The following is a 144,179-nucleotide window of genomic DNA, read 5'->3' on the forward strand; positions in this document are numbered from 1 at the left end:
TTTTATTACATTTTCATTACATTTTCATTTTTTCCTTGCTTGTGATAAAATTATATAGTCTCTAAAACATAAAGAGTACTGCTTTATTTTCAGAAATTCAGAGAATCCTCAATAAAGTCACCAACATGGGAACAAAGACCCTTGCAGAGGCACTGCTGCAGTGTGGCCACCACAGCTCAGCCACGGTCTTGCCCCACACAGGCTCGGAAATCTTCTCAGCAGTTTTCAGCAACCCCATTCGTCTGTCTTTTTGCGGAGAGTTTTAAATCTTACTAATGAATTTCATGGCTATTTGTTAAAGTCTACTTGTTTCGTAAATAGAACTGATCCTGAAGAGTTGGTTGGGAGGAAAGTAATCTGATTTACAGTTATTGATCACTTCCAGCAAAAGTCATTCTGGTCTTGTAAAGCCAAGCAGGGGCATAAATTGGGAGAGAAGATGAATTTAATGCCTGCGTTTATTTCATATAAGATATTGATACACACAAATATTTGTAGGCTTAAGCCCCATACTAGCTACAGCTATAAATATTTATCTGAATAGTGTCAGTGAATGCAGCATGCTTTCTAATGTGTATGTATTTTGGTACTTGAGTGTAAAGAATGGTCTTGATCCTGCAAAGAGCTGTGCATGAGGTTGATTCTGTACAATGTAAGTGGCTCCATTGTCATGATGAAACTGTTCTGTGCAGTAAATGTGTGTGCAGATCTTTGCCAGATTAATGCACAAGTTGCCAGAACCACAAAACATTACAGGAAATCTATCAAATATGCACACTGAAAAAATGAGATTATTTAATACATCTTTTCTAATATTCTCTAGTTTCAGTAACTGTAGATAATTCTTGAAGCAAGACTAATGAAGATGGTTTCTCTTCCAACACAGACCTTTCCTGACTTTGGGCTGCACTGCTGGGATGTGGCAGACACCTCTCCAGGCTGCTTTGCCACAGCAGTATCCAGACACCTGTGCTTGGTTTGTATGCCAGGTTATAGGTGCTTTAGAAATGGGAACATACTGGTCAGCTTAGTTTCATTGGCTTACTTGGTGACTGGAAGACAGCCATTATTTTTACATGTGATTGGTATAATTAGCCGACTACCTATAGCAATTTTTTGGCTAGTGCCTTTGATTCTTTAAAATGCAGAGTGAGGAATTAATTAAAATCTATTTCTGTATTTTTGTAAGCCCCATATATTTATTTTTCCTTGTAAGAAATGCAGAACCCAGCTCAAAACAAACAAACAAACAAAAAAGCCAGAGGACTGGTTTGAAGGGCGGGCACTCAGCAGGGGAAAGCACCTGGGCGTGAGGGAGAGCCGAAGCTGCAGGTGCGCTCCAGGTGAGGGCGTCTGCAGGCCTCCGGCGAGCGAAGGCTTCCAACTGAGAACCGAAACCTGCGCAAACCAGGAAACAAAAAGAAATATTCAAGCTGTCCATGAAACAGGCAGGTCAGCTTGGTTAATCATTACCAAGACAGACTTTACAGACGTTCACCGCTGATCATATGACAGGACCCCACCTGAGGCCAGAAAACACCCATCCCAAGCAGTAAGAGTTGAGACGCCTCCCCTGCCTAGATGTTCTGACTTTATGGTTTTGCTGTGGGAGAAGAGGCTCCACGCTCCCCTGTTGTTCCCAGAGCTCAGCCCAGCCCAGCTGTTGTGTTGCTTTCCTGTTCCAAAGAGGAAGTGAGAAATCCCCTCCACATGTGCTCCGGCACTTGGATACTCAGGTTTCACTTCCGATCCAGGAGCCGCCTGTAATGAGCTCGCAGTGGGGCTCGGAGAGAAGCTTCCAGCTGTGCCAAGAGTTGTTTCATTCTGTGCCAAAGGAGGAGGGGGAGAAGCCTTGCAAAAAGCTAAAATGTTGATGGTGCGAAAATTGGTCTAAGGGTATCGTAACTGGGAAAAGCAAAAGAAAAGCAGAAGCAGAGGAAGGCACAAGGAAACAGGATGGGAAACTTTTGCCAGAAGCACTGTGCCTGTTTGGAGCCCTACATCCCGTGCTTGTTCTCAGGGAGAGATGGTGAGCAGGATGAGAAAGTTGGCCAAGTCTTCGCCAACCTTGCTGTGGTAAGGCATGACTTCCAAGCAGGACAGAAAGATGCAGCAAGTAAGATAAAAGAGAAACCTTTACCTCCACTGCCTGGCCAGCATCTGGTGAATATTTGCAAATTTGTGGCACTCTTCGATTATGAGGCTCGCACAGAGGAGGACTTGAGCTTCCGAGCCGGGGATAAGCTTGAAGTGCTGGATGCATCCAACGAGGGCTGGTGGTACGCTAGGCTCGTCCTGCCGACAGGGTCAGTCTGTCCTGGCCGCAAGCTCCAGGGCTACATCCCTGCCAACTACATAGCTGCTGACCAGAGCATCGAAGCTGAGCCGTGAGTAACTCGCATAGCACACCACAGTTTCTTTTCTGTTAGGTTAAATGGGTTTGGGACAGGAGGTTATGGCCTTTTCTCTTGCTGAGTAGTACCCTGCCACACTCAACCTCCAGTGGTCCTACCACTGATAGCACTAGTTGGCGTGTGCAAGGAAAAGGCACCGTGGTCACAAGAAAATCAATTACAAAAGGCAGAGTGTTGAGGGGTTTGTTTTTTTGTTTAAATCATTTCCCTCTCTGGTACCCCCTAATCACCTGTTTAAGAAGCATCTGGGAATATCAGGTTGGTTACCGCAGTGATGGTTCATTATTTTTATTTGTATAATAGTAAGTGTGTGTCAGATGCTTCACAGAGAGTGAAAAGATATGACCCCTGCTCCAAACAGTGTTCAGCCTAACCGGCTGCAAAGTTGTAAATTAATCAGAGTTTCAGGAAGCTGTCTTTACACCTTTACATCTTCTTACAAATGATAAGGGAGTCTCTAACAGGTAAGTTTTGTTATGGTTTCCTCTACATTATTTGTTTCTTCTCTGGAGGCAAATCTCTATTCTCAGGACAAACTTAACTGGAGTAAGTACTGCAAAGGGCAAAAGAGTGGCTATGGTAACGGAGTACAAATTGAATTTGTTAAACTTTCACAAAGTTTAATTATGCAGCCCATGTTTTTCTGTGCCTTCAGAACATGTCCAATCTTATTTAATATTCTGAACTAGAGCAGAAATCACACAAAATCAGTTACTTGGCTCCCTAGTGAGGATGAGTAAGGTCTGAGTCAGCGTGGGATGCAGAGTTACTTATGTGTGTTGCAGTCAGAGGCAGCATTTGCTGAAATTGGCCTGACTGCAGTTCCAGAGGTATATTTTGGCAAAAATTGTCAGTGTGGGAAGAGACAGCAGAAATGGCATTCATTATTAGTCTCAGAATTAATGTTGACTTTAGAGGGATGATGTTGCAGCTTTTCAGTTAAATCTCATTTGGACCTGAAACATCATCTCCAATCTGATCTGCCCACTGTGCTACCAAGGGGTAGGAAAATTGGCTCAGATATGATTATGCCAGTATTTTATCAGCTGTAAGATCTGTGCTAGAGGCATCTTAGGGCAACTGTAAGATTCCTCTCTAACCTGAAGACCTTAATTTCTGGAGTCTGACCAGCTGTTTCTATTTCTGTATTCAGGCAGACAACCCTTTCAATGGTCATGTTCAAAAGAATTCTTCCAATTGCAGAAATTAATCTGCAGGGAAGGCATTTTCTGAACCACTAGTGGTGGTAGGCTCTAATTCAACATAGCTTGGCCTTTGCACTCTTTCAACAACTAGTTTTATTACAAGTCATCTAAGATTTCTGCTTGCTGTTAATGCTTTGAAAGTAATTTTGCTCAGTTATACAACAGTCACAGATCTTAAGATAAGCTCTTATCTTTCTATACCTACAGCATCAAATACGATGTTAAGTTTGCCAAAATGCATTGTTGCATAACCCTGTGTTTTTCTTGCTACAGAATTGATTTTATTTTATTTTACTCTTTTTATATACCTTTCTCCCTTTATCAATAAAGACTAAGTTTTAGCAAAAGATTTCTCTTTATAGATTGTTAAAACACTGGAGAGGAGGAAATGGAGAGCTTTTACAGCTCTCAGATGAAGAAATTCCTCCAAAATGAGTTTTTAGTTTTGTACCAAAACTAATCTGGCTAAAGATGTTGACTTTTCATAGATTTCCTTCTAAGTCAGTTAGCTTTAGTGATCTTCATATGTATACAAGACTGTCTGCTGTCAGGCCACACACATGTAACCATAGACTAACTCAGGTTGGAAAGAACTTCTGAAGGACATTTGAAGTAGTCATCCCAACTCAAACATGGCCAAAATAAAGTTAGACCCGTTTGCTTAGTTGAACATTTCCAGTTGAGCTTTTCATCCTCATGGCGAGGATTTTTTTGCCTTGTATCCAACTAGAATATTTCTTGCTACAATTTCCTCCAAGAATTCCCTTTCACCCACCCACTGCATTTCACACGTCTGTTATCCTAGTGAAACAATAAGAGCAACGGTAATGATGGTTTGAAGAACTAACGCTTGTTTTCCCCACAGTAAAAGAATGAGGGTGAGAAAAGTTATTCTAATGTCTCTTTATTTAAAATTAAAGTCGTGGTTTAGCCCCAGCCAGCAACTAAGCACCACGCAGCCGCTCGCTCACTCCCCCTACCCCGATGGGATGGGGGAGAGAATTGGAGGAGTAAGAGTGAGAAACACTCCTGGGCTGAGATAAGAACAGTTTAATAATTGAAATAAAGTAAAATAGTAATGCTAATAGTAACAGTATAATAATGATAATAATAATAATGATACACGAAGCAAGTGATGCACAATGCAATTGCTCACCACCCGCCGACCGATACCCAGACAGTTCCCGAGCAGCGATCGCTGCTCCCCGGCCAACCCCCCCCAGTTTATATACTGAGCATGACGTCATATGGTATGGAATAGCCCTTTGGTCAGTTTGGATCAACTATTCTGGCTGTGCCCCCTCCCAGTTTCTTGTGCGCCTGGCAGAGCATGGGAAGCTGAAAAAGTCCTTGACTAGTATAAGCAGTACTCAGCAACAACTAAAAACATCAGCCTGTTATCAACATTCTTCTCCTACTAAATCCAAAACACAGCACTATGCCTGCTGTTAGTAAGAAAATTAACTCTATCCCAGCCGAAACCAGGACAATGCTTTAATCATATTCTCTGGCCAAACTTTAACTTCTTTAATCTTTCCATTTTGATTTTAATTAGCTCTCCCCTTTCATATTGGCCAATTGCTCACGGCCATGATATAGACATTTGTGGAAATAGAAAAAGTTTTTATTGCATCCTTGCATCCTTTATACCAGTCCTTTATGGTTCCAGCACAGAACTGACAAAGAATGAAAGACTTACAATCTCATATTCACCTGTCAATATGCATATATACCATATATTTGCAGTGTGTTGTTTATGCTTTGCCAGGCACAGCTGATCAACAACAGTCTTAGAGATAGATGAAGGTACATTCCCTAGCACCAGGTAGCTTCTGTATGTCTACAGAAACAATGGGAATTTTAGCTTATTTCTGGACTGATCTCCATCTTATTAGATCATGACAAACTGTCTAAACTGTTCTGGGAAACAGACTTGATTCGTGGTATGACTCTTAGGAAGCTTGGGAAGAAAAACAAACTGGCCATGTTCTTTAGCAGCTGATTTCAGCATGATTGCATGATTGCATATAAACTTCTTAAAAATTTGACATTAATATGCTTGCATGGATACTCTGTAAATTCACTTAAATAAAGGGATAGAGGGGCATGAAATATTCTATACATCATGGAATGACTTAGAGATGGCAGGGCCACTATGTAAGTTTAACCAATATGTGCTTGAAAGCTGCATGCAGAGCAGTCAAATTTCTTTTGCCAATCATTTCAGTTTTGCCTGTAGCCTTCAAGATTATTAACAACAAAATATATTTGGGCCTTTTTTATCAACATTTTGACATGGTCATTATTATAGAGACAATTAGAGATCAGAAAGTCCATTTGGATCTGTGTTGTCCATTCTGGCAGAAGATAATGCTAGGTAATTGCTTGTTCTTGGCAAGTGCTGCAGCAGACCATTTTGTCTCCTCGCTGAAGTGTCTGTGAATTTTTTCAGGGAAAAAAGGCTTTTTTGAACTTTTTCTTGGTAAAAGAGAATGAAGTAAAGTAAGAAGGAAAGTGAGAAATTTTTCTTCCTTGTCCTCCTTTAGATAACAGTTTTTCTTCTTGGAAGTCTCTTTGACACCATCCAATATGACTGAGGTAGTGCTGATAGGGTGGATCAATAACTGGATGAAAGGGCAGAAAGGATGTGTAATATCTCCAGCCTCAGGAAAAGAAAAATTAAATACTATGTATAACAAAGGGAATTTTTGTGTATCCTTGGCTATCAGAATGTTCAAGCAGAACTGAGAAAGAATGAGATTTCTTTACTGTGTTGCTACCCTCAGATGAAAGTTTATTCGTAGAAAATGTATGCTCAAATTGAAGGAAGACTTTATTTATATTTTGCTAATATATTTATTATATTTATATTATATAACATAACTAGCTCATGCCAAAAGTCAAACACTTCCTATTTGTGCGTGATATCTTGTTAAAAAAAAAGTTTCTCTTGCTTCCTTCCTTTGGCTTGAGTGATTCCTTCCAGTGTGAATGACTTGGGTGAAATCAGGAACAATCTGAATAGGGGAAGGGGGAAAAAAAAGGTAAATCCATGGCTTGGGTTCTGCCTGCTGCAGCATTGCAGTCCAAATGTGTGGCGCATAAGATTGAATACGTCCGAGAAATGCACATCTGCTATCATGAAGGCTGTTTTGGACAGACTGAGGAAACAAGGCCCTTAATTTTTATATTTACCAGTAAAGCATCTTCTTATTGCTGATCTTTTCTAGCACCTGCAGTACTCCGTATACTAACAACAACCTGTCAGGTGGAGGGTTTGTGAAGGGATTGTACCTAGTGTCTCTGGAGACAGGTGTGTTCTCCTGGCTCTACCTGGGATAGGTGGGACAAGGCAGCCAGCGGGTGTGGAAGCATTCATCTGCAAACCATAGTCACACAGTGAACTTCACTTCATGAGGAAATAAACATGTTACTACAAAAACATTATTTTACTTAATATCTGACCAAAAGCAGACACAGACTATGCTAATGATAAATCAGCAACTCTAAGAACACTTAGTGCTTTTCTTCTCTCTGCATCACAGGTAGCAATCAAAACCACAAGCCAGACAGATTTTTCACTTCTAAGGAAGTTTGAGTGAGGTTGTATGTGCTGCATCCCATGACTTCAGAATGCTCTTCTTTCTGGGTTTAGACATGTAACATTTAGAAGCAGCAAAGCAAAAAATGCAATTGGAGATATAGTCACATAATTTAGCTTGCATGTCCAGCAAAGATGATCAGAAGGAGCAATTCGACTAACACCAAAATCTGAATTAAAAGATATAAATTTCCTTGGCAAGGAGTGTGACCTTCCTGTCTCTGTGCTCTTTCTGTGCCTGTTATTCTGCACTATAAACAGGAACCATAGTAACGCATTCACCTGCCCTTATTTTATTACTGCCAGTTGTTTTAACTAAACAAGAAAACGACATAGTGCAAATTGTTATGGACAACAAATATAGTCCAGCTGTACAGTTAATTTTAATAAAGCAAAAGTAAAAAAACCCCCTCACTCTTGGAGTGACATGAATTCTTTTTTTCTAGCGGAAAGGTAGAGGGGGGTCTCGCTTGCCATCCTGATGGACCTGTTGGCTGTTTATTGAAAGTCCGCTTCATTCCATATGTTCATGCCAATATTATTGACACAAGACTGCTGTGCTGAGGGAAGTAAATCCACAGAGATTCCTAGTAGATTATGTCAAAGAAGATCACAGCAATTACTTTTAACTTTTGCCAGTTTCAGAAACATTCCTTATTTCAGAGAGATTTCTTATGTAGGTATTTCCCAGCTGGTGGAAACCGAGCCCCAGACCTAATCAATGAAACCTCACCAGTCAATTCCACAATGAGCTTTTTAAACAATCCTTTGAAAGCAGAAGTGACTTGTAGGTTATTTTTGTCAATCTCCATAATTCCTTCACCTTCGGTGACCTGACTCAGCTTTAACTATTTCATACATTGAATGAATCTGAGTTACTATACGTGAACAATAGAGCATTCCCTGGGCTGACCTGTTTCAGACTTTCTGCAAAGTCAGGCTTATGGGGTTTCTTTGGTTCATGTGGGTCATTTTTCAAAGTGGTATTTAGAGCCAAAATGTCTAGAGGCTCTTTTTAAAGTGAAACCTTAGATTCTGCTGAACACCTCAGAAAACTGAATGTAGTCCACTGTGGTTTCTGTGTGCTCCCTCTCCCTTGCTCTCATAATTCCTCTCTCTATTACAGTCCAAACTCCGAAAGACACCACCAGAATCAACACTAACCCTTGTACCAAAATGAACTTGTAAAAACTGTTCATTGCTAACACGACTACAGAAAGTAGTAGTAGGTTATTCTCACATTCTTTGAACCTGTTATGTTAAGTACCAAAGTTAAGTACAAAAGTCTCATATGGTTTTTGGTAGAAAAGCTTTCTTTATCACCAAAATATGTATTTATTATAAATCATTGAAATGGCTGTATGTGAACTCATTTGAAATTCCATCTTTTCTCTCAATTGATATATTTTATGTATGCGCTTTTGTGTGTGCATGCACGTGTACACACACACAACACAGAGGAAGTTTATAAGACTGATACTTTTAAGACCATGCAAAACAGCCCTGTGAGACAATGTGTGTATTGCAAAGCCAGAAGATCATGCTTTTGATGTTTTTTGACCTTGTGTTCATAGCATCTGAGGTACCCAAAGTTTGGAACTGACATGGATGTTTTGGAGTGCCTCTCTTGAATTTAAATGACTGAATAATACAAAAAGACCATGAATTTAATCACTTAACTTGTTTAGTTGCGGTTGAGCATTCCAGTGCTGTTTTCAAGCACATCTCAAACTTTGTCTTCATTTCTGCTCGCATCTTAAATATGCAAAGGTACACTGAACACAAAAGGAGATGGTTTACAGAACTGTGAAATGTCAGATTTTGTCAAGTACCAGCAGTATTTACACACCCATGTCCAGAAAATGTGTGTCTGTGCTCAGAAAGGTGGAAGGAATTATGGCATTGTAGATTAGTTCATGCAAACTGGTCTGATTTAGGTCACCTATTTTCTGAAAATGTGGTTTTCTAAATATACAACATTGTCTATTCAAATTCTGAGAAATGAAGAAATTTCTTCCTGCCTTGTCTTTATTTGAAATTAGTGCGTATGTTATACATTATAATCATTATATACTAGTTTCCATTACCCCGTTGTGAAAGATTTGACAATGAATCATGTGAAGACCAGAAACAATATCTTTAAAACCTGCAAACATAGCCAGTTAGCTTTTCTTACGGCACTGTGAAACCCAAGTGGCCTTTACAGTGCCTTTTAGAAAAACAAAGACCATATACTGGTCAGAATAACTCAATAGTCCTGTTTGCTGTCTTGTCTTCAGACTCAGTAGGAATAAGCATTGTGCATGCTAGCCTAGATTAGTTGGTTTTGAGCAACGTTGTTGGCAAAAACGTTTACCAGGTATTGTACAATGGTTGCTGTTTCCTCAATAGGTGTCTTTGATGGCTCTCCACACAGCACAATACAGAGCTGTGCAGAGCTGAGCGATCTCTGAGCAGGTTTAGAACTGAAAAATAGTAACCAACAGTTCAGCCAGGCTAAGAAGTCCTAAAGCTGGGCTGATTTTAAACAAACTAGGTCAGGTATCTCTGTGAAGAATTATTCTGTAACATGTAAAAAGCACTGTTGGTTATAGAAGACTTTGGGGCTTTCTTTGTGTAGGATCATATCTGTACTGAAGAGATTAAGTCATAAAAACATAAGAGGTACCCTACGAGGTCAAACCAATGGCTCCTCTAGCCCCGTTATTCTGTTTCAGAAAGTATTTTATAAAAAGTGCACAGGCCCATCCACTTTCTTTGATCTATTCCCTTTGTACTTCACCAGAGGCCGGAACTGTTGTATAAGCAATGTCAGAGGGTACATCACTGCCATGTCTAATTACGGACCTATTGTCAAGTCTGTTTAGCAAAAGCGTAGGTGTTGACACTGCACAATCCTTTATTTCTGTCTGTGGGCAAAGACCAAGCTATTAGGAAAAAAACAAAACCCAAACCTCACAAAAAACCTCTCACTTCTGTAGAAAGTTTTATGTTATTAAACAAGTGTTTGGCTCTTTTTTTCGGATTGTTGGTTGCTTAGTCATGAGTGACTCAAAAAACCTATCCTCAAAATAAATAGGCACAAAGGGAAATGGTACCGCTGCACAGGTCCCTGTGAAATTCAGGGACTGGTCCTTTACAGACCACACCTATCTGCCCCATCTACCCTAATGCACCCGAGGCAGCCTGGGCTGCAGACCTCAGTGACTTTACCCTCACAGATTTACCTATCAATTAATTTTGCTTCCTACCAAAGATGCAGAACTAAACCCAGGAAGAGTCCTGTTATTGTCTTACAGACATTATCTCCTAACATGAGGCTATAGCAGAGGTGCCTTGTGCAAACATTATAATAATGATGCAGCCTTCCAGTAGCCTAGTTTACACAATGTGATTTACCTGTACTTTAATGTTAGAACAGATTAGTAGAGAAAATATGATTAATCAGGATTCAGATGTTTTTCCGTAATAAAATGTTCTGTTCCTTTACAAATTATGCAAGCAAAATATGCATAGCAAAGAAAGAGTATAATTTATTAGGTGATGTTTAAAAAAAGCCAAAATATTATTACATATTTACTACTATATGTAAGAGGAAAAAACAATTTTCAGTGATTTTTAAATACTACTATATTGGACATATTTGAAGACCCTTCTTGTGTTAGAACTTTACAAATAAGAGATTAAACTTCTTTAGTTAAGAAGCTTATTTTTCTTTGGAGTGCTCTTGAATGTTGACATTCAGGTTTGCATCTCATAACTGCGTAAAAAGAGTTACAAGTAATTAGAATAGAAATCTACATCTTTGCAGTTTTCAATTCTCCAGACATGCCTAGAATTCATCTGGAAATAACTTTTCAGAAGATCAAACAAAATATGGATCATGAAGTCATTCCTTTTCTTTATCACTTAATCCAAATAGAAATAAATACGTTTTTTCCGTGCTGGTACACTAATCTTAATCAATTAAAACTGGAAAAACAAAGCAGTGAATTAAATAATAAATGATGGTTCCATAAAGGATTGCACTAATTGACATTTTCATTACTTCTATGCAGACTTCTCTATAATCTATATTTTACACTATAAATTTATCTTCAGTAACGTTGGTAAACATTCTCCCTTAGCTTTCTCTCACTAAAGCAGTTATCGTGCTAGTTTAATTAATAACATTTTCCTGTATTTATAGCACAAATGATTTTGCAGCACACCTTTTCAAACCTCACTGCAAAAGTGGAGAAAAAAAGAAATCTGAGACTCACATGTGGGAATGAATATATACCATGAATTTCAGAAATGATGAGAACTCACAAACCTCAATCTTCCTTTTGAAACTACTGATCTTTTCAGTTAGTGGAAGTCTTTGTAAGGGTATATGGAAGGGGTCTCTGCTCCTCTAAGGGTATGTGGTGAACGGAGCCGTACACAAGGACATGCAGAGACAAACCTGAGGGACACATGAGAAGGGAGGTGGTGCTGAGGACAAACCTGCCCACTCGCACGCACCGATAAGGATGTGCAGAGCATGGGAATGTTTCTTTTTCAGGAAGATTATCTGAGGACCTCACCAATAAGGAAAGGGAGGGAGACAAACACATAGAGACAGCAAACCTGACCGATTAATGTTAACAAAGACAATAATCAGAAACAAACCTGGTCAGTCACACTAATTGATGGGCTATCAAGACATGGCAGGCAAACTCGGGCTTTGCAACTGATAAGGATGCAAACCTGGGGGTCCAGGATGTTGGAGAGGGCTCTGTGGGGCTATGTCAAGTAATGAAGCAAGATTTAGGGAAAAGGGATCAGAGAGGAACAAGGAGAGAGTAGACAGAAAGGAGTATAAAAGCTGCTGTTCACATGTAAAACGGGGCCAGTCAGTACGCTTGTCTGGCTGAGCCCTGCGCCTGGTCACCACAGTCTGCCCCGTCTTCTCAATAAATCCTTTCTTGACTATGTCTCTGTGTAACTTTACCCTCTGTCCCATGTGTGAGTGCTGCAAAGACTAAGTGCCAGCTACTGGGGGGACTGCTGGACTGGGTGCTGGGCCAGCAACCAGAGTCAGAGCCGGGGTGTGGGTGCCCCTGGCCTGTGGTGTCAGCTGCTGGAGCAAGTGGGGTCTCAGTGACGGATGCTGGAGTGGGTGGGGGTCTCGGCCACCAGCCACTGGGGTATGTCTCGAAACCAGATGCTGGGGGGGCCAGCATGCATGAGGCGAGTGTGGGTAAGAGGGGCTGGGATCAGGTCAGGGTTGTTGGATAATGGGATGGTCTGTGCTGGTATTTGAAGGGGGGATCTGCAAATGTGCTTGTGAATCTAGAAAGTGTGCGTGTGTGTGTGTATGTACACCATCGCTAGTGACCTTCTGGTTCTGCCAGCCAAAGAGGAGGAGGAGGGGACCGTGCCTGTGTTCTATGTGAGTCCTGTACACGGGTGCTGTTGGAGGCAGTGCCTCATCTGTGGCCGCCTGTGTGACCGGCCATGTCAGTGTCCTCTCTGGGGGGGTCTGAGACACAGGCTCAGCTTCATCTCTGGTTGAACCTGCAAAGGGGAAGGCGGCAGCCACATCCCTCAGCATCGGCAGAGACCCTGTGTCCCCAGGCGGGGCTCCAGCAGCCAAGCAGGAGGTCTCTGGGTCACAGCGGCTGGAGGAGGTGACTGGTCCTAAATCCCCTTAGTGGTCTCCTTTACCTCTACTTCAAAAGAGAGGTTCTTGGGTTTCTGTTCCTTTTATTGTATGCTTTTCCCAAACTCCTACAGCTTTATGAATGTTTAGAAGTGTGTACATATTCTCAGCCACTGACATGGGTGAATCAGTATCCATAGAAAGTCACCTGATGTTTTTTGCTGTTCCAGAATGACAACTTGATTAGCTGGGAAAGATAATTATTAGCTTTCTGAATACCCGCAAGGAAAGAAAAGAGAAAATGAGATCTTGCTCTTATTACAGAGTTTTGAAAAATCGCCCAGAAACTTCCTTTGGTGCTGACACACATTTCTGACATACTGTTGTGAACTCTTAGAAAAGAAACCATGTGTGTGGGTCTTGGGCTGATAATATACACACTGATATGGAGTTTGATGTGCTCCAGCTTTACCTCTGGAAGTAAAAGGTGTCTTTAGTGTGTCACGCTTCCCATCTGTCACCCTAAAAGGTTACCCTGAAAACTGGGAGACCATTTGGTTAAGAAATCTGCCCCCATGTGAAGGAACCATTCTGTCCTTTGGCTCAGGGTCACCTGGGGGTACCAGACTGCAGAGTTCCTTTCCAAGCCTCCCTGGGGACAGAATGACCTGGTTCTTCTCCACTGAAAGTTAACCTGAGAGAGTCTGCTCAGACTGCTGGCAATAGGCTGAGGAGGTATGTGCCCAAGTGAATGTCCAAGAGAGAGCTCTGCGCAAAATGGATAGAGAGATCTGCTCTGCCACTAGTGTCCTGTGCAGACAAGGGGGGCTTTTTATTTCTGAGGGTTTCTGTATTACTTCTGTACTGAGGTGAGTTTCTCTGTGAGAAAATAAAATAATTTCTCAGGAATGATTTTCTCAAGAAAATCAATTGAGTGCTTTTGGAAGCTGTAATGGTTTAAGTGAACGTATGATTGAACATTTTCTTGTCCTTTTGATTTTCCCTTAATGTTAAATCAATTGATGTTATTAGTGTTCTCTGTACCATGTTAACATTAAGGCTACCTCAAGGTTTCAACTTTGTTCCTCAGTTGTTATGAGTAGCAGAGTTATTGCTACTTTTAGAGTATATTATGGCAGTATATCAATACTTTTGTTCATGTATGTGTTAACAAATGCATACAGGTACTACTAGCATTGATGCAAGATTTTACAATGCTATTTGGAAGACTCTATGCAGCAGAAATAGAGTCTGAGGAATACATTTTAAGTTTTTTTAAAAAGAGGTGGTTATATGGCTATATTTCACACCCAACATCCCAAAGCAATGCCCATTAAAGCCCATGGTAGCCTTTCATTAACTCCAACGATGAGTTCGTTTAGAACAAGTTTTAAATGCAATGAAGTCCTTATCCAGGTACAAAACCACTACTGGCAACAAACTTTGGTGATTGATTTTAGTCTCTTAAAATGGAGAAATAGCAGGGACTTATGTAACTAAAACACCACAGAAAAACTAATATATCACTTTCATCTACTATTTATTTTCTCATATAGAAGAACTTCAGAGCAGATTAAATAATACAGCATGAAGATGACCAGTATTGTGGAGAATTAATGCAAATGTTGAAATTAATTATGCAATAGTAAAGTGGGGGCTCACAGGATGAGATTTTTTTATGGAGATGTCTGCAAATTAACTCTATCAGATTGTGATTTGGTTGCTGGTTTATTATCTTTTCTTCCTATTGTGCAGTGAAACTAGTATTGGGTGAGCTATGCTAATTTACAGAGCTCATGCACTTGGTCTTGTAATACTATCCCTAGTAGGGGGATTTCTCCTACTAGGAGAAATAGTCGCTTCCCAGTCATTACAGAGTGCAAGAGTAGCCAAAGGTGCAATGGTTTGTCATCCTGAAGCAGACTCAGAGCAAATTAATTTCCATGTTTGCAGCACAGTCAACTGCTGTTATCAACTATTGAAAAATTAATGTTGTATCATGCATAATCCCTTACAACAGAATCACACAATAGTGCAGTTATGGCCTACTGAAGTACTTACTGAAAAGGTTCATGCACAATGTGTCATGGATTTTTTAGACTAATGCCCAAGTAATCTTTGTGTTTACATTTACAAGACAGCAATTTGTTCTAGACTGTAAGAGGAAATGCCTACCTCTGTGGTGGGTTTTACCACACTTACTCACTGTTGAACGTTACCTTATCCAAACAATCCCACGCAGTTACTTACTGTAAAAGTCCCTAATGCCCTGGCAGGCCCTTTCTTTAGGGTGCAGCATATTATTTCTAACAAAAACAATGGAGTAAAACAAACCAAAGATATTTCTTGACCAAAACAGACTTTAGAGGCGTTAGAGTCCTTTTTTGATGCATCTGCTGTGCTTTTCTCATGAGCTAATAATCTTCTGCTGTTTCTTCAGCTGTCTCCCCCAGTAATTTGTTAGCACAACCTGGGGCTCCTTCTGGGTTTCAGATACACACAAGGTCAGTCTGCCAAGGTAGCTGGGTGTTTCACACATTTGTTACAGATACATTGCAGTAATAGGGATTGTGTGGAGTAAGCTACCATTCAGCGTTAGAGTCAAGTTTTTGGTGCGTAGTAAAATTAAACCAATTTTTTTTTAAAGGCACTATGAGATATAAGTGTGGTGAATCTGGTCCTTGAGTCTAGAAGTATAAAGCTTTTTTTCTGGCAATAACCTGCAATTTCCCATCTTGCTAAAAAGAAATGGTAGCAAAGATTCTGCCTGATTTTGGTGGTAGTTCATGTACATTCAGTCCCAAAAGGATTACCTCTGTTGTAACAGTGGTACATTCTCCAAATTACTGTAAGCATCTATGCACATTACATATTCCAGCAAAATAGTGACTATGGTATGTTAGAGACACAGGTTTAAATTGCCTCATTTTAACTAAAGAGCCCCTGTTTCATGGATGAATGTATCACTTGTGTCCTAGTCTTCACGTTCATGATCAAATAAATATGGGAAGAGAGAAAGGAAAAATGGCTCCCTTCTTCTGGAAGAAAGAAGCAGCAATGTTTCTTGAGGGTCCTTCATTTTAGTTTTGTGTCAAATCAAAATATTTAATGTGGCCTGAAACAAAGTGAAGGGTATTGCTTGGTTATATCTTGTTTTCAGGTAACTTAATCCCTTCTGAACAAAATTAAAAGAAAAAATGCTTATATTTTGATGGAAACCCCATTTGAAAACAGAAATAAAAAACCCTTTAAATTTGAAAATTTTTCAAATTGAGTACCTTCACAAGTTAAGCTATAATATTTTGTTTAGAAAATATATGGAGAAGTACAACTTAATTTTCTTTCCTTACTTTTGCTTCTATGTCTCTTCCATTATCACCTTTTATATTGTGCCATCTCACCAACAAAACTCTTTCAAGTCTAACATAAATTTAGTATTTATGGAAAAACGCCAACCAGTCAGCTATAATCTGTTGACAAGATCATTAGCAAAATGTTGTCCAAAAGCCAAGAGCAAAATGGGATCTGTTATTTTTCCAAAACTGTGTATTTCGCATTGTAATGGTTACTTCAAGAAAAATCACACTCTTGATCTTGAAATATGGAAAATACAGTGGGACTTAGTGTGTTGCTACAGACAGACTGCCACTTTTAAACATACAGGCAGACTTCTACATACATAACATAAACTAATGCCACTCTGTCATTTTGATAGATCTCTGCTGCTTACGTAGTGTAGAAATGAGCCTTTAGTTTTTCACAGCTATTCACATGTTCTGTGTTTTCCCCCGTGGAAAGAAAACCAAATTTATTCCACCCACTGTCATTGTGAAAAGACTCAGAAGCTCCAGGTCCCACACACAATGGATGTGGATAGTTTTCATTTTAGTTTGTGATAAGTTATTCAACAACAAGGATCTGAGCAATATACATGACTCAGATCTCTATGTATGAAGCAAATTCATTGTGGTTGTGAAAGGTCAAGTGTGCTGCCCTACATAACCATCGCTGAAAACCTGAATTTCTGGTTTCACTTGGAGGAAATGAGTTTCTGATTATGGTAAATAAGTAATCAGAACTGAGCTGTGTCACTACACATGTACATTTTAAATTATTTTTTATTTAAAGAATTGTCCAAGTCAAGTACATTCTGCAGTGTGTTAAGATTTTAACTGATTTACTTATGTAGATACAGAAGGCTGGTGTAACCTAAACATTTTTTTAAAGACTTTGTCTGACTCACTTGCTGATGGTACTTTGGTGAGTAAGATTTAAGCCAGTACATTTAGTGGTGATCTCTAGTCAATAAATATATGATGAAAATGAATGTTAAAGTATTCTCTTGGCAAGTTCAAACATGAGTGGTGTGATGAACTAAGAAAGGGAAAGGGAAAAGATCTGTAGAGAGCAATCCTTACAGTGAGAATTAGTCTGTGAAATTGGTTCAAGAGATATTCTGTGAAATTGTTTCCCCAAGTAGGACTGAAATCACTGCCAAAGGCATGCCCTGTGGGAGCAGGATAAGCTGGAAACCTGCATTTGCTGAGCAGGTGCAGCAGCTCAGGCAGCAGCAGGTTATAGCCCTTGGGCAATAAATGCTGTCCTCAGTTTTGTCTTGTCTTTATTTTCTCTTCATTGTTGCCTGCTAGCTCTGACTTTCTCCCTTCTCTCCTTCCATCCGCTTGATAATATTCTACAGTCCTCTGTTCTGAATTTTTACAGTCCTGTTTACTCCCTCCCTCCTGTAGTGTCCTATGCATTCTTTTATCATTAGCTTTAAATTCCTTCCTCTTAAATTTTGTCCTTGTCCCATGCATCCTTCAGTATCTGACAATAAATGACAGTGAGAGCTAGACAGCATTAAAAACAATCCCAGGCAAGCCTGTAGAAGGAAGTAAGAAGGAAGGGCTCTGTTTCCAAAGGATCTGAAAACCAATCTTATGTTTTCCAGCCTCTGCACAGTGAAAATCTGCAAGCACTTGAGTAATTCTGGACCTTTCACTATGTAGATTCTTGTGCCATATCTGGGAAGGCTTGTGTTTTTGAAAATGCTCATGAAAGGAATATTTTGCAAGTTTTCATCTTCGTGGTTTAGCCTGACCGCAGATTTTTCTGGGTTGGTGGGTTTTTTTTCGGGGGGTGGGGTGGGGGGGGGTGGGGTGTGGGGGGTGGGTTTTTTTTTTTCCCCCGAACACTGTCATTGGGTTCACTGTAAACTATAAAGGGAAAATTGAAGCAGCCAGTGCTCATCTCCCACGCTCTCCTTCACGCACTCAGTTCACTTGTAAAGCACATCTGTTTCTTAACTATGTTATATCTGCAAGCTTTCATCTTTGCAGTGATATTTCCTAATTTCTTGAAATGTCAGCTCTTTGAGAAATGATATTACTTCATTAGTCTTATAATTAAGGCAGCCTAATATTTTCTATCAGAAGAGCTTGTTTATTTGCTTATAATTTTTCCAGGCTTTACCCGATTGGATGTGAATTTTCCAGGGATGATACCAGGCACAGGCTGCCTTTTTCTCTCCCTGAAAGCAAAAAACATGGCTCAGAACAATGTGAGAAATCCTTTGTGCATGTACTGTGTAGGAAGGGCTTGATAATCGGTAGGGAGAATTGCTATGTTAAAGGTGTGTGCTTTTTGCTCTCTAAGAAAACTTTGCTTCAAACTAACCAAGACTTTGAAAATAAAATTGCACTTTATATGTGATAACCAAACGTATTCATTAGAATTTGACAGCTGCCTTCTGTATTTTTGATATTTTGGGAAAACCCAGCAAGTGCTTGGAGCATTCCTCTCAGCGCAAAGAGGACGTGCTGGTGGCGCCCTTGGTAAACTCTGTCCCTGCTTCTGCACTAATGTTTACCCACAGCAGACTGCAAACCTGGCATGGATTAAAAGCTAGCTCAGCAGCCCTCTTTGTCCTGTATGGATGACGGCAGTGAAGAGTGGCACACGCAAGCCTGTTCAGGTTTCCATGTGCTGAGTAAGGGCAGTGATCACAGGATGGTCATATGCTGCCTGGCGGAAAAGGACCTGGGGGTGTTGGTCGACAGCTGGCTGAACATGAGCCAGCAGTGTGCCCAGGTGGCCAAGAAGGCCAACAGCATCCTGGCTTGTATCAGGAATAGTGTGGCCAGCAGGAGCAGGGAGGTGATTGTCCCCCTGTACTTGGCACTGGTGAGGCTGCACCTGGAATACTGTGTCCAGTTTTGGGCCCCTCAATACAAGAAAGACATTGAGGTGCTGGAGCATGTCCAGAGAAGGGCAACAAGGCTGGTGAAGGGTCTGGAGCACAGGCCTTATGAGGAGCAGCTGAGGGAACTGGGATTGTTTAGTCTGGAGAAGAGGAGGCTGAGGGGAGACCTTCTCGCTCTCTACAGCTACCTGAAGGGAGGTTGTAGTGAGGTGGGTGTTGGTCTCTTCTCCCAAGTAGTTAGTGATAGGACAAGAGGAAATGGGCTCAAGCTGCACCAGGGGAGGTTTAAATTAGATATTAGGAAAAATTTCTTCACAGAAAGGGTAGTCAATCATTGGAACAAGCTGCCCAGAGAGGTGGTGGAGTCCCCATCCCTGGAAGTGTTCAAAAAATGGGTAGATGTGGCACTTTGGGACATGGTTTAGTGGGCATGATGGTGTTGGGTTGATGATTGGAGTGATGATCTTAGAGGTCCTTTCCAATCTTAGTGATTCCTAGTTTTTACTTTCATTATAAATAATCCAGCCACCAAGCCAGGAAACATGAAATTGCTACTCTCCCCTTAATTGGTTTAGTGGTGGACTTGGTAGTGTTAGGTTAATGGTTGGACTGGATGATCTTAAAGGTCTTTTCCAACCTAAAAGATTCTATGGAAGTAATTGAATAAGACCCTGGAGGATCTCTCTGTCTCTCTTTCTCTGTCTCTTTAGCTTTCCATGCATCTCTCCTTGTCTTCTGTGACAGAGAAGTTAGAAGCTATTGCTCTCTGAATAAGCTACTACATAGTGTACGATGCTAAATTCCCTGAAAGGTAGACCCTAGGCATCTCAAATGGGACATCCAAAATTAGTAAAAATGCTTATAATAATGTCTTATTGCCTTAGTCCCTTTCTGTGATTTCTCCACTGTAAAAAATATTTTACAAGCAAAAGGGCCACAAAAAGAAATTAATGAATGTTTGTAAAGCATTTGGATATTATAGTCATGAACACTATAACAGAGGTTGCTAGGAAATTAGCCATTCATGTAATTTTATAACTTGTATTGACAGCAGAGACTAAACAATGTACGGTAAATAAACTCTATCTATGCAGTGACAAAACAAAATAGAGGGTAAGTATTCAGTGAGCAGCATTCGTATTAACACTGTAGGAAGCAGTAGATGTGGCCATGTAATTAAAGATGGTATCATACTGGATTTTCCTGAAAATGGCTGAGTGGATGCCATGAAAGCAATATTAATATTGCCATCTTCTAGCTTTGGGGTTCTTGACTTTGCAGGTACAGCTTTCTACGACTGTGTATTTTAAGGCTTTTAAAATGTAAAATTTATATACTGTTGAAGCTTTTCTTTATTTGTTTTAGCTATTGCACAAGCTTCCTGCATTCCAGAAGAAATTGGGATATATTTGGTTTCAATATATATACAGTATCTATTTTCTTTGTCCTCATCCAACACTTTTGCTCTAATTGCAGTAATTCTTTGCTCTTCTTAGTCTAGAAAATCTTTTATTCTCCTCATAGCCTAGCACTACAGAGACAGTTAACACAATCTAATTAATCTACTGGAGGGCCAGCTAACCTGTTTGTAATCATAATTTCTTCTGTAATGGAGAGTTCTGGTCGGGAACCACTGGAATCGCAACAAACACTCCCAGCTGCTGAGATTTAGTGGTCTCATGAGATTTACCCTAACATGAGAGGGTAATTCCCAGTTGCAAGCACTTATGAAAAATGAGAAGTGAAATGCCCTCATGCCACAAAGTGCTGATCCGGGAAAGGATCATGATGTCCATTTTAACGTTTTCAGTGTTTTTGAAAATAAATTTCATGTGACTGATTTCCTGCTATTTATTCTGTTACGCTTCCATGCTCTTTGAATGACCTTGCTGTGTAGTCCTCAGCAATTTTTCTCCCCTTTCCTCCCCCCTCATTCCTATTGTAATGATCGCAGTTTCTATATGTGGCTACACCTTACTACCTTACTGCTGACTCAGCCCTCAGGATTTTCCCTTTTAGTTGGGCATTCACAAAATTCAGAGTACGTCACAAACCTCTGCCTTCCTTATCCTACCTCCACTGTCCTGCAACTTGAATGAGAAACTGAAATAATTCCCCCTCATCCCAGCTACAACTAGTTAACTAGTTATTAAAGGAAATTCAGTCACTTCATATATGACATTGTGGAGATAATTCTGACTTTGCTCTTGTACACATTAAATCTAAGCAAAGGGAGAGGATGGGAAGCTGTGCTCTGGTGAGCCCTAATGGAAATAGGTGACATAGTCAGAACTTCCACATCATTTTCTGTGCTGGTCTTCAGTGTGGATAACTAAAGAGCAGTGAGGGATCTGCTGAAATTTCCAAGAAAGCCCAAGATCGTAGCTGTTATTTCAGAGTGGTGTTTAGCTTGGTGTTGAAGATCTTATCCACATCCCACAGGGGGATGCACACAGAGTCCTTCATGAGTTTCTGTTGGAGTAGGGCTTCAAAGGGTCTGCCCAAGTAAAGGATACACTGCCAGAAAGCTTCTCAAGTAACAGAGTTTTCACCTGGACCATGTTTGGAGATCTTTGGCTGTGGTTCCTCCAATGCAAAAGCAAGAGGTTGGGTTAGGAGAAAGGTAAATACTAGACATCCTGATGAAGGGGAGTGGCACAGTGACCATGCAAGGAAGGGTGAGGCTGCAGAGAGATTTGTCCTCTTAGGACTTTTGTGTCTGACCCACGCCAAGGGGTCCCCCTCCATGGGACTTAGCTAGCCTATGCCTTGTTGCTTGTTCATTTGGCATGACTGAGGATCTTTGGCAAAGGTCATCCCATGCCTAGGGTTAGGATTGAGAGAGATGTATCCTAAAGCTCCAGTGTGACTACAGCTGGTGAGGGACTGCCCAAAGAAGATCAAAGCTGAAGAAAGACTTGTCCTTTGAGAAGTTTTTCATGTGGCCTATGGCTGGAGGGTCTTTGGCTAAGGCTCAAACCAGGCATTAGGGCTTGGATTAGTTTTAGGGTTAGGAGGATGACAAACCCTAGAGCTCCAGTTTGAATAGAGCTGCAAGGGTCTGCCCAAGAAAAGTTGAGTCTACAGAAAGATATGTCTCCCAAGAAGTGTTTTGTCTGGCCCATGACTGGGGGGCTTTGGCTAAGGTTCAGCATACACCTTGCATCAGAGCTAGGAATTAGTGTGTTTGGGACTTGGGAGAGACTAAGTATAAAGCTCCAGTGTAAGAGGGGAGCAGGAAGCTGCAGAAGGGCTGCCCAAGGAATGGTAAGCTGTCAAAAAAAGGTTTCCCCTATGACCTTTTTTATCTGGACCACATCTGGGAATCCTTTTGTTTGGGTTTAACTCTGGATGTTGGATAGAGTTAATTTCAGGAGAGAAAAAGACTGTGTAGTTCCCAGATTAGTTGAGATCCTCTGTTAAATCTTCAATCTCTACCTTGAATGAGTGCATTGCACTAGTGACAGTGACATGATCAGAAGGTGATATTACATTAATGGGAGGGAACAGAATGGAAGAAAACTAATTTTGTGTACTCTTTGTTGGGTGGGGATGTTTGTGTTTGTTTTGGTTTGGTTTTTTTTTTTTTTTTTTCCACTGGGGTTTTATGTTCTTCTAGGTATGTTGCCAGGCACTGGAGTCTTTGCCAGTGGTATAGCATTGCAGAACTTTGCCTCCCTATCTTTCTTTGCTTTAGTGATTCTGGCAGTGGCTTTGTGGCATGCAATACCTTTGGCCCATGTTATTCTTCCTCTCTTCCACCTTTCAGATTAAAAGTTCCTGCCATATCTTCCTGCTATAAGAAAAAAGTGCAGAAGCAGAACTAACTATCTTTATTAGTGGACTTCTATGTAGCAAAGCACAGGGAGACACAAAGCAGAAGCAGGTAAATAGGGCTTTCACATTTAGACAGAGATTAGCAGTACATTGCAACCTGGAGGACAGAGGGCTTCTGAGTAAAGGCAGTGATGGAGCCAAGTAACACCATCAACTTCTGTTGAACTCATGACTCCATTTTGATTCAAGCTGGACTGAATGGGATGGCAGGGGTGAGCATAGGTGACATGATCTCTGTTTCTTAAAAAATTTGCCCTTCAAGAATAACCACCAGCATTCGCCTTGATGATGACATATCCTTCCCTTTGCTGGAAGAAAAGGATCATAGGATAGGAGTACGTGTCTCAGCAATGATACTGTCACAGTCAGGGAACATCCCATGACAAAGCCTGCTATGATACGTGTCCATCAGCTGTTGATCCTGTGGTCAAAAACTTGCCAGCAGAATTGATGACCAATACAGATAGGATCACTACACTCTGAATGACCACAACAAACCTTATTGGTACTGTGGTACTGGGCATCATCTGCACCAAGTAAGGACTGTGTTTGTTATGGACTTACATGAAGGTCATCTTTTCTGTCCCTAAAGTCCTCCTATATATGGTGGCCAGAATTGGCCTGGAAGTAGCCTGGAATTTTTAATGAAGAGGTTCCTGAGAGCTATGAATGATGGTGGAAACAAGGGATTTTGAGGAAGCTGCTAGAAACTGTCCCCAAAAAGTAGATCCGGCATCCTACACTGAAGAGGGACAATGAATGGGGTGTTGGACGCAGTGCTGGCCAAGGAAGCATGTTCCTGGGTCTCACTGACAGAAGGGCACTACTGCTGTGCTAACTAGACAGCTCCTGCTAGAAATAGAAACTTATGCCCAAGACTGAATGCACTCATTTGTGTCGTACCTGGTAAGCTGCTGATCCTGCACTGATGATTGTGACCCAAAGTTCAGAGTGCAACTGCGTATTAATTGCTAAGTCAACCTTCTCCTGAACTGTCTAGTGCCAATATAGCACACTGAAGTCAGAGAAGGTGCTAGTTAAGTAACCAGTGCAATAGATGGTGCTTGATGTTTTAGTCCTGTTTCAAAACCTCCACCTAACTTTGAGCTATAAATACCAAATAGATTTACTAAGAACTGGGAGTTGTTTTGGTCTGACCTTCCTATCCCACAGAACAATATCTCATGGTGAGCAATTACTTTGATTCATTATTACTCCTTACAGTACTTTTTCCTCTAAAATACAAACTTCTGCATGAAGTAAAATATTAAGCCTTTTGAAACATAAGTTCAGTCACTAGAAATTGAAAGAAGCCCTTCATGCTTTATAAAAGGAATTTAAACTTACATTTATAATAGAAATAGTACTTTAAATTCAGATGTGCTTTTATTAAAAAGAGTGAATAACAAATTAAATTATTTGCTCTGAGGTTAAGGGCTTATTTTTTCACAACCAGTATTGCTTTTGGTACTGTATGATTATTATTGCAAACCCAATGTCTTTGAACTAAGAATCCCATATTCAAATACAATTAAAAGTAATTTTCATTATATTTTTCTGAAACTTTTTAATCAGATCATATAAAGTCAGCTAAATGAGGCAATATACAGTATGTGTTCACTTTTCACTCTCCATAATAATTGCTTCAGTTACACTTACCTTCTCAAATACCGTTGCTCTTATTATCTTATTTTGCAAGTCAGGCTCTTTTTAACTGCTAAGTTTATCTGGAATCAGAACCTACATATTACATATACTCCATATAATCTTTAATGGTAAATTTATATTGATTTAAATGAAGTTTTTCCAACCTAAGAAAAATAAATGTATAATTTGAAATATTAAGTCAAAGGAACAGATACATATGCCTAAATACAATATGCACTTACGTTGTTGGTTTTTTTTTTCCCAAAATTATATTCTGTATTGTAGACATGATCTTACATACACAAGGGTGATACTGTTTTAAATTGTATTTCCCAAAGAAACCAACAATATCCGCTTGTTGCATACATAGAATCATAGAATCATAGAATTGTTTAGGTTGGAAAAGACCTTTAAGATCATCCAGTCCAACCATTAACCTACACTACCAAGTCCACTCTAAACCAATCAAGGGTAGACTAGACTAAACCATGTCCCCAAGTGCCACATCTACCCATTTTTTGAACACTTCCAGGGATGGGGACTCCACCACCTCTCTGGGCAGCCTGTTCCAATTCTTGACCACCCTTTCTGTGAAGAAATTTTTCCTAATTTCCAACCTAAACCTCCCCTGGCGCAGCTTAAGCCCATTTCCTCTCGTCCTATCGCTAACTACTTGGGAGAAGAGACCAACACCCACCTCACTACAACCTCCTTTCAGGTAGTTGTAGAGAGCGATAAGGTCTCCCCTCAGCCTCCTCTTCTCCAGACTAAACAACCCCAGTTCCCTCAGCCGCTCCTCATAAGGCCTGTGCTCCAGACCCTTCACCAGCCTTGTTGCCCTTCTCTGAACACACTCCAGCACCTCAATGTCTTTCTTGTACTGAGGGGCCCAAAACTGGACACAGTATTCCAGGTGCGGCCTCACCAGCGCTGAGTACAGGGGAACAATCACCTCCCTGCTCCTGCTGGCCACACCATTCCTGATACAAGCCAGGATGCTGTTGGCCTTCTTGGCCACCTGGGCACACTGCTGGCTCATGTTCAGCCGGCTGTCTACCAACACCCCCAGGTCCTTTTTGGCCAGGCAGCTTTCCAGCCACTCTTCCCCAAGCCTGTAGCATTGCATGGGGTTGTTGTGCAATAATTGTATTACTGCTCATGTTTTCAGCTTTAGCAGTATCAGCTACTAGCAGTATATGTAAAATACTGGGTCATGTAAAGACCATACTTTTGACTGTCTGGAACATAAAATTCAACCTTGCTGATTCGAAGCTCTTTTGGCTTTGGTACAAAATGAAATCCTTTGGAGAAGATGCTATCGTCTTAACCCATGAAGAAAGGAGACACAAAATCAAATAACTTTTCTTATACACTCTTATGAGAATCAGTCACTTTGGACATTACTAAGTGATATGTTACAATTCAAGGAGAAAAATATCAGTTCAATTTTTTTTTCAGGTCATATAGTTTATTACTTTTCAGATGTTATTCTCAGAGCAGTTGTATTTAAAATTTCAGAAAGGTTCTAATTCAGTTTTTAGTGTAGACAAATTTTCTTTGGGACTTTAATAGAGTTGAACTTGTACTCTGTCTTCTCATTCCTTTGATGAGAACGTCACTCAAGGATTTGAACATTTATTGATAACTTAGTTTTCTACAGTCTAATTAATGAATTCATTTAATCAATTAGTTGAATTAATTGACATGTTTAACTAATTGAAATTATTACTAACACATTCCAGCTTTCTAATGAGATTTGTTTCCTTGCCAAATATGTGTCAAGGCCTATTTTATCCAAATCATCTTCAAGTAAGAGGATAGGAATGCAGTCCAGAATATCTGGATTTCATTTTCTTTTTTTAACGAAGCATATTCGGTGTAGGTCAGCACTGTCTGTATTTGCCTCTTTTCGTTTCCTCTTTATTCATACAAAACTGATTTTCATTCCTCATGCTTGGTCAGCCAAGATGTCACCCAATGTTCTCATTTATTTCCTACATTCCTCCTGGTGATTACAAGCCTTACAGATACTGAAGTAGTTTGTTGATGACTCCTTCTGTACTTTTCACTAGTAATTGACAAATCCAGTAGTTAGCTGAATAGGCAACTTACTTGTGGTGCGATACACTGATTTATCTTGAAATTTTGCATAATAGGTTTAGCTGTGATTAATTTAAAAAGAGTTCTCCTATGAGTATATGGCATATTTCTGGTAGCTATCACTGTTTGCTTCTAATAAGGGGTGGAGCTAATCTTGGAAAGAGCTTTGTGTCTTTGTTGGATGGAAGCTGAATGCCACCTCAGTTGAAAATATTGACTCATCTCAGTCTTATTTCAATTTAATTTACACTCAGCACAAAGCAGCAAAAGAGCTAAATAATACCCTCAGAGGAGCAAACTAAAACCATTGCTTGAACACGTCCTTGTAAACTACAAGGATAAGTGAGAGAGGAAAAATACATTTTAAAAGGCATAGGTAGGAGTAGATTGTTACAGAACAGGGTTGTTGAGATGTTTGCTGTGACTTGAGGGACATACTGGTTTTGTTTGTCTAACAGCAGCAGAGCTGAAAAATTGCCAGTAACTCATTTGAGATATTGACGTGGCAGTGGAATGGGGAAGGCTGCAGGGTGGTTTACCTCTTGGAACCTCAGAGCCCTTCTGCAGTTTTGGGGATCTTTGACTTAAGATGTCAGGATGTTAGCACGTACCTGCACCTCTACATAGTTTCAGTGGCATCAATGGACTTGGCATCAATTTCTGCCACAGCAGCCTTGGCAAAATTTCTTGGTGAATTTTTCCTGGGACAAGGCCAGTCTGCCACTTCTGAATTCTTGTTCCCTTGAAATCAGTAGGACTTTCCATCAGCAGTAAAATCCAGATTTCACTCAAATGTGTAAGCAATATTTTCTAGCAATAAATTTGTTGTGTATTTCTTGTTGGCTTTTTTCCCCATGCTATTGGAATTTAATTAGCATAGCACAGATTATCTTAGTAAACATGCAGCATGTTTATAAAAGCTAAATTGTCTTCCTGGTATGTTTCACTGACTGGTAAAATGAATGTCTTTTATTTGTTCAGATGGTTTTTTGGCCCAGTCAAACGAGCAGATGCCGAGAGACAACTGTCATACCCTGGAAACCAGGCAGGAGCCTTCCTAATTCGAGAAAGCGAAAGTCTAAAAGGCGAATACTCACTTTCAGGTATATACTAGTTTTTCATCTTAAGCAATGTTTTAAAAATTTCTCAGGTGATCTGGACTTTTTCATTTTTGAGAATGATAAACTATGGGCATGAAAATGAAATTAAGTTCATGATAATATTTCTTTCCCAGGAGATACATAAAGAAAACTTGGCAAGAGTCATTTGGGTTTTTACTAACGTTTATTTTGTAGGCTTTGTTTATTAATATGCTCAGAACAGAAATTAACTTTCTTATGCTTAATACTTCTAGTGTGCCAGCTGCCTTAAAATAGAAACTATTTTCATTATTAAAATGCCAAAAAATACAATACAGTTGTACACTACTGTTCTGATTAGTACGCAAAATAAAAATTAAACCATGTTGGCAGGTATCTGCAGTTTAAGAAAATGAGATTTCTGCTGGAGCACACCCTTAGGTTTATATTTATTTGTTTTCAGGGGCAAAAGGATAAGAAGATCTTCAAAGCTCTACTTTAGAATCAGTCATATTTCATTGAAAAGTTAGTTGTAAACATCAGTAAAAAGTTAGATTTATGATGATGATGGGTTTTGAAATGTATTTAAAGTCCTTTATTTGAATCTGAAAGACTATGAAATAATGACCCTTATTTGATAATAATTTTACTTACTCACATGTGTGTACATGTCATCTTTTTCATGTCATAGAAATTTGCCATATTAGATAATAAGCATGATTGTTCATTGGTTGTTTTCCATGAACATTTTCTAGCAAACTTGTCATACAAGTGTGTCAAGAGTATATAGTTGTCCCTGAGACAACAAAGCTATACACCCAAACTTCCTAATGTGCTCTACCTATATAGTTCCATACACCAGTAAAGACTCCTGATGTTTGTGAACAAACCATGTTGTGATTTAACCCCAGCCGGCAAATGAGCACCACACAGCTGCTTGCTCACCCTCCCCTATCCCACTGGGGTGGGGGAGAGAGTCGGAAGAGCAAAAGTAAGAAAACTCATGGGTGGAGATAAGAACAAACTGAAATAAAATAAAATAATAAAATAAAGTAATAATAATAATAAAAAGGAAAACAACAAAAAGAGGAACAAAACCCAGGAAAAACAAGTGATGCAATCGCTCACCACCTGCTGACTGATGGCCAGCCAGTCCCTGAGCAGCGATCGCTGCCCCCCAGCCAGCTCCCCCCAGTTTATATACTGAGCATGACGTCATATGGTATGGAACATCCCGTTGGCCAGTTTGGATCAACTGTCTTGGCTGTGCCCCCTCCCAGCTTCTTGTGCACCTGGCAGAGCATGGGAAGCTGAAGAAGTCCTTGACTAGTGTCAGCACTAAATAGCAACCAGTAAGACATCAGTGTGTTATCAACATTATTCTCATCCTAAATCCAAAACACAGCACTATGCCAGATACTGGGAAGAAAATTAACTCTATCCCAGACAAAACCAGGACAACCATAAGTGGTCACGTGCAGAATTATGTCAGAAAAAAGAGAGGCGTCTTGTGCATAAACAGATTCTTTCATATTGACTCCTCTTCTGCCTGGATGCGTATGTGTCAGTCATCTTCTGAGCGTTACACAGAAACACGTTAAGTAGCTTAATGAACTTTTGACACATTCTTGGTTTCTCTTTCCAAATCATAAGGAAAGGATATATACCTGGAACATCTTGTGGTAATGGGAGAGCTGCTTTTTATGGCCAAAACAAAGAAATTTATGTTGCCCGTGGAGGGAAATACAGGGAAGTTTATGAAATAAATATGACATTTACAGTTCTGGGAGAGTTCATTTCACAGTCTTCAGTTTGCCCTCAAGGTAGTTTGTTCTTGCCAAGAAGCTCTGATAGGAAAACTAACATCAGCAACGAATCAGACTGCTCACAAACTGTGACTGAACTTACCCCTGTGTGTGCACCATGTTATCCAAAGACTGTATTATAGCTGCAAACCTTTCAAAATGCTTTCTCCCTATATGCCAACTTATCCCTGTCTTACATGGTTTCTTCATCAGTGAACTGATTTCATCCAAGGACTGGGCTAGACCGATAACAGTGTGGTGTTATGCAGGGAAGGATAGATATTATCTATCTATATTGTCTGTATTATCTGCTTAATGCTGGCACTTGAATACATGACACCTTACTAAAAATCAATGAAAAATTTTGTGCTTGTGCACCTAGGGGTGGAAATGCCATTTCTTTTTGTTACTCTCCAAATGTAGCCTTCTAGGAAAGATTCAAAATCTTAATTCTTCACCCTGCATCCTGACTAATTCTCTAACAGGAAGGCAGCAGTACCTTATTTAATATATGAAGTACCACAGAGAAAAATCCAAGAGAATGAGAATAAATGTTAGGCCAGCATTTGTGGTAGGATGAGAACATCCTTTGATGCTGCTGTTTAATTTTTTCCTTAAAAATTGTGGCTATAAACTATATTCTATCTGTTTTAGTATATTTGATTCAATTATAAAAGCTTATGGTAGACCTTTTTCAGGTTTCTGTACAAGCTTATTTGGGAACAGGAGATTTGATGATGTCTGATAACAGCAAGATATGAAACCGTCATTGTGGATTTCTTCCATGTTGGTTTGTTTGATGAAGGAAGGGAAGAGTAGTGCTAAAGAACATCATATATGTGAAGGCAAGGCTCCAGCTACAGGACGCAGCCCTCCTTCATGCACAGACATGGGCTGTCCTTTGAACACGTGTGCATGTATATGTGTGTCATCTCAGATTTGTTAAACATTTGTGCTTTTATAGGCAAAGAAAGAGAATAAACTCTGAACCAGTCTGTAGACAGTGAGTATTAATGATATGATTTACCACTGCTGCTAAATCTTTTAGCAGCTTCCCAGACTTGAGTGTAATTTAGCCTCAACATGCTACTTCATCCTGAAGAACTAAATAGTATTTGCTGCTTACTGAATAGGCTTGATTGAATGGTGTCTGTTTGTGTTGTGCAAGTTTTTTGCTTCCAACCTATTAGTATACGTAATGTTCCAGACATTGTATGTCCATAATCTCATTACTTATATCTACTTTTGGGAGAATTAATGCATTCTAAAGCAAATGATGAAGTGGATTGTACTGTGGGGAGAATTAATTGGAAGGAAGGTTGTTTGGTCCACTAGATGCTATGGAGAAGGCAGTTTTTCTGACTCTTTTCCTCTTTGTTCCATCAGAAGGAGTTATGAGACACTCAAAGATGAGGCAGAAAAGCAGTGTTTTCTTAAGGAAGAGTGATTCAGAAGTATTTCTTTTAAGAGGTCTTGGATGGCTTCTATCTCCATGGTAGCTGATACACTGACAGGGAAGAAGTTGCAACCTGATATTTTGGAATATATCCCTAATTTCTGTTTCCAATTTTTTCCGTGCAGAAAGAATAGAGCCCCCAAACTCCCATCCTCTGTAGAACTGGTTGGGTTTGCTTTGCCCACTATTGTTGTTTTGGTTTCGCTCCAGGGTAGATGATAATGACTAGAAGAGTGACAACCTTGCTTTCAGAATTAAGGTCTTTAAGAAGATATTGTAACTTTCTGTCCAGCCTAGCATTTAAGAATAATAAAGCTAAAAAGGAGAAGAAGTAGAAAAGGAAGGGAGATTTTTACTCAAGCACCCATAAACTGATTTTATGACTTTCATGCTTGATTTCATACTCATATGGGCAATTTGTAAGAGACTTAATGAGGGAGACAAATGGATCCCCTTAGGAAAAAAAAGATAAATAAATAAACCCTACCTTTTATTAAAATGAGACTTTTCACTTCTAACTTGCTTTGATGGAAAACTCACAATTTGTAGGTTTTACATGATAAATGACTATTTAAATTAAAACCAAAAATTCATATTCCGAAAGGTTTTTCTGAACTGTGAATGGTTAAATGGAAAGCACATCAAACCAGATAGGCCACTGATATGTGTTGCTATAATTTTAAAGTGTTTGACATTTTAAAAATAGGTTTTCTCATTTTAAAAATGCACATGTTGTCGGCAGATTTTTATGTTGATGACTCCAGCATCTGGTGTGAAATGTATTAAATTTTAAACATGTTGGTGCCATCTTAGACATTGCCACTTTTTAATTAAAAGCCATAATTTAGATGTGCTCAGCTTAATTGAGTGTCATTGCCAATGATAGCAGGAGGCTCTCTACTCCCCCCTCACTGAATAATGGTATCTGAAAGACTGATTGCGTTAAATGACAATGTAAATGGTTTGTGTTTTCTTCCATTTTTTCCCAGCTCCTAAAAAAGATTTTGTGGTTTCATCTAGGCCAGATTGGCTTTCAGCATAGGAAAAAAAAGGTAATAGTTTAAGGCAGCAGACTGATAGGAGTGGCAAAATGATGGCCGTAGCAGAAGAACAATTTCAGAGCAGCCCCTGCACCGGTTCTGTGCTGGTGAGGATGATCTCGTTAGCCACCCTCCTCCCACACCCACCCTGGGCATGGAGACAGAGCACAGCTCCAGCCAGCAGCACTGCACTGTCAGTGCTGGGGGAGGACTGCTGCTGGGAGAGGTCTTGGGACACTGGCGGTGACGGTGCCTTAGTGTCTCCATGATACAGCTGGTGAAGATGTTGACTCTGCTGATGCCACCATAAATTTTGCTGCCCTGGGAAAGGAGGAGTAAATTATCTTATTCTCATCCTTGGGGTGGCAAAATCTACTTCTGCATGGCCCAGCCTTGTGAAGATGGGAAGCAGGGAGAGAACACTTCTAAGTCAAATACTGAAGAAATCTAATGAGGAGTGGTGATTCTTTTGGGAAGGGCAAGTCGAGGAGAAAATCATTGCAGTCTTCAAACCTAGTGCTATCAAACTGTGTGAAGCTGAAGTTGTGGTCCTGTCCTGTTAAACAGTCTGGCGTAGATGTAAGGATGACTGGAAGCACTGAGGGGGTTATGGCTAGCTCTTCCCTGAGTGACACGTGCTCTGTGCCATGCTGGGCAGAGAAGCCGCGCCATGCTGCAGCTCTGTAAGCCTGCAGTGCAGGACTCATACAGCCAGACTCAACGCTGGGGCACAAGTGAACAGCCCCCTGTCAAATACTGCACTGATCTCAGCTGCTTATCGCAAGCAAAGATGCTAGCAGCACAGAAATTTTCTCCAGATTCTCCACACACATCACCGCCTGACCTGTATGCTGCCAGTCATAAGGCTTCATACAAGGCTCATTTAAGAAATTATAGCACATCCTTCAAACCAACTCTTGCATTAACATTAGCTGCTTCACAAGTACTAATTATAATGCTTCTAATAAATAAAGCAGGTAGTCAAACTACTATCACTTGTGATGTACAACTGAAACTGGATTAACACAGTCATCCTGTTGGCCTTTTACTCATCATGAATAGCAATTCATTTGGCCAGATGCACTTTACTGTGAGCTTTGGAAAACTCATTACATTTCCAGCCTGTTGTTACTGAATTACTCTTTCCTTCATTTTGCTTCAGGCCTATTTCCAAATGATAAATCACAAAAATATACGTGCATTTTATAATTAAAAAATACTAATTATGAGGTGTTAAATTAAAATGGAAGGGCATTTGAAAAGTGTGATGTAATTATCTTTATACTATGGAGTTATATTTACAAATATTCTTATATGGTCCTCATGCAGAATTGTAAGTTGGTAAATCAGCTCTTTCAGAATATTACCTGTGGCAGAGAGAAAATCTCCCAGTATTTTCAACAGCTCCTGTGTGCCCTCTGGTGGCCTGGGATGACAATCGCACAGTACAGAAGGAAAATGCTCATACATGACAGTACTTAAGGAAGGAGAGATTTTTCTTTTTAACTTAATCACTTAATAGTGAGAGAAATTATACTTTATATCAGCTTTTTTAATTGCATGCAACCCATAATTTTCTATAATTTTTTCTACATACAATATGTAGCTGTGAATTCTTCTGTTAGTATAACTAAAGTGATTGCCAAAATTCATGCAGTGTTACAATATCAAGGATCTATCAGCTATCATATCTCCAGGGGGGAGCAATAACAATTTTTTAGATAATTAGATTTTGGAATGCAAGAGACTGAGGCTGCTTCTAGGATTGAAAAATATTTCTATTAAATTATTTAACTAAGAGTAGCCACTAGTCAGCATGACTAAATTGTATATGTTTGCTGGAATTTTGGCTACTAACGGTATACTGGAGGTAAACAGCAGAAAGCCTTTCCCCTATGCCCCCTTTTTGCTTTTCAGACTTTCATCTTGCATGAGGACCCTGAGAAGGGGATAGTAATGGTAATCTCCCAAATCGATGGGTGTGGAAGGAGCCACCTGGCCTACTGGAAAGGTGTAATGTTGGGTGATGAGGACCGGGATAGCAACTGGAGCATCCCCCTCCCCTTGAGAGCTCTCTCCTCACTCATCATGGAGAAGCACTGTGTTGTTTCATTAAATGAAGGGTGGAATATGCCTCTGATAGGAGCTAAATCAGTTACACTTCAGTATGTAACATAGGCTCTCCTTTGTCCATTGGAAATGGACAGTGATGTCTCAGAGATGGAGTGTCATGCTAAATGACACCCCACATGAGAGACTACTTCCCTTTTCAGCTCTTCAGAACTGCCCTCTCTGCTGATGCTCAGCCCGCTATTGCTACTGCTGATACTCCTTTATAAAGGAGATCTCTTAGCCAGTGGTCTCCAAACTTTTTTGATTGTGCACCCCTACAAGTAAAAAGATTTTTTAGCATTTGATCCCAATATATGTTTATTTATTTATTTATTTGTAAATTGTATACATGTACTATTGTACTGATAGATTACATACATTATAGAGCATAGATAAAGATGAAATAAACAGTAATCTTAAAATATTTATTTTCTTTTATTTATTAATGGTACAAAGATACTTTTTTCCCACACCCCAATGGATTATCTTGCACTCTCCCCAGGTTGCATGCACTCTGCTTTGTAGACCACTGGTCTAAGCCAGATATGACAGAGCCATCAGAAATGGTAATTAATATTCCTAATATTCCTTAGATAGCAGACTAGGTGAGTGACAGTGCATTTTTTTGTCCATTTTTGGCCTGCTGCTGGTCCAGGTCTAGCCCCAGCATGCAATGTCCCAGCCTTCTTTCTGACACCTCCAGAGAGTGCTCTGATGGTTACAAGGAAGGACACTTTGGGTGTCATGACATGCAGGTAAATAACCTACAGGAGGTGAGGAGAGAAAGGTCTTCACTAGGAAAGAATAGATGAGAATAAACCACATTTCAATGGAAAGGGAGTCATCAGCTACTTAAACCACAGCATTATTGGCCTGATTTTTACATATTCCAAACATGCACAAAACTCAATAAAACCCATGGAAGATGTGAGTGCTTTCCAGAGAATCATGGCTGTGTGGAGGGTATATCTGTTTTCTCTAAAATGTCTGCCAGCCCAGCAGCTGGTATTTGGAGTGTTAACGCTGATAAATGAAATATTAAAAACTGATTAAATGATTACTGTGAATTAGATCCTCCTAGCTGGTTTTGGTGTCTTAAAAGATTGAAAATATGAGCTGCCTTACAGAAGATAATGTCTTTATGTATTTTTTGTCAGTTCTTACAGTGCAAGAAAGAATCTCCGAACCTGAATAGTTAAAGACCAAAAGGCTAGATATGTTAAGCTATCTAAACAGTGGGCTTTGGTTTGAAAGAAATTTTGTATAGCCGTCATCTTTGAAACTAAAATAATTTATTTTAAGGTCCTCATAAATACATTTAGGAAAATTATGATGGTTTGGCTGTAAGCGATATTGTACCATGGCTATAATTCCTGGAAATTAAATATATTTAAATCTTCTTAGTTTTTGATGGTGTATCTGTGAAGCACTACAGGATCAGACAGCTGGATGAAGGAGGCTTTTTCCTAAGCAGAAGGAAAACTTTCAAAACTCTGAATGAGTTTGTTGACTATTACAGTAAGAACAGTGATGGCCTCTGTGTGGTGCTCGGAAAGCCATGCCTAAAGGTAAGAGTGGGTGCTACATTGTGCAACATATTTTTTGTAAGCTAACTCAACAGATATTGATCAGAAGGTGTTAACCGCATATCTACTTCTACCATTTCAAAATGTTGATGATCTGCTTATTTTCAGGAAGTTCTGGGTAGTGCTACAGTTTCATTCTTGAAGCTGACATGTTAATAATAAAATACCATGCCATTTTGAACAAATCATCATGTGGCTGGAGGAGAAAATATGCCAAATCATGATTTATGAATACCTTTTTATAAATGTATATGGAGACGAAATCTCCAACTTCATAACTCTAGCTGTCCATAAGTAATTACTGAGACAAAACCACAAGGTTCAGACAAGCAATACATCACTGTTCAAAAAGCTTGCTAGAGGCATGATTTCTAATTTTTACTTTTAATGGTGGGATATTTTCTTTAGGATATTTCTTATTTCTAACAAAAAGTACCCAGGATGTGGGCTGTATTTTATGTTCTCAGCTTACTTTATCACGTGTGTGTACTCTAAGGAAGCATTATTTATATCAGTTGCGACCTTACATGATGTAGTTAACAATGACTTGAATATGCTGTTGAAAAAATATTAGAAACCTCAATTATTGTATTATTTATTTTCTTTTACCAGGTGCAAATTCCTACTACTTTTGATTTGTCTTATAAAACTGTTGATCAGTGGGAGATAGACAGACAATCTCTGAAATTGGTCAAAAAATTAGGATCTGGACAGTTTGGTGAGGTATGGGAAGGACTGTGGAATAATACCACCCCTGTGGCAATCAAAACATTAAAACCAGGTATGTGATTTACTCTTAAATGCTAATAATGTGAAATGTTAGCAAGGGTGCTCCTTTATTTTTTAAATGCTACTGAAAAGAAAGTCTATCTATCTATGCAATCATTCTCAAAATCCATGCACTTAAACATGAAGGTTAGTAAAGCTCAAGGTCCAGATATTCTTTGGTATTTTGAATTACAATTTTATACAGTTTTCTGTTTCTGTATGAGCTGAAATAATTTTTATTCAACATCTGTATTACCTAAAATGGCAACCCCAGCAAGGCCCTCTCTTTTGTACAATATTGCTTGTATGGAATTGAATGACAACATTTCATCTGTAGGTGAAGTAATCGATTTACTACTGCTTTGTCATTTCTAGCATTTCTTCTAATGATTAGATGCTATATTATAATGATTCCTTTGGTAATATTGAATATGTACTATGTTAAGTTTGTATTTAAGAAGTGGTTTAATCTTAATATTGATCGAGTAAAATTTCTCAAAGTTTTTGATACACAGCATTAATACCCAATATTTGCATATAATATAGGCTTGTTACTGATACAGCTTTTAACATTTTTCTTAATTATTTTTCATTAACTTCAAGTAGTTTGTGCATTTTAAATTGACAACATAAAATATCTGCCAGCAGATGGCAAGAACCTCATAGACAAGAAAGATTGCCTGGATGATATAGATGTTTTTTATAAAGAGATAACAATATAATGAGTTGTTGTTAATTGAAAAAGCTTGTGTTGGGCATTAATGATCATATTTCAGGAAGCAGAACAGATTCAGATCTTTGATTCAGAAGAACAACTAAATATGCTTGAGCCCTGCTTGAATAGTCTCCTAAACAGGGAGGAATTTAAGTGTGTGGTTTAGGGCTATCTTGTATCAGGATATTGTTTGTGTTTTGGGACTTGCAAATTGAAAGCAAATAAGCACCTTTTGTTCTCTGCTTAACTGAAATTAGAAAAACTGCTCAGACGAAAGGCCTTCTATAATTTGTGTGAAAGACGGCATACTTGTTTCAGTGAGCTGATGCATCTCCCTAGTGACCCAGTAAACACGGAAACCGTCTTGAAATCTCCTTGTCCGTTTCTCTTTCCTAAGACAGTATCCACTAAGCCTATACCTTTTGTGACAGGGATCTGTATGCCTATTTTTATTGACTTCTGAAATCACAAGTCTGAAACCAGTCTTTTTCTCCTTGTGTCTGACCTGAATCTTTCATTCTGCAGTACCAGCCCATTACCTCTTGTCTTATACACCATGACTAAAGAGTACCTATTATTTTCTTCCTCTTTACAGTAGTGTTGTACTATTATCAAGTTCCTCGTTGGTCTTCTCTTCTTTAGGTTAAACAGCTCAGCCAGATTCTTCATGTAGCTCAGGTGTTTTAGATGTCCTGTTGTTTCAGAAGATCTTTACTGGGCTGTTTCGAGGTTGTAACCATATTTTTTTCCAAGTATGATGCCAAAAGGAAGAACAAGTCTAGATGTGTAAAGAGAGGGGTTTGCTTCACATTTCTGACATCCTAGGCCTCTGTTTAAACAGTCCAGTATGATGTCTGCCTTTCTTCTCCATGCAGCAAGAACCTACTATGTCCACCCATGTTTACTTTCCTTTAGTGATTTAATGCAACACCTGGACAAGTCTGTTTTATTGCAGAAGACTGAAGGTTATTCCTAAAGTGTGAAATTTCTTAAACAATATTTGAAGAAGAAAACTAATGAAGCTGAAATGAAGAACAAGACTAAGCTATCTTAAATTTTTGTGACATTAAATTTTCTTTTAGAAATAGTCTTTTCTTTCCTCTTTAAGAAAATATATGGCAATTAGCACTCTAGGAAAAGATTTGTTTCTCATCAAACAAAATAATTAGATTTTGAACAAATTGCAGTGCATGCATTTCTACTTATTTTCTTTAGCGGGAGAGTGGAGCTGACAATTCTCTCGTATTACATATGAAAAAAATGGGAAGCTATCCTAATCATATTTCGTCTTCTCCTAATAACTCATTTCAAAACTCTAATTCAGCTTTTCCTTCTGTATAATGGGCACAGTGCATTTTATCAGTTCTCTGTGAAACAAACTTCTATTTTAATAATGGATTCAGTTAGAACTGACAAGACTGCCCAGAAATATATGAAACACTAGTGGCAAGTTCTAGCTGCAATTTACCTTCTCTTTTTTTTTGTTTCTTTCTTTTCTTTTCTTTTTTTTCTTTTTGATGCTGATCAGCTGAATGACTGCTACTAACAATCTACTGAAGAAAAGGAAGAGTTAGTTATTTTTATATCTGAATTAGATTTTAATGTGTTTAAGGACAAACTGATCTGTGGCAATCCGTTCTTAGACTGTTGTTCAATTCATTATCCTTTTAATGTATTGTTGATAAAACACACAGAGAACAATACTTCCAGAACAACATGAGCAGTAAAAGCAGAAGGGATTTTTTTGGTTTCTATAATAATAGGGTGTCCTAAGAAGCCACTTACAGAAGACTATAAAGCAATAAAAAATGATCACATAAACTTCTTCAATAGGTTTGTTAGCTGAAAATTAAATTTTACACTGGAATAAACATAATATTCACTGCAAACTTGTTATTACATACAGACTAGCACACTACAGGGGAAGAAGCCCCTTCAACTGTGATACTTTTTGTAGTATCATAGTTTGGCTGGGAAAAAGGGCTTGATTAATCAATACTTTTTCCACGTCTTTTTTTCACTCTAGTCTGCCTCCTCTTAAGGTCAACAGTAGTAGTCTCATCGATTTCACAGTGGGTTATATTGAGTTAGGGCAGACACAAGCCCCACCCAGACGCGATGCTTGGATAGTGGAGAGTTTGTGATCTAATACTGTGATAGACAAGTCATGCATTGCATTTAGTGATACTCAGAATGGAGACTTTGATTCTCAAAGCCATCTTGATAAATTATATAGGTAATATGGAATCTCTTATCACTGTACTTTGTGAACTATCTTGTTCTACAAAACTGGTTCAGACAGTCTCAAATGGAAGCATTTAACCTTGTAGTATACTTCTCTGCAGAATTACTCTCTTCTACACAATGTTCTTCACCACTTGGAGTACCTTAATATAATCAGTTAGCACATTGGTTTTCCATAGCTTGTTCTCATTGTTACTCATGAGGAATAACATTTCAATAATTAAAGAAAAATCCCAATACCATCACCCTAGTCTGAGCCATAAATGATAGTAATAAACTTACAGCAAAGGCTAGGTCTGATAATTTCATTCGTTGTAGTATAAAGATGATAAGTGAATGGAAAACGTAGTAGTTCATGAGTAAACAAGAAATGCATCATGTTATATGTTGATGATTGAAGCTTCCAATAGTCACATAGGCAATATTTCAGCCTTCAAGTGTGACACACTGCAAAATGATCTTCCTCTGTTGCTTGGCTCAAAGATCTACATCAGTTGTCTTTACACTGGAGGAGGGGGGCTGTATTTTAAATCACAGTCTTTTTGCTAAGCTATGGTACAGTGTAGATCCTCTGAAAAAGAAAGTCATCAGAACAACTGAGGGGTGTGATAAACTCTAAGTGATCTGGCAAATATAGGGAATTGAGATAGAGAGAGTTCTGTTAAAATGGCTTTGCCACCAGAGAAATTGTGACATGGAACCATGCTCCATGCCGGAGCAGGTTAATCAAGTAAGGTAATCACACAGCAAACAATATAGAAGAGCATAATGCAATCAGTATGTCGTAGATTTATAGGCCTGAAGGCCAGAAGGGATTTCTACTAGTTTGAGTTTTTCTGTTGGGCGTTATTTTGCAGTGTACATCTGTCCTAGATCATGTATAGTCTGAATACTTTGTTGTTATATGCCATTACATTTTACTCTGCTGAGACAGAGTATTTATATTTAATCAAAACACAGCTTGTTCTTGACTAGATGATAACTGTAAGTCTTCTAGTCCTGAGCTGGAGGTGCAGAGAGAAGTTGCCTCTGCTATCCTTGATAGCTTGTATCAATGGTGTATCACTATGCCAGCAAGAATGTGGGCCTAATTTCTCATCTGGATATACCTGATGTCTTCTCCTTAACTCTTGTTATGCCTTCTTGTAGTAAAAAAAAACCCTCCTCATATGCATTATTTTTTCTTTCCATTCTGGATGTATATACAGAGTGAGTTAAACCAATTTTCAATTCTCTTTAGAAAGGCAAAATATAGTTTCTTGTTATATAGTACTCTCCTCATTTCTCAAATAGTTTTTCTGGACTAATTTCTAGCTATTGCTGCTAAAAGGCTTGAAATTATTGTGTTTAGGGAGATGACTTTCCAACCTGTAGGAAAAATTAAACTCCTAGAATTCTGGTGAGATGGCAGTGATGGACTTTTCGCAGAGCCAGTTCTCACTTGATGCAAATGTGTGATTCTTGACTTGTGAGTAATTAGGGTATTCAGAAATCTGTTTCCATTGCAATTTGGAGAAAGAGCCAATTTTTCAGATATTGCACACAAACTTGAAATTTCATAAGTGTTTCTTTCAGAAACGTTGATGCGTAGCATACTAGCTACATTTTTCCTATTTTTAGGCATCTAACATCTTAGATGTATCAGGCTTTTTTAATAATTAGTGGGAAGAAATAAGCACTTACATGTCAGATAAATCATACTATAGATTAGAAAGGTACATTACAATGAGAGAATAACATGCTATTAATTGCCTGAATAATTGCCTACAGTTGGAGGAGGTGAATCCAGCTACCAGCAGTGTTCTGTAATTCCACAGAATTTACAACAGTAACAAAACTGCAGAAAATGTCAAGCTGGTGCAGCCTCTGAGATCTTAAACTGGTCAGCCTGGGAGCCCTCTGACCAAGAACTGCAGAGGGATTGGGGTTCCTAAGGAGACTGTGGGAAATGTCTGTCTTCTGATGAACCTGGTGGGGTGTCATCTCACCCCCTGCCTTTATGATTATGGAGTATCTAGTTTAACCAACTTCAGAGTTTGGGGTTTGCAGTCCGCTGGCTATGGACAACAAGGCTCCACATGCAGCCCTTATGGACCGTAAGGGAGATTTTGCAGGAAAAAGAACTCAACCAGAGATGTTTTCAGATTTAATGAACCATCCTTTTTCAGTGAATTCATGTTTCTGCTGGCAGTTTGTTGTCCATCTCTAAACAGAATGTTCAACACTTCACTATTGAAAACATCAGAAGATGAAATCTTTTGATCCAGAACCCTGTTTTTCCCCTGACTCCTTAGAGACCTTTTTCAGAGCCAGTGGTGAACTATAGAGACCTTCAAAATGTCAGGATGATTAGTGTATGATCTTTGTATTTATATAAGATTTATATAAACATTGCAGGAAGAGACACAAGACTCATAATTAGAGTCTTTTGCTTAAAGTAATACTAAGTATTATCTTTAATATCTTTCATTAATACAACAAGATTTAGAACTTTTAGTTATCCTAAACCTCATTTGTGAGTGTGGGACAGTCTGTCATTATGCTAAGAATCATAAATCTTAATCCTTTAATTAGTACCAGCTTTCTGTGTCATCTCACCACTTCCTGGTGTTATATTCAGAGATTGCACTGTAACATTTTGTCTCCCTGGGATAGTACCCTCCATTGCGGAGGATACAGATGGTGGTTATGTTCTTCTGCCTCCTACTCTTCTTTGTTTCTTCTTCCCTTCTCTCCCCTTCCCTTCTTCCCCTTCTCCCCTCATTTCTGGCAATTTTACTTCACGCTCTTGCTGTTCCTCCCTCAAACATCCAGGGGAGAATGGCACGGGAAGAGGAGACCTCAGCACTGGTAAGACAGCCTGTCAGCCATGGTTGCTGCTACATCCCCTTTGCAATAACCATAAAAGTCCAAAGATTTGAGTTTCCCTCTTCCTTGATCTTCTATCCAATTGTTCATACTCTGCTCCCTCCCACCTCCAAAGTAGGACCTGGTCCAGATGAAAAATGTCAGTGGAGCAGGAGTTTTTTGGGTGGGTTTTTTTGGGTTTTTTTTTTTTTTTTTTGTGCTGCAGAGAAGCTGAAGAGTTCCTACTTCCCTGCTTTGTCTGTCTGGTGCTCCCCAGGATGTCCATGATGGATTTCCTTTTCTACTTGCCCTCTGATTATGCAGTCTTGTTTTAATACTCTCCTACACGCTGTCCCAAATTAGTGTTTACATTAAAAATAGTACTCCTTCAGAGGAGACTCCCATGAATGCATTTTCAGATGTCTATAAAACCCCTTATCTTATGCAGTAACCCTAATATCAAAGGAAATGTAAGTTCCTAACTTTATAGGGGCATGACTGAGTACTCAATTACTTTAGGCATCAGGTGAAAAAATTGAGCGGTGTGGGTGTGTTACTGCGTCCACTGCACTATGAAGACAAAATTTTCCACAGGGAATATACAGGTGCATAAACATGAACCATCCATCCTATGTTGAAGGACTGCATTGCATGAACCAATGTCAGGCTTCTTCAAGCTTCTGGCAGTGAGTTGCTTAAATGTTTCAGTAGTGCATTGAAGACACCCCAGCTGGGTTTAAAAGCTGCACGCATATTAGTATTTCTAGGCCACAGTGATTAAAATGTATGGCTTCTAGGCTAGAAGGCACAGAACTATAGATCTTATTGAAACAATCTGTTGATCACTGTGACTATAAACAAAAAGCAGTAGTAATGTGATGCCTTCATTCACATAATTCTCTTATTTGTGCGCTTATTTGACTCTGCTTTGGAGACATCTGTGACATTTTTACCACCCAAAAACATAATAATGGGTGTGTGAATGAAGAAAACAAAACACAAGAACATCTTTGCCTTAAGGAACATCTCTGACTTTTGAATTGTTGACCCACAGTCATCAAAGAGGTGTAGGGATCAGCAGATAAGAAAATGTTCTAGAAGCCAGCAATTGCCATTTCTGTTCTTGGCTCTGCACAGCACTGTCTTGCTGTAGGACCCTGAACATGCAATTTCACATTTCTGTTTTTATTTCCTCACCGAGGCATTGTTTTTTCTGTTTAAGTGGAAATCATTGCAGCAGGGATTTGCACTTTGTCCTATGCTGAGAGTGATGGATTCTCTAGAACTTATTGTCTGGGCTAGCTTGCTTCTCCAACTGTCAGCACGCAAAGCAGAGATCTATCATCACCAATTAATCGTGTCTGAGAAAGTTCCTTATGCCTGTTCAACTTGACAGATGCATTTGTCATTATCATATTGTAAAGCATCTCCCAAGCTTCTCTCTTTGCATGGAAGCTGCCCAAGCATGATTTTTTTTTAGGAGGTTTTCTCAAAATAGTCTCTGGGTTGGTACTGTCAGCGGAGATGTTAATAACATTTTCAGTTCTTCAATATGTCATCTCTTTAGTGCATATGCAGTGTAAAAAGCTTTGCACTCAGGAAAGTCTCCCAATTTCCCTGAACAAATATGTTATTTTATTCCATTTAGTTCAGTACATAACCTTACACTAACTTGTAAGGTCACTTCTGTATGGTGAGAAAGCTGCTTGAGGATTATCAGATACCTATCTCATTCTCCTGTTAACGTGAATAGTTTACACTCAGTCTTTCATATTACCAAGAACTTGTACTTTTTAATGTTATCTCTTTATTACGCATAAACTTTTTCAGAAGATCACAGTATATGCCCAATGTACTCTGTACATAAGTTCATTTTGTATAAACTTATTCAGAAGATGTTGTTGCTCTGAAGTACAAGGTTACTTTGAAGTCATTTGGGAAGGTTTATTGAAAATTGCAAAGGGTCTCTGGAGTGGCTTATCAAATATTTAAGGGACACTTACATTTAGGCTAGTGGAAACTACATAAAAATGACTGACCTTTCTCTTTAACTCATTTCCAAATTATCGGTGTTTATCTTACAATGTGAAGCTTCCTCGGTTCTAGAACAAAATATTTGCAGAAAGAAAGTAGTCAGAACTGATATACCCGCTTTAAGTACGCTTAAATTAGAGGTGATTTCTGGCAAAGCAGCGCATCATAAAACACATCAAAGAAACATATTAGAACAATTTGTTTTTAAGAAGGACTTTGACATTTACAGAAATAGTTTTCATTAAAAAAAAGTTATCCAAACCATATTTTCTTCAGGTACTGATCAATCTAGTCCCAAACTGGTGTCTTACACAAGGGGTGCCTGTCATTTCAGTAAAGGCTTCTGTTAACTAGTTGTTTTTTGATCAAGTGGTTTCTACTTAGAGTAAACTGCTTCTTATACCGTGTTTACCACTTACAGCTGAAAACGTATACTTCATTAAAAATACAAATAATTCAACTACAAACTAAAAATCCCCAGTTATTTGAAACTCCATGTGGCATACATTTTATATATTTCATTTATATAAACTTCCTCAAAGAAATGTATTGTAACTTCTTTGCCACTATTGTGACAGGCTTTATCTAACTAACTTGTAACAAGCATGTTTGCTTGTTTTTAGAGGCAGATTTTACTTTGCTTATCTAGTTGCTAAAACCTAATCTTAGACAAAACATAAAGACACTTCTTAATTTTTTGAGTTAGCATCCAATCCACTTATTAACTACAGTATAAAAGCTACAAGGCTCTGGGGGGTTTTGATCACTGTCTGCTACTTATGCTATTTAAAGATATAAACTAAGTCAAACTGAAGGTTACATATGCTCTTTAAAATATGCAGAAAATACCTATTGATCTTTGTCACTGGTTTGTTACAGTTATTATTATTAATTACTTTTACAGTGTAAAGAAGGATTTGCTGCTATTCAGCTGATAGAATACTTCGCTGCTGATCAATTTATTGGAAGTTGTCATATGTGAAAAACATGTTGCTTGGTTTCTGTTTGTTGGAAGTTTATAGCATGATTAAACTGAGAGATTCCTTGTAGGCAAACTTTGATGATGGGAACAAATCAGACTGTCATTTTCTATGGTGTGAAGAAATCCTGTATAATGATCCATAGAGGGCAGGTGATTTGGTAGACTCCAAGTTAGCAAACACTTTATCCTTTTTAGGATCAACATGTCAAATTTTGGCACTGATGTTAAATCACTAGTCATGTTTATGCATTTTCCTTTGGAGGCAGAATATCTCACACCATGCAGCTTCTCTGTGGACTTCAGGATGATTTCCATGACAAATGCATACATCTTGAAAAGAGTAAGCAAATGGACCACAATATTAAATCAGTATCATAATGAGTCCAAACCCTTTAAAGATAACTCTGGGCTTTTTTTTTTTTTAAATCTAGGATTGGTGGAATGTTCAAATAAAGCTGTAAATGTTGTGCTGCTCTAAACAGGAAAAGGACACAGCATTAGCATTACAGACGTTTGGTTTTTTCCACCTGACTGTCATAATCTCTGCTTTTTCCAGACCAAGTATGAGTCATTTACTTTTCATGCAGGCTCCCACTTTCCTCTGACAGTGACAAAAGGAAATGGGTATAGCCTGTACCTGTTGAGCAGATGTATTATTGGCTGCTATCCATTTATTGATGGCATGGAAATCCATTGCCTTTCACCATTGCTTCTAATGGCATCCTATAAAATATTGTCAGATTGGACCTTGTGGGATTGCCAAGGAAAGTAAGAGGTTGCTGGGGAGAGGAGAACCTGTCCTTGCAATAATGGTTGTTCTCACAGGTTGCAATGTCAAGTGGCTGTTTTTTCATAAAGTCTATGTCAGAAGCATTTCTGAGTCATTCCTCTTGCACTGAAGTATATCATTGCTGTGTTTTGGGAAATAGGTTGGAGGACTTTTCAGGAGGCAGCATTCAAGGCAGCTGTTGGGTGAAGGTGGCCTGGGCTGATTTGCCAGTTTGTTCTGTAGAACAGATTTTCTAGTGGAGTTTTATTGCTGATCCATTTAGCATCCTCCCAGCATTTCACTTCATTTAAACATGTTTGGAACAAAGCCAAAGTTTTGAACCTTGTTGGTTACCTAATATTAAGAAACATAAAATAAAGACTCTTACTCTTGCAGCCTTGGTTTCTCAAATGACTCAGTCCACTTACACTAAGAAGAGTCTGGTTTTAAACATGGCATAGAGCAGACTAGACTTGGGTAGATTTTTTTTTTTTTCCCCCCAAACCTTCACCGTAATCTTTTCTTAATGAAACTGTTTTGATTTGGGAGGAAGGAAATATTTGAGTAGTTGAATAATTTCACATTTGTTTGTACAAGTATTGTGAAGTAGATGTTATTTACCATCTCTGTCAAACATCTGAGAATATCTGATCACTACTGGATCATCCATAGAGCAAGCTTTTCTTCCTTATTTGTGCATGTTTTTTTTCTAGTCGGTCCCCTATTCAGGACATATGAGCTGTAATCCTAAATTTGCCACTGACTGTAGTGCCCTGTGCCATTTCTGTATTGTTTCTTTGACATAGTTTATGCATTGACTCACTGTGTATATGAAGAGAACTGGAGATATTATGACCTTACGTAACACTTAAAAAGTTGGGATCATTAGCTGTTAAGATACTTCTGAATTTAAAAGAGTGTAAAATTACCGTTACATCTGTGCATACTTTGGTATTTCTGATAAGGTTGTTCCAGATCACTATGAGAATATTTGTATACGTATATTTGTATGTTATGTGAACATTACAAGCAGTTATTTGTATTTATGTATATAAAATGCACACATCCGCTCCTTATATGCTAAAGTGATTTCAGGGCTTTCAGGCTTTGATTGCTGAAGCAGAAAAAATAGTGCAACAAATTCTTATTGCAGCACTATTTTTCTGTCAGAAATTTTATGTTCATTACCTAGGCACTCTTACCTCAGTTTCTGGCCATTTCGTTAACCAGTTGTAACATAATTGTTTGCTGAAATGATGTCAGTTAACATTCTAGCCTCGCTTTTTTCTGCCTGGGGGAGGCCTGGGGGAGGTTAATTTTAGCCTGTGTATTTCTGGTGGCTGGAACACATATGTTCTCTGTCCCTGTGCAACTGGCATGTTTCACTCATTAACTGTTTATTTCAGCTGCACTATCTGTTTTCTGTGGGAACTGTGAAGATTTGAGATGCTAATGTACTTTGAAAGACTGAAAACAATCTCAGTTATTCCCTTAAGACTGCCAGGCTGGTAGGAAGGCCTTTAATAACCTCAGCTTATGTTTTGTTATATGCTGTTGTTTCAGGTTCAATGGATCCAAAGGACTTTCTGAGGGAAGCACAAATAATGAAGAACTTGAGACATCCAAAGCTTATACAGCTTTATGCTGTCTGTACTTTGGAGGACCCAGTTTATATTATTACCGAGCTGATGAGATATGGAAGTCTTCTAGAATACCTTCAAAGTAAGCAGATGACTATAAACTTATTTCAAGGGGTGCCACAGCTGTCAGTTTAGTAAATACACTAACATAAAATATAGAAGTACAACACTCTAGTTCAATATAAAAGCTACATTATTTGTCGCTTGTGGGGATGAGAAAAGAGGAGAGAAAGAGGTTTATGAATTTTTGACGTGCCAAAGTATTTGACAAGTAGGAGAGAATCACATTCACAGTTTGATTCTTGCCTTATAATGACCCACATTTTTCCACCCAGTTCTATGAGTAGATGGGAACATACACTGACAGAATAAAAATATAAGCGTACAGAAGGATAGGTCATCATATTTGACATGAAATAGAGGCACTTCCACAAAATGTACTTAACAGCTTTGAAATCTATTACTAAGCAGGAATAGCCTTTCACTGTGAATTTGTCCCTTGCCTATTGCATCAGGGCTTTTATCTCAGCAACACTTCAAAGTGCTCTTTTGAAGGCAAATAATAATTAAAAATAAAGTTGTACAGCCTGGAACAGACTAGCATAATGATTGCACTTTAAGTTCACCCCTGCTATTGAGAAATGCTTGATTCTAGTGTTGTTACCCATTTTCAGTTTAGCAGATGTCTCTGAGATGCTAAATGTCTCTAAAGCTGTAATGATCTCTTGAAGACAAAGTGTTAACTGTGATTATCTTGCTAAATTTCTTCTCTGTCTCCAGCCCTTACGGCAAAGCCCAGTGAAATACCACAGACAGTATTTACCATGACACATGCCTTCCCCCGTCTTCTCTGTGGAACCATTTTTTAAGTGAGGCTCAGTCCAGGGATGATTACAGCTAAAGAAATCTCTGGTAGAGGAACAGCCCCACCAGGAACTGCGCAGAGAGAGGCTGCAAAGAAGCTTGGGCCAGATCATCTAAAGTTTTGTAGGCATTTAGTGGCCAGAGGTAGCGAGGCACAAATTTCCTTTAAATTATCATCTTTGGTGCCTTTGTATTTGATTGCTGCTTATCTGATTGAAAGAGCCTGGCACATCAGGAAATGATTGCCGTGCGTGAAAACATTCATTGCACTGGAGAAATAGCTCTGAGAAAGCTAGGTTGAGTCACAGCTATTGCAGAGGTGAAAATTGGCCTTTGTGCACGGAGAACATGTCCAGAACACATCAGCACTGCAGCCTGTGTGTGGATCAGTTGCCAGCATACGCACAGCAGCTGCCCTTGCTGTAGCCTTGCATCAGAGAGACTGTGGAAAGTCAGTTGGTTTCCAGGCAGCTGTCAAGATAACCGTAAAAATGGCCAGCTGAACCCCAGCCTAGTGGCATCTCTCCTTGTCTGATGGCCTGTGCGCAGGGGGATAAACAGAACTAAGAAGTGGACGTAGAGATCCAGGTGCTTTGATAGGTATTGGTCAGAGAAAAGTCACTGCCGTCAGCGTAATAAGGAAAGAGATTTGAAGCTTGCGTAGAGCTCTGTGACTGGAAGTGATCTGCATCAGCTGCACAGCTCCTGATAAGTGCACAGCTCCTGATAAGCGTTCTTGAGACTCAGACACTGCAGGAACCAGGAAAACATTTCCAAAAGGCTGCTGTGTCTGTGTTCACTATGGGTAAATATGGCAAACAGGAACAGAGGGAAAGTCCAGAGATCACCCTTTGATTAAATTTCCCCTCCTAGAAATGCATAGTATGTTTCTCCAGCTTTAAAAATTCCTAGTACTTCATGCCTAGTGACTATCACATTCCACCATAATGACAGCTACTTAATAGTGATGGGCATGTGAATCCCCTGCACACCCTGTGAATGTACTTTGGGATACTTCTTGTTGAAAACTGCTATGCAGAGTTATTGAGCTGCCACCAGTATGAGAAAAATGCAACTGAAAACTTTTCTTTGTTATTGGATGTGAATGAAATTGTCATAAATATATGAGTATTTTTATCAATTCTGATAGACTTGGGGCTTGTTCTGGCAGGGACACAGTCTTGAAGTTCAGTGAATTATTACGGAGGCAATGCACTCAACTGGGGAAAGTGCTGCTTATTTATTTATTTATTTATTTATTGTCAGGCATCTGTCAATGAGAATATTTTGCTGTCTTTCCTACATGAGATATTGTGATTGATTGTTTAGAACAAGGTGCAGACCCTAAGCCTTCTTTAATATTTTCTCTAATAAATTTTTCATATAAGGGTGATAGTTTTGTCAAAAAATATTAGTAAAAAAGGACATGGAGGCACTACATTTTCTTTGTAGGAAGAAGAATAAGCCATGGGAAGGTTTTATATATTCACCAATAGTGCCTGGTTTTGCGTGTGGAAGTTATATCAACTTTGGTTTTTTTGTTGTAGTTTTTCCTTCTTTAAAACACTTCAAAACAAACTAAAGCACAAGCATACCCATATGAATACAGCTGGAAACTCTTCCGATCTGCTCTCAACCAGCCAGATGGGAGCTGGATCTGGTCTGGAAACCTCTGTAGTTGTGCTAATGCAGTGGTGTGCTTGAACTTGCATGCTTTGACTGGCCTACCTGGGATTCTGGAGGTATAGTCAGAAATCTTTATGAGACAACCATGCATGATTTGCACTTCAGATCCCAAAGAGATTCGTGCTTCATCTTTGTGCACAGTTTGTGGCTTCTGAACAGCTGAGGCTGCTCCTTACAGCTTTCCCTTCTTTAGCTCCAGAACAGCAGCAGTGCAGAGCCAGCTAACAGAGGGAAACCCTCCAAGGAATACTACAGCAGCCAGGACAATGGTGGCCTCTTCCCCTCCCTCAGCCCACATGCTAAAGGCAGTAGGTCAGCCTGGTCTGGGATCCCAAACAGGCCCCAATGGGAGAAATAGTCTTTCAGCTGCAACTCCAATTAGAGGTGGATCTTGTCCTTGTCCTTTAACACAGTGTGCCTGTGTGTCCTGCAGGGAATAAGACAGGGAGGGTTTAGCAGCTCTAACTCCTATTCCGAAGCAGCTCATTAAACACGAGGCTTATGAGTCATCCTTTTTTGCCGTGACATTGCTGTGTTCTGCCTCTTGGAGCAAGCTTGTGTCAGGCCAGCCTGGAGCATCGGCAGAGCAGTGACAAACCTGTGCTCGAATCTGCCTGCATCCTTGACTGCTTTCACCAGGAGGTAGTTCACAGCCTGTGCAGATGAAGGAGCGGTGTGAAAGGGAACATGGAGAAAGAGATTTTAAACTGAGTCACATAAGCTAGTTTCTAAAACCCAGGCACTCATGCAAGGTACTTGTACATATTTAATTATTTTCTGATTAAATACAACATAAGCATCATTTGTGGATTTATATCTTTGTTCAGTAAGCTGAATAATAAATGTTGATGTCTGCCAGTTATCAGAACTGCAAAACTTCAGTGTTATATTATTCTGTGGCCTGATGATGGATTTTCTTGATGGTTAAGCCATAGATTTTCACATAGCCTGATTTTTCTACCTCTCTCTTTTAAAGGTCAAGGCAGCTATTAAACATATGTGTGGGAGAGGAAAAGACTTTCTGAGTCAACAATAGAAGTAAATAATCCTAGTGCTGGATTATCATGACAATGAGTTTAGCCTCAAAAAGGAACTAGGACAATACACATACAAGGCAAATTTAATAATTCAAAATTCATTTCTTTTACCTATTCATCTCAGAACATCCGGATGAGCAGGAAATTCAAGGCCTGGAGATTGCAGAATAGATTAGTAAACAAAGGAATTTCACACTCTTCATACGCAATGATTGCAAGGTTGGGTCAGATAAAATGCCAGAACTGGTGCAGGCTATGCAAAACAATGCTAAGACACACTTTCACTACAAATCAATTCAAAATAAGTAACAGAAAACTGCCAGCTACAAATATTTTATTTCTCTAACATAGAGGCAGTAAGGAAAAGTCACCATCCTCAATGAGAAAGAAGAACTACCGATAAACGTAGCAGCAAACACTCAGCTTTTTGATATTGTTAAGATTCTGAACAAAAAGTTGAAACTGTTTCGAGTATTAGCGGCTACAGAGGTAGGCACTCATGCTTCAGTGCTGCAGCATCTGGTTTTGCATGACAGTGATGCTTGACTGTAACACTGATTTGGCTTACTTAGATTACCTTGGGGTATAAATTCTTTGCTGTGAGGAGGTCAGCTATCCCCAAAAATGCAACAAAGGCCCTGGATTTGAATTATAATGTGTTATACCCCAAAGACTTTTTTTTTTGAGTACCTGTCTTACTAGTTTTGGCTGCAGTTTTTCATGGCCTAAGGCTCTTTCCTTCATTTGTGGAGGGAAGTCGCTCTGCTCAAAGTTCTTCTACTACTTTGTTTGAACAGCCAATCTTCAATTGCCAAATCTCTATTTCTGGGACTTGCTGATATTACAGCGGTGGGAATGGCATGCACATTGCTTCCGAAAGTTCTACAAGAGAAGTAGACAGCTTGAAAACAGCTCAAGGAGTCCTACTGTTGAGCAGCAGCAACAGAGATAACAGCGTGAAGCAGTCAAGTGGACTGGGAAGTGAAAATGAGAGTTACGCTTCACAGCAGATGGTATATTTCCTAGTAAGAATCACTGGAGAACAGGGAACCAGCATAATTTTGTGCTTTTCCATCTTTAGTCAGCTTTGGCTACAGTCAGTGAGTACTCACATTAACTCTTACTCACAGTTTGGAACATGTTATGCACTTGTCAGAAAGGCAAACATCTGCATTACTATCAGTAGATAATCAGAATCTCCTTCCAGGCCTAGATCAACTGCTGCATTTAGTATCGACTCCTTTAGAGAAGACAGGACAGGCATTGTACTCAGTTATTGTGAAGATAGCTGCATGACTTTAAGTAGTGTCATTCACTAACCTCTGTCATTTGGACGGGGTGTTACTTTATTGTATTGCATGGTTTTGTTGATTTGTGTTGACTATTTGCACCAGTCAGCTGTTATGTTATTTATATCTGAATACCGTAAATATTATGTTATCCTTGTCATCTTTTTAAACAGAAGATGCAGGCTCCCAAATCTTCCTGCCACATCAAATAGACATGGCTGCTCAAGTGGCTTCTGGGATGGCTTACCTTGAATCTCAGAACTATATCCATCGGGATCTGGCAGCCAGGAATGTTCTTGTTGGTGAACACAGTGTTTACAAAGTGGCAGACTTTGGACTTGCAAGAGTTTTTAAGGTGGGTTGTGAGACGATAAACTGGCTCTACTTAATGCTGGGGAACAGGGTGGAAGAGGTCAACTAAAGGACGAACTGTAGCCTCAGAATTGCTAGATTCAGGCAAAAGGAATGCCCAGGGAGAAAAGGACCTCTAACGTGTTCACTTGTATCTTCTACCTGTGTTACCCCATGTAAGGTTAGAAGCTGGCCTGCGCCTTTATGTCAGTCTGAAGATGGCATCCCGGTGCCTGCTTCCCCCTCAGCCACAAAGGAAAGAGCCTGGCAAGAAATACCCTTTGCTGCACAACCTTTATCCACAACGCTAGTGTCTGCGACATGGAGACAGGTCACAGGAGTGATGGCAAAATTATATTCCTGAGCCTGTAAGGGAAAGCATATAAAAATGTACTGACAGCTATTCTCTCCTTGTTCACTTCCCCACTGCCTCCATGATGCTTGCGAGTGCAGGTAGTAATCATAAAAGGACCTTACTCCTTTCCATGACTAACAACGGAGTTCGTAAAGTGAGCTCTCAGAGCTTTAAATCTGATGCAATTTCAAGTCCTTTGCCATTGCACTGCTTTTTTTCTCTGGCCCTTGAGGACATGGAATGCCAAGTAGTGCTGACCAAGATCACCCTAGGAAAGAGCTGTAGTTTAGAAATGAGATTTCCTACCTCTGAAAATGATTTGATCAGAGTTAGAAAGATTTGATTTGCCATATTTTATGGATTTCAATATGTAATCCACAATTTCTGAGGTCTTATTGTTTTTATTGATTTATGTTCTTGCACTGAGAAGGAAAAACAGAGAAAAAAGCCCTCTGCTTCTACTTTGCTTTTTTCCATTCAAGCAGCAGAAATTGAAGTCCATAACAGAGCTGGATTTATTACGTACTGGAGTATAGAATAATGGCTTGACAGTGGCATCAAGGGACTTTGAAAGTGCTTTTTGCTTAATTTTGATTTTTCTACTTATGCATAAGTTCAGATTGCGCATTTTTTCATACAAAAAAATATATTTTTAAATGAACAATGCTTACAATGGATATTTCTCTTCTGTCCTTACTAGAGAGGGTAATAATTTACAGCTGCTTACATTTCCTGTTAAAACAGAACTTTACTAAAATACTCTGTCATAGAGTCATCTTGGCAGACTTTCTTAGGAATATTCTGTCTCCTAAGCCAAAACACTAACATGTTCACATGCAAAGATCCCGAAGGAGTTGGTGTGAGAAATGAAATCTGTATTTCTGTATGTGTTAATTAGCATAATGAAATAATTTCTTGTTTCTAGAGATGAGTATTTTGGTCAAGATGCCAACTGCATCGGTATGTAGACACAAAACACTAACAACCGTTTTTTTTTTTCAAAACTGTAGGGCATTACAGCTGGGAGACGTACATTCTGTATTAAAAACAATCAAACAAACAAAATCTTGTACACATTTGCCTGGATTTGCATGTGAAAATCCTGGCCAAGGCTTGTATGTGACTGATGTAGACTAGATTGCGTTTAGGAATTAGAGAGAGAATAAATGTTCACAAAGTTTAGATGTCTGTGCTATAAAACTTTAAGGACGTGATTCCACAAATTTGCAAGTAAATAAATTTTCTTTTTATGTGTGTCTTTCATCTTCAATTTACATGAATTAATTGGACGCACTGTAAGCTAATATGTTAATTTGAATCACTTGGAGTTTGTTCTTTGGTCCCTGAAACCTGCTTAAGTGATTGTTATCAAAGTCAATGGCCCTTCAACACTGCAATAAGTCACAGAAGAAAGGTTCCAAAATTCATTAGCTCTTGCTTGCTTCTCTGTTTACTGAAGACCAGATATGGAGCCATTTGGTCTCTAGTGTCAGCAGGATGCTTACACTGCCACTCCTAACAGACTTTTGAAATCTTGCATGCCAGGCCCAGGATTCACAGTAGCAGGTCATAATTAATCACAAGCCACTCCAACACTGCGTGCTCACTTGAAATGATAAATGCTTTAGAAAAGCCTCCAATGAACAGTAGCATTTCTCAACTGTGAAGCTCAATTCAGCAATAGACTTCAGAAAGTGTGTGCTTTAATACCATGAAAGGCAAGTGCTTGGCTAAAAAAGGGTAAGATTAAGCACATGCTTAGCTTAGTCAAGGGCTTAAGTGCTTTGCTGAAGCACATCTAAAATCAGACTTGCTTCGTTTTACCCATGACAGGTAGAAAATGAAAACGTATACCAAGCTAGGCCTGAAACAAAACTCCCAGTGAAATGGACAGCCCCAGAGGCAATCCGCTACAACAAATTCAGCATTAAGTCAGATGTCTGGTCATTTGGAATACTTCTGTTTGAAATAATCACCTATGGGAAGATGCCTTATGCTGGTAAGTGCTTTTACCTAAAGAATGATGTCTAATGTTTTCTTGCTTTAAGAATGACACAAAAAAAAGTTGAATGCCTGTACTACGGGCATGTTAAAAGGTTAAGACTGTAAATACAGAAAGAAGGCTGTTCAGATGAGGTCCATTTAGTGGGTCAGACCTTCTGGCTGACCCAGGCTCCCTGGAAGCCTTCCACAAGCTGTAATTACCAGCCATTCATGCTTCCCCTTGCTGGAGTCAACCTGCATTGCACAGGCACTTAAGCCAACTGGCTATTTCCCTCCAGCACCAGATCAAAGATGCCATTCTTGGAATGTGGAAAAAGGGAAGGTTTTTCTGTTCCCCATCCTACCCTTCTTTTTTTTTTTTTTTTAAATTTATTTTTTTGAGGCTATCTCATGGAAGCACAGATTATTATGTGTGAAGTGCTGCACAGGTACTTCAGGAAGGTGTCTGAAAAATGAATCAGGGTGTTTTTAGTTCCTTCCCTCATATTGCACTATTGTAGTGGAAAATCTTCATAAAGAGAAGGATCACAAGAATTAGGAATAAAATGTCACCAACCACAAAAGTAGATTTAATGAGAGCAGCTATTACTCCTAGCACTGTGAGAAATGCTCAAGGAACTGTGGCTCCAATAACACAAGATATCAGTGAGATGATTGACTGTGACTCATTTTGTGCTGGTGAGGAGAACACAAGGGAAAGACTAAAGCAAAAAAAAGTTATGCTGCATCTGTACAGCCCTGAGGGGTGATGTGTTCACGATAAACTACATTTCACAGGGTCCCAAACTGGTATTTCCTGTAAAAGAAGAAATTGATTTTGCTTTTTGATTCCCACCCTCACCTCCTGTGAAACCATTCTGAAAAAAAAAAAAAAAAAAAGAAAACCAAAGCAAAAAACTCTCAGCTCTTTCTTATATAAATTACAGGTGTGTGCATATGCACATAAATAAACTATTCAAGTATAAATGATACGTAACACCATGATTCTCAGTATTGTCTGAAAATACGTTCAGCATTATCCCTTTGCAAAGGCATAGTTTACCTGTAATTTGCAGTAGAAAATGTCCTTTTGCCATGGCTATTTACTTACTTGGTGTAACTTTCAAGAGTTTGTCCTCAGTGATCAGTTAAGAGAAGAGGTTATGTTGATCCGTGGTGGCAGTGGGTAATGTACAGAGGAAACACCATTCAGAGATCTAGGGAAAAGAAGTAAAGATTATGCAATTCAAGATTTAATTTATAGAGTAGAAAATTGAAAGGGAATGGGACAATAGTCTTAATAGATAAAGGTATAGCAAAGGTAGGGGAATGGTTTCTTCTCCATAAGTCACAGTGACAGAGCAGGCAGGATGCCATTGCATAGGTGCACCAGAGGAAACTTAGGACTGACATTAGGGAAAACTTTCTAAATGTGAGGAAAATTCAGCAGCAGGACAGATTTTCGTGGCACATTTTGGAGTCACAGAGACTAGAGGGCTTTAGGAACAATTTAAGTGAAATACATGTCAGAAAAATTTTGGCAAACCTGGGTGGTGGCGGAAAAGTCTCACACCCAGACAAACCCATTTGCTATGCCTCTCAGGTGGCGCAGTCAGGTTGAGGGGGCTGGGAAATGCTGGAAGTGGTTTTTAACTGCTGGTTTGGGATCCTCCAATGCCTCCTGTGGCCTGGTGACGTTGAAAGGGGCCTGCAGAGGCCAGCCCTGTCCTCAGTGTGCACATGTACCTCATCGGGGGGGCATCCCGTTGCCTCATCTCAGTAAGAGATAGGTACAAGTGGTGTCACTTAGTAGAATCATAGGATCATGGAATCATTTAGGTTGGAAAAGACCTTTAAGATCATCCAGTCCAACCATTAACCTAACACTACCACACCCACCACTAAATCAATTTAAGGGTAGAGTAATAATTAATTTCATGTTTCCTGACTTGGTGGCTGGGTTATTTTTTAATGAAAGTAAAACTAGGAATCATTAAGGTTGGAAGGGACCTCTAAGATCATCAGTCCAATGGTCAACCCAACACCACCATGCCCACTAAACCATGTCCCAAAGTGCCACGTCTACATGTTTTTTGAGCACCTCCAGGGATGGTGACTCCACCACCTCTCTGGGCAGCCTGTTCCAATGCTTGACCACTGTTCCAGTAAAGAAATTTTTCCTAATATCCAACCTAAACCTCCCCTGGTGCAGCTTGAGGCCATTTCCTCTCGTCCTATTGCTAGTTACTTGGGAGAAGAGACCAACACCCACCTCACTACAACCTCCTTTCAGTACACCCCAAGTGGTCTGACAAACTCCTTTCGGCTTGCAGGTATGTCAGGACACCAGGTGATCCAGATGCTGGACAAGGGGTACAGACTTCCTCAGCCGGAGGCCTGCCCGGTGCCGCTCTACCAACTGATGCTGCAGTGCTGGAGCGCGGAGGCGGGCAGGCGGCCCGCCTTCAAGGCCCTCTGCGGGCAGCTGGAGCGCTACTTGGAGACTGACTCCTATTCCTACACCCACACCCAGGCTGTGGTGAAATGAACCCTCAGGCGGGGGCTGAGGGACAGGCACCAATGAACGTGGCTGAAGGGGGGGCTGTGAAATCAGCCTGACCTCAGATGTGGAGGTTATTAGGGGATGCTGAGGAATTGTACGTTTTCATGCCCGTGCTGATACCCAAAGACACTTAAAATTTTTGCTGCTGGCAAGTGTTTTGCACGTCTAAACATCAGGAAGCTGGAAGTGTGGGGGCTTCTAAAAAACAGAGAGTCTTCTATTTATTTTTTAAATAACGGATTGCAAGAGTGAACAAATGAAAAGAGTATTGTTCAATAACCATTGTAGCATTTTGTAATTTCCTTATTGAATAATTATTTGCTGTTCCTTAGACTTTTGATTCCTACCATGTTGTTCTCATGAAGGAATGTGATGGCTCTATACAGCAGGATCTGTGCTTCCAGAGTCCTCTCATTGTAAAAAAAAAAAAAATGTTGTGACTGTGATGATGGCAGAATCCAGATTAATTGCCTTGCTTAGACTTGAAGTACATATGCTTTTGCTATATCATAAAATAAAACAGATGTTCATGGGAGAAAAGGAGTTATTTTGTTTTGTGGATGCAAAGAGTGATCTTTCTTAGTTTGTCTACCATTCCTCTTTTACAAGAATAAACACAATTATTATCAGATTTTTGAAGATGTTTGTTCTTAATTTTGTTAAATAGTGCCACGGAACCAATCAGTTATTGCCCATTGACATGTAAGGATTTGTTTTATAGTTCTTCATTTTAAGAATATTGGAGGAAAAGATACTTTAACATGAAATCAAGACCTCCTTAGCCTTTTTGAGCGACACCTGCCTCCCACCCCGTTCTGCTGCCCAAATCACATACCCTCTCCAACAGGACAAGGCCCAGGGAAGGTCTAGGTGTTTTGCAGAGGAACTATCAATCTATGCTTCTATCTTCTCCAAATGTAACTTTAATATAGGAGATTTAAATAATAGATGATTCATTTTATTTTGTTCCATGGGGAAATGGAGCCCAGGTGCTTCTGCTAGCAGTCCTTACAGCTACAGATTTTAGATTTTTCTTCCAGTTTTTCTGATTAACTACAATATTGGTTCTGCTACAATCTGATATAACTGTGAAAGTTTTATGTTCTCAATTGTGAGGCTTGGAGAACCAAGTTTCAATTATTTACTTATGATTCATCAGTTAATTATTTAACAACATAATCCAGGAATTAAGAGCTGTACTGTGTTAACATAGTGTGAGCTCAGTATAAATGTGCTACCATTTTCCTCTAATATCAAAAAAGTGTATAAATAAATGAAAAGATTCATTAGTTTAAAGGCTGGGTGGCTTTTATTGCATCTTTTTCATTTTCTTCTCTTTATACTTCAAATCCATTCATCTCAGTGCCTTGCTTCTAATTTTTAATTTCCTTTTCCCCTCCTCTACTTTTGGAAGGCAGCACACCTCTTTTTTTCTTTAATACACATCTCTTATGTACTCGTTATTCAAAACTCCTTTCCTTATTTATTGTTTTTCTCTTTCTATCTTACACTCAGAGTCTTTCTAGCATTCTGTCTCTGTTCACCTTCATTTTCTGTGCAGTGTTTCTCCCTACTAACCCTCTTTATACTAATTACATTTGTAAAACACAATACAGCGATAATTAATTACCTGTCATAGCATCCATGCAATTTTGGAAAGTAATCATCCACTCTGAAAGAAGACGATGTTAAATGGCTTTGCCAAACCCATCCTGATAAGAATTGGCATGGAAGGAACTGGGAGACTCCCAGGCAAAGTCTGGTGCTGTAATACCATCCCTGTTTATTTTGAGACTTGTGCTAGTTACTGGCTCATGGCCCCAACAAGACGTTATTTATGATTATCAAACCTCCATCAATCCATGTGCCTCTCATCTGGCTAGGAGCTGTCTTTTACACTGTTAAGCTATGCGGTTAGCAAATCCCACAGAGTAGGTTTATGCAATAAGAATAGGAATGCTGTTATTCAGAAAGATCTCTGCGTCACACTTGCAACGTTGATGTTCAAACACTATTTCTAAGATGATTTTTCAGACTGAAAACATTAAGAATGTTGTGAATAAATGTTGAGTTTGCCCAACTCAAAAAAAGTTTTGATAAAAGAAATGCAATCTTAAAAAGCACAGATGTGTGCAGTTCACAGGGGTCTATGTAATTTCCGCCCCCGCCCCCCACACCAAAGATGAGTTGCCAGGAAAAAAAAAAAAATTGACAGCAGAGAAATAGAAAAGTTTTCAGAATTCCAGATTATACCAACTGCTCCAAGCCTCTCTGTGCTGGCCTCTGCCCCCAGGTGGAAGTCAGCAGGATCTTGGACTCCACCGAAGTGACGCAAGTGATTTTGGAGAAAGCACACTTGTATAATAAATATCTTCCTAAAACAACATATAGGGAATAGAAAGTTTGTTCATCCCGCTAAGCTGGATGTCTTGTCTCCTTAATTTCTCCTATAGTCAAAGGAGAGAGAAAGGCTCCTTGAGATGGTGAATCAGTGCACCAAAATGGCATTTCTCCTCTAAGCACCCCTGACAGTCTTTCTGTTTGCTGCTGTAAAGGTACCCAGGAGAGATGAGACTCTATGCTGAGAGGTGTGGGTAATAAACCATATGTTGTAAAATGAAATTAGCTGTTTCAAGCTCTCTTTACCAAGTGTGGCCTCATGAACCACCTTTGGTTGAAAGGGGCAGAAGCTGCAAGTGAGCTGCAACCTGCTGAGCTGCGTGAGGAGCGGGCACATGCATGTGATGGCCTCCAGGTGATGCAGCCTGGCACGCTGGGCTGCTGCCAGCAGGCATGTTCCCCTGCTGCTGCTCTATCCTGCCGTTTTGTCTCTTGTGCCTTCTCTTTGCACGCTTGTACAGCCGCAGCTAGTTAATGGAGTTTGGATGTGCCAGCTGCCCCTAGTATCTGCTGGCCCAGGGTGGGAGAGAAGCAGCGGCACTGGCTGAAAGCAGGAGGCAGATTCACTTAGGTGCGTCTCATTCTAGGCACTGCATCAAATAAATTAGTCTACTCATCTTCATCTTTGAGGCACAACGTGCATATTTGGCCTCCCCAAGGTGATGTACTGTAGGTGACGAGGTGCAGTCAGCCTTTGTCTTCCCTGCCTGAACACCATCTCCACCCCACTGGTGTGTGTTCTGCGACCAGTGCACCCTCTTTCTTAGAAGAAGTGGAAAGCAAGGAAAGGCAGGAAGGTGATGGGCCAGGAGATTCATCTTTCTCTTGCACTGAGTTGCTCTGAGAGAGTTTGATGCCCGGTAGAGCCCCTTTGCCACTATCAACAATTCAGCTGAGGCCAAGCTTGGGAACCACAGATGCTGCTATGAAAGCCAGTGGTTCCTTGTTCTGGCTTAAATCCATGCGCTTGCACTTCCTTATTTTGCCTGTCCCAAAACTGCTGTTATACCAGTGAAATGCTGCCACTCTCATTTGAGCTCTAAATGTGGGTCTCTTTTTCCCTGGACTGGCAGGGGAACAAAGGAGAGAAAAATCAGCAATGCAATGGGATCAGCAAAGCTCTGGAAATAGAGAGTGATGTGGAAAAGTAATTATTTGTTCTCAGCTCTTTCTCTCCATATTTTTACAGTCAAATGGATCCATTACTGAGAAAGACTGGAGGAAGAAGGGGGCAAAGGGTGATAAACCTTCACAGAGTTCAATTTGCTTACAGGCAATGCAACAGGCAAAACTATATCTTTCCAAGTCCAATTCCATTTTATAATAATTTTATTTATATGACAGATAATAATTATTGTCAAAGTCGTTGCTATGACTTGATTTAAATTAAACATCAAGGTTATCATTTCCAGTTATAGTGCACAGCGAGATGGGTTTAACTTATCTCACTCTATTCTTGAGACCTTTTATGTTCAAGGTTCTGCTAGAGCTATCTATTGCACTTGTTTTTACCTGATGGATCATGGAGGGAAAATAATGGATTCTGTTATGAGAAACAGTAATAGATTTTTTTGAACTGACATAAATTTCTATGTTTAGATAGAATAACAGGATCAGGAAGAGATAAGTTGAATTTTCTACAATAGACTGGTCCTTGTGAAATTCACTTCACATAAATTGTCCTGAGATGTCTTTTATGTAATGTTTTATTTATGTAATTCAGTTATTCTTTGAGAGCTAAATCATTTTATGTGGTCTTACAAAAGCTAACTTAAAAATTCCCAACTAAAAAGAAAGAACCTCCATTTTTCTTAAACTCTGCATTCCTTAGGCAGTTATGGAGCAATGCAATTATTTTGAACTGTAAGTATTAGGGAGTCCCTAGTGCTTATTTTTGACTCTTATTGGAGAACCTTTGCTCTCCTAATCTGCATTCAAGAACATACGCAGGGATACTAAAAGTGTGATAGGGCAACAGGGAACCTTCTATCACTTGTATTGCTTGCTTCTTTTTGTCCATTGTATCTTGTACTTGCTTTCTGAATGACTTGACTACAAGCAGCAACTTTCTTTGTGTGGATTTGTAATTTAGAGCATGCAAGGAACTGAACCAGCAGAGTGCATTATTTTATTGTGGTTCAGACTCAACAAACTATCAGTGCATAGAAATGGAGCACATGACTCATTCAAGTGATTGCTCCTTATGCTCTCCTACATGCTTCTGTTTCATTCTTTTAAAAAGTGCTGTAGTATCATGTCCACTCAGTGCTCCCATGGTCACTGCGACTTGCTGGTCATCTATTTGTAGTGTATGGATCTTGGAGCAGGTAAAAATGCTGCGCGTAAGAGTTGTGCCACTGTGCTCAAAGAGATACAGATGTGTGGTATGTTTTTATGGAAAGCTCTGTGGCTTCCATTCTGTTCCATCACCATCTGGGCCAGATGTGTTCTCCAGTGTGTGTCAGACCCCCGCCTCAGTCACCTGCTGGAAAACTTTGCCTGAAAGAACTCTGTGTACGCTCAAACAAAATACTGAACTGGGATATATGAAAAAGACTTAATTCTATCCACGCTTACTATTAGCGGGTCTGTGTAATTTATTTTTTCAGTTTCAGGCTGCTCAGGAATGACTAATACAAAAGAAAAAAATCAATATGAGAAATGACATGTATAAGCAAGCTGGGAAAATCACTGAAAAGTACTTTTGCATTCTAATCTTCACAGCTACATGGTGCCGAAGAATTTAGTCCTTCCTTATTTCAGTATTGAGAAAATTAAAATATACATTTGAAGCATTCAGTATCCTAGAAATTGATTTTAGGCAATTCCTGGATCTAAATATCACTAGAACTGAAAAATGTGATAGAAATTGTACCTTGGTTCTCACCACTATTTTCAACAAAATAAATTCTGCTAAAAGTAGGCAGATATGTGAGAAGACAGAAACGTCTTTATTTCTCCTCCCTCCCCTCAGGTCTTTACCAATATTGCTACAGAAGGATTAGAACTCCCACAGAGTAGAACACTTTTTAGTTACGCTGAAATAAGAGTTTTTTCTGTTCTTTTTCTAAAGTAAAAAAGAAAAAAGTTAAGCCTTGAAGATTATTCCCAAAACTACCCTTAAAAAAAAAAAAGAAGAAAAAAATGTAGGAAGTGTTTATCGTACTTTTACAAATGTTCACATCTTTAGAAAATACAATGGAAAACCATTTCAGAGCAAACAGGAAGTTTCAGCTGAATCTGTAAAAAATACTCTTTGGGTAAGCTGGTTGTGCTATTAACACCATTAAAGAAAAGAACCATATTGCATTGCATTCTTTTCTCTAATTACTTTGATATAAATATCTGAGTATATTGAGTGGACTTCTGTTTTTTAATGTACTATGGAATTCAAAAATACATATATACAGCAATATCAAAAGTTTTATTTTTTATTTCCTGTCTCTCTGTGTAGCTGTATAGTTATATCTCTCTGCTTTGGATAATATCGAAACACGTTAAAGTTTTTGTTGTTCGTCAGGTATGGTTTTCAGCATTTTTTTTTCTCTCACTTTTTTTTTCTATTCTTAATATTTTTTAAAAATTTACTCAGCTGTTTTTATACTATGATTAGTTTATTTACATTTGCAGAAGCAAAACCTGTTCATATTCCAACATGCTCCATTATTCTGCCAAATATTTTAAATGACCAAAAATAGAATTCAATGCATTCAGTAGGTCCATGTCTTCCATCTGGTTTCATCTGAAGAATTATGGTAACAAAGTTTTCTTATGATAAAGAATTTTTTTTTTTTTGTATCTAGGTAGGTATAAATAATAAAATGTATATTTCACTGTTCCTTTTACCTCATCTTCTAAATATAGGCACCAGTTCTGCAAAGTCAGCAATGTCACCTGAAGCCACACTGTTATCACAACGCTTCAACACGAACTGTCGCTCCTCTTCCAGTTGTTTCACCATCAGCATTGCCTGTCCCCATTAGCAAGCTGGCTCTCATCCATACTCTCATCCCTGCCAGATACCAGATCAGTTATGGAAAGAGAGACATGCAGTAATGAGTTAGAAGCCCACAGGTCTTCTTTGATTTATTTAACTGTCGCCCTACCGCACACACACACATTGAATTAGGATAATAAGATAGACTCCTATCGCAGTTGACAGACTGCCTTCAGAGTTAATGAGAATGATTCAATACAAATCTTTGGGACCCCTCAACGATGAATGAATAATATTACTACAGTCAGATTAATAAGGTATTGGAATTTGGAAGAAATAAGGTATGAGAGCTGGTACATCACAAACTTCGCAACAGCCTTCCCTGAAAGAGAAACATGAGCCTGTTTCTTTAGGAAGGGCTGGTGGGAAGAGAAATTCATTGACAGTAGGGTGCAGGAGATTGTGATGGTTCCCCAAATACCTGACACCAGGGTCTTAATATTGATCTGGTATTTTCCTGTGAGAGTAGAAATAGAAAATGGACCAGACTTTTAGTGAAGGAAAAATCAGTGATACAGGGCATGACTATAGTCTAAGGTTTTAGCAAAGTATAAATCTGGAACAGCGCGTGGGTCAGAGGGCAGGCTGGGATGCTATTTTTCTACCTGTGCTGTGACTACATGAGGGTCTGGCTCCCAGACAGTCTGCTTCAAAAAGCAAACACACATTAGAGACCAAAACTGAGATGAAATTTCATCACTGTCGGTTGCCTTTAAGAAAAACTTTGCCTTTGCTTACAATCCTGTAGAGCAAACACTGGTGAAAACCTTTACTTTAAGTACTTGGTTGTACACTGTGGCTATGTATACAAATACCCCAGCCAGCTTCAGGCTGTTGAGCTGGGGTAGCTGCTGTTGTCTGGGTATGGGCCAGGTGAAATCAGCAGTTCCTCATTGGGATCATTCTGACTTTTGATGTGGATGAGACTTCTGACTTCTGAAATGCCACTGGTGCACATTGGAGCTCGCACACAACCAAGACAATACTTTTGCTGTGGAAATTCTGCAGGGAAAGGATTTGTTTTGGCAAACATTTATACCCTGATTAAGCTCCTTTCCCATGATCTTTGAGAGATTTTACAAGACTTCAGGTTGCAGCAGCGGAAGGCCCATTTTTAGTGCCATTGACTCCCTGTATTAGCGGAAGTAGATGAAGGGCTTGGGTAAGTTAACACAATTTCTCAGGAGAGTATAACTAAAAGAGATAAAGAAGGAAGCAGAGAATACAGAGCAAAAAATGAGTTGTTTTTTGGATCAGTTCTCCATTTACATCTTTAGGTCTGTACGGACATTTCATTTTACCCTTTCCACTTTGAGGTTTATTAAGCTTTTTTTGACCTCATAGCAAAACCTAGTCTTAACCAAAGCCATTGCTAATGTCTAGAACATTCTAGCCAACTTTAATTTAGCTTGGCAAGGGGAACTTTAGTGTCAAATTGACTGAATTAGCCCAAAGTTGGAAGCACTCCTACGCCACGGTCATTTCCCATCACGCTTGTAGCTTTAGCTACAGGGCTTAGCCCTGTAACACCACAGATTGCTATGCAGGGTCAGTGGTAGGATGAAACAGCTTCAGGATGACCCGATAGCTCTCTCCATCCTGGCACCACAGTGGTACCTGCTCATATTACTGCATGTCTGACTCCTGAAAACACTTACCCGCTCCACTTCAGGAGCATGCAATGTAGCTATGATTTTCCTCTAATCAATTGTCACGCTAATAAAGGAAGTGTATTTGCTAATCTCTGCCTTACACAGTGATAAGACATTTCACTATACTTGTGGTTTCTGGAGGTCTGATAAGTGCATATCACATCCTCTTACAGGTCCCAAGGCTCTAAAATAATTTTGTGAAGTTTTTCTTATTCACCATTGAGATAAGAGATGTGGCTACAGCAATCAATTGTCATGTGAAATGATTCTTAAGGGCAGAGATAAAACATCCAGAGTATTATAGAATAACCATAATTTATTTCTTTAATTCTTCATATAACTAAATTATGAATTATAATGAGATGTTACACAAGATTTATTTAGGATGGATTTTGGAACTTTATTGCGAGAAACATACTTAAAGTTATAAATTGTTTATTATGTTGGCCCTTCTTTAGCCTGATCTGTAGAATAACTGTATTCTCAACAGTGAATTCTTAATATACTTTACAGCAATATAATTTAAATACAGTGCAAGTGTCAAATATTGATTTGGAGTTAACTTATGACAGATATCTAAATCATAATGGTGCTGTTTCTTAAGGCTAAAACCATCTGACCCCTTACTTTATTATCTTTTATATTTTATGAGGAAAATTAAACTTCTGTCCTTCTAAAATTAAAATTTACAGTTGCACACTCTCAACATGAATACATTTCTGTGGCTATGAAGGCAGTTAAGAAACCTTCCAGTACTTCAAACAGGCTTTTTGAAATTAGGAAATAGCAATTTTCTTTATGGTATTTCCATGCTTCAGGCAAAGGTGTGACTTCAATCTGTGTGGATATAACAGAGTAAGCTTTACATTACAAGATAACTCCGGTGCCACTACCAAATAGTTGTAGGAAACTAGAATCTATTACCAGCATCACAGAGAAAGCTGGAGAAATGTATCATGGAGTTAGTCTCTGCAGTTTTGTGATGTTTTGGCCTCACTGTTAGCAACCCCTGCACTAGCTGGTAAAAATATATCAGGTAGGCTAGCGTAAGATTCAACAACTGCAATGAAGATATATCCTCTGTACTTTTGAGAAATAGATAAGGAGAAGGCTAAATCACCTAGTCATCCAAGTTCAGTATTTTGGTTTCAAAAGAGAGAGATGAAAGTATAATGAATAGTCTGCTGAGCGGCACTTTGGGCTAGCTTTTAAAATGCCACTGTTTCTTACCCATCACAGGTAACTCAGAGTTCAGTACATCACAGATTTTCAGCTGAATGCTTTTACCTTGTGTTACTGTGGATGAGCAGTTACTGGGTTCAGTTAATAGATTAGGAATGGCCTGTACAAACTGCAGACTTACTTTTGACTTGCAGTGTAAAACGCAGAAAATTATTTATCTGCTTTAAGCGTATGAAGGTGAGCTAAAAAGACAGGCAAAGAAGGAGAATGCTTATGGGGCTAAAGTGTTCTGGTCTAAAAACCAGCACTGCAGTCAAGAACGGATGACAGCTAAATAGAATCATAGAATCATAGAATCGTTTAGGTTGGAAAAGACCTTTAAGATCATCCATACCTGGAGTCCTCCAGATATTTCCAAAACAGAGGCCAGAAGGCTGGGTCTCTGTGATGCCATGTGAGTCCAGTAGGATTTAGATGTCATTTGTTGATCTCAGCTGGAAAAAAATAAATCAAAGAAACCCACCACGCTCATTTTCAAAGACACACATTCCTTTGGCTGTTTGACTACCTTTCCTTGTGTGGCATAGAAGATAGTAGTACTGGTATAAACTTTACAAAAGGCTTTTTTTAAAGTTTACATGGTGAATGAGGTCAGCAAGGCTTAGGTACACCAGTCTCTGTAGCAAGCAGAGCGATGTGCCCTGTGTGGCATTAGAAACAGCCACCTCTGTCTCCCCGTTTTGAACAACCAGGCTCTTTGGCACGGGGCAGAGCTGGGGGGCAGACCCACATCTCTAGGCACCTAACGGCTTACATTAACCACTTGGTTTCTACCGTAACAAACAGGAAGCTACAAATTAACACAGTTCAAGGTTTTACACCTATACTTAGAAAACGTGGCTGAGAAGCTCATTCCTTTGGAGTCGTTGGTCATAAACCCAAAATAGCAAGATCAGGTGGATTGTCCTCTGCACAGGCAGACGGCAGCCTTGCAGAAATGCTTGGCAGAAGCAGGACAGTTACCGCGGACTGAGGCCTTTGCACCGAGGGTCGCACACCGGGGGATTAGGGACCAGGCAGGGGCACGCACCAGCCCTCGCCGGGAGGGTGCCCTCGATGCTGGCTTTGCAGCGGGCGGCAGGCTGGAGGCGGTACGCTGCTGGGTGGCAGGTCTGGGCTGCACTCAAGGGTCGGCCACCTCTCCCTCCCGGCCAAGGGAGCCATTTGCTTTCTAGGGAGGGCTGGTAGCTGGAGGAGGGCACAGTTGCCCTGTCAGTGGCCACTGCCAGGGGGTTTCCAGCCTGACGCCCACCCCTGGGCCTCCCCTGCCCAGTCTTGCAGCCTTTGCAGGTTATATTTAATTTCTTTTTTTTTTGGGGGGGGTGATAGTGGTTTTTGTATGGGTACGGTTTTGTTTTGCTTTGCTTTGTTTTGTTTTGTTTTTAAATTTGCTTCAGCAAAAGTGTAAATGTTTTAAGTTACAGAGCAGCTTGGGAGGCAATGTAAAACCCTGGGTGGACACCCCTGCATGGTCAAACTCCCTCTTTACCCTATATTTCACTAAAACATCTTTCAGTTGCAAGGCTGAGCACAATATTGACAAGCAGGTGTATGCTCAGCCTGATTTTACCTGCTGTGATCCTTGTAGCTTTTATTGGAAAGCCCTGCTAGTCTTGAACTTGAATTCAACCTTTGACATTTCTGAGAGAAGAATTTCCTTTCCCATCTTTCCAAATGGGGGGGGGGATGATAGAGGACAAATGCTGGATGCAGGAGCAGATACTTGCTGGCATTTTCTTATTTGATTCCTCCTCCCTCTGCTTCATGGAAGCTTACTGAAGTCCAGGAAAAAAGTAGAGCAGAAACACACTAGTATAAATTATTCAAGGATGCTGCTGTTTCTAAGAAGAAGCCAGGAGGCGTCTGCCTATAAAACATTAACATGACATTTTTGAATTGTGACGGGTGGGTTGGGAGAAGAAAGCTTAAGAACGAGCAGAACATTGTTCTAGGGAAACAGAGACTTTTTTTTTTTAAACCGCAAATAAGCCTGCTTTATCACTGAGTGGCACGCAGGCTTCCAGTGGCTATGAGTTTGGGAAAAAGGGAGATGGTGCTGGAGGAGGGGATATTAAAATCTTAGAGAGTCTTGTCAATACATTACAAAAGATCTGTTCAGTGCTGCTATGGGAAATCAGAAAGAGGGTCAGAGTCAGAGACCAGATGGGTCTCTTTGCTATTCCACTCCTTTGGTTAAAACTGGGGAGTGATCCACTTGCCCTGCTTAACATGTTGAAAACCCGTTTTGCTTCCGATTGACAATTTGGAATCTTAACTCAGTTGTGATCTGCCTGATTTCCCTGAAGACTCCGACGTACAAAAGGTGCAAAGCAGGTATAATTTTTTATTTAACTTCAGTAGATAGTAACAATACAATGATGCCAAATTCCCTCATCTGATGATAGAGCATTTTTTCAATTGGGAAGCCCTACGGCAATGTCAGATGCCCTCTATTTAATGACATCCTTGTATCTTAGAACTAAAATACTATTTTGGACAGACTGAAGACAGGTTTCTAGGTGAATAAAACATCTCTCAGGACTAGAGACCGTGAACAATGGCTTATGTTGAATGGAGCAACTATGTATAATTTATGAATTTGTCACCGTATTTTTTGGCTTTGTACCTTTGGTTCAATGTTTCAGATCTTTGACTCCTCTATGATTTAGCCCTATGGCCTTTCTCTTTTTCCCCATAGGTGATTCAAATTTTCTTTTCCTAATGCACGGTTTTCTGCAAAAGCAAGGTCTGCTACCTATATAGAAGCTAGGGATAAAAGTGATGCTCACAAAAGGCTACCCTACAGAAGCAGATTTCCTTCTTCTCTTTTTCTTTCTATATATAATTTGTATATAATACTATTTTGTATCCCAGCTGAATTTCTTTCTTTAGTGCTTTTTCCCTCTTGGGTTGATTTTTTTTCTCCTCTCTGTCCTGCAGTGTATGATTTCTTTTTATCTACTTACTGTTCTTTTTCCCCCAGATAGACAATTCCAGTAATATTTGAGTCAAATTTTTAACAGATGAATACATTTGAAATGATGCAAAGTGATCCTGCCCACTTTGCCCAGGCAGCAGAGGAAAATAACACCGTTGAATAGTTAGGCAAAGGTAAGAATCAGAACTATGTCTTTGAGTTTTAGTCTAGTTAGACTTTTAGTCTAGTCTACCCTTGATTGGCTTAGAGTAGACTTGGTAGTGTAGGTTAATGGTTGGACTGGATGATCTTAAAGGTCTTTTCCAACCTAAATGATTCTATGATTCTATGATTCTATGATTCTATGACTGAGTTTTCATCAAATAGAGACCCCTAAAATGGAAATACCTTGTGTGGTGTAGATCTGTTTCAGCTCCCTCTTGTTATTGAATGTGTGGCAGAAATGCCTGGGTTAATGCTTTAAATAAATCCTAAAAAAGGAGACTTCTGACTTCCAGGCCTGCTCACAGTATGGAGGGGCAAATTTGGAGCACTGAATGTCCTTCCTGAGAGCAGCAGTCAGGCATTCCCTTGCAGACCAGGTCCCCATTCCTACTTAGGCAGGCCCATGATCTCCTGTAAAAGCAGACATCATTGTTTGGGGGCAGGGAGTTATTAATTCAAAGGAAACTGAGGGCTATATCTGCCAGCCCACACAATTCTGAATAAAGGAGTATTCTCTGGTGTTTACTGCTTGTGTTTGTAACAGATTAGAAGATACTATTCGGGCTATGTATTTGTATTCCACTCAGTTTTGTTTCTTTCATATCCTCCAAGGTATTGGCTTCTGCAGTCATCCACACATGCAGGTGACGGCTGAGAGCACCGCTCAGCAGGTCACTCTGGCACGATGCAGCATTTGCTGTGCAGCTTCATGCCAAAACTCTGCTGCCAGAGTGCTCCAACTGTTCACTCTCCATTTTTGTCTTGGCTCAAGGAACAGCAACCTCCTGCCACGTCTGCTACTACAGAGCAGAAACTAGATTCTCACCATTATCACCGTTCACCAGCCAACTCCTACTACTTCTACCAACTGCAGAACGGGCATGAGCAATCACATTTATTCAGTGTGCTTGCTTCCCGCATGTTAACCCAGACGTGCCTTTGGCTTGCCAATCTCTTGCTCCTGTGCCATTAGAATAATACATGTAATGCTCCTCTGTCTTTTAGATGGAGGCAAGATTGACTACATCTAACCTGTAAACCACATGCTTGGCTTGACAAGCCAGAAAGCTTCGCTCTCTGAATTAAAAATGCCAAGTCAAAGTCCTAAGACAAAATCCCCTTCATACACTCAGTTTGGTGTGATGCTTGGAGGTGGTGGGCTGAGTAGCCATGTGGGAAATCTGTGAAAGGCTTCAGGCTTTTCCTTTCCCAAGGACTGGATGTGAAAGAAAGCACAGCTCTAATGTGCTGAGTCTTTGGCTTGAGCGAGCCAGGCAAAGCAGTGAATGATCCTTCACTCCCAGCTGCTGGTTGATTGATGGGAACTGAGTTGGTGATAATTCTGGAGGGAGATGTTTGCCCTGTCTTCCATCTGGAGCTGCTGTGTTATGACTCACGGAGATGGCTATTGAACAGGCTGGGCTGGCAGACCTTCTCCAGCAAGTCGGACTGGAGGCTGGGGAAATAAGCAAGCTATCCAGGGGTGCTTGGAGTGAATGGAGTTTGATGGATCTAATACTGATAGCTTTCATAAAAACACAAAGTGCTGGGAAATTGTGTAGAGTAAAGAGGCAACAGACTGTCTCTCTGTCTTTAAGACAAAGAAACAGTTGCAGATGGCATCTTCAATCTCTCAAAACTGTTGCTTCCTCAGGGCCATATTCTGCCCTTGGATCTGCTTGATGCATCAGTGTAAAATGCTTTAATTTAGCATGTAGGGGGATGCCAGCTGCCAGAATTTGAATTATAGCCAGAGACTATCTTGTCTTTCCTTGAGCCCGGTGTTCTTCTGTGCCTGAGACTTACCATAAGGTTCTGAACCAAATGGATCATTGCATCACGATGTTTAAGACAAATGGAGATATGCTGCTATCTAAACATAGAATTTTTTAAACAATATTCATTAATGGGTATAAAGTAATGTTTCTTCATCTGCAGCTGGTGTAATATTAATAACTTTCTTCATTTTTTGTAGCCCAAGAAAAACATAAAGCTCTCAAGAGAATTCAGGAGAAAAGAAAGTATAGACATAAATTATGCTATATAGTGCCATGAAAAAGGATATCACATGCCAAGAATCACAACTGAGGGGTGATATCTGGGGCAAATATGTACATTGCAAAGTATTTGGAAAACACGATTCAGTTTCTATGGCTTTCTAACTATACTGAGAAAAAAAGTGTTTCCAAATCATAATATTGAAGAAAATACTAGGAGACTTGCCCAGAGCGTGGCATCTTTATGCTTAAAATATACTGAAACTGGTCTATGTGCAGAACTTCTATTGCAGTTCTGGGTAGAAAAATGAAGAAAAAAAATCTTTTAACTCTAATCACAGAGACAAATCCCTACATGCAGACCACTGGGGATGTGATGTCAGACTATGATAACTATTCAGTTGCTTCAATTCTGACCAAATTATCCATCCATATAATATTAAAAGAAAAAAATAATTTAATGCCTGCTTTTGGTTATTTTAGCCAAAGGCGGGGTTTGTTTGTGGTGTTTTGTTTAGATTTTTGGGGGGGTGAGGTTTGGGAGGGGTGGTGTTTAGGTTTTTTTTTTTTTACTTTGTAACCTATAAACAAATGGCTGAAAGAATAACAATTTTCACACTGTATTCTGTGTGTTAAAGAAATTTCACTTTCTGTGATGATTGTTTTTACTGTTCAATAAGTTCAATAGATACCTACATAGCACTGGAAAAATAATTTTCCTCTTTAAATTTTCTATAAAACTTTAATTATTTCTTCATTTTAACTCAATCTTTAATTCCAAGCTCTCACTTTACTGCCTATTATTTTTTCTTTTTTTCACCCATAATTTAGAATATGGTTTAAATATGTAATTGTATGTAGTCATTCAGACCAGATGAATACATGCAAGTTCACTCCTTCTGTATCTAATTTTCTTTGTAACATTTGGTATGTTACCTTTTTATGAAAAAAAAGATATCTTCCTGAAAAAACACTTGCACTGTAACTAATTTTCATTTCATAGAATAGAATGGCCCTTAAAAATAAAAATAAATTAAAAGCTACATATTGGAGGCAAAGGAAGTGCTTAATTGAAAGCTCTTCTAATCAAAAGGTTTATAACCTTTGGTATCTCTCCAGAAGTCACACCTCTAAGCTCTTTTGCATTCAAAGCGAAGTGCCTAGCATTCAGAGAAGAAACATGCTGAGGGAAATGATTGCTACTCATCTCTTGTCTCTTTAAGGTTGTTGGAATTCCTCAGCTGTGTGTGTGCAGTATTCTGTCCTTCATGGTGTCCTTGAATAAGCATAAATGACATTTTCTCATCTCTGGTAAGCCCAAGTTTGCTGAGCAGGTTGTAGATAAAAGTGAAGAGTTTAGTAGGCTTTGCAAGTTTAGAATCTCTCAGGTGACTTCTTCCTTCCTCCAGTTGCAGCTACTGGGTTGGCAAACCTGTAACACTAATAGTATTTTAAATATTTTAATTACCTTGTGTTAAACTTTGAAGATATTTTCTGTATAATCTGAAGAAGTGATCTGTGCAATTTTTTAACAGATATATTAGGGTAAAGAGGAATTCTAAACATGCTTCTGCTCTAAATGGTTAAGGTAGAAGAAATATCACCACTGAAAAGACTAGCTATGTAAAGCAATGTTTGTCCTTGTCCGGTGTAAAAAGATGATGTCAGATGTTGTTTGTGCCTAATAGTTAGGTTCCAGAGCTATTCAAAATTTCTTGACACACACACACACAAAAATTTGAAATATATGGTACTATGAAAAAAGACACCAGAAAATGTGAGTACTGATATTTTTCCAATTTTTCATTAATCTAATCAGAGGAATTTTTAAAATGTGCATCCAAATAAAAAATATTTTGTCTTAAAATGTCAATAGGATTTGTTAATAATATAGTGAAATACTGAGTCTAAATTCTCTTCAGATGTTAAAATATTTTCTTTCACTAGAAATGGAAACATCTTTCACTTCTTTTTATGCTAACAATTTTGGAATTTGCTCTGAACAGAGAGCACTTCTGCTTTTCATTTTAGTTATAGGCCAACTGGAAAATCTTAAAGTCTCTATAGAAAGAGAATGCCATTTTCCTTCGAACAACTTGATTCACACAGCTAGTCTCTAAGAGACTTTCTGACCCCCCTAAAGAAACTAGAACAGTGAAGTTTAGACACCTAAAAATCACATTTTTATATTTTGGGATCCCAACACTATTTGATATTGCAGTCAAATTAATTATCTCTAATCTATACAAACCCTGAACTACCAAATGTTATATTACTTTAGATCCATTAATAATCTCTGGGTTTATGGAACTTAAGATGGCTTTCCAATTAATTCTATTTTTAAAAAGTAATGCCATTAGAACTACAATTAAAGACTTAGAAATTGCTCAACACACTGAATAGTTAACATGAAAATACAGCAACAATAACAGATAAATTCCACATTGTCTTGCAGTGAAAACCTGTTGAAACTTTCATCTAAGTAAAAAAAAAAAGAAACTGAGTGTAGTGTTTCACTTATCCCAAAACAAGATATGTCATATTTGTCATCTTTTAAAGACTGTAAAAGAAAAATATTGAAATCAATGTTGTAATGAAGGACTGTGCAACATAAAAAAGGAAATATACGATTCTTGACAGAAAGTGTGAAATGTATTGACTTTTTACCATAATTTGTTTTCTGTTTAAAAAAGAAACCAAAAAAAAAAAAATCAAATCAAGCAATTAACTGAAATGGGCACACATTTAGAAAATGTGTTGCTGAACATGTATTTCTATTTTGCTCCTTACTTTTCAGCCAGGAATACTTATGAACAAGCTAATGACATCTCTAGTTAGTCATCAAGTTTGGAAGGAGCATTCACTGTTTATAAGTTGTTTGTAGTCATACTTTCAATATATCATGTTGGAAACGAAAATTATTTTGTCTAGCCTCTGTGAGTATTTGGGCAACAATGCACCTAAAATAGTGAATTTGGTACCTCTTTAACTGTTTGGCTTTGAAATACTGTGGGAACTTTTTCAAGTAGTTTTAAAGGATATAAAGATGCATGTATGGTTTGGTTTAGGGTTTTGCTATTAGATGTAGATTAAAGTGCATATGCAATGTGGGATAAAATCTGTGGATGCAGACAATGCTTTCTACTATACCAGCTAATATACTGGGAAAAGATTTAGAGACCTTGTAATGGCTTGAGGAAGGGCTTCTGTGCTTTGTTTATTTTTCTACAGCTGTAGTAATTCTAATTACTCCATCAATAAAACTTTATTTGCCTATGTCTAAACACTCTATGTTCCGAAGTGGTCAAAACCCACTACAGATGGACTAGCACTAAACAACCTAGAATCTTATAATACCCAACTTTATACCTGCATTTACACTGCATGTCACCTCCAGACTTAAACCCTGGGTTTAAATGTTAGATAACTTCTCACTTACTTGTTTCAAACCTATCCTAGGCTTTCTCATCTCTTGGTCCCCTTTGGATCAGTATAAAGGAGCTCAGGTTTGGCCAGCTATTGCTAATCAGTTGACTCCAGAGCGGAGATGAACTCTCCTGTCAGCTCCAAACCACAGCTGGGCAGCTGAGCCACCCTTTCCCAGCTGGGCTGCATGCCTAACTACGGTTGCAATCCAGCAGGCCAAAGCACGGAGTTCAGATTCTGGCTGAACACACAGTGCGTGCGTAGTTTTGCCAGTTCAAGTTTTCTTATCAAGGACAAGGTATGCAAAAAAGGGAGTAGAGAGGCCAGGGATGAAAAAGCTTGTCTCCCCCATTCCTTTTCCGAAGGAGGAGCCTGTCCAGGCTGAAGTCCATGGCAATCCATCTACTGTCCAAATTGCCTTAAAGGCTGTAGGAAAAATGTCCTTGCCTTCTTTGGGGACTGGCTCATCCCTTAATACATCTTTGACAATGAGGCACAGAGCTGCTCTTTATGGAAAAAATGTGAACTGCAGATTGTTCTATAGTCACTGCACAGCTCTCATTACCAGGTGAACTGATTTGTCCTGGACTTACTATTTAAAAGTCACAAAATTCATAAGAGGCAGAAAAACAAATCCTGAGCTCCCAATGCATATACTTAGACCATGCTCACAATTTCATTTCTGTGATACACAAGCTGTGATATTTGTGTTCTGCAACTGCCTGGTTAGCCCCTTATTGCTCTTAATGCTTTAATGGCCTTTTATGTATGGTTGTTAAATGTTGCGCATCTCCAGAAACATCTAATGGAAACCAGTGTATGTAAGCACACACATGATGAAGGGCTCTCAGAGGAGTGCATTGTGAAAATGGAGTGCAGTTTACTGTTTGCATGCCTAGATAAAATGAGGCTGTTTTCCTGCTTCATTCTTCTGTATTTTTCCCTTGGTGGGGGAGTTCTAATTTTATTTCTAGTGTGAGCACAGATAAAATCTATTCAGCAATAATAATAATAAACCACAGATTTGCATGTCTCCCTATTATTTAGCCACTCTTCAAAACACATTTAAAAAGGTAACTGTAGAAACAAAGAAACCTGGGACAGACTCACTGTTTACTCTAATGAAGTCAGGCTGATATACTCCAAAAAATATTTGCCCATTATGACATATAAAGAAGGAAGGGTGGTTTTCATCCGCTACACTTCTCAGACAGGTTTTTTTTCTTAAAAAATTTCACTAACTGCTCAATATATATTTTTAGTTCTATGCAGAAAGGAAGAATTCCACCCAATTACCAAAGGTAAGAAATAAATCACAGTGAGGTCTGTTAATAATCAAACTGCATCAAGAGGCTTAAACACAATTTTTTGTCAAGATGCAAACCAATTTAATTATTTAATATCCATCCAAATTACTTTAATTACAAGGTGAGAAGGTGAAAACCTCCATATAAAAGTTGAGAACTAGTGAGTTTGGGGATCCCATAGGATGCAAAAAGACTGCAGTTCTTTAACTGTTCCTTAATGCTGGGGAAAGGTTAGAAATTACCCTAGGACTAAACAGTCTATGACAGAAAATAATACTGATGGGATGATCCAATTCTGAAAGAGACACACATACACGTTCCCCACCACAATGCAATGCCTCCATGTCCCAGGTTCTATCAGGATTAATATTTTTCAGCCCAAATGAGTAAGTGTGCCAGTGGTTCTAACATGTGAAAGATCAGAGGTTTAGACTTATTAGTGAAAGTCTGCATGCACAGTGGACTCAGTGAAGACTTGTTCCTGCTGTCTTATCATGATAGGATTTTCGTTGCTTGGTGAAACCCGAGTCAGAAGTGCTTTTCCTACAGATTACTGAGACTTTCCTTATTTTTCACAGCAACCCTCCCTTCAGTCCAAAGAGTATCTAAAACTCAGGTGATCAGGTCATCTAACTGGGTTGAAGAAGATTCAGTTTTCTTCAAAAAGGGAAGAATGGGACATTTGCGCCTTCCGTATTTAAGAGGAGTGCCTTAGTTCTCTGGTGACTATCTGCTAGATTTGCATTCTCTTCTTCCTTCCGTCTTCTGGTTTTGAGCAGAATTACATCATGGAAAAAACTGTCCTATCAAGAACTACATTAAAAGTGGTTTATTTCTTTCAGAAGTTTTGATTTCCAAAGTAGATATCTTCCAACTAAAAAAACAAAATTGGAAATTTCCTATCCACTGCAGTCTGGACTTTTCTATTCAATGTAGTTTCCATCTGGATCAGCTCTCAGCTCAGTGTGATTCCTTGCACACTAATCCATCTCCTCAAGCCATTGCAACATTTTTTTTCCCCTGATGTTCCTCCCACAGACTTGTTGATTAGATGAAAACCATTCAGCCTTCTCTTTAAATCTGGGAGTGATAACTGGCTGCACCAGTAATGTGTAATTTATGAACAACCAAAACTTTGTGTGGACTTAAGAATGACATTGCTGCTCTTTAGTGCAATGTTTGAATAATGTGTCTTCTGAGACAGCGCTGTTGCCAAAACAGAATATTCTGGAGTCTTCCACCTCTCAGATACAGGCAATTCTAGATTTTGGGTGGTAGCTTACATCATCTGAAATGAGAAGTGCTGTTTACTGTGAGCCAGCCATAGAAACTGTATCATCAGAAGCAGGAATACATGTTACTGGGATCACAATGGATTCTAATAGAGTTATATAAAATCTCTATAAAGTAAAATTCTATTATACCTGTTTATGTATTCTCTTGTACGTATGTTAAGCAATGACAAACTAATTACTGATATTCAAATCACTTAGTGCTCCAATTACTACATATTCTAAAGTTTATGCTTTGATTTCCGCACTTAGATCACAGTATACCTGTAGGCCTGGCTCAAGGCCAGGTAAGAGGCTCTACCTCCCCCTTCTCCCATTCTTGCTGTACTTCATTCTGTTACTCGGTGAATATATAATTAGGAGGTTTTGCTGGAAGGGAATAAAAATGATGTAACACCACCATTAACATTTATAGATTGCCTTCAGATCCAGCCTTTTATTTGTTATGCCTGGGTTATGCTGAAAAGAGACATACTATGAAAAAAACAATACCTGGTGCAGAAACATAGTGAGGTACAAACAAAATAAGTAATTTTGATGGTTAATACCACATTATGTGGGTAATGATTTTTAATATTTCCAGAGGAAGTTCATTTGGTATGATTGGATTGGAAATGTTCAGTGAGGAAAGTTAATCTGGTAAGAAGTGAATGCAATGAGCATTTTGTCTTTGGCGTTTCCCTGGCTGAAACCAAACCAGATATTTTCAGATGAGAAATGAAAATGGCACGCCTCTTGGTGAGTCATCTGCAGTAATAATAATATTATTACTTGAGATGAAATATCTCCCCTCACTTAAGTACTGCAAAGGTCTTCATAGTGAATAAATCTCATGATCACCTTAACGCAAATGAAAAAATGGGAGCACAACAGAGTGAGCGAGCTAGTAAAGATCATGCAACACTTTTCTGGTAGAACTGTGAATCAAGTTCCTATGCAATTATACTCCAAATTTTGAAGTAACTTTCAGCTTACCTCTCTTTAGATACCTACAGTCTCAATGTCTGCACTTTGACTAGTCGTTGCAGCTCCTTTTGTAGTTATTGGAGAGAAATGGAAAGGAAGTTTTAGACTGTACTTTATATGATATAGTTTGTTTGGTTGTCTCAGAATAGGATGGATCAATCCCTAAAGACGTTTTCTTTCCTATGGCTACAAAGGAGCCTGGGGGGACTAACTTGGATGTATGCATCTACATTTGTCGACATCTGCATTTCTTCAGATGAATCCCACACTTAATTAATTGCATCTGCATATTAATTACTAAATGTGCTGCCTGTAGGATGCTATGTTAACCATGTTATGCCAGGCAGAAATGGCAGCTAATATACCTTCTGAACAACATTTCTCAAGTCCTGTAATTGCCTCCTGTACTTTTTCTTTCATCAAAGTACATAGTGTTGAAGGATGTCTCACAAAAAGAATCAGTGACTCTACTTCATTTGCATAAAAATCTGCAAGAAATATTATTTAATGTTTAATTAAGTACATGATGTTTTAATAATGCTGTCTATTTATTATTGACATTATTCAGATGTTTTATTGGGGACCATTGTGACAAGGCATGTAGTGATCTCCTTCCAAAGCTTCCAAATCTCTGTTACGACCTGCATGAATATACCTTCAAACTCAATTCTGGGGTAACAAAACGCTAACTGCATATAAACTGAGGCAGAAAATTATGTGACTTGCACAAAACCATAGCAGGATAATGAAAAAGAACTGGAGTCAGGCTCGACACTGAATCTAGTCGCCACACTTCAATCTGTTAACTACAATCATAATTTTTCTAAAATACTGGAGAGTTAAAAAAATTCAAGTTCAGCTTTGACGACATAAAACAAAACAAAAGATAGTCTGTTTACTCTGGTTGATTTTCTTATCATAAAGAACAGGTGTGCCTTTTCATTCACAGCCAGGCAATGCAGGTGTAGTCATCAGAGGCATTGCACAGTCTTTTGTAGCTCAAAATGTTTGTTTTAAAACAGACGTGTTTTCATTTCTAAGCTTAGAAACGTGAAAAATCTGAGGAGTGTTTTCCCCCTTGCAGTGTTGTCTGGAGAACACACGATGGAGCCAGCAAGTTCACGAATATTAGTTTCTTTCTGCAGAGGATCTGCAGTGAGAAGCAGGTAACGCACGCTGGCTTCTCTAAAATGTGTCCAGGGACAGAGGTGTCAAAGTATTTCATCACCAGAGGCCATTTATGAATCTCCACACAGCAAACACAAGTAACTCACACCTGAAGAGTATCAGACAGAGTCTAATGTTTCAGTACATTTCTTTGGCAGAGATACCTCCACTGGGGAAGGTGACTGAATTCTTAAGATATTGGGCCAGAAGATCCCAGCCCTTCCCTGGTTCCTCCATTATTCTTACCTTGTGGAGACCCAGTTTCAAAGAAGATGGATTTAAGCCTATGTCCTCAAAGTATAGCCTTCTCTTAGGTACATGTTTTGAAGCTTTGAAATACCTTCTTCATGAGGTTTTCATGGGGAGAATTTGAAGAAGATGTAATGATGCTGGGTAAACTGGGGGTTGTCAAGAGAGGAGACAAAAACTGGGATAGTTCCTCTATGAGTCTGTAATAGTAAGAATGTCCTGAAGAAGTTAAGAAACTTTTCTCCTCTCCTTCTCTGGCCCTTGGGCTTCTTCAAATGCTTGCAGCAACCTGAATGGCAGATGCAGAAGCAAACCAGCTGGGCCTGAAACAGATCTTTAACCCTTGCCTCTACTCCCCTCATGCTTATGGATAAGCTATTGGCTTACACAATCAGTACAAGTGGTTAAGCACTGCTGGATTTGCCTGGGTCAGTTCTCACTTTTTCACAAACTTGGATGTAACTTTCCCTTTCAAGTTGACACTACAGTGAATCCATAATAGCATTCTGTATTTGACATGAAATGACAAAAATTTTTTTTTAAATATAATTACACAAAAAAAGCCTCTTGTTTTGCTACAAAATAAAACTTTCACTCTTCCTTTCTGCTTCCCCTCCAGTCCCCAAAGTGGTGGAAATTCAAGCAACTGGTTTGGCCAGTAGATGGGATGCTGCAGCCAGCAGTGCTTTGCAAAGAACGTTTCTGAGTTGGTAGAAATAGTAACAAGTTATCTTAACATACCTTTTTTTACCTATAGTTTTTGGAATTGCATGATCCTTCTGAGGAGGTTTCAGTTTTTAACTTGAATCTTGATCTGACAAGTTAAATATCACTGCATCTTAAAAGTGACTCCTGAAATATCTGCCTGTGTTCAAGGTCTGTTTGGATATATTCAGAGTCAGTTCTGAATTTCCACACTAAAAAAATCTCATTTTTTTTCCAGAATGTCTTTGCAGGTGTAAGATGCTTCAGAGAAAGTGAACTGGTTCCTTTTATTTCTATTGCCCCATTGGCCAAATTTAATCGTAGGGGCAGATGCTGCTCTAACCAGTAAGATCAATTCATTGTAGTCCTGCTGCCCTCATCTACAGTAGATGATCAAAAAACACTCAGGAATGGAAGGTTCAAAGCCCTTTTGAATGAATTAGGAAGATAATGGCGCTCTCCTATTTGTCATCTTCAAGTTAAGAACACATATTTGCAAAAAAAATTAAAACTTAAATAAAGCAATGGGTTGGATGCCTTATGGGCAGCAGGTCAGATGACCCTATTGCTGTGGTTCCTTCTGCCTCAAAAGCTGTGAAAAGAAGGGAAAAAGCAGGAAAAAAGGGGAGAAATGCAGAAACCTAGGAGCCTAGGCAATAGGAATCTTTTTTTTTTTTTGGGGGGGGGTGGTGTGGTGTGTGGCTGTTGTAGCTGCAGCAACTATTCTTGATAAGATGTATATACAAAGAGTGTTTCAAGCAAAGATAGCAAAAGAATGCACTGGCATATACAGATAGTGCTGAGGTGTTTGCAGTGAAGGACGTTCTTAATTAAGAATCACATGGAAAGTACAAGTATCCAGAAGAACACAGGAATAAATTATGCTTATAAGAGAATTTCTCCTGCAGTGCTAGTACTTTGCTGTTCAGCCTGGAAAACCTGTAAGCATGTAGTGATTGACTTCTAACCTGGGAACTTTCTTTCCCAGTTGGAACCCCTCCCAGTTTTCTTTCCCAAGGGAATCAGGGCATGAATATAGGAAAGATTGTGTTGGGACCCTGTTCCATCAGAACCTGGGAATTGCAAAAAGACAGTTTAGATGCATAGCGGTACATTAACAGAATGTGGAGCTGGGGGATACTCCTCTGGCTAAACAGAAATAAACCGGAGCATAACTGAGTCTCTTAATGATGCTCCATACAGAGCTGGTATTGCACAAGCTCACTCTGAACTGTGAATTGAATAAGCACAGCACTGAACCTGAGTAAATGTTCACTGTTTTCAGGGTCTGAGCGAATATTGCTGTGAGCATGGCACTCTGCTGTGCTCTCTTGAAAGATCAACACAGTCAGAGCTAGCTGAGGGACCAGGAGAAAGATGTTGCTCTTGAAGTATTCACCCTGGTTTTAATTGCTGGAGGTTAGAATGATATTGTAAGTTACTTGAGTCAATACAAGAAGATCGATGGGAGTTATTAAAGCTATCTTAAGATACGTACAGCTATGTGATAACTGAGGTGAGCAAGAAATTAGAACAAAAGAATCAGGCCTAACAAACTTTGCCAATAAATGGTGTTTGTGAAGAAGAGATTTTGGGGAAGCCACTGCTATACCATTCAATCCCTTCCCCAAAAACAATTCCACAGTGGCCTGGCTATCAAAGCAGGACTTTACTATCAAGGTATATTTCTGAGATCAATGATGTGAACAGAGTACTCCTCTTGATCACTTTGTTTAAAGCAGGAAGGAATTACTTCACCAGTTGGAAGTGCTGCAAAATCAAAACCAGAAACAAACACAGAGAAAAATTAGTTATGTCTAGCAACATGAGAATTCAGCTGATCAATTAATAAATTCAGTTTTGGGGGGAAAGGAGTGATTGAGGTGATACTGCAGTGATATTGTAAAGGCAAAGGTTTAGCACTGTACTATTGAATAAGTGTAATTAACAAGTTCTGTTAATTTTAATGCTCTTTGTCCTGGTTTCGGCTGGGATAGAGTTAATTTTCTTCCTAGTAGCAGGCATTTTGCTGTATTTTGGCTTTAGTATGAGAAGAATGTTGATTACACACTGATGTTTTAGTTGTTGCTAGGTACTGCTTATGCTAGTCAAGGACTTTTCAGCTTCCCATGCTCTGCCAGGTAAACAAGAAAACTGGGAGGGGGCACAGCCAGAATAGTTGATCCAAACTGACCAAAGGGCTGTTCCATAAAATATGACATCATCCTCGGTATATAAGCTGGGCGGAGTTGGCTGGGGGGCAGTGATCGGTGCTCGGGAACTGTCTGGGTATCAGTTGGTGGGTGGTGAGCAATTGCATTGTGCATCACTTGCTTTGTATATTATTCTTATTATCATTACTATTTTACTTTATTTCAATTATTAAACTGTTCTTATCTCAACTCGGGAGTTTTCTTACTCTTACTCCTCCGATTCTCTCCCCCATCCCACTGGGACAGGAGGAGTGAGCAAGCGGCTGTATGGTGCTTAGCTGCTGGCTGGGGCTAAACCACAACACTCTTACACTATGACAGACTGAGGTTATGAGAGATTATATATTTTTATTGCATAGCAAGGGTCAGAATTCAAATGTCTGTTTTTCCAAGGTGAAATTCACCTGGTGAAATTCATCATCAGGGTCAGCAGGCAATGATGTGTTATCTGAAAGAATTTTAAGATCTATAATAAGGAAACTAACTCCTTCACAAGAAGCAGAGTATCAAAGTAGATATAGAGAATATAAAGAATAGATATAAAGAATATAGCATGAGCATAATAAAACTTTTATCCTATTTGGGGCAAAAATAGAATTATGTCCTTTTATGAACATTCCTGTGTTTAAACTCCCACTCACAGTGAGATTGAGTTGGCATTCTTGGATGAATTTCAATCTTCAAACACAGCAGGATCAGATCCAATGATACTTGCTATCAGAAGATACCAAAGCCCAGATACTCAGATTTATTTATCCACTTATTTCTGATCAAAATGTATGAGAACCTGCTGAGTCAGAGAGCTTGATCTGGCAAATCAAAAGCCTATACCTTTATAGAGCTCAGACTTAGCTATGCAGAGGTTTCTGTGTATTCTGTAATTGCAGTAATTCTTCTCTGTGATTAAGGATTTAGTAAGAGAGATTGAAGGACAGAGCAAAAAGAATAGATGGCTGATGCAGAAAGACAGGAATATCTGGGATGGTTTAGTCAAGAGAGGAAAAGACAGGAGGATACGTAAAAGATGGTTGTCGTGGAAGGCAATAATCTCTTCCTTGACTTACATTTGCAGGAAAAGAAGGGTTTCTTTACAGCAGGGAAGACTTAGATTAGACACTGAGAAAAAATTTCTCATGGTTAAGAATAGGATCAGGCCACTGAGAAGTTGAGGAGTTCACATTCCTGGATGTTTTTGGAAACAGACTGGACAAGCTTTTGTGAGGAATGACATTGGTACAGCTGATCCCACCTTTGGGCAGGGGGTAAATGAAACAACCTTTGGATGTTGCTTTCTAGTCTTACTGTCTATAATTGCAATGATTTATGAGGCATAGAGCAGACCAGGTCCTACATTTGTGCCAATTTGCATAGCTGAGAAGTTGGCTTATTGTGTGCCTAATTCTTTACTGGCCATTAATTTGTAGTTAATTATCCTACTGCTCTAACAGTTTAGATTGATTTGCTATATAGTATGGTCTGCATATCCATTCTGAGCAGCATTAGTGGTGTGCTTGCAATCTCCTTCCTACTTATTTTTGTTATACTTCAACATGATGTGGAATTTGTCAAACTGGGCTTAACTTTAGTCTTTGTATGTGTGTCTGCTAAAACCAATTTGATTTAGACATGTTCAGCAGTTATTTTGTTATACTATTTAAGAAGGGAAGAATATAATTGCTGGTTTGCATTTCTTTACCTTAATTAACTTCTCTAACAAAAGATTATATTAAAAAGAATGGATTTTTTTCAAGCTCTTAATAACCAGACTAACCCCTTGTGGTTTAATGACAAAAATATTGTTGAGATAGCAGAATTTTTAATGTCCAAAATGTGCCTTTTTGATACACACTATAGCTATGTCGTTTTCCATAATGCTTTTGAATGTGGGCTGCATTCCATATTTTACACTTTTGAGGAACATTTGTCTGGAGATTTACATTAGAATTGGTTCTTTGAGGCTGCTACCACATCACTGCTCTGCAAGAATGTAAGGAAGAGTACTACATAATTTGTGGTATCCTTAAACCATATGTCTCGGCAGATACAGCACTGTCAAAGAGTGATAAAATCCCAGCAGAGGTTGGTGTAAATGGAAGAACTGGGACAATTCATATCAGGCCCCAGAAGGAATGAAAGTTAATAGTTCAGTTCAAATTGAGGTGGGTTTGAAGGATCCCTTGTCCTTTTATTTGACTGCAAGTTTTATTCTAGTTTTGGTACACCAATCCAATGCTCCAGAGTGCTCTGTATAATATTAAAGTAGTACAATTCTCCAGACCTGTGTTTCAGCTAGTAAGGCTTTTGTCAGAAAATTTTGAGGGGAGCATTGAGGGCTTTCTTAGTCTTTAACTTTTGGTACCTAAAAGTTAGAGACTATTCAAAGTTAGGTGCCAGAGATTAATAACCCAGAGGAAGGGGTTATTTCTCTGAATGCTGATTACTGAGGCAGCCTGGACACTTAACTTAGGTTTGGCTTGTAATGTAAAGTTATCTAAAGTTGAATGGGATAAATCTAGGGGCCAGTATACTAATAGATAACCTTAGTCTGATGTCACTGTCCCCACCTCCCACAGTACAATGATTAAAAGGGAGCTTGTAGCTGTGCCTCAACTGTGCAAAATAATCTGGTACTGGAGAACACAAAGCTTTTCTTCCACATAATTATTGCTATGGATACAGTTTTGGGGTTTTTATGTTTTGCTTTTTGGTTGGTTGGTTTCTTTTTTTCTTTTTTCCTAGCCTAGGCACACCTTGCATCTATAGAGCTGCACTGGAAGTTGAGAAGGATTACCTTTGGATCTAGGAGCAAAGTTGAAAGAAGGCTACTCAATGGCAGAGACTTCCACTTGGGAAGTGTGTAAATGGCAAAGTGAAACCTCTGCATATCTGTAGGCCTTTCATGCACTGGAGATCTCCAGTTCCCTGGACTCTGAATCAGTTATAAACAGTTTGCTAGTCTGGCCAGGATGATCAGAAAGGACACGCCAGACCACTGGTCCCTAAGTGCACCTATATTATAGTCAGCCATCACCTACAGGTAAGCCTCCATCCCCATCCACATGCCATATAACAGCCAGGCTTCTTTCCCTCATGGTGGCCCCTCACAGGCTGCCAGTCCCTCTTGTGAGCCAGCAAGCTTCCACTGAGATACTTTCTGAAGTAGCCTGTGTTGACTTACAGGCCTATCTCCTAAAAGAGTGGAACTGGAGGAATATTTGCCACCTCTCAACCCGCAAAACAACACTATATATCATTGTTGGACGTTGTCTGGTCCAACCCCCCGCTCAAGTATGGCCACTTAGAGCAGGTTGCCCAGGACTATGTCCAGACAGCTTTTGAAGAGGGCCACAACCTCTATGGGCAACCTGTGCCAATGCTCAGTCACCCTCATAATAAAAAAGTGTATCCTGATGTTCAGACGGAACCTGCTTTGTTTCAGTTTGTGCCCATTGCCTCTGGTCCTGTCACTGGGCACCACTGAAGAGAGCCTGGTTCCACCCTCTTTGCACCCTCTCTTCAGGTATTTATATACGTTGATAAGGTCCTCTCTAAGCCTCCCCTTCTCCAGGCTGAACAGTCCCAGCTCTTTCAACCTTTCCTCATATGTAAGATGCTCCAGTCCCTTCATCATCTTCATGGCTCTTTGCTGGACTCTCCTCAGGAGCTCCATATCTCTCTTGTACTGGGGAGCCCAGAACTGGACCCAGCATTCCGGGTGTGGCCTCACCAGCACTGAATAAAGGGGAAAGATCACCTCCCTTGACCTGCTGGTAATACTTTGTCTAATGCAAACCAGGATACCATTATCTCTTTTTGCAGCAAGGATGTTTTGCTGGCTCACGGTCAGCTTGGTGTTTGCCAGGTTCCCCAGGTCTTTTTCTGCCAAGCTGCTTTCCAGCAGGGTGATGCCCAGCTTATACTGGTGCCTGGGGCTGTTTGTCTCCAGGTGCAGGACTTTGCACTTCTCCTTGTTGAGCTGCATGACGTTCCTGTCAGCCCATTTCTTCAGACTGTTGAGGTCCTTCTGGATGGCAGCACGACACTCTGGCATATCAGCCATCCCTCCCAGATTTGTATCATCATCAAACTTGCTAAGGGTTCACTGTGGGTCATCATCCAGATCATGAATAAAAATGTTGAATGGTACTGAACCCAGTATTGACACCTGGGGTGCACAGCTTGTTACTGGCCTCCAACTAGAGGCGAGGCTGACCAGCCTGTACTTCCCTGGGTCCTCCTTCTTGCCCTTCTTGAAGATAGGAGTGACATTTTCTTTCCTCCAGTCTTCAGACACCTCTCCCAGTTGCCATGATTGATCAAAGATTATTGAGAGTAGTGTCACAGTGACATCAGACAGCTGTCTTGGCACTCGTGGGTGCATCCTATCAGGGCCCATAGCATTGCATAGCATCCAGAGTTCTTAACAGAAACTACAAATATTATCTTCCTACCTGTCTATCATCTCCTTTTAGTTTTAAAATGAAATGTAAAATTAACCGTCCTGTATCACTGTTTTATTTTAAACACCTATGTCTATCCAAAATCATAAAAGCTTCCTGGCACTATACTGTGTGTTCACACACACAAAAGCTCACCATGAATTGAGAAACACAGGGGGAGCAGTGTAAACTATAAAGTTCTGCTGCTTTATCAGCATTAGAAGCTACTATCAATTTCAAGTGCAACTTTAAAAAAAGACACATAAAGCAGTCTGCTTTGGTGGTCGTGCTTTAAAATATCCTCCTTAGCCCTCCCCCAGCTACTAAGAGTTTAGTATTTCATCTTAATGTCCCCATTGCTTACCGTAAGTATGGATAACGCAGTTAACCTTACTAGAAGATTTCGTTAATGTTGTGATTCATCAGCCTGTTATAGTGATTAAATATATTTTTAATTATTACTATACAAAAATCTTTCATGGTAAAGGCCATTTTCCCTCTGGCTCTGAACTCTGCCTCCTTTAGCATTTCTCATATGTGGGCAAAAATTACAGATACAGAAATATAGCTATTTTCCACTTTAGGTTCACTAAACCATTATAAAAATGTCTGAGTTCAACCACAATGTCTTAATGTTATCAAATGATTTATAGTTTTTCTACTGCTGTGGCTCAACGTGCTGTTCTTATTACTCAATACAGTAAACAGTGTAGTCTGGCAACCACAAAAGCTGAAAGACCAAAGAGAAAAATGTGAATTATTAGAAAGACAGAATCTTCAGCTCTAATAGGTGACTTCCTAGCATAACATCAGGAGAGCAAAGCAGCTGTGTGATGAACTCAGATCCCTGTCCTCAAACAGTGAGATGGATGAATGTTGGCTGTGAACTCATCAGCTCGCTCTGCTGCAGAGATTTGGGTCCAATGAAGATAGAGCTACCAGAAACATACTCTCTATGTTAATCAATTCAGTAGCCACATCCTCCAAAAGACTCTTCACTCATGCACAAATGCATGACCAAATTGTCTGAGGCACCCAGTGTTAAGGCTACAGTTCTAGAGAGAATCACAGAATGGTTGAGGTTGGAAGGGGCCTCTGGAGGTCATCTTGTCCAATGCCAGCTCAAGCAGGGTAGACCCTGTGGATCCCTGCCTTAAATTGTCCCTGAGCATTGTACACTTGAACGGGTAGGTGTTTCAGTATACAGTCAGTGCCTTCACAAAGGCTCAGCCATAGATACAGCGTTCACAGTCAGAGGCACAGGATAACAATTCATTTGAGTCACCATACCAGCAAAGACAGAATTTCATAGGTACTAGGATATTTGCTAAACAAAACCAAGAACTAAAAGCATGTGCCTACTTTCAGATGTTTTGTCTTGACTATTTTTGTGCTCCGTCACCTAACTTGCTACAGTTTCTATAATATTGTTGTTACATTAATAATCCTAAATTAATTGAGCTAAGAGTAAGCATGCAATACTGATTTACTCATTATTAATAATGTACTGTCCCTGGAGAGCAATATTGCTTCTCTTTTGCTTCTTTCTGTCTCTGAACTTCATAGCTGATTGTCTTTCATGGGCCTAATTTAGATTGTAATTTCCCAGTAGCAACTCTCTTGCCTTTTTGTTTACCTAGAAAGAGTTGCAGCAATGATACTACACATGTGGTGCAACACTAAAGATAAGATAATACAAGTCCTTTCATAACAAGACAAAGGTGCTTTATTTATGATCCTACATTGCTGTGCTCCTAGTACTGTGATTTTTCTTTCTTCACATAGAATCCAATGCAAATTGTGGATGACCAACCGTACCAGAGTCTTCGTGAAGCAAAGTCATACGAACATCTCAGAGTTGCCGACAGGCTAGATTTCAGATGTGAAAGCATGGGTAGATCCAACCTTAGTACTTTCCTTTGTATAGATTCTCATGCATATCAGAAATTGATTTACTGCTTATCCTGAAAGCTTAACAATGCAGTAACATTCTTCTCATTTCTGGAAATAAAGTTTAAAACAATTTTTTGTTAAACTAGACTTTTTAAAAAATGAGTTTTCAAAATACAGGACCTTAGTCTTTGATTCTGTGGAAGAGAAATTTCTTTAGGAAGAGACCATTCTTAATAAAATTACTCTTTCTCTTGTAGCATTAATTACTGGGGTTTTTTATGTATTTACCAAACTAATAGAGTAATCAAAAAATACTGAATAAGATGCTACCAAGGATGATCTTGACTTTTGTGTGTTTGTTCCATATAGCAGTAAGTTCCTCAGAGAAGGAATTCTATCACATAGAGTTTAGTGCAATATAAGGTATTGTGGCAAAAGTTAATAAAATGCTAGCACTTAGTAATTTCTCTGTTTTTGATATCACATGATATTTACCCTGTAGCTCAATGTATGTCACATACTGTGCTATATTATGTTAGGAATCAAAAAGAAAAAAAAAACCCAAAAAACTGTATTTTTGCATTTTTTAAAGATTTGTCACTCCTGTTGCTGAGAAATTTCAGTCTTTCCACTCTCTTCTAGGTCAGATATATGTTTTGTCTATACTGACCTACAGATGTACCAACTGCACGACTATCAGTCAGAGCAGTGAAGAACAACATCCACCATATCCCCTTTGCTGAGGAAGACCCTTCATGTATGGCAGCTTGTCAGGCTCCACACTCTCTTTGTAAGAGAACGTGCAATGGTGGCACTCTGTACCTGTGAAAATAGATGGTCCAGCATGACAGCAGTTCCCTGCTTCATCAGTGAGCTTAGAAACAGGCATTTCAAGGTAGGTGGGAAGGACCTGATAGCTCCTCTAATTAGCATGGAGGCAGGGAAATACAATTCAAGTCTGGATGCTGACCAGTTCTTATTGGGCAAAGGGGTTGGGTGGTCTACATGATTGGGAGGATGGGTGCCATGCTAAGTGGTGCTGGTGAGGAAACCATTGCACTACAACCCATTGGGGTAAATCTATACAGGTGCACAATGTCCTTGTGACTGTGGGGCATGTGCCCTGACTGTTATTGCAATGGTTACCATGTAACTTGGCTACACTGCATAAAAACATACTGTATGCTGTTCTGTTGCCACACAGAAAATATTTACAGTATTTAGAAGGTCACCTGTAAATGTTTAATGTGCCTTTGAGTCTTTTTCTTAAAAAAAAAACCCAACCAACCCAAAAAAACCCCACCAAAAACCCAAACCCACCCACCCACCCAACCAACCAAAACAAACACACACTCCCCCCCACCCCCCCAATATGTTTCTCATATTGAAATTTAGTTTGTGGATTTCTGGCTCTCAGGGGTAACGTCTAACAGCTGGGCATCTAGGCAGAATGGAAAAAAAAGAAAGAGAAGAACAAGAAAGGGTGAGAGTAATGTTACTTGTAGATAGTTTTCTTCAATAATTGATTATTTTCTGTAGTTTCTGCAGATGTGTTGGTTATTTGACCAGCATGGTGTGTCTGTTGCCATAATAAACTAATTGAGCATTTGGATGGCGATGGCCCATGGCTGCGAGTAGTGTGGCAAGTTTCACCACCTGGTCTGCCTGCAGTTTTCACCATGCTCATATGGGAATTTTGAAGCTGCTCAAATGCCTTTCATCTGTGACCCTCTTTATAGATTTTTGGCATGTGTGATACTTGCCCCAGGGGAGACAGTTTGCTTCAGAAACTTGTCCTGTAGGTAAAAGCAATAGGCCATCCATTACCCTCTTCCTTCCACTCTCAGGTTAATGACTACATTAAATATTAAACAGGGTTCCATCTCCAGAGTGCCTGTGTAAGTGATTTTACATTATCTCATTCAGCCCTTCTCTGATTTCTTATAAAGTGTGTTGCTTCTTTCTAGCATAACTCAGTGAGAACCATGATTGATTTGATAATCATTAACATGTTTAATATTAACTTTCCTCATCAGTGAGTGAAGAAGATGGTGAAAATGGAAGGAAGAAAACAGGGATATGATATGATGTTGACTTCCCTTATTTAAAATTTTATTTCTTATATGGCTTCTGCAAGTTATTACCTAGTAGACATGGGCTGCAGACGTAGGCACGGGCTGCAGGCTTGCTGGAGGGATGACTGAGAAATAAATGGAATCTTTTGTACTGATTGGGATTAAGTTCATAAACAAAGTATCAAGGTTAACAAGTGACATAGTCCCCATTATCATCCATCTTGTTCCTCTAAATCGCCAATGCATTTATTTGCTATTGCATGTTTTGCTATGTGCTACACTTCACATTTGAACCAAGATGATTCTGGGCTGTGATGTCCACAGAATACCCTCTGTTGCATTTGTCAAGGTGAAATATAAAATGACATTGTAGCAAAGAGAGTCAAGTCCACTAAAACACAGGGTTATCCTGAAAATACACTGTACCACTTAATAAAACATTACTCTAAGAAATATATAAAATTATGTCAGGAGAAGAAGTGGTTACACAGTGGCAGAAAATATATAGCTTTATTCAGCACAGAAATGTTTGTGGTGGTGCGAGGCACAAAGAAGAAGGAAAAATAATCCTGAGGATTTGTGTTACATCCCTCACGTCCTGCAAATGGAAGCCCAGTTAGAGAGAGCAAGACATGCAAACGTAGGCAGAAAGAAGATTGCAATATAATAAATATACATAGCGGCATTTATACCTTTATGAATATGATTTTGAGGGAGCATTGAAGTCCTTGCTTTAGGACTGGCTAAATCATCTTTCCTTACTTATTTAAAAACCAGAAGAAATAGAATAAAGAGACATATTGCTAGCCTGAAGAGACATGAAAAGCCTGAAAAGAAGAAAATACAGACCTTGATTTGGAGATTTGTCTAGGCTGTTCTGTAAGCTGTTTTCACGTCCTAGGGCAGTACATCAGTTTGGACCATGCTCTTGCCCCTCATTTCCACTGGTGAGCAGTCTCACTCCAAGCTAAAGCAAGTTTCAGAACAGTGAAGACAGAAAGTAACAATCACACTCTGAAGTCTTCTGAAGGCTCCCACTTTGTCCAGTTGGCACATTCCTTATACCTTACTATTGCTACAACTTTGTCTCTGCTTACAGGACATGAAGAGTGGTGTGGGATGTTTATTCTAACTAGGTTTCCCCTATTAAAGTACTGAGTACTAGCTAGTTTGGACCAGAGTGTAAATTAGAACAGTCACAAAGATGCTGGATCTTTTGTGCTGCTAATCTAGGGTTTGAGCAAATACCGGGAAAAGCTGCAGTATAATATAGCCTTACTCCTGAGGAAGAGCCTTACAAACTCCCACCATAGAAGCCAGCATTCAATTTGACCTAGGTTGGGAATTACTACATAACATGGTACTATAGATGTATTATCATATATGGGAATCCTGGTTTGGATATTAACAACTTTTTTATTTTGGCATCTAACCCATGAAAAAGGGATCTCAAGTTCTGCTCTAAAAGGTATCCTCTAAATCCTTCTAAAGGATTCACTGAAGATAACAAAAGAAGCAAGCTTACTATCAGTAGCTGTAAGGGCACTATGGAAGACTTCTACTTCCACTAGGAATATTTTACAGGGGTAGCCAATCTGAAAATGAGGACTTCAGTGAGGTTATTCTTGATTTATTATAATGTTAGCAAAAGGCGAATCAAGAGGGCTGCAGTAGAACTGCACTAATGCTAAGAGTTAGAGAAAATGCTACTTAACCAGAAAACAGTCACAACCATATAATCAGCTGTGTAGTTGTTAAAAGTTTGAGACTTTTTCGTCTTAGACCCTGACAGAAACCAGAGAGTTCTGCTCTTCTTTCTGTGAGCAGAAGTAGTTAATCAATCTTTTTGCTGTCTCCATCTTCTGTTCTTGTTTAAACAGGTGTAGTGAGCACAGCTCTAATGCACAGAGCCAGCTTGCACAGTTGCAACACCGATGAATGACCAGAGGTTGAAAAAGACCCTTATCTAAGACACCAAAAAAAAAAAAAGAAAATACTTCAGTCAGATAGTTGTAAGGGATCCAGTGTGAAACAAGCTCCTTTGATTTCATCACTCTACTCTGCTGCTGCCCACCAATTCCCAGTGTTGCCCTCAGCAGCAGGTTATCTCAGAGCTGGCTGAATCTGCAACAACTGCGTGGCTCCCAATGTGCTCTGCTGTAGGCTGAACCCCGCAGGTCAGCAATGAGGTGCACTGATGGGACTGCTGAACAAAAGACTCTGTGATGGAACTTCACTGCTTTAAAACTAATAAAACAATCACCGCAGAGGAAACTTCATTTTCAGCTTCCTTCCAGCTTTCACCATTTAGTCATAGTTAAGCCTAAACGTGTCACATAGTTTTTATTTGTGATCTAGTATCTAATCTCTGTGAACTTAATGTAATAATGTTTTTTCTTCTACCCCTTATTCTTTTCATTTCACCTCTGGTTTAGTCTAACCACTATTACATCTGTAGTTGATCATTCTTACCAAACCAGCTTGCTAAATTATCCTTCAAATGTCAGAAGAAAACAATCTGAAATAATGATTTAAAGGACTGATGCATACTTGGGTCAAGTAAAACACACACACAAAAATACCCAAGGAGTTATTTTCATACTTTCTTTAGCTCCACTTGAATTACATTCTTCTTTGTCACCCTGTTTGTCATTACTGTCACCCTTCACCAGCAAATCACTGGCAATTAACACTGAGGTAAAATGGTGAGATAACACTTACCATGTCATTGTCATTATTCTGTGGTTGCTACATAGGAAATCACAAGCAAGTGACCAAATGGGCTAGAAAATTGGAAGTTAATGGCCAATAAATAAATAAATAAGGGATAATAAAATACCAGGTATTTGGTAACACTTATAAATAGCGTTATAAATAGAGTTCTTTGTTCTGTAGAAGCACCAAACAGATTTTGCTCAGTATTTGTCTTCATTTGTTGTTAACTGGAACAGGCTGTGAAAATCACAAAGAACACACACTGTCTACATAAATTTAGAAAGCCATTTTTCCCCTTAAAATCTAAACACCAGTTAAAAAGAATAAATCGGAACAGATTTAATCGGTATTTACACACACCAACATTAGCAATTAGTAAAGCATCAGCAGGAAGAGAAGAACAATTACTGTACCCAGTCTAATTGGTCTTTTTGGATGAATGAAAAAAAAAAAAAAGTCAAATTTAACCAGCTGTTTGAAGAAGGAATTTTTCTTTATTTTCATAAACATGTTTATTTGAATGAAATTAATCCCCATTGGCAGTAGAGCAGGATTAGAGTTGTTTTCCTCCTATTAGTCTGTGTATATTGTTGGGGAATATCAGATATTGTAAACATTAACAGTTTGCCTGCTTGGCTTAATGATCATCCAAGTATGATAAAGGATGACAGATTAATAGTATTTTTACTCATGTAAAATAGCAATTCTCCACTGGTTTTCTCAGTATGGATTTCCATCTAGTTACTCAGAGAGATTAGGAGAAAGACATGATTTGCCTCCTCCCTCCTTTCCCTTTAAGACATTATTAACAAAAGACCAAAGGATACTTGAATATGGAGACCCCTTTGATCCTTCTGAAAGTCAGTACAAGATGCAGAGAGTGTATCTTGCAAAAATGGAAATCTCTCCTAGTTGAGGTGGTGATAAGTAGGGAACTTTGAACTAATTTTATTGTTTCTGCATCTCAACTACTTTGACCAGGCAGTTGCTGTTGCATTTGTCCTTCAAAGTCTGTGACTGATGTGAGATGCTGGACATATTTTGTGAGAATTTGACAAGCCGATGCCCATTCCTGATTTTACAACTCTGGGTACTGTAGTGATGGATAGCAGACTTGCCGCTGTAAAAGCCAATGCCACGTGATGTGATTTGGGCTTCATTCTGAGAAGTCCTTATGGAAACAGCTCACAGTGACTATTAGAGACAGAGTTTGGAACACAAAGTTCATCTTTGCCTAGTTTGTTTCCTTGCATACTTTATTTGATTTTAATTATGATATTTATTTCATGGATTTTTGCCTTTTTTTTTTTTTTATGTGGTAAATTTAAATAAGGAAAGCTTAAATGTGCACAGAACTAAGGAAACACTTATTCACACCAAGATATTATGTTACCCTCACAGAAAAGGTTGATTCATACGAGTGATCTAACTGTAGACTTCATAGGCAGGCAGGGATCTAAGACATCCCTGAAATTAATGTTACGGCCTGTAATTTGGAAACAAAAGGATATGTTCAGCACCATTCTTTGATCAAACGCTGATGGCTAACCCATAGGATAATTTTCATATCACTGGAGACTTTCTGCATTTTTTATCTCAGCAAATTTTAGAAAAGGGATGCGAAACATGTATATGATATTATTTTTTTTAGAAATAAAACAATCATGTGCCCAAATCATCATGTGCCAGAAGCTCAGCCAACCAGGAGAGCACTTGGGGCATCTGCTCAAGCATGGTATTTTGCCTGCTACTGTTTATAGGACTTGTGAAGATGCGTGTGTGATAGATGTCTTCTTGGTTGATGGCATGGGACTGAACCAGATCTCTAAGAATATGCCAATTATAGTGATTTATATACTTTTACATTAGTTTTATCCATTTGTAGGCATTTTCCTGGAAAAGTTCCTCAGGTTCAGAATGGAACGTACAGTAAAAATTTTACAGAAATTTTCTAGAAAAAGAGAATACCACAAGAAGATATAAACCTCTTTGGAATAGTAATGAGCCATGTATGCTATAGTGATACTCTTGCTTTGCAACTCAGGTCGATAACTTTGTTGAATTCATGCCTTAGGCAAGAGACCTGCTGTTCTGGATTATGGTGCTATCTTTCACTTGGGTCTGCAGAATAGCCTCCTGAACCAAAAGTACAAGCTTTTAACTAATCACTAAGGCTTTGTAGCAGGAGCAGCAAAGTCATACCCTCCACAGTGCAGTGCAAATTTGGAGCTGTAGCACATACTCTGGAGGGCATCATACTTGCAACAGGTGACTTCATCCTAATACGGATGAACAATAGCACATCAAAAGTGGCTGTGTTCAGCCTGAAGGGAATAGAAAGGACTATGGTGAAAGAAATTGAAAGAATGATAAAAAACATATGAGTGTTTCTTTACTGAAAACATGAAAATAAAAGGCTAAGTTAAATTGATAGAGTGTACGTAAACAGTAAATAGTAAGGAATGAGGGAAAAAGAAAGAAAGAAACAAACCCCCAAAAACCAAACCAAGAGGAATAAATGTGTTGTGATGGAGAGAAACAGGGAGAATGAACATCTTGCAGAACTGTACCAGCACCTGAAATGTAACAAATGGCATGATATTCAGAGATGGTGAAGTGTGAGTATTTAGCACCTCTGAAAACCAAGTCAAAGACTCCTGCTCAAGGAAGCTTTCTATTGTGTGTTTTTATTCTATAACAAAGCTAGCCAGAGAAATTGAAGGGAAGTGAAATACATGAAAAGAGGTTTTCCAGAATCAACACATCCAACGTGATTGATTCAAAATAGAGCAAAGTAGGACAATAAAAGAGAAGAAATGAGGGTCACTGTGTAAAAGAAATAAAAATAAGTAGCTACGAAGAACTATTGCTGCTGAGTTCAAGTAAAGAAAGAAAAGACAAAAAGATGCTTTGAGGTTCATGGAATGAATTTTTCTTCCAGAAACTTGTTTCTTCTCTGTGGTCCTACCAGGAAGAACTGGGTCTCCTGTGCAGAATTTTTCTGTTTGGAAAGCAGCTAGAACAACTCTGTTTTATTTTGACTTTTCATACCTTTTAATAAAACCCAGACCTTTCAGAGTGGTCATCCTCAATTTGCCTCTTTCTTATAACTATTTCTTTTCCATTCTGTTCAGCACCTCAAGCGGCTGTGTCACTTGTGTGAGATCTGAGGACTGCTGCCAGAATTGATTCATGGAAGCAGGGAAACAAGGTGATGGTGTCAGGGTGTATTCAAGGAGAACTACAAACAGAGATGAGGGACTTCCAATGGTTGATTATTACTACAATCAGGATCTCTGAGTTGATGTAGGACTTAACTGTTCTTTAACACAAAGTGCATGACAATGAGGAGAAAACTGGTTAATTGCTCATTTTTAGCGACCCTCTCTATTCATAAGGTCCAGTTCTCAGAATCAGCACCATCCAGAGCTCACAGTTTGCCTCCCTTTTGCCTGAGCTGTTGATGTGAGGTCTTGCTTGAGGTGGTGTTAAAAGGAAAAACAAAACATCTGTTGCTGGGCAGTGTTTCTTACAGTTCCAAGCATGAATTTGCAAATAAGCTGTGCTTTTCTGCCAGTAGCAGGTAGGGAACGGTAGTGAGGATGACTTTATGGGGTGGGGAGCAAGAAGAGTATTAAACCCACAGAAAAGAAAGCAAATACAAGCATAACCATTTTTACTGTAGAAATTAGTGATTTGACACTAAGTATTATGTAAAACTTCACTGTATGTTTCTTGCTATTGTGGTGGGTTGACTTGGGCTGGATGCCAGGTGCCCACCAAGCCGCTCTGTCACTCCCCTCCTCAACTGGACAAGGGAAAGAAAATATAACAAACAAAAGGCTTGTGGGTCAAGATCAGGACAGGGGGATCACTCAGCAATTACCATCACAAGCAAAACAGACTTGACTTGGGGAAATTAATTTAATTTATGGTCAATCAAAAGTCAGAGTAAGGTAATAAGAAATAAAAACAAATCTTAAAACACCTTCCCCTCACCCATCCCTTCTTCTTGCGCTCAACTTCACTCCTGATTTCCCTACCTCCTTCCCCCGAGCAGCACAGGTGGATGAGGAATGGGGGTTCAGTCAGTTCATCACACATTTTCTCTGCTGCTCCTTCCTCCTCACACTGTTCCCCAGCTCCAGTGTGGGATCCCACCCATGGGAGACAGTTGTCCATGAATTTCTCCAGTGTTGGTCCTTCCCATGGGCTGCAGTTCTTCACGAACTGCTCCAATGTGGGTCCTTTCCATGGGGTGCAGTCCTTCAGGAACAGACTGCTCCAACATGGGTCCCCCATGGTGTCAAAAGTCCTCCCAGAAAAACCTGCTCCAGCGTGGGCTGCCCTCCATGGGGTCACAGCTTCCTTTGGGTGCATCCACCTGCTCCAGCGTGGGGTCCTCCACAGGCTGCAGGTGGATATCTGCTCCACCATTAACCTCCATGGGCTGCAGGGGGAACAGCCTGCCTCACCATGGTCTTCACCATGGGCCGCAGGGAAATCTCTGCTCTGCCTCCTAGAGCACCTCTTCCCCCTCCTTCTTCACTGACCTTGGTGTCTGCAGAGTTGTTTCTTTTACATATTCTCACCCCTCTATTCCGGCTGCTGTTGCGCAGCAGGTTTTTTCCCCCTGCTCAAATATGTTGTCAGAGAGGCACTACCACTGTTGCTGACGGGCTCAGCCTTGACCAGTGGCAGGTCCATCTTGGAGCTGGCTGGCACTGGTTCTATCAGACATAGAGGAAGCTTCTGGCAGCTTCTCATGGAAGCCAGCCCTGTAGCCCCCACCCGCTCTACCAAAACCTTGCCATGCAAACGCAATACAACTATGTAAAAAACTTTACTGTTCTATCATTCTCACACTAACTTAAACATTTTTCTCTCACACATATAAAAAAAAAACCCTCCAGAGATGCGTGAGTTAATTAGACTTGCAACTGAGTGGACAACCAGAGTAGAATGGAGAAGTGTTAATTCTCCTCGAGGATGAGGTCAGCAAAGAAGATGCAACTAACATTACTAATGGGTCATATAACTTTCTGCACAACAGCCCCACACCACAGTGCTGGGAATATCTACGCAAACATGTGCACCAGACATGAGTTACCTCTCTTTTTTTGTATAAGAAAAATTGAAAACATACACACAAAATAACCACTGGTGAGCTCAAATTATAAGATATGTTGGGCTGATATTCCCAGAAAAAGGGATTCATCAACATGCTCAATCTACTAAACAAGATGTACCAAGGATTTCTCCTTGGGGTCTCACTGTGTCTGGGATCTTTACTCTTTCATATTCTGAAGTTAATTGTTCAAGATCAGTTCTGTATTTCTCACTGGGAACTGGAGAAACTCTACTGCTGGAGTGCAGTAGTTGGTTTAAATGCCTGGGAAATGAGTGACCTGTTTTGAAGTAGAGGCTGAATCTGTGAGATCTTAAATTATTGTGGCTGTTCAGACAAATGGTCAATATATAACTTAGTTGCCCTCAAATTCTCTGCTTCATGTCTCCATCTAGATCCTCTAGAGTCTTCTTTTGAACTTACACCCTTACTCTTGTACCAGTACTTGGCTTTAACTTTTATCCCTTTTCTATTATTTTAACTTTTACACTTTCAAAGTAGTTGGGGTCTGACTTAGTGCCCCTTTCTGTTTCCAAAATGGACACTTATTGACAAGAACAGAAATTTAGACTTTCCCAAAAAGTGTTGTTTGATTAATGGTATTAAAGCAACTGTATCTAAAAAAAAAAAAAAAAAGTTTTTGCCTCTTGACTAATTTGGAGAAGAGTACATGACAGTGTATAGGGACTTGACCAAAGATTATAACTGTAACAGAGTTGGTTATGCGAGAATGTGAAATGGGCAAGAGGCAGAGGTAAAATAGCTCTGAGTTTAGTGTGTTTTGTAAGAATCTTTTGGTTTCTTCTCTGGTTTGCCTTATTTTCTAGTTTTCTTCTCTGACTTTCTTTTTCCTCTCAGTAATTTTATCTGCAAAATGTTGTTTTACAACCCTTAAAACTGGAGTGACTTACTCTTGATTAATAAAGATTGTGAAAGACAGAAAAATAGGTAGAACAGTCAGTAAAGTGATACATTTTGATTGAAATTCTGTGAGTTTCTTCCAGCTACAGCTTGGTTTATGAGTGTTGTTTCCTAACATTGACAGTTTTGTCATATCCTTTATTACAATAGATGGTCATGTATACTTTAGAAGTAGTAACTGCTCAGTAGTTGGTGGGTCTGAAAGTAGCTATTATGGAAGGTGATCTTGCTCCCTTTTCCAAACAGTTCAGTACAGTCTTCTCTTTATCATAAAGGGGTAGGAGAGGAGAGATTTGCAGCTTGTGTTTGCCCCATCCTTTGCCTCCTTTTTTTGAGACTGAGTGTCCTCTTATTTACCACTCTGACTCTAGTATTTAATTTATTCAATAAGTTATTTCAGAACAAATCCCAGGCAGCCCTGCCCAGTGAGTTACATTAAACATGCACCAATACAGACAGAAAGGAAATCTATATGATAAGTGGTTAAGCCAAATAACTTATTTTGCTCTTGAGAAAAAAATCCACTTCTCAGAAAGACTGTAGTCTTTCCCTATCCCTTCCCACCTGTAATTTTTGGAAGAGCAGTCATAACCCAAGACTGAGAGAGAAGCCCAATGATTTTGAATTTCACAGTGGGGACCATGATGAGCTGGTTTGAGGGGAAATTGACAGTGAATGATGTTTGCTTCATGGCATGAACAGGACATTTTTAAGTCTGGGAGAAACCATTAGGATTCTCAAAAAAAGAACTTGTTATATTTCTTTAAGAAATTTTCTTCCCCTTTCCACATATTCCACCTTTTGTACCATTTGTGAATTAATATCAAAGCCAAACAACCCATTGAAAGAACTGATGTATTAGAGAAACAATGTAAAGCTTGCCCTTACCTTATTATATTCACTATGAAGAATCCACACTGCCTCATTTAAATCTTTCCTGAAGTGGGTCACACAGGGAAGTTGATTGATAAGGTGTTGCAGAGTTGAACTTTACGGCTGAGCACCAGACCTCTATCAGCTGTGGGAAGGGAGGTGTACTACAAATAGAGCTGTCACTGCTGCAGCCCCACTATTAAATCTTTAAAACTGGCAAATTTACAGTCTGGAAGAAGGGGCATGGGCTGATCCACTCATAGAGATTGAATATGGAAGGAGAATAATTTGAAACCGCAGTGAGTTGTTGGTAGGAGATTTGAATTCTAGTGAACAAACCTATTTGAGCTCAGTTGGGAAAAGTATGTAGTTGTGCTGCCTTTCATCAATTCAGTGACAGGCCAAAAAGCACGCTAAATCTTCTAGTACAGAAGCATTAAATTCAGTCTTTTTTTTTTTTTTTTTTTTTGTTGAACACATGAAGCCATGAGAATGAAAAGAACAGATGTAAGCTGCTTCTTTTGTGCTAAAAAAAGAAAAAAGTAAAAAGAAGAAAAAAAAAAGAAGGGAAAAAACTGCACAGAGAAGAAAGACACATGCACATGCAAAGTAGTGAAGAGGACTACCTTCATTCACATCTCATGGTCTCATGTACCAGCAGGTGGAGCAGGAACTTTCTGACACTTTGTCAGGGAAAACTGGAGGGGGTTGAGGTGTTGTGGAACTGTGACCTACTTTAAAGAAACTGCTTAAATCTGCTGTACACCAGAAGGATGAGGCAATTGTACCTGTATGACTAAGAGATATCGTGATTATCAGCAGATGTCATCAGTGCAGAATGAGTTTGAAGACATTAGTTTTTTAGGGCAAAGCTATAGCACGGAGCTCTGCTGCCAAAGCAATTCAGCTGAGCCAGCATAAATATAAAAGCCTACATCTAATCAAGGAAAAATTAGGTGACTCTCTGAATTCTAGTAATAAGCAGAGTCTAACAGAGTACACTAAGCAAGTTAACACTTTGATAATAACACTTTGCAATACAACCTGTCTTGTGCGTTTTACCTTTTTCAGCACTGTTAGCTATATCATAAATTTAGGACAGTTAACTACATTGTAGTACAAATAATTGTAAAACCTCAATGAATCATGTGCATTGTTTCAATTGTGCTCTCCGTTTTTGTGTCTACTCTGTGATATAACATTGGCTATGCCTGAACTGCTGAAGTCATCCTGTTCTCTGGCTCCCAAGACAACTGAAAATGTCTTTTTTGAGCAGAGTATGCACATCCATACCTCACAGACTTTACCAATAACCTCCTGTAGAGTCCTTGTGTAACTCCTATGATCATTCGTACTCTTTTTTGTGCATCTTTTCTCAGTTAAAATGCATTGACTGATGTTCTTAAAAAACTGGATACAGCTTACATTTCCTTTTTTTATATGCCATTCTTGTCAATCGCCTCTGATTATGAGCTATACGTAGATCCCATTGCAGGATCAAATAAAAGATCAAAATTATGGGCTTAACCCCCAAGTATTTGTAAAAGAACATACAGATGGTTGAGTTGGTGTTTGGTGGATGTCAAAGAAGAGAATGGGTAAAGATGGAGATATAATTTATGGTTAGAACGCTGTGGAAAATTGTTAAAAAATCCCTTCCCTGTGGATTACTTTACCAGGTAAAAAATAGAGAATGAAATAATAACTGTGCTTCATCTCAGAGTAGCTATTAGTTCAAAATAGTTGTGCAGGCTGAATAAGAGGAGAACACAAGTCTTTGTTCTAGCTGATTCAAAACAGGGTCTTAAACTTCATTATCTCACATGCCAGGTAAATATCCTATCAGCTGTTGACCTTTCTGGTTGCTAATGTCATTCTTGTCTCTAATTTTGATTAGCTATTCTATCTTTGCTGAAACTGATATGAGCATTCCTGCAAAATGTCTCAGTTTTAATGAACCAGTGCTTTCTAAGGAAAAAAATAAATTATGTCACTGGAAATTCCTGAACAATTCTACTTATTAAGAGGTCTGTATTACTGGTGCAATTCTACAGTTACATTTACACTCAGAAAACAAATCAAATGAGCCAGAGACCGGTCTCTGGCCCTGAGGCTGCTTGCCATGGCAGAGTTTGCATTCACACAGCTAAACTCTCCTATCCCTTTCCACAGTGGACAGGTTTGTTAGCAATGGTTCCCAGTCTAATCAACTCTAGAAATACCCTGGGCATTGCTAAGGAAAGTACTGACTGACTCAGGCCAAAACTGCACTAATCATTTAACAGCATGGGAAACTACAGGACGGAACTTATAATTGTGCTTTCAATTCACTAGCATAGATGTAGCCTGTGTATACAGACTGGGTCTTGTTCTGTGCTTAGTGCTGCCAGTGTTAGTTACTGGATTGTATTTTTACATCAGTGTGTGGGAGAGCAAGAGTGCATCAAATTAAAAATTCATAGGGTCATTGAATCTCTTTGCTAAATTTGATTTTTTTGTTGTTGTTGAAAAAATCTATCAAAATCACTGTGGGTCAGTACAAGTATTCACTGTTCCTATCTGCCTAACCTGTAGAGTGATGCAGTCTGAAATTTGGGCAAAAATTTCACTATTAGTGGCTTCAATGTTAGGAAAAGTAGTGAAGTATCAAGAAGAACAAGAAAAAAATCCTTCACAATATTGTAGAGTCTGTCTAATAAGTAAGATAAACATATCTGAATTTTTACAGCATTTTGTGTGTATACCACTGGCACAAACAGTGAGAACTATCATTCTAATTTCTGATATACTAGAGGAGGTTTATGTAATAAAACTAATCTCTCTGAATTAAAGCTGCTTCACAGGAAAGTGCCAGTTAAAATGGTAAGAGGGAGATTTGTATACAGATTGTCAGATAGTTAAGAAGCAAGCTGAAGGAGAGATGTCCAGTTGGTTATGTTGAAAAGGGAACTCATGTCTAGATAGATTACAAGAGTTCTTTAATGTTATCTTACATAATATTTCTGTTAAAGGCTTTGGCACGCAAGTAGGTGTGTACTAATGAAATTTGATAATGACACATGGGTAGGTGGCTGGCATTTATTCTTTTTGTACTGAAGCTAGAATCTATGATTTTCATTTTGTCCCTCTGGGGTACATAGAAGAGTATATGTGGGCCCTAGAGAAGGGTTTTCTTTTTCTTTTTTCTTTTTTTTTTTTTTCTCTTTTTTATACAATTAGATTGGTAGACAGAACAATTGAGCTTGGCTGTTGCTCTTGTGAACCAATGCTACCTAAAGTATATATTCTTACCATAATGCAACATTTCTTAATTTATAGTGCTAATTCAGCTTCTCTGAGGGCTCATTATCTAAAGTAACATAAAGGGGGTTTTTTTGGTTAGATTTTTATTGTGACGGTACATTTAACTAATGGTGCGTTATGAGGGAACTCTTATTGGAGGCAAAAATGAACGTTACTTGAATACCAAATTAATTCACCATCCTCTGTGCTAATAAAAAAAAAAAAGCAAATGAATTCATAATGGTTCCACTTAATGTGCAACTTTTTCCTCCTTAATTGTCTTTAGAGGTGAGAGAAGTGTTGCAAATCAAAGTAATATTGGAAATAGTCTGCTGTTAGCACAAGAGAGAAGGCTTTCAAGAGTGTGTAATGTCTGTGTATATCTCGTATCTGATCTGTATATATATGTATAGGCACATATTTATAAATCTACAGAGACAAACATGTGTGCCATATCATGAAAATCTATAGAAATATATACACATATACCTAAACACAGCCATGCATATGTCTATAGTCCTGATTCTAGGCTAGCGTAAGCCAGCAAAAACACTATTACCTTCTGCTCTGTGCTGAGGATCTATCTTTGAGGAATTTTTAGAAATCCATCAGAGCTGTATGAAGGGCACACTGCTCAGGGTGCACTCTCATGGTCTGACACATACTGATCTAAGGCTATGTCTATATGAAAAAGGGAGTCCTGTCTCATGTGATCATGGCCACATGCTTCCACCCTTGAGTCTTCTCTTCATGGTGCTTGTCATGGTGTGATTCAGATTCCTTGCTGGTCTGAAAACAACCACCAAAAATTCCTTTTAAATTAGACCAGAGAGTTTGCTGAATGCATCCCAAAGGTACACTGTCCAGAGACAGCCAAAAAGGAGGAGTGGCAACCTGCGCCTGCGGATGGACAAAGGAGCCAGACCAATTCTTCACTCCACAACTCACAGTTAGATCAGCTAAAGCTGTCTGTAAAATCTTAAGGTTTAAAGCATGGGTAGCATCTTTGTATATACCATACCACTTAAGTGTGGGGGTTCTCTTTTAGGACATTATTCTCCAATTGCCAACTCATTTTGTTTTTTTCCCCTGTCCCTTATTGCATCATTTACACTTTAATGAAATAAATCCTTATTAATTCCTTAAAACTCACATTTTACATGCTGCTTGCTCAAAATTAAAAGTATAGGGAATGGAATTAGGTTGACTTTTAAATGAAATCATTAGCTAAGTCTCACTGAAAATGAGCCTGATCTGAAGCCACTATAAGTGTAAATACACCCAAATAACTAGACATGATATAAGGGATGTCAGAATCTTTTCCCTGTTGCTCAATTTTTAGCTTTAAGTTTGGATATAGGGAGAAAAGGAGACATGAGAAAGATATTTTCAACTGGTTTTAATTTATATAATATGTTTTTCTTTACTGTCTCCTAGAAGGTCAATTTGTGATTGAAATCTTTATTTTCCAAAAATGAACAGGACTTGGGATTTTGGGGTACTGTGAAATTTGTACACCAAACACTTGTCACCCAAGGGAAAGAGGCACATGATCTGTACAGCATACTTTTCTCTGCCCAGCCACAGGACTTTCATGCAAATCTTCACTTGACTATGGACCAGAACCAAGTCTGCTTTGAGTCCATACCCCAAGTGAATCAGGAGCTCAGAAAAGCACCTCTTTTGTTTATCTCCTTACCTTTACTTGATATTAAACTAACATTGGAAAGTAAATATAAATGAGATTAAATATTTGTCTCCTGCGATTATTTCTGTTTAGTAAAAAGCCCAGCTAAGTGTGTGGGAGTCTGAGTACATAGTCTGTCCTTCTAGATAACTATAATTCATGTTGAGACAGGTAGTAGGTATAAACAAGATAGTACTCATCCTTTTTTCTGGTCCGTGACCACCAATGTGTGTGTTTCTGATGGACTCCTGCGGTGCATTACCCAAATTCTTCTAACGTGTCAGTTCTGCTGATGGGCTGCTGTCACACAGGCTCTTGTCAGGCAAGGACCATGAGCTGGAGCACTATAAAATGGCTGCCACTGTAAGGAGTCATTTCCCAGGATAATTTAAAGTACTGAAATGCTGCATCTGGTAAAAAGTTCAAAACATTTAATTCTGGTACCATTTTTCTTAAAGAAAGCTCTCTGGGTTCCAAGTTCTTTCTATCTTCTACTTTATGCTTCCCAGGGGAAAGGATTAAGGGCTGATGTTGCCTGTTTTCCTATCTTTTTGCTCACAGAAGGATCGGCCTTAGTTTCTTTCTCTGATGAAGGAGACGAAGTGTGGAGCAAATTTGGAAGTGCTGGGGAGCAGCAGCAGAGAAGTGCTTCTCAGATCTAGGAAAGGCCTGTCTGACAAGGACAATTTTTATCCTTAAAAACCTGACCTGGTGTCAAAAGGGCAGCGTCTGAAAAGACTGGGGCTGGTAGCTCCCTTAGGGCCAGTCCCGAAGGGGCAGGGTCAGTGTGGTAACATGGCTGTTCGGGCCTCGCCAGCCGCCAGCTCATGGCCGGGCTGGGCAGGGCTGTGGGGAGCTGGAGACCGGCCCTGCTGCAGAGTCTGGGGGTGACATGGGGTCCTGGGCCATGGGCAGGCCTGGGGATGCCCTCAGGGCCCGGACATGTTGGGCTCTTTTTTGTTGTGACTATGAATTGAGTCTGGCATTACTGTATATTGACCTCTGGGCTCTTTACCTCCCCTTGTGTAAAGAATGAGTAAGCAATAAATCTACCGGCAGCTGACTACTACTGGAAATAGAATAATTTCTAATGGAGCCATAGTGACCATCTAAAAGTGTCTTAAATTTCATTAAAAAGGCTCAGGAACCAGTGCAAATTCCACAATAAGGATACGTTTTGCAAAGCGTTTAGTGATGCCTCAATTTTGGTGGGAATTTTATGACTGTTGATTTCAATCAAGGTGGAATTAAGTTAAAGTTGTCTTTGGAAAATTCAATCCTAAAAGATTTGAGAAGGTTTGCAGTCCTCATTTTTTCCCCTTATACTGATGCTGCCTCAGTTCCGACATCCAGCATTTTCCGGAAGATACTGGCTCTGCAGCTTCTCAGTCTGCAGTTGGTCATCCCCGAAATTTTTCTTAATTGTAGTAGTAGGTGAGTAGAATTTTGGAAAGTTACCTTGCTGACTTTCTTTTTCAAATAGATATTAAGATAATCTTTATTTTTGCTCTAGAAGCACAATGGGGCTTTATTTCAACTAGTTTTGTAGTTCAGAGGAGTTAGTTTTAAAGAACTGTGGAGATCTATGACACATCTTTTCTTTAGCCTTCTTGGAAGACAAGGTCAATACTTTTGTCAGAACATTTATTTGAGAAAAGGATACATACTACATATGAAGTTTATGGCTTCTAGATCTGTGTGGTGAGTTGACCTTAGTTGGTCACCAGGTGCCACCAAGCTGCTCTATCACTCCCTTCCTTAGCAGGACAGGTGGGGAGAAAATGAAATGAAAAAAAACCCCTCATGGGTCAAGATAAGGGCAGTTTAATAAAAAAGCAAAAGCAAAGGCTGCTCATGGAAGAAAAAAAAAAACCCCACCCCCGAAGATTTTATTCTCTACTTCCCATTAGCAGGTGATGTGCAGCACTTCCTGGGAAGCAGGGCTTCAATATGTGTAGTGGTTGCTCTGGAAGACAAATGTAAATGACGAATGCCTCCCCCTTCCTCCTCTTAGCTTTTATTACTGAGCACGTTGTCATATGGTATGGAATATCCCTTTGGTCAGTTTGGGTCAGCTGTCCTGGCTATATCCCCTCCCAAGATCTTGCCCACCCCCAGCCTACTAGGGAGGGAAACCTTGAAACCTTGAAACCTTGACAGCCTGGATGCTCTGCAAGCACTTCTCAGCAGCAGCCAAAACCCTGGTGTGTTATCAACACCTTTCTAGCTACCAATACAAAGCACAGCACTATGAGGGCTGCTATGGGGAAGATTAACTCCATCTCAGCCAGACCCAATACAAACTGATAGTTAAAACTTTTAAAAATTAAATTAAGAGAATCTGTATGTTAGCAAGCTCTGAAATCCAGCCTATGGAAAATGCAAAAGTTAGGCTTTGAGAGGACTTTAATTAATTAACTAATTAATGCATTTTTTTTGTGTATCACCTGCCCTGCACAGTATGCCTTGTTTTCATTTTGTTTGTGTATCTTCAGCTAGCCATTTCTTCAGGACTCCTGTTGTCATCAGTGGGGTCTGGACCTGATGCCAGTTTATAATTGATTTTGGACAGCTCTCAAGCCATGCAGGGGGATGCGCTGTGTCCACAGGAGGAAGTTTTCAGCAGTGAGAAAGGGTGTTGCAGAGCTGGAGAAGCAGACGCTCTGCCTCTGAAGACTGCCTGAGCCCTGGCACAAGGGGCACTTTTGTGCCAGGATGCTATTTGGAAATATCAAACTCGGAGTGCTAGTGTCTACTGCAACACCAGAAAATGTTGACTGGCATTTTTAGTAGCATTTTATCCTTGTAGTTGTACCTCTGGATTTTTAAGCCATGTAATAATACTGCCAAATGATCATTAGTACTGAGTAAGCCTAATCACCATTTAAATGGAAACAAGTAGTGTGAGTAAACGAGGGATATGAAGTTCATTATTTCACTTTGCAAATCAGTAACTCTGGGGAAATTTCCATTTTAATATGCTGTTTGTTTTAATGTAATGACTAAAAGGTTAAGGTCACATATATCCTGTGGATAATGTAAACAAACATTTCTTTCAGTCTCTTTTATTATCTGAACAGAGGCTCATATACTGTAAAGTTTATTTATTTACTTACACACTTTGCCAAGCACTTTCATATTTGTCATCCTACTGCCCTTACTTCTACTGTCTGTATTCTTAATTCCTGCTGAAAATATTTGGTAATGATGGTGGTCTGCGTTAATAAGTTGTTTTAACGCAGAGAAAAGGGGTGGTAGAATATGACCTTACCCTTTAGCCCTGTATTTTATAGAAACCTGTATTTTCTCTGGACATATGTTATTTATTACATTATTAGGTTTACATGTCAGTGATCATGCTCAGGTATTAGGAAATAAATCAGGCCCTGAATTTCAGAGGTGCTTTGTGTGACATGCAAGAGTCCATTTTACCTTAACATCTTACCCTGCTATTTTGCCAATGGCAATTGCAGTGATGTTAAAGTCTTTCGAGAAAGCATACACTGGATCTTTTACAGTTCCAAACCAGAATCTGTTCCTTATATTTTTCTACCTTTTTTCCCTTGTATGTTACTGCTCCAGCATAGAATTACAGTAACTTAGCAATGTTGGGAGGAATGGGGATTGTACTAGTTCAGAAAATATCTTTCATGTTTATAAATAAATAAATAAATAAATAAAGTAAAAAGATTATGTGGAGCAGTGGCAGATTGATTTAGCGGAGAGACCGGGGTCAAAGATTTTTACTTGTCTTAATGGTCTTCATTAGGGAATTAGAGCATCCTGCTGAGAAAGACTGGCATGCTTTGGGTCCTCCAGTGTCAGGCTACACTATAAACATGCTAGTGTCTGAATTGTGAATTGCTTGCCACACAGATGAATGTTTGTCACAGTCTCTGGGAGATAGATGTCACAGCCTAGTGAAGGCCTGCTTATCATTCATGTGGTCACTTCTATTACCTCTGCTCGGACTGTGCTGACCTGCTATTAGTGACTCTAATTTAATTTCCCCCACCAGTGTCATGGGTTATTTCTTCCATTACTTTAGAGATTTAATTTACAGGGTAAACTCCATCACTTGAAAGAAAGAATTTTTCATGACATGAAGAACAAGTTCTTTTTGAAGATTAACATTGTGCTGGAGATTTATCTTGGTCATCACTAAGGCAGGAGGCTTAAACATCAGTGAATGACAATATATTCATATGTTGGTGCTATTTCTAACAGACATGAAGTATTGTATGTTTTCTCATACATTCAGCTATACCACAACATCTAAAAATGATTCTGTGCACAGTGTTATGAAAGACCAGTTACATTTTTGTTACAACTGTAAATAAGCTTATGTGGAGCTGAGCCTGGGCTCACATTGAAAAGACTGAGACATAGGTACGACAGTGACTGTAATAGGCAAATATGTTAGCACCTGTGTCCTAGTTTTCCCACATTTTATTCGATCCAAATATTAAGAAATGGGAGGAAGCAATCCTGAATATCTGAATATTATTTTCATGTCATTAATACAATAATATGCATTTTCTTAAATAAAAAATCTTGTAGTCACTAATTGATTTCTCAGTGTGTTCAAATTCAAATGCATGCGCCTCCTGGAAAGGAGAAAACCTTGACTGCTTATTGAAAAAAATTATTTTATTTCCTTTCATAATCATAAGTGTAACTACCAGAGCTTAGTATAATTTTATGTGTCAGTGAAATAGTTTTAACTATTTGCCAGAGGTTTATTTTCCTCTATGCCTAAGAACGCTCTAAGAAGGAAAATATTTACCAGCCTTTTAGTGTTTCTTTTTCAAAAATGCTCTCTGAATTAATTTCTGCTGCCTTGGGGAATTTCTAGCCCTTTATAGGCTTCAGTCTCAAGGTGCAACCAGGGCTCATGAAAACATGGCTTGGTCACTGAAAGGGAGTGGGCAGGGCTTTCCTGTTCCACACCTAACAGAAGGAGGAAAGAATGAAGGGGAGAAAGCTGCCTGCTAAGTCCTTCAAAGGCTACATGACTCTGAGGTCGACAGAGGAGACAGCAAAGGGGAAAGGCCTGTGAATAGTGTGACTGCCAAGAAGAAGGGTCAGCATGGGTGGGTATATGTGATGGAATGATGTTTATTCCAGATTGTTTGGACACTGGCCATAGTTTCAGCTGAATCAGCGCAAACTTCCCTAGCACAGTGGAACTATCTGTATGGAGTGAATTAAATGGACTTGTGCTTGAATGCCTTCACCCACTCTCTGCCAGTTCGTCTCACATCAATTTTCATAAAACAGCGAAGCAGAAGCTACAGTGAAGAAGTCTAGGTTTTCCCATTACTAAATTATAATTCAGTAAGATATTAATATATATTCATACACACACATATTCATGTATATACATAAAAACTGTCTATATATGTGTGTGTATGTAAGAGTGTGCATGTGTTGTGTTTGTGTGCTTTAAAGAAAGGCACATCATAAACTATATATGTGTGTGTAAGTAAGGGTGTGCATATGTTGTGTTTGTGTGCTTTAAAGAAAGGCAAATCATTATTAATTTTTCAGATTCTGACTGGCAATAAACTTATACATAGAGTTTATGTCATCAGTGAAGAGTTCACTGAGAGTATTTGTTATTCAGACTGTTTTGACTAGCAAAGTAGGTCATGTTGCTATTTCTGTTCACATGAAACTTGGAGAATCAGGTTTTCTCTGTGAAGACTTGTGATTATTAATTTATAATTTACTTTCTGCATGAAACTCAGAGAATCTGGTTTTCTCTGTGAAAACGTGTGATTATTAATTTATAATTTACTTTCTGCAGCTGCTCTGCATTATTCAGTTAGAATTAAAGTTGTCTTACAAAGATCTTACTTAGAAGGTTTAAAAAGAATTTCAGAGTTTAACTGCCTCCTACATTTCTCCTTGTGTTTGTGCTGCCTCTTGAAGTTTGGTCCTAATTCAGTCAACACGGGTGCAAACATTGGTTAGAGCAGTAGAAAATGCAACAGAATCTTTATTGCCAAATATTTTTTTCTATCAATGATCCTTGCTTACCTCTCAATAAGACAGTCTTCTGTTTATGTTGTCATATACTTGCCATATTTGAAGAGGAGCATTTCAGCAAGAAACATGCAGTAGGAAGATATTGAATTATAAAGAAAGAAAAGTTCCAGGTTTTATGCAAATGAATTTGTTTACGTAAAAGTGTGAGAAACAAAAGAGTAAATATCTGGAGACAGACTATGTTCAGTGTCATAGATCTACACACAGAAATGCCAGTGAAGGTTTCAGGAAGCTATTTTTATGTAGACTCAAGTTCATCCACTGCTTGCTTTGAGGCACATAAACCACTGGAGAGCAGGTGGAAAGGAAAGGAATAAATTCTCCATGTTCTGGGACTCCTCCCTTACCTCAACATGTGCAATGCAGCTTCTGTGGTTTCAGAAACGAAGGACCTGGTCCAGAAGGGACTTCTGGCTACTGTGTGGTATAAAGGATACAACTCCAATTAGAGAATCTGATCCATGAAGTATAATGTATGTTTAGCTATTTTAAAAATATTTTTCAAACTCTTCAATCAGTTCCTGCATGTATTTATTTGCAAAAATCACTACTAGCTGTACATTCACTTTAAAACAAATGCATTTTCCTCTACTGAAACGTCTAGTGAAACGCTTCAGTAAACAGTTCTATTTTGAAGTCGATCTGCAAGTAATTTAGCACAATGAAATGGGTACTACTCTTTTTGTTTTCTTACTGCAATCATTCAGGGAGTGACATATTTGTTGTTGATAGTTCTTTTCCTTTCAAATGTCTCTGAGAAGTCATGGCAAAAGTGATACGTGTGGGGTAAAAGTCAAACTAGCAAAACTAACATTGCCTTTTTGGAGTGTGCAACATTTGAGCATCAAGTTGGTATTTCAAGGTAGTCAGTGCCCTGGGTTCAAAACATAAGTGAGAGCTTTTCTTCCAGTTTCTGCTGACAGAGCAGTCCAAAGGAATGCTGACTGCAACAAGCCTCTGAGCCTTAGGCATGACTGAAGCTCACTTGACAAGATTCACTTACTAAACCCAATGTGCGTGATGAGACCCTGTCACAGCGGAGTGTGACAATAATGCAGAGTGGTGGAGAAATAGGAAAGGCGGCTGAGTCACTGTATTTACAAGTCACTAATCCACTCTGGGTATGATCACTTAAAAAGCCTATGGATTTGGACAAAATAGTTGTGAGTGTATTTTTTTTTAAAGGGTAGCTTTTTGAACTAATCTTCCTGACTTAATAGTGTCTGTTAAACAGAAATCGAGTTTTATAATCAAAAATGCCAGAGGAGGAAGGGAAGAGGTTTATTTTATGGTGTGGAAAAAAATTTACAGAGCTAACTGGGTTAGTTGTTATTGACAAAGATCTCAGAGGAATTTATAGCTGCATAGATGTATCCAGTAGTATTGCTCATACATGTGTTTTCTAGTTCTGGCACAAAATACCTCAAAAACCCAGCACCTAAACCTAAGGTTTTGTTAAAAAAATACAGACCATTTGCCAAGAAATATGTTTTAAAGTGTATAATTGTATGAGTTTTTAATGTAAGATGAGGTACAGTTGCATCTGGAGACCTTTAAGATTTTCCAAATTTGCATGAGTTTAAAATTACTATAGGTCAGTTTGTGGGTTTTTTTGGACATATAATCTCTTTCAACTCCTGGCTGTGTGGTTTCCTCATGAGAAGAGTCTGCTTGATATTCCTGCCAGAAACATCTGGTTTCTGCAAGAAGGGCCACGGATGAGTGCGGGCTTGGCTTCAGCTGTCTCTAGGATCTTGGCATCAAATGCCAGGATCCTGGGGAATGTGGTGAGTGGGAGGTTGGAAGAGAATTGCTGGGAAACCAAACCTGAACAAAGTAACAGTAGGAAGAAAGAGGAAGTTCCACATACGTATGTGGGGTTTTGTATACAATTTTTTAATAAAATATAAAATTGCCCCCTCCCCCCCAATATTTTAACATTGTGAGGAGTCATAAGCTTTACGGTGCTAAGAAGGTTTTAAAGTAAAGGTATGAATAAGGGGCTTATTAATACACTGGAGATGTGAGGAATCCAGGAAGCCGATGTGAAAAAAGTTATACACTGGGTGAGATGAGTGGGAGTTTTATGGTAGGCCAGGGGTGACTGCTCTGACTGGGCAAAACAAGCAGATCTGAGGAAGGAGAAATGGGAATCTGGAGCTCTCTGTTTGAGGTTAGTGATGTTGAGAACTGCCCTCCCCCTACTTGTGTCATCTTTGCTGTTAGAAATAGAATCATAGAATCATAAAATTGTTTAGGTTAGAAAAGACCTTTAAGATCATCCAGTCCAACCATTAACTTACACTACCAAGTCTACTCTAAACCAATCAAGGGTAGACTAGACTAAACCATATCCCGAAGTGCCACATCTACCCATTTTTTGAACACTTCCAGGGATGGGGACTCCACCACCTCTCTGGGCAGCCTCTTCCAATGCTTGACCACCCTTTCCGTGAAGAAATTTTTCCTAATTTCCAACCTAAACCTCCCCTGGTGCAGCTTGAGCCCATTTCCTCTCATCCTATCGCTAACTACGTGGGAGAAGAGACCAACACCCACCTCACTACAACCTCCTTTCAGGTAGTTGTAGAAAGCGATAAGGTCTCCCCTCAGCCTCCTCTTCTCTAGGCTAAACAACCCCAGTTCCCTCAGCCGCTCCTCATAAGGCCTGTTCTCTAGATCCTTCACCAGCCTTGTTGCCCTTCTCTGGACACGCTCCAGCACCTCAATGTCTTTCTTGTATTGAGGGGCCCAAAACTGGACACAGTATTCCAGGTGCAGCCTCACCAGTGCCGAGTACAGGGGGACAATCACCTCCCTGCTCCTGCTGGCCACACTATTCCTGATACAAGCCAGGATGCTGTTGGCCTTCTTGGCCACCTGGGCACACTGGTGGCTCATGTTCAGCCAGCTGTCGACCAACACCCCCAGGTCCTTTTCAGCCAGGCAGCTTTCCAGCCACTCTTCCCCAAGCCTTATATGGTAGCCCAGCATGGACTAGAGGCTACATGAAATTCAGTAATGACAACAGTTGAATGGAGAAGTCAGAATCAAGAGAAGAGTGCGTCACTGATAACCCACTGGGCTATGGTGGGAAAAAAAATACCAAAGGAAAAATGTTCCCTTGAGTTCTGAAACAGAAACTGAAAACCATAAACCAAGGATTAATTCAAGAAAAATCTGTAAGATAAGACTGATTCAGCCACTGAAGAACATCATGATCCTAACTGGGATCATATTTGTCAACAATGTCAGCTGCTAGACATGAAGCAGTCCCTGAGAACAGAGAAGGGGCAATCCAATTTGTTTTGTTTTAACACATCATTGTATTCCATAATAAATGCCTGCTTAAAGGGAGACTTACATAATAAAAAGACAGCCTTACACAAAGAGGGAAACACTCTAGATATAAACATGTAGACAATAACTGTAAAATCAGGATTCTTTAAAAAATTATTATTACGAACAAATTAATTTGCATATTTAATACTATCCTTCCTACTGGCATTGAATTCAGAGGACTCTATCAACGGGAGAGCAAACAGAAAATGAAATTATAGTGAGATAGGAAACTGAGATATACAATTTGGAGACAGATTATAACAGCAAGACATTTAACTTGGAAAATGCTGTTCTCCACAGGGCAGAGTTACACATTTACTTAGCCAAGGCTGAAAATACAGAAGTGAAAAGACTAAACCTTGCTTCAGAAAGTTCCCAATAGAAGGGAAGACAGCAATGGAATAACTAACAAAAGCACCTGGAGGGGCGTGTTGGGAAGAAGTAGTAATGCAGTTGGTTTCTCTCAGCCAAAAGATGGATGTAAGAGGGTGAAATGGGAATTACTGAGTATGCAAGGAAAGAGTGGGCTGTAGAAGAAGGAAAATATACAAATAGCCTATATTTTACTTGATTCTCTGGATACTACACACTTTTGGGTAAATTGCTTCTTTGCTCTGAAGTGATTGCTTTTGGTCATTTTCCATCAGCCATTGTTCACAGTGGCAAGGGAGAAAAGGGGTCAGTTAGTTTAAGAAGTACAGTTAGATTTATGGGTATCAGGGGAACTGCCACCTGGGGATCTACTCCTTGTGCACCTGGTCTGGGACATTCAACTTCAGAAGAAGTGCTGAGGACCAGGGCTCTCACCTCACTGGACTGAAAGGGATTGAACTGCCTTCTTGACCCGTAAGTCTGAGTGAAGGTGTCTGGCAATAGGGCAAGAACTGTCTGGGTGCTGTAGCTGATAAAGATTTTCACTACCCCTACTGGAGGAGAGAAGTGGAAATGCACTGGCAATAGCCCTGGGTAAGTTTGTCATTGCCTCACTACAGGGAGGTAGGAGTCTCCCTTCTGAACTTCCCTCTGGTATCAGATTCAAATATGACATGTAGTTTGATCTCAAATGTTGATAATGGACTGTCAGACTGTGATGGTTTGTGCAATCTTTATCATGTTTAGACTCTGTCCTCTCAGGTTTTAGATGGATTTACTTATGGAACAGGAAACCCATTGTTCCTACAGCAACCACTGGCCTTCTCTTTGGGGTGTTGATAAACTGCCTGCATTTATTTATTTCAGTCTATTGTTAATTGTGGATTCTGCCAGCTGCATATAGAATTTTAAATATATGTACAGTTCTTTAACAAGGATACTTGGGGTTGTTACTGAGTGTCCCTAGCTCTTTGTCTTCTTGGGAGAGTGTGAGAATATTATTTTACATTGAAGTATTTAATTTCTCTGCAATATAGAGAAACCAAAGTTAGTCTCGCTTTGATGCCAGAGACAAAACAATCAGAATTGGAACCTGTAACTAGACGATGTGATTGCCAAATGCAACACAATGCAACAACTTGGCATTATTAGATTGCAGGCTTCCTCGCTCTGGAGGTAACAACTATGGCCAAAAGTGTCTGGTACATTTGGTTAGATGAGGTTGATGTTCCCTCTTATACTTGGACCCCACCACCGCTATCTGTGAATTTAATCATTAAGTTATTCTAATTTCTTCTCTAGGGGCTGCATATTCAGGCTATTTCTAAAGAAACCTAATCTTCGCAACTGCTGTTTTAGAGTATTAGCACATCTATCATTTACAAGAGTATTTAGTAGGGGTGTCATGTAACCTATGCCTGTTGCTCTTTTAGAAAGTACTTTCCTCTTAAATCAGATGTGTTAACTTTCTGGGGATGTTGAACACAACAGGACAATAAACTGGATTGGGATCTCCGTTCTTATTAGTGCTGATTTGTTAATCTGGGTAGTGGTGAAGTTTATCATCGTATGACTGAGGATAAATGAATTGTGAAACTAAATATATTAATTTTAATATCATAAAGTGCTTGTAATACAAATAACCTGTCATATTATGATTGAAATATATAGATGGAAAAAATTTCAGTGGAAACAATTTTCATTTCATACAACTTGATGTCCCCCATCCATTTTGATAGCCAGCTATGTACTACCACCCAAATAATCATGACAAGACCTATCTGTGTGCTTAAATTTAAATATGCATATGTATGAATTGGATTCTGACACAAAATTTTGGCATATTTTGAAATTTGCAGACTGAGAACCGTCCCATTGACTTCCAACTAGGTACTTCCAGAGGCCAAAATTGAGCATGTGCTTCAATCATTGCACCTCCTTATATCTTCTATTGAATGATCTAGTAATAGATTCTCAGATGGAATTTCAGACTAAAGCACTGGACCATGAGCACAGTCAGCTATTGCAGCTTGGTAACTTTTCTGCACATAAATTTATTCTATGCATCGTCTATGCAAGAAGGAAGTTTGACAAGAAATAAAAAGATTAATTAGGAAAAGAAAGCTTTTAAGATTTTCTAGTAACAAGAGTGTCTCAGATGAAGTATGCTATGCAGAGAGTTTGCATGATGCAACGATGAAATTATTTTATCTCATGTTATAGGGGAGAAAAATAATTTAATACAGTAGCTAGGCAAAGGAAGAATGTCACGTAAAGGAGAAACTGCAGGTTGTGAATATAAGGTAATCACATATTATTACATAAAAGCCTGCTATCATTAAGGTTGCACATAAACTCTAAGAAAAAGAAAATTCTGAGGTCATCATTTTAATTTTCTTGACAACTAATTTGGTTTTGTACGATGAACACAAGGCTCAGCACTACAGTAAGGATGGGATAACAAGGCCAGCAGGGTAGTGGCCTCACTGATGTGGAAGCAGTTGAGAGAGGTAAGCACCTGAGTGGGGGGAGCAGGGCAGGTCTGCAGACACTGACTGGGGCCACCCAAGGGTCTGGATCACCAGACAAGTCCACAGTGCCAAGACAGGTTTCAGGTCAAGCTCTGAAGTTGCATCACTAGGTCAGGGTCAGGGTCCAGATCAAGGGTACGAGGCCAGACCACCACAATGCCTGCAGCGCAGCTCAGGCAAAGACCAAGGGCGAGGGCTGGGGCTGAAATGCAGCCCCTGAGTGATGGGGAACCCAGCGGGGTTGCTAGTAGATCTTTCCCTCCGGCTCTTTCCCAGCAGCCAGACCTCATAGCCACACAGGGTTGGCTGTGGGGATGGGTGGCCAGACCCCCAGGGAAGGGGAGCAGCAGCCTTTCAGGGTGCTAGGGGCCCTGGGTTAAATGGCCTCACATAGCAAAGCAGATTTAGTCTTTACTGAAAAAATTCTCTGCAGAGTTTGGCTTAATGTGTAAATTCTTGCTGTCACACAATTTTCTAACTTGTTATTTTGTGGCTATTTTTTTGTTTATCTTCTATTGAATTGGTGCAGTTATGAATTTATTTTACATTAAATAGTATTGCCCATAAAATAAATTTATTTTAGATCAATAACTGAAGTCAGTATTTAAATAGATTAATGTTTGGATTAAATACTTGTAAAAACTTTCTCAGTTTCCCAATGGCTCTGTCTATGAACAACAGAAGCAAAGAAGAAAGTTCACATTAGTCCTTACCCAGTCAGATCCTGAGAGTTTTTCAAAGATATTGTCATAGCAGTTGGCTTCTGATTGACCAACCACTTCAACATAATATATCTCAAAAATTTCTCTGGCAGAGAAAAAGAAAGCAGAAGTACTTACGTGACACAATTGTTTCCATTTTTTAGTTCTTCATCAGCTAACAGATATACAGAGTCTGAGGAAGAGCTGGGATCTGTGCCTCAGGTGAGCCTGTTTGTCACAGAGTAGGTCGTCTTGTCTCCTGATCCCTTCACCTTGGAGAAGTTAAGGACTCAGAGGAAGGATGCCCTGTTGGGTCCTCTCCCAAGGCTGTCCCAGGAGAGCCTGGACCCTGGTGTCCAGGTGTGATACACATCAAGGTGACTGGGATCCAGAGGCAGCTACTGGGCAGACTGAGTGTTCAAGCCCAGCTATAGCAAGAATACACATTGCACCTCTCTTTCTTGAAACATATATATCTCCCACAAATTCTGATCAGTCAGAGAGGGGAATAGGATGAGGCTGTTGGTGCTGTTTGTGTTTGCATGAGTGCTGAGTCCTGGCTGAGGGAATGAAACTAAAACGACATAGTTTCCTTCCAGTGCTATGATAAACCAACATTTTCCATGTCGTAAAATCCTTTATTCACAAGCAGTCAAGGTGGAATTCTGAATTTTTGTGGAGAAGGAAAAGCTTTCTGTTTTATATTTTTCTCTTATTGCTGAAAGCATATTCCCTTCTTGGTCTTTCTAATTTCACAATAGAGGAGAATAAATCCATTAGGTAGGTTGGCATGAAAATGTAGGAAAACGATCTAATTCCTTGCCATGGGAGTTTAAAATTCCACAAGCATTTTTTCTTCAGTTTAACTTACGTTTAATCACAGATTCAATACTGCAGCTGGGCATTCAGTAATGTAGCTTGCCTACTGTGTAATGATTTTCAATTCAGGTCCTACTGACTTCATAACCATAGTGATACTCTTTATTTCCATATTTAAAAAAAAAATCCTTGCATTTATTTGTATAATAGTGAAATTACAGCATATTTTAACTCGATTTTCAAAGAACTGCTATACAACTGTATACAGCATTTGTCCTTCTGGTGACCCTTTCTTTTTGTGATTGCAATTTTGACAGGTGCTTTTGCTTCAGGCTACTCAGAGACTTTACACTATTAACTGTGGTGACATTTTTCTCTCTTGAATTGTTCCAGGGAAAAAAGCTGATGAGAAAGTTCAGCTTTTCTTTTCTTTCTTTGTGTATCTTAAGGGCTTAATGTTAGCACCATGGTGACAACCAAAAAGTTAACATTCACCCCCATTTTCTTCAGAAGTATAGCTGTCATGGCACAGGTATCTCAATGAGTTATGAAAAATCTGATGAGGGTGACAACATATGTGGAAATTACCAGTAATAAACAGCGACCAACAGTGAAATGGAATCACTGTCAGTATTAAGATCCTGACCTAGATCTATAGCCTAAAGAAATCCGTTATCTTCTTTTTACTGGTTTCAAGGGCCTCTGAATCAGATTTTTAGGCTATGATTAAAGAAACCAAGAGGACTTAGTTAGGTAATAGTCTCACTGCAATCTTAGGATTCTTTGGAAAAGAAACCTTAAAAACCATTGCCCATTTATTTAATCAGACATGACACTTGCTTTAGTGGCTTAGGCAACATTTCATGGGAGACCTTTACTACATATAGAATTTTACCTTCATTTTATTTTGTGATTTATTGCTTTTTTTAAGGTTGTTTTGGTTTTTTTTTTGTCTTTGTGCAATCTCTTTTGTTATGCTGAACAAGTTAACAACACTGGAATTACTGTAAATCAAATTGTTTGTCTCTGCCATATTCCGTTACATCAAATATGCCATAAAACTTTTTATAGTTGTTGGAAGGTGAGAAAGCAATTGCCCATTGAAAGCTTGATATACTCTGGAGTTCAGAATCCCAGATTTTATTCTACTTGTTTTTTTTAACGCTACTGGATTGAGAGAGATTTTGCTCACATGAATAAATGAATTCACTGGTTATTAAAAAACAAAACAAAACCAAACCCAAGCATTCTTTTCATTCAAGTTACATGTAGATTTAAATCAACATACCTGGAATTTATTAGTATTTCCTGGCCTGATGTTACAGGGCTAAATCTTAATTTATGTGTACCTTTTTGGATTAATGTCTCAAAACCATTAGTTACTTCTCTATTTAACACTGTTTTCTTTGAAAAAAAACATCTTTATCTTCTTCTGTGTGTGTATACCTGTGTGTGTATATATATATGTACAGCTATATAAATATGCATATGTATCCATTTTGTCTTATACTTATTTGTATTATTATTAGGTATCCTGGAAACACTGCTGGTGCTGAATGATTTTGTATTTTTGTGCTAGAACGATTCTGGCACTGAAAATAAGTTGCTTGAAACTTCTCTAAGGAAAATAGGTAGTGTAGAGAGAGTGTCTAGTCCAATGTTTATCTCATTAATCTGGCTCCAAGGAGACCTGGATATGGTTCTTTGCTCCACCATAGGTATCCTATTTGACCCTTGGCAAATTGCTATGCCTCTCTATCTCCATTCTCCAAGCTGCCAAATGACTGAGGATGTGTGTTGAACTCTCTTGAGAGGGGGCAGTGTAGGTAGAAAATAGGAGCAGAGAGGAAGGTTTTGAGGATAAACATTCAAACATGACAATAATGGGATTATGCAAGACACCCCTCCACAAAAAAAAAAAAAAAAAAAAAAAAAAGATAATCTATGTGAAATTATCTGGGCTGCTATTTTTGCAGTCTGATGCTCCGCTGTTGTCTGCTTTGTACTGTTAGTGATGCTAGTGCAACTGTGAATAAAATGCCATCATTCCATTCATGCAGGAATACCATGTTGGCAAAGGGAGTATAAAAGGCAAATATTAACTCTTAGTCTGTTTTAGACACTATAAATTCATGACTTCAGGGTGAACCTTGTTAACAATTTTGGCTTTATCCTTCCTATGCCAATGATACATTCGGTTGCCTCCCTGATATTTGATTTGAGTGGGATGTCCTGTAGTGCTATGAATCACTCATCATTTCTGTGTTAAACTGGTATGTCTGGATATATTGAACCAACCTCCTCCTGGAAATCATAGGGGTTCGATAGACTTGTTAAGCAGCCCTAAGGACAGAAAAAGCACGTTGCACATAGGTCACTGGCAAGTGGTTTATCATATTAAATTTATTTTCTATACCTTCTATAGACACTATTGAGAAGGAATCTTCTCTCAAAACCTGTGAAGAAAGGGGCAGGGGATGGTGTTTTAAATGAATCTTCCTGTGACAATAAAGGTAGTTACTTCAAGCTCATATTACACTATATTGAAGCAGTATATCACTAGTTAATACATGTATAACCCATTATATCTTTCTTTATGTATTTCAGGTAATGCTTTCCTCCATACTGAACAAAACTTCAACAGTATTGTGAACTTATGATCAGAATGCCCCCATAATATCTTAGAGAATGTAACCAGTCACCTACCATGACAGAACAATGTTTTATTTGAACTAATATTTTTAAAACTCTATTCCCAAAGAAAAGTTCCTAAATATGTATTTAAGCACTTAAATAAATGAGGCATTGTTTACAGTGACAGTAATAACCTTTTCTATGCAACAGAGCTGTGCTGTTCATATACATGGAGTGGTGCGTTATTAAAATGCTAGACAAAGACAAGGCAGAGAAGAAATTTAAGATGACAAATGTCTTTGAAAATTTTCTTTTTGATGCTTTCTGTGTCTGGCTTTTCTTTCCGGATGTAATCTATGGCTAACAAATGTTTTTTTCCTTTTCATCCTGATAATTCTCATCAAAATAACAATTTATTTCTGTCAAAACATATGAAGAAGGAAATATGTTTCCATTCTATTCTAATGCCTGGAATTTCTTTTTAAAAGTAAACTCCTTCCATATAAGGCTGTTACTTTATATGAAGAACCTACATCAGAAGTGCAATGACAGAAATGTCATTTACAGCAAGAAGGAAAAAAGAATGTCGTAACTTAAATAGACCTCAAATTAAAGATCAATAACTTAAGAAGGAAATTATTTAACTTATCTGTGTCGCCCTTGCCTTTCTCACTGGAAGAACTGGCTTTACCTCAATGCAATCATAAAATTTGTAGGTTAATAGCAAGAAAACTGGCAAGTTCTTATAACATAGTAAAAGGTAAAACTGATTAAGTTACTAAGCTCTTGGATATTAAAGAGATTAATAGGCTTTTTAATGGGTGTATGAATTAATTTGCATGAATGATACCTGGAACCTGTAGAAGAATAGAAAGCTCTTAATGCCAGCATAAATGATCTGTATTCTCTTAAATGATCATACATTGAAAAACAAAAGGGAAAATCCTTTGATGCAAATGTCACCTTTACTGAAATTCCCAAGTTCATAGAAAGTCTAATTAAGGTGCTGGCCAAGACAGCACTGCTAATGATTTTCTAAAAGGTCTCATCATTCTTTGAGTGATCACAGGATGATTAAGCAAGGTTGTTTTAAAACAAATAGTCATTCTTCTGTTTTTGTACTCGATTCTGGTGCCACTGTGATTGCTAATTATAAAGACTCTGTTGCATCTTATTTGCAATCTTGAAAACATGTAAGAGTTTCAACATCATAGCATTTAGCTTTCCCCAGATTATCTAGATATCTTATTCAGTTTGTGCTCAAAGCTCACCCCATGTTTTTGTCACGGTAAGGCACCTACTTCATCAATTCACTCATAAAGAATATTGACCCCTTCAGAGTTTCAAGGATCTCTTTGTACTTTCAGTCATCTAGTAAGACATTATGATCATATTGTGAACCACAGGAGGTCTTATTCATCATCATCTTCACTTGTCAGAAGAAGAGAGATGGCTTGAAGACTCTGTCACCTGAATACAGGGGTCTCTCTCCCTGCTTCCTCTCCTTTTTGAGAAGAGGTTCATACCTCTGTCTCACTGGACTGACCTACTTAGGATGTGCCACATGGTCTACACATGAGCAGTAAGAGGAAGATGGGAACTAATGTATATGTGCAAAGTAATTCAACACTGTATGCATGCTGACTTGGTGATAGATAAATTGTATAGAACAGAGGAGAAAACCGCACAAGCAATGGGGGCCAGACATGAGGAAGAAATATCCCAAATAAATTATTTCTTTGCAGTAGCATTTTTCTTCAGGTTTAATTCTGGGAAATGGATTTCGTCTGCACAGATACATGAGAGAGAGGTAAGTTACAATGTGGCTTTACTTTCCTTTTCTGCTGTCTTGATCACAGGCCACAGGGATGCAAGACTAATTTTAATTAAAGCAGTGCTGAGAGCCAGAGAGGGTCTTTGTGATATTAGCAGACCTCTTGTGCATAGCGGCATCTTCACCATTGCTCTTTCCTGTAAATTGCACATGTGACACTAGCAGCCTGAAGCTGGAAATTGTAAATAGGGTCATGGTAGCACTAAATCCACCTGCAGATTTTCTTAAACTATTGAACATCTCCAAGCTTGGCTAAGCTTTTCTGAGGCAGGTAGATTGTCAACAAAAAAGTCTTAAAACCTGCTATAAAGTTTAAGAACATAATTCCAAGACAGGATTCTGCAAGTTTGCAAAAATTATTATATTGCAAGTTTTCAAAAAATGGATATAATGGAACTAGCTTACAACCTAGTCTCACAGAAGGACTTAGAAGTTGGAGCCCTTGAATATGGGTCTTGAGTTAACACATAGTTTCCTAGGGAGAATAAGGTGGGAAGGATGTGGGGAGAGTGTTAAATGAGAGACACTGTAGTCAGCATTCTCAATGGAGGAGAAAAAGAAAAGAGGTTGGAGAGAAACTGTTCATCATTTAGAAGTAGGAGTCATCTCACCTAATGGTAGATGTTTAGAAGATATGTAACTGGTCTGTTTTTTCAGAGTACAGTCTGTGGAGGAAGAAAACAAGTTCCAGAGGCAGGTTTGTCTCAGCTTGAATTTAATGTTTAGAACAGTAGATTCTTCAAAATGGCACCCAGTCCCAGAATCCCCTCTGAATCTCCTGTTTGACATAGATGTCCAGAGTGAGCTACTTTACTGATTTGATTATTCCTGTAGGTTTCAGTGGGATAAACATATTGAAAGACCTGAAAGGAATCTTACTAGTTGTCGTGGGTTAGCCCCAGCCAGCAACTAAGCACCGCGCAGCCGCTCGCTCACTCTCCCTACCCCGATGGGATGGGGGAGAGAATTGGAGGAGTAAGAGTGAAAAAAACCACTCCTGGGTTGAGATAAGAACAGTTTAATAAATGAAATAAGGTAAAATGATAATAATAACAATATAATAATGATAATAACAATAATAATATACAAAGCAAGTGATGCACAATGCAATTGCTCACCACCCGCCGACAGATACCCAGACAGTTCCCGAGCAGCGATCGCTGCTCCCCGGCCAACCCCCCCCCAGTTTCTATACTGAGCATGATGTCACATGGTATGGAATAGCCCTTTGGTCAGTTTGGATCAACTATTCTGGCTGTGCCCCCTCCCAGTTTCTTGTGCACCTGGCAGGGCATGGGAAGCTGAAAAGTCCTTGACTAGCATAAGCAGTACTTAGCAACAACTAAAAACATCAGCGTGTTATCAACATTCTTCTCCTACTAAATCCAAACCACAGCACTATGCCTGCTGCTAGGAAGAAAATTAACTCTATCCCAGCTGAAACCAGGACACTAGTGTCAACAGAATTCATCAGATTACACATGCCCAGGTATAATATTATGCAGGCCAGAATCACAATTCTTTAATGAAACAAGATTGTTATTGAGGGAATATGGCAGAGATTAGTTTGAAATAGGACTGACTCAAAAGTGAGTAAAGATGTCAGAAATTAATGCATTAATAGCATTGCTATTCACACAGGTACAAGGTCTGTTTATACAATAATTTTTTTTTTCTGAATTTTATAGCAGTATCAGATTTCCAGCACACATCTCTGCTAAGATATAAAATCTGACAATAAATCTTGAGAACTACAGGCTAAAATTGCAATAGCCACTGCAAACTTTTACAACCACAAATATGCTTTGAAATAAAAGGTTTAGTTACAGTGAATATTCTGTGCCTAAGCAAAGGGCTGGCACAGGTTGTCATGATGAAAACACTTTAATTTTTCATATTTTAGTGGTTTTGAACCAATATTAAATCAATGGGAAGAACAGTTTTATGTTTTCTACTGCCAGTATTGCTATCATAAACGTTGTTTTTACAAGTCCTTATTTGGCAGTTTGTGTTTTGGGCCATTTTTTGTCTGCTGCTAGGTACAATAAGAAAATTACTTGGTTTATCTCACTTTCTACAATTTGACCTTGAGAATTTCATTCTTTTAAATTTTCAAGTTTTTAATGCTATGGCTGGCTTATAGCTCTTCACCAAATGAGCTTATTTGCTTTTTTGTTTTTAAAATTCCAGCTATCAGGAAAAAAGCATAGTTCTAATTTTTTGTTGAAAACATTGAACACATTTAAACCAAATATTTTCATTTCTGCTGAAAATGAACAGGCAAAAAAGAACTGTTGCAGTTTTGAACATATTTGAATGATACTTAATGGGAAATGCAGCTCAGTGACTTGTGTTGCCCTTCCTCTTTGCTGGCCAGACTTCCCAAATAGACTTCTAATCACTGCTTCTTTCTGATGAAGAGAGAAGCCAAGACCAGAGAATCTTAAGAGAATGAGCAAGAATAATCTTAATCTCAATACCCAGAAGATCTGGTAGTAGCATTTGAAAAGAATGATTTGAGATTTAGGTTGGATTATTACAGTTTATTTTGGACCTAAAAGCGTTACATTTAATGCAGAATTATTCCCAATAATCAGTGTTATTAATATTTCTGTGTTATGAAATACTACAATTTCTCAGGCAGATTGCATGTGAGCTTGTTTTAAACTTTGTTGCCAGTACTTACCTGCCTGTGACCTGGCAATTAATTTTTGCAAGTTAAGCTTTATCATTGAAATGGTTGTGAAAAACAACACAACTAGAGTATATGCCTTTTTCCAGTGCTGGTTTTTTTTTTTTTTTTATTATTATTATTCTATGAATGTTCAAAAAATACTCAGTGATATTTTTTCCAGTAGACAGATTACAGTATTAAATTTTTTGTTTCATAAAATGTATAAATTTATGAATCTTAAAATTAAACCAATGAGTTTTAAGAAGATTAAAAATAGGCTTTAATTATAAAGAGGATTGTTATAGATGAATAATTATACGTCTTTGCCTTACCTCCCTACTTGGTGTTAAATTCAAGCATCTCTGTCTCTGACTAGATGTCCTAGGCATATGTCTGAAAATTCCCTAATTTATTTAGTGGCCTTCCCTTAGGATACTTTTCTAGGTCATAAGACTGAGAAAATAGCCTTTTGTGCCAGTCTCTGCCCATCTCTTATTTTATCAGACTGTGTTCTGGCAGCAGATGTATTAATGGAATTCAAATACAGTCGGCACATAGATTGAGCTAACAGACTCATAAAAGCCACACTTACAATACGCTGATATCTGACCCAGTGTATATCAGGCAAACTGGGTAGCTTTTATGGAGCTCATTATTTAATCTTAATATTAAAGAGAACCTAGCATAGAAGACTCTAATCAGGATTTGTAATTAAGTGAGAACATAATTCATAACCTGATTATAATTGCAGGGTTTTATAGCCCTTTTCCAGAAATCAGTCTCTTGCACAGTTGATGTAATGCAAGGCGTTTTACACAAAGCATGTCTTAGACTGTTTGCAAATCAGTTATTAAGTGCATTATATGAATTCTTAATCTATAGTGGTATTTATAAGATGTTGCCTCACTGATGAAATGTTAAGTATTTCCCAAACCATGGTTTAAAGCAGTAAGAAAAATAATAAATTAAAAGTCAAAACAGTAATTGAATTAAATTATAAATGGCTCGTACTCTGATTTCATCCTCCTGTCACAAGGGATTTTAACTAAAAAATACAAAGTATGTAACCGGCCTCACCATGCTTATATACCTAAGGTCTCCTTTAACACACCTCCACAATATCCCAAATTAACTTTATGTGAAGGGAGTTCGAGTATCATATTATCTCAAGTATAAGTCACTCTTTACAGTAGAATGGCCCTGAATCTGATTAATTTGAATGCTCTTCTTAGCAAACTAGATCATAATAGCTCCCTGGATACCATTAATATCTAACATTGCCAGGATCATGATATCTCAAAGATATTTGGTTCATGGATTATACATCCATTAGGCTGAAACATTTCTACTAATGTATTGTGGTCATGCATTTATCATGATTCCATCAAGCAGAATATGGTGCAGAATTCATACTGAATCAGACTGATTACAAAAGAAAAAATATTCCTTACAAATCAGTTGAAATTAGTTAACGATATAATGAAAGTTATAATAGTTCCAGATTTTTTATCAATATTTTGCATGAACTACTTCACTATCAGTGGCAGCTTTAGCTTAACTTCTTTACTTCCTATTGCAATGCACTCAGCAGTATATATGCTAAGTTTATAATAAGTGTAAGGACAGTTCTTATATTTCAGTGAAGGGTGTAATAATACCCAGGTGACAGGATAATAACTTTTAAGATAGGTCTATATTGATAGCTTTCAATTGTTCCAACACAATTTAAAAACAAACCTAGTAGGTTTTTCAGATTACTGAAAACTAGACTTTGACTGAGATAGACTTCCCATGGAGGGGAGCAGAAGAGGAACATGGTTCCTCCACATAACTGCTCTGGTAGTGAGGAGAGTGATTCCTGCAAAACAAGTGGGTGAATAATATGTGGGAATGAGAGGACATAGTGTTCAGAGAGGATGAGTAAATGCACTGAAAATGAATATTAAACTATTACTAGTGCAGGCCACAGGAATTTATTACCTTTGTGAGGAAAGTAAGAAGCAGAAGAGCCTCAAGAGTGGCACTTGGAGTATTCTTGGGATGTTGCTGGGATGATGCAGTTAAGTAAGCATTTCCCTGTGTTCAGTCCTTTTTGTCCCTGCTTGCTTTTTCTTTCCTGCTTTGGTGGTTCTGGATGGGTGTCAGATAAAGTTACAATTCTCGAAAGTAATCTGTCAGTTTTTCTTATTTTTTGCTCTGTTTCAACCATGTATTCTTTTCCTAAACGATGTACATACATACAAATCCAAATCCACCCGGAGAGCGTAGACTCCAAGAGAAATATGTACTGACTGAAAGTCCAAATACATTGATTTTTACACCTCAGCAGTCCTGTAAAAGGAATGGGCCTGCATTGTGTAAGTACCACAATATTTAAAATTACTAATATGTTCGCTGGATTATGAAAATGGAATTCTGAGGTCTGTAGCAATATTCTGCATTAAGAATCTGGACATTTTTATTTAAAATTGTTAGACTTTGTGAATAAAGACTCATCTTACAGAATCACAGAATTATTTAGGTGGTAAGGGACTTCTTGAGATCTAGTTCAACCCCCTGCTCAAGATGGGTCACCTAGAAAAGGTTTCCTGTGACCATGTCCAGTTGGGTTTTGAATATCTCCGTGGAGGGAGACACCACAACCGCTCTGGGCAACTGATTCCAGTGTTTGACCACCCTCACAGTAAAGAAGTGTTTTCTTGTGTACAGATGGAGTATTTGTTTTTTTCTAATTTGTGCCCATTGCCTCTTGTGCTGTTAGCAGAGACTACTGAGAAAAGTCTGGCTCCTCTTCCTCATTCCCTTCTGTCAAGTATTTAGACAGACTGATAAGATACCGTCTGAATCTCCAAGTCTCCAGGTTGAACAGTCCCACCTCTCTCAGCCTCTCCTTCTATGAGAGATATTCCAGCCCCTTAATCATCTTTGTGGCCTTTTGCTGGGCTCACCCAGTATGTCCATGTCTCTCTTCTGTGGGGAAGTCCAGAACAGGACCCAGCACTCCAGGTGTGGCCTCACCAGTGCTCAGCAGAAGTGAAGGATCGCCTCCCCTCGACCTGCTGGCAACACTTCTTAAGGCAGCCCAGGATGATTTTGGCCTTCTTTCACATGAGGCTGCATTGCGGCTCATGGTCGACTTGGTGTCCACCAAGTCCTTCTCTGTAGAGTTGCTGTCCATCTGGCCAGGCCTAACTATGTACTGGTGCCTGGGATTATTGTTTCTCAGGTGAGCACTTTGCATTTACCTTTGTTGAACTTCATGAGGTTCCTGTCTGCCGAATTTTCCAGCCTGTGGAGGACCCTCTGAATGCCAGCACAACCCTCTGGCATATCAACCACTCCTCCCAATTTTGTATCACCTGCAAACTTGCTGTAAGCATGCTCTGCCCCATAATCCAAATCATTATTGAAGACTTTAAATAGTACTAGACCCGGTACTGATCCCTATACACCACTAGAGACTGGACATTTTGCCTCTGATCACCACCTTCTGGGCTCAGCTGTTCAGCCAGTTTTCAATCCATCACACTATCTACTATCTAGATGTATTTTATTAGTTTGTCTATGAGAATGTTACAGGATATAGTGTTGGAAGCCTTGCTAAGATAGAGGTAGACAACATCCACTGCTCTCCCCTAATCCACTAAGATCTTCACCTCATTGTAGAAGGCCATCACCACCGTAAGTCCCTGGGAGAAGCTGTCCTGTCCACCTACAGAGTGGGGGGTCACTGCTGGGGGGTATGGGCTCATTAAGGGGGAAAGCATTTGGGGATTGTACAAAACTTATCGTAACTTTAGGCAGGAACCAAAGGCAAGGAAAGGGAGGGATCAGGGTTGACTGAGGAGGAACAAATGTGGAAAAATAGAGGTAACAGGACATAACAGGCGTTTGTTGGGTGTAAACAGTCAACAGATCAGTACAGTTGTCTGGCCATGCCCTGCACCTGGTGCCTGCAGCTGCTCCTGGCTTCTCATTAAACTCCATTTCTACATGTTTTCCTAGATGAGACACTCTGCATGCATGTGTGTGCATGTGTATTTGTGTATGGGGGTCTGAGTGCAGCCACTGGAGTGGGATTGGGTCACAGGGACCTGTGAGTACTGGGTGGACTCAGGTCACAGGGACCCAGGCATCTGGGGTGCAGCACCTCATGAGACTGGGGTGTGTGAACACTGTGGGGATGCCTGGGCCAGTGTGTGACTGCTGGTGAACATCACATAGGGCTAGCTGGGGAGTAGGGTAAGACGTTTAGGAGCCAAATATTAGAGCAGCCATATGTCTGGGCCAGGTACTGTAAAAAACAGAGGGTCTCTGCAATGGCTACTGGAGGGACCAGGGGGCCCAAGCTGGATGCTGGAGAGACCATGGGCCTGGTGGTCAGCTACTGGTAAGGTCATGAGTCTGGGCTAGCTACTGGAGAGACCTGTTTGCGTATATGTGTCGGTGCATGACAATCTATGTACTTTCCACTAATGGGTTTTCACTGGTTTTGATCAGAGAGAGGAACAGGATGAAGCCACTGGTGATGTTTGTGTTTGTGTGAGCACTGAATGTTTCTGGTTTTGTGTGAGGTTGGCTGTTTCTATGTGTATTTATGTATTCTGTGCACGAGTGCATCAGTGCCTGTTGGGAATACACATTCAGCCTTGCTACTGGCTGGGCCTGGGGACATGGAGCTGTGGCAACCTCACTTCTGTCGGGCTACTGGATTTGGCAATCCCTAACAAAAAGAAACAGAATAGTTATTCTCCTCTATTCTAACTTAATAAATCTGGAAAATGTTGAACTTTTAAAAGTTTTTGTGATTTTTAGACTTAGCAATGCTAACATCATGGTAACGGATAAGTGGTGCTTGTTGACATAACATTGGGTTCCCCAATGAAACTACAAAACATCTTGATGAGAGTTTAGAAGGATGCACAAAATATAATCCTACCATGACTTTGAAAGGTTAAAATGAAAGATTAGAAGCATTCTGCAAGAACAGCCAAGATTTACGGTTCCAGATACCCACAGTGACTTTGAAGCCTTTGTGACAATGACCTGAGAACTCAAGGCAATCTGCAAGCTCCCTGATCTTTCTCAACTGTTATTTAACTACAGAAGCAAGAAATTATTAAAAAACCCAAAACAGGGTAAGATAAGGTACAATGTATGTAATATTTTAAACCTAATAGCATAGCTTGGAGCTCAACAGCAGGTTAAAATGGTTTTGACTTACAGTGCTAACAAAGTGGAATATGGTTTGTACTTCCTCTGTCTTTTGTGGCAACAGCTTGAAGCATGTGTTTCAGAAAAGACAAACAAACACAGCACTTCAGCAAAAGAAGACAGAAAGGAAAGATGATGGCCAAGGCAGATTTTTTTAAAAGTCCTTACAAAATCAGTATTGATACGTAATAAGTGACAGAGGAAAATAGCTAAGCTTAAAAAAAAAATCAGAATCTACATCCTTCTTCTGCTAAGTGTCATAAAATATTAACAGAAACATCTGTAAAGAGAGATGAATGAAGACTGTTGTTTTAAATTGAAGCAGTGAGTAAAAACTAAGCCTTTGACAAACCCCCTTAACATTAAAATGAAGTTCCTTTAACTTGGAAAATTTGCAGCTGGGAGTAATCCTAAAAGTTTGTAGTGTCACCTGAAGATTTTATTAAAAGCCATCTCAGAGAGTTGCCCAATGTAACATTAATGGCTGTGATAGAGATGAGCTTTGTCTTAAGAATTTCTGACAAGTCTGAATCTGAAATACTAGCCTTTATAAATGAAATTGTACTACACAAAAAGAGTGAGTGCAAATAGTTAAAATTTATCGTTGCTGAAGAGCTGAAACAAAACAGCATCTGTAAGCCTCTCGATAACTATGTTAATCTTCTCAGGCTCTGTTGCATCACAGCTGATTTTTAAATCTAGTATCATTATTCGAAAATTTAAATGAAAAATAAAAAATAGTGATAATTTTATTTTACTTATAACAATAATGATGTTCTTAACTAGCCATCTTAATGGCTTCTTCGCTGATGAACTCAAAATCCTTTCCCTGGCCAGGCCCCACTGTGAGAGCTTCTTGCCAGATTTCAACAGTATATGCTTAGCCTTGCCATGCGGTTTCAAGCATCCAGGTTTTAACCGCATACAGAGCGATTGCAGGGGAGAAGGGAACAAGAAAGTTGGCGAGCATGCCTAGGGGAACATGCCCCCTGTCTTTTGGTGCAGTGGTCATTACCGGTCTCAAGGGTCAAATACCAAGGCTGTGAGAGGAGGCTGTATCATGATCAGAGCTGTGTCCAACCTAAGAAAAAGAGGAGACCTGGGGCAGGTGGCTCTGCTGAGCTCTGCTGGACTCTTTCCAGTCCCAGAACTCACAAGTCACCCTGGGGATGAGGAGCTGAGAGTATTGTAAGGGTACCTGGAAGGTGGGAGCACCTGATTCGTTAAGGTTATCCAGTCAAGGAAAACCAGTTAAATGTAAAGAGGATAATAAGTAAAGGGGGAAATGATAAACAAAAATGTACAGTGACACAAACCTAGTAGGGAAGGGATAACAGAGACAATGCCAAAGATCAAAAGTCTCCAGATGCTAGCTGATGGGGTCGTTAAGAAATTCCAGGCACAACTTTAGAAAGGGCCAGCTTGAACTTTGTAACTCCAAATTTCCCTTTTGTAAAGGGGAAAGGAGAGCAACATGAGGATTTGAGGTATTCATAGGTGGTTGTGGGAAGAGTGTGTCAGTGCTGCGTGTTTGCAGCAAGCACTGAGCTGGTCCAGCTGGTAAGCCAGGGACCTATGGGGTGGGTAAGAGGGGCTGGCATCAGGGCAGGGGTGCTGGGTGGGCAGTGGGACCATGCAGGTATTCGAGGGAATCTGTGAAAGTGCATGTGCCTGTGACCCTGGTGAGTGCCGTGCGTGTGCCTGCACTAGTGACCTTCGGTCTCTGCCAGCTGAAGAGGAGAAGGACACTTGGATATCTGTGGTTGTGTTTTATGTGAGCCGTGGTTGTGTTTTATGTGAGCCTTGTATGTGGGTGCTGTTGAAGGCAGCACCTTGTCTGGCAGTCTTTGTGACTGGCTGTGTCAGTGTCCTCTGCATGTGTGTCCCTGTGTCCTCCGTGTGTGTGTGTCTGTGAGACAAGCGCTCAGCTTTGCTACTGGTTGAACCTTCTACCAGCAGTCTGCAGCGCTTGATTGGGAAAGAGCATATAAGTCAATTTCCAGGCTTCGATCCAAATCTAATCAGATTTGCAATGTGGAAGAGACTGTCTCCTGAGGGACATAAAGTAGATGCCATTATTTAAAGTATCACTAGATACTACAAAACCCTGTCTGGACCCATGCCTTTGATGTTTAACAACCCATGGTTTTTATTTTTTTTCTCCAGACCATTCTTACCCTTTGCCCTTGCTCCATTATCATGTTCTTAGATTTTTCAAGTAACAATTACACCAACTGATCTTCAGGCCAGAAATTATGTCTACTTCATATGTTTGCATATGAAGTCCTAGGTGTACTGCCTAAAAACAAATAAATAAGATTTCATATACAATAATAGATTTTAATAAATTTATTTTAAAATGTATGTAACAAATTTTTAAAAATACATTCTAATTCTATATTATAAGTTATATAATTTCACTGTTTACCTTTGGCCAGTTTCTAGGTTCAAGGCATTTGATCCAATCTGTTACAGAAATATTCTTTATAGCTTGATGGGAATCCCTCCAAGGTGTAAGAGCTCTTTGGGGCCTCATCCATAAGACAGACAAATAGTATTTGTAGCTCCTAAAACAGGTCCACAGGTTACCTGTCAGAATAACCAAAAGTAACTAGAGATGGGACCAGGCATGCACAGACTTGATCTCAGTACAAGGCAGTGATAATGGCAAACCTCTCTTTTTCAAGTCCTTCTTGTATGACATCAACTTTGTGGCTTACTTATGAATCTTTTAGCCTTAAGAAATTCCACCTTTACTTCAGAGAAGCTAAGAATCCTTAGTCTTTACTGCTTTATTTACTCGTGAAAATCTTTCAGCACTAAAATTGTTTATTGTGTTGTTTGTCAGTCCTTGGAGAGAGAAAGTGAGCAAGAGTGTGAAGATTTAGAAATAAATCTCTGTTATAATATTAATGATGTTGACCATTTCTTTTTACCAGACCAGTGGGGAGACTACAATGACTTATGGTTTTAGCGATTTGGATATTGCATTTATTAAAAGCTGTATTTAAAGTCCTCTGTGGGACAGTCACTCCTACTGTCTGATTTTATGATTAGGATTTGCAATTATAAGGATTTTACCACATGAAAGGGGTTTCATGTGATTGAACAGCTAATTGTAGAAGCTTAGGCTCACTTTTCAGCTGCTAAAGAATCACCAGCGAACTCTGTAACACCTACATTCTCAATTTTCTTGTGTTTTTCTCAAATGTAAATGGTCTGCAAAGGAACACGGAATTTTAAAAGAAAGGCTACTGCAAGTGTTTTGATTTTGGACTGCATAGTTCATGAAAGGTATAAAGTGCTTGCTATATGTATTATTTGCTCTCTCCTTACGACACAGTTTTGTTCTATGTTGTCCTGGTTTTGGCTGGGATACAGTTAATTTTCTTCCCAGTATCTGGTATAGTGCTGTGTTTTGGATTTAGGATGAGAATAATGTTGATAACACACTGATGTTTTACTTGTTGTTAAGTAGTGTTTATACTAGTCAAGGACTTTTTAGCTTCCCATGCTCTGCCAGGTGCACAAGAAGCTGGGAGGGGGAACAGCCAGGACAGCTGACCCAAACTGGCCAAAGGGATACTCCATACCATATAGAATCATAGAATCGTTTTGGTTGGAAAAGACCTTTAAGATCATCCAGTCCAACCATTAACCTACACTACCAAGTCCACACTAAACCAATCAAGGGTAGACTAGACTAAACCATGTCCAAAGTGCCAGGTCTACCTGTTTTTTGAACACCTCCAGGGATGGGACTCCACCACCTCTCTGGGCAGCCTATTCCAATTCTTGACTACCCTTTCCGTAAAGAAATTTTTCCTAATTTCCAACCTAAACCTCCCCTGGCGCAGCTTGAGCCCATTTCCTCTCATCCTATTGCTAACTACGTGGGAGAAGAGACCAACACCCACCTCACTACAACCTCCTTTCAGGTAGTTGTAGAAAGCGATAAGGTCTCCCCTCAGCCTCCTCTTCTCCAGGCTAAACAACCCCAGTTCCCTCAGCCGCTCCTCATAAGGCCTGTGCTCCAGACCCTTCACCAGCCTTGTTGCCCTTCTCTGAACACACTTCAGCACCTCAATGTCTTTCTTGTATTGAGGGGCCCAAAACTGGACACAGTATTCCAGGTGCGGCCTCACCAGCGCCGAGTACAGGGGGACAATCACCTCCCTGCTCCTGCTGACGTCATGCTCAGCACATAAGCTGTGGGGAGTTGGCTGGGGGGCAGCGATTGCTCCTTGGGGACAGGCTGGGCATCCATCGGCAGGTGGTGAGCAATTTCATTGTGCATCACTTGCTTTGTATATTCTTTATTATTATTATTATTATTACTATTATTATTTTTATCATAATACTTTATTTCAATTATTAAACTGTTCTTATTTCAAACCACGAGTTTTCTCATTTTTACTCTTCTGATTATTTGCCCCGTCCCACCAGGGGCAGGGGAGTGAATGAGCAACTGTGTGGTACTTAGTTGCTGGCTGGGGTTAAAGCACGACACATGTTCAGATGCCACTTTTTCTCCTGTGGTGTCCTTTCTTTATAGAGTTTGAGAAAAGATTCCTTTCCTATCTATATATCCTATATATATATTAGACATTTTGGATCTAATTTTGTTTCATAAGTAAAACTCTTACCGAGATCTGTACTGGGAGAAACAACTGCCTGGACCATAAAGGTGGAACTCAACTGCAACTTTTTACTTCCTTTCCCTGCTGTTTCATTTTTAGTCCTCTTTTTCTTATGAAATACTGATGTGTAAATTTGAAAGCACTGTGGAAACAGTACAGTGAGCTTTGTTCAGGTAGTGCCTGTGTTTTTAAATTTAACAGTTGATATTAACTGTATTGTTGGACTGCTGCACAAAAAAAGGTTGTGTCTACTTTAGTAAGCTGTGTGGTGCAATACAAAAGGATCTGAAGGCAAAACCATTGCTGTTGAGAACCTGGCATCCACATTACTTGGGGGCTTTACTGCAGATTTTCTCTAATCTGAGACTCTGCAGTAAGTATCTGTTATTAACTGCACTTCTGGGAGTCATCTTCTAGGTTAGTTTCATCCAAAAGTAAATGAATTTGCAAACAGATGATTGAAAAAAGTTGCCTCCAAAGCTCAATCCCTGATCTGCTTTCTAGCCTGCTGTAAATTAAATTTGTTTATATTTATTAGAAAAGCGGATACTATTACGAAGTCTGAAAAATGTTTTGTACAAAATACTCTAAAAAATATGAGACCAGATAGTTGGTCCAGGTTTTTGCTCTCATTTTTTCACTACAATGTCTTCAATATTCATGTAAGAAGTAAAATTTTCACCTCTCTGCCACCCATTCTTCCTGTTCCAAAGATAGTTTTAAAAAAGGCAAATAAGGAGCTGGAGGCTGCATGTAAGGAATGGTAGTGATGATTTCTCTTAAGATAGACTAATGCATCTGAACTATACCATAGAAAACTATGTCCTAGTTACACTGATGAAGACCCATTAAACCAGAGGATACCTGCAAAGCTGGACTCTGCCATCCACTGCACTATATTGCACAATAAGGTGATGTAATTGGAATCCCTTCACAGAATCAATGTGAAAAGGAAGAGCAATTAAGTAGAGTAATTTAGAAAAAAACAAATGAGTCTGTTCTTGACCTTCATTTAACAAGAAAGGAATTGTGTCACAGTAGCAATTTAGTACAGTAGTTTCTTGCAGAAACTAACACAGATTGTGGCAGAACAAAATTCCAAATGAGAAAACATGTAACAGGACAAAATTATTCAGTATTAGATGGCAATTGATGCATGAATTGCAGGAAAGGAGAGAGAGCCAAGTTAATGCAGTACCCTGGAAGAATTTAAAAAAGTAAAAGCTCAGGAGAGAGTATTCTCTTAAAAGGTTGCTCCAGGATGGGCTGTTTAAGAAGATGTAGTAGGATTTCCATACTTTCTAAGATGAAAGAGTAATTTTCCCCCTGTAGACTGTGAGTTGACTAAGATTTAATATCTCTGCTTCTATTGGTTCAAAAAGAAGTTACTTGTAGAGCTTTCAGGAAATCCTTTCTTCCTTATTGCCTCTAGGGGAAAAAGGAATGGAGAAAAAGTTTAAATTATTTTTTTGTTTGTTTTTGTTCTAGGCATTAAGCAATTGTATTTTAACTTCTATTACCTTCAGATAGTGGAAACAACTGAGACTAAAGTGGAGAAAGGGAATAAGACAGGGTGCCAGACAAATTGACTGACTGTGTCTTCCTTCAAAGAATCTATCAGATCCCAGCTGGAGCATGAATATCAGTCAGTCAAATACTTGCCAAGCAGTATTTAGCTCACATAATTGTACCATTTTTTGTGCTGTTCTACAAGATTTATAGCTTTTTGTCACCTCTCTCTAAGCTGCATAGCCAAAATGTATAATTAAGGTTAAGTTGGATGAGCACCCAGACTATGAAGGCTGCCAGAATGGTTAATACCAGGGCAGTCCCCTGAGATACAACAGTGATGTGAAATGGTTTTCTTCTTCTGTCATACAACGTTTGGAAATGAAACATTTTTCATGTTGCTTTTCCATGTTTGGAAAAGAAACAGTTTTCAGCTACTCAGGAATAGTTCTGTTAAGTTACTGGCAGACAGCTGCTTCACCTTTTTCTGCTTCTGTCAGGAATTCTGGGCCATTCGTATGAAAAGAAGTTTCTTAATTTTAGCAGTTTTGTCATTTTCCCAAGAAAGAGGGGAATTGTTCACCCTAGGCCCACTCCCCTGATATGGCAGCAGAGGCTGTGGAAACTCCATGTAGCCTCGTAGATGGGCTGAGCAAGAGGATGTTTAAAACGATGCTTACAGCATGCTGTTGTTCTTCCAGAGGTTTGGGCTACAGCAAGGTACATGAATGAGGTGAGGAGCAGCTGAAGGCAAAGCTGAAGTTTGGCAGCCCCTGCAGCATCCAAGCGTGTGGTGGAGGCTGTTGGGAGAGCCGTTCCTGCAGACACCTGGAGCCCAAGTGCTTCTAGACAATGAAGCCCTTGAACAGGGAAGGCCAGATACTAATTTTTTTTTTAACTGTGCAACAAAACACCATCTAAGGCCTCACTCAATTCACTCACCTCTTTTCCCAGACTAATCACACCTTTTTTTTCATATTTAGCATCTGCAGTAGCCACTAACTTGCTTTGGAATTGCATCTACTTCAGTGTTGGCGAATTCAGAAAATATCTTTGTCAGGTTTGATCTCTCAGCTTCTGCAGCTGACTGTGTTTCAGAATACAACCTGGTTCAGTAGAGCATTTTGAAAAAGCTGTTGTCTTAGAATGACTGGTAATAAAAGTGCAGTGGATATGAGAAGGCACTATAAATCATAGATGTGCAAATAATAAACTGCTATACTGAGCAATCAGCTCCCTAAGATCTTAATATTCCCAGTTTACACCATGAAAGTAAAATCAATGAAATATTAGGCCCTTGAAATACGAGTTTGTGTTTTCTTCTTTCCTACAATATATTTGAGACAAATCTAACAGCAGGTGACATGGGTTAACATGACCATTTCTTAGGATGGAAGACCAAACCACACTACAAGAAAAAAATGAAAGATGCTAAAACAAAGCCAGTACAGAGGTTTTGATTGATAGGGAAATAGCCAAGTGGTGATGGTGAATGAAAGAGACGATGGGAGAGAGAAAAGACTCTAAGAAAAATTTATAAATATGAAAGCCACACACTTATTTGTCATCAAGCCTGTCATTGTTCTAGTTTTGTTCTGTTTGTTCTACACTCGCTGTGTTACAAACACTGCTGTGATGACTCCATCAGGCTCTCATTAGAATCTCTCTGTGCCACTATCACCATCACTCCTTGGGTGAAGCCACACTCAACCATGGGTCACACAGGTGACAGGGTGTAGCACTTCTACCAGAAACAATTCTTAAGAAACCAGTATTCTGAAATGTTACATTGTATTTCCACAGTATAACCGCTCAGTATAAAAAACATGTTTCTGTATTGTCCATTTCAATATAGAAAAATGCTAAAGGTTAGAATGCAGTGCAATTTAACTGTATAACTGGGAGAGAAAAGTGCAAGACAGTATGCAAAATTACTAAAATTGTTTCAGAAATTATTTCAAAAAAGAATTTTGAAGTTAACAGAAAGATTACTCTGGATTTTCACAGAGCTACATGTATAAATTACTCAGTTAATCTACCAGAAATTACACCTATCATATAAATTACTAAGTGCACATTTTATCTCTTTTTGATGTTTTTCCATTTGGCTACTGCTGTTACTCCTATTTCTAATGAGTTACCTTTACATTTTTCACACTTGTTTGACTTTTTAGACATTGCTTAAAGAATTGTGAAATCATATCATGTTATCCCAAAAAGGATTGAATTTCATATTCCTTTATATGAGTGGCTTACATTTAACACACTCAACAATGCCTTATTGTCTGAAAATGTAAGAAAAACTAAACCAAACAATTCAAAGTGCACCTGCTGTACAGGTTATTTCCCTTTAAAATGATATCTCATGTCAGCATGGCTAGTAGAACAATAGCTTTTCTTCCAGTGAGAAGACAGTACAAGCAATTTGTTCAGCAGCAAAGGTGCTCGGGAGATGGGTGTGATAGATTCAGATCTACACTAATTAAACAGAAATCATATTTAACATAGTGTCTGTGGATATTTTAAAGCCAGCATACTGAATGCCATAACAATAGCCTGCCTATTTTCATTGTCTATTACCCTTGTGTGACGAAGAAGTTTAAGTAGGAGACATTAATAATTGTAGGATGTACATTACAGTAAACTCCAAATGTCTCTGTCATGCTCAGGGCTGTATATGCCAGAAAAGAAGGTCTGAGAAGTATAGAAGTACTAAGATGCCTAATTCCCTTTGTTTTTTCCTTCTGGTTTCTTACCTTGACAGTATGTTTTTGACCGAAGAAACACAGATTCAGCCTGTTCATGCTGTCTGAAGCTTTTCAGTGTAAACCCCCATGTTTAGTTTACTTTAACTCTGCTAAACTTAGATTGAAATCTGGGATGAAATCCTCCATGATTAGCGTCAGTTCAGAACAGAGCTTTTTGGAAGAAGTTCCACGAAACTTCAGGGTTATTTTGAAGTATGTTTAGAAAAGAGTATGTTGCTTTTCTTGTTAAATTATTCTTACCTGTTTCATTGAAAATCTTTACTGTCTCCAATGTATTTGGATCTGGCAGAAGAAATTGGATGCTTTGGACTCTTGGATGGGGTTTCTGCTGAGTTAGTGAAAATATGCCTGTATACGACTAAGTTATAAGCTGCTCGAGTGAGACTTCCCAACATTTGTAAGTCAAGCTCTTTAGAGATATCATCTGCATGAAGCCCACACTATCTTTCCACCACATCTACCCGAGGGACAAGCTCTGTGTGCATGACTGCAAATGCCATGCTCTTCACAGCAGTACCTCAGTGCCTTTCTGAGACTGAAAGGGATCTTGCTGCTGGTGATACCACTGTGGTGGCCACAAGGAATGAGGGTTAGGAGGTGGTCTCACTCGTGGCATCCTCACCCTTCCTGCAGACTCAACAGGGTTAAAATCAGGCAAGGGCTGTGTCTTTAGATTGTAAAATTAAAAACTTTCCATCATGAAGCTGGAATTTAGAACAGGGTAAATGGCAGCCTTACTTTTTCAGTTTATTACTTTTCCAGAGCTGTTTATAATCCTTTTACCTGTATTAATTTTGATGCAATATGTCTGTCCTGGTTTCAGTTAATGTTCTTCCCAGTAGCTGGCATAGTGCTGTGCTTTAGAATTAGGATGAGAATAATGTTGATAACACACTAATGTTTTACTTGTTGCTAAGTAGTGCTTACACTAGTCAAGAACTTTTCAGATTCTCATGCCCTGCCAGCAAGAAGCTGGGAGGAGGCACAGCCAGGACAGCTGACCCAAGCTGGCCAGAGGGCTATTCCATACCATATGACGTCATGCTCACTATATAAAGGGGGGGAGTTGGCCGGGAGACAGTGATCACTGCTTGGGGACAGGCTGGGCATCGGTCAGCAGGTGGTGAGCAATTGCATTGTGCATCACTTATTCTGTATATTATTATTATTATTATCACTTCCTTTTCTGTCCTATTAATCTGCCTTTATCTCAACCCACAAATTTAACTTTTTTTTTTTTTTCCAATTCTCTCCCCCATTCCACTGTGGGGGCAGGGCAAAGTGAGTTGTCATTCTTGAGCTGCACTATCCACTTTGGATCCTTATAGATCCTTCTGGGAACATGATCCATATGTAACTGTGGCCTTAGACCAACCAAAATCAGCATTTGTCCTTTTTCTTCTGGAAGGGTCACTTTTGTCATACAAAAAATGTTTTTGGTTAACCTGTGTAGGTTAGAGTATTCAGAGCTCCCTCTTTGTAGCTAGCCCAGCTTTGGAGATGCAAGTATGACATATTGGTAATGTATGCTGGTTTCTTTAACAAAATCTTTTTACCTGGATAACCACCTACTAAACATTGAAATACCTTCACAGGACATGTCTATGCTATGTGACATATGTTAGAGCGTTCATAGGGCATGTTTATGCCATGAGACATATGTTAGAGCAAGTAACCAGCAAGCTATCTCCAGAGGAAAAGGGAGAAATGCCAGGCCTGTGCGGTATGGATCATAGTGCAGCCGTTGCTATCTTCCTTTTCTATTATACTTCTCCATGTGTTTTTCTCCAGTACCATCTAGAGAGTCTTCTTGTAGCCCTTGCCAGCACCTACCAGCTCATCCTATCAGGTGAGTCACATTGAAACCTCTATCCTGTTTTCACAATGACATCTGTCCCTGCAATGGGCAATTGGTTCACTCCTACTGTATATAGCATAACTCAAAAGACTCCCAGATGAGCATTTCTCACCCTGCTTATAGCTGATCAGGAGTATGACAGGAATAAGATATCTCTCTCCTTTTAAAAAAAAAAAAAAATCATAAATTTTCTAATGTTTGGCAATTCCTCTAGATATGTGATTGAATGATTTCTTTGAAAACAAATTTCTTCAGTCTCTCCTGTTTGTAAAACTTTTTGTATTGAAGTGTCAATAACTTTCACACAGAATATGCCCCTTGATTTCAAATGATTTTTAGATAACTATCTTTTTAAAGTCAGGACTGGAAATTAATGAGATTACTGAAAATTTGAAGAAGCCTTGTTTTCATTCTGCAGCACAACCTGCAACTGTTTCTCCTCTCTGCAGGAGATGGAAGCAGACAGGACCAGCTCTTCTCAGCAGAAAACTTTCAAAACCATTATGTCTACTACAGAACAAAACATCCATCTTTGTTTACCGCTTTTCAAAAATAAGCTTCACATGAGGCCACACATTACAGAAGAAATGCTATGCACATACGTGGATATAGATATAGACAAATAAA

General features: G+C 39.2%; 1 protein-coding gene across 1 annotated transcript; it reads left to right on the plus strand.

The window, feature by feature from the left end:
• Positions 1–1,956: 1,956 nt before the first annotated feature.
• On the plus strand, positions 1,957–57,822 carry FRK (fyn related Src family tyrosine kinase). The gene is made up of 8 exons (XM_075708551.1): positions 1,957–2,387; positions 27,614–27,735; positions 35,529–35,692; positions 36,323–36,491; positions 47,633–47,791; positions 52,759–52,940; positions 55,125–55,290; positions 57,608–57,822. Exons 1-8 carry the CDS (start codon positions 1,957–1,959, stop codon positions 57,820–57,822), a joined length of 1,608 nt encoding a protein of 535 aa, XP_075564666.1.
• The last annotated feature ends 86,357 nt before the right edge of the window (positions 57,823–144,179 follow it).

Source organism: Pelecanus crispus, chromosome 3, assembly GCF_030463565.1.
Source record: "Pelecanus crispus isolate bPelCri1 chromosome 3, bPelCri1.pri, whole genome shotgun sequence".
Taxonomy (NCBI): domain Eukaryota; kingdom Metazoa; phylum Chordata; class Aves; order Pelecaniformes; family Pelecanidae; genus Pelecanus; species Pelecanus crispus.

Coding starts and splice junctions, on each gene's coding strand:
- FRK (XM_075708551.1), top strand. CDS start 1,957: ATGGGAAACTTTTGCCAGAAGCACTGTGCCTGTTTGGAGCCCTACATC. Junction 36,492..47,632: donor AATCAAAACATTAAAACCAG/GTATGTGATTTA, acceptor CTGTTGTTTCAG/GTTCAATGGATCCAAAGGAC. Junction 47,792..52,758: donor TCTTCTAGAATACCTTCAAA/GTAAGCAGATGA, acceptor CTTTTTAAACAG/AAGATGCAGGCTCCCAAATC.